This window comes from Ambystoma mexicanum, chromosome 6q, assembly GCF_040938575.1.
Source record: "Ambystoma mexicanum isolate Mex_15411 chromosome 6q, UKY_AmexF1_1, whole genome shotgun sequence".
In the NCBI taxonomy this organism is placed as follows: domain Eukaryota; kingdom Metazoa; phylum Chordata; class Amphibia; order Caudata; family Ambystomatidae; genus Ambystoma; species Ambystoma mexicanum.
The window spans coordinates 1,671,327,358-1,671,471,536 of record NC_090937.1 but is presented as its reverse complement, the minus strand read 5'-3'; the positions used below and the strand labels follow the sequence as shown (position 1 = coordinate 1,671,471,536).

At 48.7% G+C, this 144,179-nt stretch overlaps 1 protein-coding gene across 2 annotated transcripts; it reads right to left on the bottom strand.

The window, feature by feature from the left end:
• Positions 1–66,809: 66,809 nt before the first annotated feature.
• On the bottom strand, positions 66,810–136,773 carry LOC138517027 (zinc finger protein 271-like). 2 transcript variants are annotated; one of them, XM_069632537.1, is made up of 2 exons: positions 136,669–136,773; positions 66,810–70,035 (listed from the first exon to the last, which is right to left on the bottom strand). In XM_069632537.1, the coding sequence occupies exon 2, from the start codon at positions 69,374–69,376 to the stop codon at positions 67,757–67,759; it is 1,620 nt and encodes a 539-aa protein (XP_069488638.1). In that variant the 5' UTR covers positions 69,377–70,035; positions 136,669–136,773; the 3' UTR covers positions 66,810–67,756. The 2 variants fall into 2 exon arrangements, with proteins under 2 accessions (XP_069488638.1, XP_069488639.1); XM_069632538.1 differs by lacking the exon at positions 136,669–136,773 and adding an exon at positions 133,782–133,810.
• Between the last annotated feature and the right edge of the window lie 7,406 nt (positions 136,774–144,179).

The following is a 144,179-nucleotide window of genomic DNA, read 5'->3' as shown; positions in this document are numbered from 1 at the left end:
ACACCGGCAAGCTCATCAGCGCCAGCAGACCATTTCTATCACCCAACAGCTGCTTCACCCTTGCAAGGGCCCTCATACAATCCAAATTGGATTACTGCAACAGCCTGTACCTAGGTGCCAACCAATCCGTTCTCAACAAGCTGCAGGTAATACAAAATTACGCCCTGCGCGCAGCCCTCAACATTCCTAGACGAGAGCATATCTCCGCTACTAGGAAAGCCTGCAAATGGCTATCCATACGCCAAAAAATCGACTTAAAAACCATTTGCCTCACGTACAAGTCCCTCAATCACCTAGCACCACCATATCTAGCTAATAAATTCACCATGAAACCTGCTACCCGATCCACCAGATCCTCCAACACTCTATGCTTGACAGTGCCCAGGTTCCACCTACAAAGAGCTGGAGGGGCAAGCTTCACAGTGCTTGCCCCCCAACTCTGGAACACCCTACCTCTCAACATCAAAACTATCGAATCCTTCCAGATCTTCAGGAAGCAGGTCATCAGCTGGCTCCTAAACAAAGAATAGCCCCATTAACACCAGACCTTACTCCCCTGTGCGGTAACTAGTTTAGGTACTGTATTTATATTGAAAATTGTATATTGTGTGTATTGTATGTGCTCTGTTTATTGATGACTGTATATATATATATGTATATATTATAAGTATGTACGAAGTATGTAATACAAAGATACTTCTCAACGCTGTAACCATATTCTTAAGCGCCCTTCTACCCCTGGGTTTGGAGTGCTAGACAAATAAAATAAACAAACAAACAAACAAATATACGTCAGTCCTGGACACTCCACTGCCAATGATAGAGGGTTACCTGGACCACATAGCGCTATACTGGCTCTCGCCACTGGAAAGAGGTGCTGAACACTACCATCATGGTACAGGAAATTCTAGCGGCTATTCGGGCACTACTGGGGGAGAGGGGAAATCACCAAGACCGGACAGCTGACCGCTGACATCTATAAGGCATTCACAAATGGTCGGCCCTACATTTCCTTCAAGTCTTTCAACAAGCAGCTGCAGAGGGGCAACTTCCGGACTCAATGAGAGAGGCGGTGGCGACTGTACTGCTCAAACCGGGAGAAATCTCCAACAGACCGTGCAGCTAACAGGCCAATACCCCCGATAAAAGCAGACCATGAGGCTATCCTCGGGCTATCACTTCACACAACAGGCTAATGCCCCTGATAAAGTCAGACTCTGAGGCTATCCTCAGGGCATTGCTTCAAACAACAATCCAATACCCTTGATAAAGGCAGACCCTGAGGCTATCCTCAGGGCATCGCTTCAAAGAACAGGCCAATACCCCTGATAAAGGAAGACCCTGAGGCTATCCTCGGGCTATCACTTCACACAACAGGCTAATACCCCTGATAAATGCAGACCCTGAGGCTACCTTGTGGCATTGCTTCAAACAACAATCCAATACCCTTGATAAAGGCAGACTCTGAGGCTATCCTCAGGGCATTGCTTCAAACAACAATCCAATACCCTTGATAAAGGCAGACCCTGAGGCTATCCTCAGGGCATCGCTTCAAAGAACAGGCCAATACCCCTGATAAAGGAAGACCCTGAGGCTATCCTCGGGCTATCACTTCACACAACAGGCTAATACCCCTGATAAATGCAGACCCTGAGGCTACCTTGTGGCATTGCTTCAAACAACAATCCAATACCCTTGATAAAGGCAGACTCTGAGGCTATTCTCAGGGCATCACTTCAAACAACAGGCCAATACCCCTGATAAAGGCAGACTCTGAGGCTATCCTCGTGGCATCGCTTCAAACAACAATCCAATACCCTTGATAAAGGCAGACCCTGAGGCTATCCTCGTGGCATCGCTGCAAACAGGCCAATACCCCTGATAAATTCAGACCCTGTTAGGGAGAATTCTCTGTTTAGGCTGAATTTCCTAACCTAGTGAGTCCCCCAGCAGCTTTGCTGGATTTCTGGAGTTTTTTTTTTCATCCTGCCAAGAGTGAGACTCTTTTTCTCCCACTCTTGGACATGAATGTGGTTGATTCCTGTGAATGTCAATGTGTTCTATGGGCTATGGGGTCTTTTACTCCATAGGGTCTCATGTGTTTTACTATGTGTGTTACACCGCACCCTACGTGCTGTAACACTGGGGTGTCCTAGGTGACCCCCACCATAGACTCCATACCCTGGGACTGACTACTGTCTCCCAGGGCATGTAAAGTCACCATTGGCTTTACTAGACCTAAATTTACTAACAGAACTAGTACAAACCATCCTATTGTGGACGTACTGGTAGGGGTAATTCGATTACCCCTGGGTCTGTTGTTCGAGGGGCACTGTCCCGTCCCCCCTCGTCGAGTTTTGGCTGGTGGCAGTGGAAACTACTTTTTATATTCGACCCCGAATATATTTCTATGGGATTCTTCCCATTGTTGGAGGCTAATACTTTTTCACATTGGTCTCTAACATACCACCGGTTTATTTATCTTAAATAAATCCACCGGTTGGTATTTTCTGCCAGAACTCGGTTTTTAAAAATGGCGTATGTGTTCGCCTCTGTAACTCCAAACCAAAGGTTGAGCCCTTTGTTCCACTTTTGGCGGGCTTCTGCACAGAAGCCCTCCAGAGTGGTGCCATTCTGTCTGGGTACCACAGAGGGTGTGGGAGGGGGTTAGGCACCCTGGACTGAGTTGCCTTGCCAACTCAAGTCGCACTCTGGTGTGATTGGCCCAAGTGGTGACCCGCCCCACTCACCACTTAGTATGTTTGAGTGACAGCTAGGCTGAATGAGTGGGGGTTTTCTGCATAAAAGCAGGGCTTTTGGGACTGGGTCTTCAGACGTCACCACAGGACCTAAGAATCCGACGACGGTAAAGCTGAGCCGACCTGCAACGACGACACCTCCGGTGGAGCCCTGCTGAACCGACTCACCACTTCCCAATGACAGAGGAGATCTCCCGGCTGGAGAGTCTTCTTCCCTTGACTGGTGGGAACAACCGGTCCCTTGCTTTTTCTTCGCTTCCAGGACGTAGTGGTCGAATTGCCTGTGCTGAGCACCCAGCAACCGGATAGCCATTAACAACTGTACCGCGACCAAAAGGTGGTGCCTTGTGACGGAGCACTCCGCGGCTGGTCTCTTCCCTGGTGGTGCAACGATCTGCGCTTTCCTCAACGACGAGAACATCTCTTCTTCTGGCAAAGTCCTGACTTGCATCCACCACCAGGAACAACTGCCCCCGCCGGAGCTGTCTCTTTACTTTCAAGGTACTGTGTCCGCCTGGCTTCCCTTGTGACGGTTAGCGTGAGGTGTCTTAAATCCTTACCTTTCCATTGGGTCGCCTCCAGACCTTCTTAACTTTTCGTTCTAAACTGGTCCAACCTTTCTGTGACATTTTGCTACAAAGACTCAAAGTGCATTTCCACTGGGATACTTTTTGGGACATATCGCCTTGCCTCTCTCCGAGTGGGTCTGGCCTCTGAACTTTGTGATCTACAGTAGACCCTGCCTTGCTTGTCTTGCATTTGCTTCGAAAAAGTGTTGGTACCGAGTTGGTTTCATACCCTGCCTTTTCTCTCCCGTTCTAACGAATATTAGAGTGCCATCTAGTTTAAAGCATTCACCTCTGTCTGCAAATAAGTGGTGCCGTTGAACCTAGACTTGTCGAAATATTGTTAGGGGATTGATATACTTATAGTAATTGTGATTGAAGTTGTTTGCCATATTAGTGCCAGTGTGTTTTTCATAGATGTGTTCTTAAATAAATAATTATATATCTTTACACCCAAGCTCTGTTCCGTGCCTGCTTGTTCTACTGTGTAAATTGCCCTATTTTGAATACTCCACATACTGCCTAAATCATCTTGAGAGAAGTCTGACTGCTCAGCCACAGCTACCAGGTAAATCTGGGTGGTGCAGACTGCTACCAATTGGGTTTACTGCTAACTTCTGTAGACTTAAACTTTTTGCAGTGGTCCCAGAGGGAACTGCACAGGTTTCTGCCTAACAGACCCTGAGGCTATCCTCGTGGCATCGCTTAAAAAAACGGGCCAATTGTCACACTCACGTGAGTCTCTGCAGGAGCGATGGATGAGCCTCCCTAGACCCCGAGTCTTCACTTCCCCTGTTTCACCCGGAGGAATACCTTGATCTTTAGTAGGGTGTGCACTCCATCCTGCATTTGAAGGGGCGCGATTCACTCATGTGATTGGTGCCAATGTCTGTAGGCTGAGTTCAGATGCCAAACTCTGTTTTATGCCTTCACAGCAAGGCCCAGAGTTCAAGGCGCCAGTTTCGTCACTAGCTAAAAAGTCCTTCCCACAAGTGAACGTTGCGCAGAGGATGTTTAGTATCTAAAATTGTCTGTATTGTCTTTGTTTGCCGGTATTTTTGTGGGTGAGTAGCACTGTGTGTAGAAGCTAGCTGCCGGTAGGTTTGTGCAGCCCCTTCAATTCCAGCGTACCTGGTAATGTCTCTCTCTTTCCCTTGCAGGAGAAATTATGTGGTATTAGCGCCTCGAGCCCGGGTTCAGCGCTACTGGAGACTTGGTGGTTAGGTAAGTTTGCACAGAGGCTTTTGGTAAGTATGCACTGCGTAGAGAGAGAGAGTGCAGTGAAATAAGTGTCCGCGTTATTGGAGCGAGCGCAATGAATAATGTCTCTTCATTCTTACAGGGGTTTGTGCGCTCGTGCAACTAAAATGGATTCCAGCATCGCGGGAAGATTTGGTGAGTATGCGCAGCATTACCCCTTGACTGGAAATAGCTGCGGTGTGGAGTAAGAACCAGGTAAGCTGAAGCTGAATGATCCAGAGCGGGTAAGCAGAAGTAGGATGATCTGGAGCAGGTAAGCAGAAGCAGGATGATCCGGAGCAGGTAAGCAGAAACAGGATGATCCGGAGCAGGTAAGCAGATGCTAGCTGATCCAGAGCACGGCAAGTGTGTTGCTGATACAGCTCACAGTAAGCAACATGAAGCACTGGAAGAATCCTGGGTGTGGCTTATATATCCAGCCACACCCAAACACTAGAGAGCTCATGGGTTATCATGCACTTCCTGTTTGGCAACAGGAAGTGGTAACCAAGAAGTTACTACAAACACTAGGAAGGAATGAAAGGAGGGATTTGTTATGGGTTCTTTGGGTGCCTATGCCAGGCCTGCCAAGCCTCCACCCAGCTTGCCCCAACTACCTGCCTGATACCCATGACACCAATGCCACTGATAAAAGCAGACCCTGTGGGTATCCTCGTGGCATCGCTGTAAACAACAGGCCAATACCCCAGATAAATGCAGACCCTGAGGCTATCCTCGTGGCATCGCTGTAAACAACAGGCCAATACCCCAGATAAATGCAGACCCTGAGGCTATCCTCGTGGCATCGCTGTAAACAACAGGCCAATACCCCAGATAAATGCAGACTCCGAGGCTATCCTCGAGGTATCGCTTCAAACAACAGGCCAATGCCCCTGATAAATGCAGACTCCGAGGCTATCCTCGAGGTATCGCTGTAAACAACAGGCCAATGCCCCTGATAAATGCAGACCCTGAGGCTATCCTCGTGGCATCGCTGTAAACAACAGGCCAATACCCCAGATAAATGCAGACCCTGAGGCTATCCTCGTGGCATCGCTGTAAACAACAGGCCAATACCCCAGATAAATGCAGACCCTGTGGCTATCCTCGTGGCATCGCTGTAAACAACAGGCCAATACCCCAGATAAATGCAGACCCTGAGGCTATCCTCGTGGCATCGCTGCAAACAACAGGCCAATGCCCCAGATAAATGCAGACCCTGAGGCTATCCTCGTGGCATCGCTGTAAACAACAGGCCAATACCCCAGATAAATGCAGACCCTGAGGCTATCCTCGTGGCATCGCTGCAAACAACAGGCCAATGCCCCTGATAAATGCAGACTCCGAGGCTATCCTCGAGGTATCGCTTCAAACAACAGGCCAATGCCCCTGATAAATGCAGACTCCGAGGCTATCCTCGAGGTATCGCTTCAAACAACAGGCCAATGCCCCTGATAAATGCAGACTCCGAGGCTATCCTCGAGGTATCGCTGTAAACAACAGGCCAATGCCCCTGATAAATGCAGACTCCGAGGCTATCCTCGAGGTATCGCTGTAAACAACAGGCCAATGCCCCTGATAAATGCAGACTCCGAGGCTATCCTCGAGGTATCGCTTCAAACAACAGGCCAATGCCCCTGATAAATGCAGACTCCGAGGCTATCCTCGAGGTATCGCTGTAAACAACAGGCCAATGCCCCTGATAAAGGCAGACCCTGGGGCTATCCTCGTGACATCGCTTAAAACAACAGGCCAATACCCCAGATAAAGGCAGACCCTGAGGCTATCCTCGTGGCATCGCTTCAAACACCAGGACAATACCCCAGATAAAGGCAGACCCTGAGGCTATCCTCGTGACATCGCTTCAAACAACAGGCCAATGCCCCTGATAAAGGCAGACCCTGAGGCTATCCTTGTGACATCGCTTCAAACACCAGGACAATACCCCAGATAAAGGCAGACCCTGAGGCTATCCTCGTGACATCGCTTAAAACAACAGGCCAATGCCCCTGATAAAGGCAGACCCTGAAGCTATCCTCGTGGCATCGCTTCAAACAACAGGCCAATGCCCCTGATAAATGCAGACTCCGAGGCTATCCTCGAGGTATCGCTTCAAACAACAGGCCAATGCCCCTGATAAATGCAGACTCCGAGGCTATCCTCGAGGTATCGCTGTAAACAACAGGCCAATGCCCCTGATAAATGCAGACTCCGAGGCTATCCTCGAGGTATCGCTGTAAACAACAGGCCAATGCCCCTGATAAATGCAGACCCTGAGGCTATCCTCGTGGCATCGCTGTAAACAACAGGCCAATACCCCAGATAAATGCAGACCCTGAGGCTATCCTCGTGGCATCGCTGTAAACAACAGGCCAATACCCCAGATAAATGCAGACCCTGTGGCTATCCTCGTGGCATCGCTGTAAACAACAGGCCAATACCCCAGATAAATGCAGACCCTGAGGCTATCCTCGTGGCATCGCTGCAAACAACAGGCCAATGCCCCAGATAAATGCAGACCCTGAGGCTATCCTCGTGGCATCGCTGTAAACAACAGGCCAATACCCCAGATAAATGCAGACCCTGAGGCTATCCTCGTGGCATCGCTGCAAACAACAGGCCAATGCCCCTGATAAATGCAGACTCCGAGGCTATCCTCGAGGTATCGCTTCAAACAACAGGCCAATGCCCCTGATAAATGCAGACTCCGAGGCTATCCTCGAGGTATCGCTTCAAACAACAGGCCAATGCCCCTGATAAATGCAGACTCCGAGGCTATCCTCGAGGTATCGCTGTAAACAACAGGCCAATGCCCCTGATAAATGCAGACTCCGAGGCTATCCTCGAGGTATCGCTGTAAACAACAGGCCAATGCCCCTGATAAATGCAGACTCCGAGGCTATCCTCGAGGTATCGCTTCAAACAACAGGCCAATGCCCCTGATAAATGCAGACTCCGAGGCTATCCTCGAGGTATCGCTGTAAACAACAGGCCAATGCCCCTGATAAAGGCAGACCCTGGGGCTATCCTCGTGACATCGCTTAAAACAACAGGCCAATACCCCAGATAAAGGCAGACCCTGAGGCTATCCTCGTGGCATCGCTTCAAACACCAGGACAATACCCCAGATAAAGGCAGACCCTGAGGCTATCCTCGTGACATCGCTTCAAACAACAGGCCAATGCCCCTGATAAAGGCAGACCCTGAGGCTATCCTTGTGACATCGCTTCAAACACCAGGACAATACCCCAGATAAAGGCAGACCCTGAGGCTATCCTCGTGACATCGCTTAAAACAACAGGCCAATGCCCCTGATAAAGGCAGACCCTGAAGCTATCCTCGTGGCATCGCTTCAAACAACAGGCCAATGCCCCTGATAAAGGCAGACCCTGAGGCTATCCTCGTGGCATCGCTTCAAACAACAGGCCAATGCCCCTGATAAAGGCAGACCCTGAGGCTATCCTCGTGGCATCGCTGTAAACAACAGGCCAATACCCCAGATAAATGCAGACCCTGAGGCTATCCTCGTGGCATCGCTGCAAACAACAGGCCAATGCCCCAGATAAATGCAGACCCTGAGGCTATCCTCGTGACATCGCTTCAAACAACAGGCCAATGCCCCTGATAAAGGCAGACCCTGAGGCTATCCTTGTGACATCGCTTCAAACAACAGGCCAATGCCCCTGATAAAGGCAGACCCTGAGGCTATCCTCGTGACATCGCTTCAAACAACAGGTCAATGCCCCTGATAAAGGCAGACCCTGAGGCTATCCTCGTGACATCGCTTCAAACAACAGGTCAATGCCCCTGATAAAGGCAGACTCTGAGGCTATCCTCGTGACATCGCTTCAAACAACAGGCCAATGCCCCTGATAAATGCAGACCCTGGGGCTATCCTCGTGACATCGCTGTAAACAACAGGCCAATACCCCAGATAAATGCAGACCCTGAGGCTATCCTCGTGACATCGCTTCAAACAACAGGCCAATGCCCCTGATAAAGGCAGACCCTGAAGCTATCCTCGTGGCATCGCTTCAAACAACAGGCCAATGCCCCTGATAAAGGCAGACCCTGAGGCTATCCTCGTGGCATCGCTGTAAACAACAGGCCAATACCCCAGATAAATGCAGACCCTGAGGCTATCCTCGTGGCATCGCTGCAAACAACAGGCCAATACCCCAGATAAATGCAGACCCTGAGGCTATCCTCGTGACATCGCTTCAAACAACAGGCCAATGCCCCTGATAAAGGCAGACCCTGAGGCTATCCTTGTGACATCGCTTCAAACACCAGGACAATACCCCAGATAAAGGCAGACCCTGAGGCTATCCTCGTGACATCGCTTAAAACAACAGGCCAATGCCCCTGATAAAGGCAGACCCTGAAGCTATCCTCGTGGCATCGCTTCAAACAACAGGCCAATGCCCCTGATAAAGGCAGACCCTGAGGCTATCCTCGTGGCATCGCTGTAAACAACAGGCCAATACCCCAGATAAATGCAGACCCTGAGGCTATCCTCGTGGCATCGCTGCAAACAACAGGCCAATACCCCAGATAAATGCAGACCCTGAGGCTATCCTCGTGACATCGCTTCAAACAACAGGCCAATGCCCCTGATAAAGGCAGACCCTGAGGCTATCCTTGTGACATCGCTTCAAACAACAGGCCAATGCCCCTGATAAAGGCAGACCCTGAGGCTATCCTCGTGACATCGCTTCAAACAACAGGTCAATGCCCCTGATAAAGGCAGACCCTGAGGCTATCCTCGTGACATCGCTTCAAACAACAGGTCAATGCCCCTGATAAAGGCAGACTCTGAGGCTATCCTCGTGACATCGCTTCAAACAACAGGCCAATGCCCCTGATAAATGCAGACCCTGGGGCTATCCTCGTGACATCGCTTCAAACAACAGGTCAATGCCCCTGATAAAGGCAGACCCTGAGGCTATCCTCGTGACATCGCTTCAAACAACAGGCCAATGCCCCTGATAAAGGCAGACCCTGAGGCTATCCTTGTGACATCGCTTCAAACAACAGGCCAATGCCCCAGATAAATGCAGACCCTGGGGCTATCCTCGTGACATCGCTTCAAACAACAGGTCAATGCCCCTGATAAAGGCAGACCCTGAGGCTATCCTCGTGACATCGCTGTAAACAACAGGCCAATACCCCAGATAAATGCAGACCCTGAGGCTATCCTCGTGGCATCGCTGTAAACAACAGGCCAATACCCCAGATAAATGCAGACCCTGAGGCTATCCTCGTGGCATCGCTGTAAACAACAGGCCAATACCCCAGATAAATGCAGACCCTGAGGCTATCCTCGTGGCATCGCTGCAAACAACAGGCCAATACCCCAGATAAATGCAGACCCTGAGGCTATCCTCGTGACATCGCTTCAAACAACAGGCCAATGCCCCTGATAAAGGCAGACCCTGAGGCTATCCTTGTGACATCGCTTCAAACAACAGGCCAATGCCCCTGATAAAGGCAGACCCTGAGGCTATCCTCGTGACATCGCTTCAAACAACAGGTCAATGCCCCTGATAAAGGCAGACCCTGAGGCTATCCTCGTGACATCGCTTCAAACAACAGGTCAATGCCCCTGATAAAGGCAGACTCTGAGGCTATCCTCGTGACATCGCTTCAAACAACAGGCCAATGCCCCTGATAAATGCAGACCCTGGGGCTATCCTCGTGACATCGCTTCAAACAACAGGTCAATGCCCCTGATAAAGGCAGACCCTGAGGCTATCCTCGTGACATCGCTTCAAACAACAGGCTAATACCCCTGATAAAGGCAGACCCTGAGGCTATCCTCGTGACATCGCTTCAAACAACAGGCCAATGCCCCTGATAAAGGCAGACTCTGAGGCTATCCTCGTGGCATCGCTGCAAACAACAGGCCAATGCCCCTGATAAAGGCAGACTCCGAGGCTATCCTCGTGGCATCGCTTCAAACAACAGGCCAATGCCCCTGATAAAGGCAGACCCTGAGGCTATCCTTGTGACATCGCTTCAAACAACAGGCCAATGCCCCCGATAAAGGCAGACTCCGAGGCTATCCTCGTGGCATCGCTGCAAACAACAGGCCAATGCCCCTGATAAAGGCAGACTCTGAGGCTATCCTCGTGGCATCGCTTCAAACAACAATCCAATACCCTTGATAAAGGCAGACCCTGGGGCTATCCTCGTGGCATCGCTGTAAACAACAGGCCAATACCCCAGATAAATGCAGACCCTGAGGCTATCCTCGTGACATCGCTTCAAACAACAGGCCAATGCCCCTGATAAAGGCAGACTCTGAGGCTATCCTCGTGGCATCGCTGCAAACAACAGGCCAATGCCCCTGATAAAGGCAGACTCCGAGGCTATCCTCGTGGCATCGCTGCAAACAACAGGCCAATGCCCCTGATAAAGGCAGACTCCGAGGCTATCCTCGTGGCATCGCTGCAAACAACAGGCCAATACCCCAGATAAAAGCAGACCCTGTGGCTATCCTCGGGGTATTGCTTCAAACAACAGGCCAATGCCCCTGATAACTGCAGACTCTGACGCTTTCCTTGGGGTATCGCTTCAAACAACAGGACAATGCCCCTGATAAATGCAGACCCTGGGGCTATCCTCGTGGCATCGCTGTAAACAACAGGCCAATACCCCAGATAAATGCAGACCCTGAGGCTATCCTCGTGACATCGCTTCAAACAACAGGTCAATGCCCCTGATAAAGGCAGACTCTGACGCTTTCCTTGGGGTATCGCTTCAAACACCAGGACAATGCCCCTGATAAATGCAGACCCTGGGGCTATCCTCGTGGCATCGCTGTAAACAACAGGCCAATACCCCAGATAAATGCAGACCCTGAGGCTATCCTCGTGGCATCGCTGCAAACAACAGGCCAATACCCCAGATAAATGCAGACCCTGAGGCTATCCTCGTGACATCGCTTCAAACAACAGGCCAATGCCCCTGATAAAGGCAGACCCTGAGGCTATCCTTGTGACATCGCTTCAAACAACAGGCCAATGCCCCTGATAAAGGCAGACTCCGAGGCTATCCTCGTGGCATCGCTGCAAACAACAGGCCAATGCCCCTGATAAAGGCAGACTCCGAGGCTATCCTCGTGGCATCGCTTCAAACAACAGGCCAATGCCCCTGATAAATGCAGACCCTGGGGCTATCCTCGTGACATCGCTTCAAACAACAGGTCAATGCCCCTGATAAAGGCAGACTCTGAGGCTATCCTCGTGACATCGCTTCAAACAACAGGCTAATACCCCTGATAAAGGCAGACCCTGGGGCTATCCTCGTGGCATCGCTGTAAACAACAGGCCAATACCCCAGATAAATGCAGACCCTGAGGCTATCCTCGTGACATCGCTTCAAACAACAGGTCAATGCCCCTGATAAAGGCAGACTCTGAGGCTATCCTCGTGACATCGCTTCAAACAACAGGTCAATGCCCCTGATAAAGGCAGACTCTGAGGCTATCCTCGTGACATCGCTTCAAACAACAGGCTAATACCCCTGATAAAGGCAGACCCTGAGGCTATCCTCGTGACATCGCTTCAAACAACAGGCCAATGCCCCTGATAAAGGCAGACTCTGAGGCTATCCTCGTGGCATCGCTGCAAACAACAGGCCAATACCCCAGATAAATGCAGACCCTGAGGCTATCCTCGTGACATCGCTTCAAACAACAGGCCAATGCCCCTGATAAAGGCAGACCCTGAGGCTATCCTTGTGACATCGCTTCAAACAACAGGCCAATGCCCCTGATAAAGGCAGACTCTGAGGCTATCCTCGTGGCATCGCTGCAAACAACAGGCCAATGCCCCTGATAAAGGCAGACTCCGAGGCTATCCTCGTGGCATCGCTTCAAACAACAGGCCAATGCCCCTGATAAAGGCAGACCCTGAGGCTATCCTTGTGACATCGCTTCAAACAACAGGCCAATGCCCCCGATAAAGGCAGACTCCGAGGCTATCCTCGTGGCATCGCTGCAAACAACAGGCCAATGCCCCTGATAAAGGCAGACCCTGAGGCTATCCTTGTGACATCGCTTCAAACAACAGGACAATGCCCCTGATAAATGCAGACCCTGGGGCTATCCTCGTGGCATCGCTGTAAACAACAGGCCAATACCCCAGATAAATGCAGACCCTGAGGCTATCCTCGTGACATCGCTTCAAACAACAGGCCAATGCCCCTGATAAAGGCAGACTCTGAGGCTATCCTCGTGGCATCGCTGCAAACAACAGGCCAATGCCCCTGATAAAGGCAGACTCCGAGGCTATCCTCGTGGCATCGCTGCAAACAACAGGCCAATGCCCCTGATAAAGGCAGACTCTGAGGCTATCCTCGTGGCATCGCTGCAAACAACAGGCCAATGCCCCTGATAAAGGCAGACTCCGAGGCTATCCTCGTGGCATCGCTGCAAACAACAGGCCAATGCCCCTGATAAAGGCAGACTCCGAGGCTATCCTCGTGGCATCGCTGCAAACAACAGGCCAATGCCCCTGATAAAGGCAGACTCCGAGGCTATCCTCGTGGCATCGCTGCAAACAACAGGCCAATACCCCAGATAAAAGCAGACCCTGTGGCTATCCTCGGGGTATTGCTTCAAACAACAGGCCAATGCCCCTGATAACTGCAGACTCTGACGCTTTCCTTGGGGTATCGCTTCAAACAACAGGACAATGCCCCTGATAAATGCAGACCCTGGGGCTATCCTCGTGGCATCGCTGTAAACAACAGGCCAATACCCCAGATAAATGCAGACCCTGAGGCTATCCTCGTGACATCGCTTCAAACAACAGGTCAATGCCCCTGATAAAGGCAGACTCTGAGGCTATCCTCGTGACATCGCTTCAAACAACAGGCCAATGCCCCTGATAAAGGCAGACCCTGAAGCTATCCTTGTGACATCGCTTCAAACAACAGGCCAATGCCCCTGATAAAGGCAGACTCCGAGGCTATCCTCGTGGCATCGCTTCAAACAACAGGCCAATGCCCCTGATAAAGGCAGACCCTGAGGCTATCCTTGTGACATCGCTTCAAACAACAGGCCAATGCCCCCGATAAAGGCAGACTCCGAGGCTATCCTCGTGGCATCGCTGCAAACAACAGGCCAATGCCCCTGATAAAGGCAGACCCTGAGGCTATCCTTGTGACATCGCTTCAAACAACAGGACAATGCCCCTGATAAATGCAGACCCTGGGGCTATCCTCGTGGCATCGCTGTAAACAACAGGCCAATACCCCAGATAAATGCAGACCCTGAGGCTATCCTCGTGACATCGCTTCAAACAACAGGCCAATGCCCCTGATAAAGGCAGACTCTGAGGCTATCCTCGTGGCATCGCTGCAAACAACAGGCCAATGCCCCTGATAAAGGCAGACTCCGAGGCTATCCTCGTGGCATCGCTGCAAACAACAGGCCAATACCCCAGATAAAAGCAGACCCTGAGGCTATCCTCGTGACATTGCTTCAAACAACAGGCCAATGCCCCTGATAAAGGCAGACCCTGAGGCTATCCTTGTGACATCGCTTCAAACAACAGGCCAATGCCCCTGATAAAGGCAGACTCCGAGGCTATCCTCGTGGCATCGCTGCAAACAACAGGCCAATACCCCAGATAAATGCAGACCCTGAGGCTATCCTCGTGACATCGCTTCAAACAACAGGCCAATGCCCCTGATAAAGGCAGACCCTGAGGCTATCCTTGTGACATCGCTTCAAACAACAGGCCAATGCCCCCGATAAAGGCAGACTCCGAGGCTATCCTCGTGGCATCGCTGCAAACAACAGGCCAATACCCCTGATAAAAGCAGACCCTGAGGCTATCCTTGTGGTATCGCTTCAAAATTACGAGTTGGAAAACAACGTTGCAGAAAACACAGCATCTTTTATTATTGAATTTTGACCATTCGTAATAAAACAATAGAGGGGTTGTGGTGTTAGGGTATTAAATAAAGTTAGTGGATGTTAGTGGATGTTGGGGAGCATACAGAGGGTCTCCCCCGCGTTTTAAATTTGATTTTAAAAAATGCTGTTTTATGCCATGTTGTTTTATTTCTCGCTAGAACCAACTTCACGCCTAGGACGGTGGACGGTTTAGACTTTGGCTGTTACTCTGGGCTCAAAATGAATGGCCAAAAATCAGTCTCTTGGCCTTTACAGAAAGCGTGGTGAGGTTCTCGGATGAGCTGGCATCCCAGTAGCATATGGTTAACATAGTACCTAGGAATAGAGCTGGCCAGAAACCCAGATATACTATGGAGGGAACATTACGGTAAGGCACCGGAACAGGCAGAAGAGACAGTAAATAAGTGGATGAAAGTGCCGCTCTCTCTATATGGCAGAATATCCCGTACATGGGATATCCCTGGGATGGTTCTGTTGCCGTGCTTTCTGTATCTCTTTCTTAACATGTCATTGGTACTTACAGGGGCCTTTTTCATGAAATTAACAAGTGTGACCTCTAGCATCATTTGGGCAGTGTAAGAAAACCAAGGGTATTTCTCCATCAAACCCCTTGGTATCCTCTTTTGGGATGACCGGAAAAGGTTCATTGTTGTTGGGTCCGGAACCAGAGAGGGAGAAAGAGTCACAAGGTAAGACATGGGATACCCCTTTCCCCATCACCTCCCTACCTGACATTCCTTCTGTTGCCAGACACCATTTCAGAACCCATACCGTTACCCCCTCCTCAATTCCAACAGATATCAACACTGAAGGGAGGAAAAGGAGAATCGGGAAAAGGAATTTACATATGTCACCCCGTGCCCTACAACAACAGGACTATCCCCTTTTTCCAGACAATATTTTACCGGCTTTATCTAAACACATTTGTGAAAACTACCATTCCCATAAATCCTCCCCTCTGTTCCTTTCTAAAACCACTGGGACGAGGAAGAGGAGGACTGAAGCTATGAAGATTGTCCATAAGAATTAATGTACCATGGATTCCTATGGCCAATCTCCATTTTGTCCCACTAACGGGGACAGGCAGAGTCAGGCGTTCCCTTCCAACCACTCACACCTGGTTCTACTTAACACTCCCAGGAAGTATAAAAGGCGGGCTGGAAAGCACACTCTGAGCAAGTAGCGGATGCTGGAAGGTGCCAGGAAGCAGGAGAAAGACCTAACAAGCTACAGAGACCCTGGGAGACCTGGAGAAGGAGAAACCCCCCTAGGCACTAGCCCTGCTACTTGAGAGGAGATTGCAGTGTGGAGGAGGGAGCTGTACCTCCAGAAGGGAAGACCAGAGGCAGCTGGGGTAGCCTGGCGGTACCCACAGCAAACCTGCTTCCCTTGGCCAGGCAGGTGAACCCAGGTTTCCGAGGGGCAGGCATAGAGACCCTGACCTCCAATTAACATCCGCCTTTAACTCCTGCAGCTCCCAAGGCCAAAAAATGCCATTTCTGGGAACGGTGAAGTTGTAGCGAAATTTGCACAGTGCATTCTGGGAATAGAAGTCCCAAGATCTTTTTTTCTACGAGTTGTGAACTTTGAAGGAAGGCTCAAGCCCGGCTGAAGGAAGCCTTCATTTGTGAGCCTTGAAAGCTGGACATGAGATGAAGCCACCTGACCGAAAACCTTGCCCAACAAAGCAGCGCCAATGGACACAGCCGGTGAGTCGGGGAGACTGATAGCAGACCGGACTGTGTATGCTCAAGGTTGCAAGTGGAAACATTGTATGAACAAAGAGAACTTGTATACAATTGAACTTTATAAAACCAAAATCGGTACCAGATACAGAGTGGTCCGGCGCCACGTGGGTGCTCACTCGAAGGTCTCTGTTTGGTGACTCCCCACGCTAAGCAGGGAAGAATTATTGAACTGTGAAATTGAAGCGGTCCTGCAGCAGGTTATGTTGAATCCTGTGCATATTTGAAAGTCTTCGATTGTCTGTAAACTGTAATTGGTCTGAGCCCAGCTGAGGGGGGCAGGGGGGCGAATTGTAGAAAAGGGGTCAGAGCAATGGATGCTGACCCGTCCACAAAGTATATCTCACCTTCTTCTAGGGCATTCTCACTGGCCTTGGGGATGTGGTTGCCTTCACCCTCATATGTAGCTCAGCCATGCGCTTGTATGTCTTCTTCTATGCAGAGTTCTGTGATGAAAGTAGCTGGGTTCACAGTTTTACACTGCACGACGTGTATGTTTGGGCTTGATTTTATTATTTCGTATGCAGTTGCTCTCTGTGTGGTGAGTGTGGATTTTGACCTCTCTAGTATGGCAAACAGAGAGTGTGCAACAAACAGTGTTACAGAGCAGCCCATCACTATGGTGGTGCTTTTCTCTATCGCAAAGGCGGCAGCTGCGAGGGCTTGTTCGCAAGCGAAGTGCCCCAGCATCACTGAGTCCAATGTGCCGCTGTAATAGGCCAATGGCTTGTGGTCTAACAATGTTTTTTGTGTTAATACTGCTGTCATTAGTGTTCCATTACAATGTGAGAAGAGATAAAATTCCGATTGTAATCTGGCATCGCTAGGACGGGTGCTGTTGTGATGAGATCTTGTAGTTTAAGGAATTGTGTGATCATCTCTTGTGTCCATTTTATGAGGACGCTGTTCTTTTGGGCTTCCTTCAGTGCTTGGAGAAGAGGGCATAGGTATGCAGCATTATCTAGTATCCGCGCACGGCAGTAATTGCATATGCCGAGGAACCTTTACATGTCTTTCACAGTTTTGGGCATTAGGGTGTGACTTATTGCTGCTGCTCCGTCTGGTACGATCCTTTTACCATTTTTCGAAATTAACTTCCCTAGATACAGTACTTCTGCTAGATAGCATTGTAGTTTTCCCTTATCCACCTTGTACCCTTTTGTTCCTAGCAAGTTCAGCAATGTTATTGAGTCTGCTCTACACTGCTCTTCACTACCACTACATATTAACAGATCATCTACATATTGAATTATTGTACTTTTTACATCAATGTTGCCAAGGTCTTCATGTAGTGTTCTATTAAATATATTGGGACTTTCGCAGTAACCTTGTGATAACCTACAATGCTTGTATCTTTTCCCCCCCCCCCAAGGTAAATGCTGTTAAGTATTGGCATCTGGGGTCGAGTGGCACTGAGAAGAAGGCATTCTTCAGGTCCACGACTGTGAAACAAGTGGCTTCTTTTGGGATGCTACATAAAATGGATGCAGGGTTTGGCACTAAGGGGAACTCTTTTTGTATGACGTCATTAAGTGGGCAGAGATCTTGGATCATTCCCCATGCCCCGCCCTTTGCCTTTTTTATGGGATAAATAGCAGTATTGCATGGCGAATTTGATTGTACAATTATGCCCTGTTGTAATAATGCATTTATTATTTCCTTAATTCCATCTTCTGCCTCTCTGGATAGTGAGTACTGCTTATCTCTGAGTGGTACTTCACCTGGTTTCAGTTTTATTTTTATGGGTGTTACTCCCTGCAGGAGCCCTACATCATGGGGCCCTGTTGTCCACAACTCTGGTGGTATTTGTTTCATATCGTCATCAAAAACCGAAGGCGGTGCACTGACACTGGCAATGAGCGGGTTGTTTATCTCTCTGTGTTGAATCATGATGTCACATGGTACACATATTTCCCTTATTATCTCAACATCAGTGTCACTGTCAGTGAACAGCTCTTCGTCAGTAATATCTCGCAGTTCTATATTGGGGTCAATGCATAACACTGTTCTCCAATCACATCCATGTGTGTCCAGTCCTATAGCCACAATACGTCTGCCTGATACCTGCACCCCCTGTAGGTCAATTGAGAGTATTGACCCAGGCACAATTTCTGGGCTTACCACAGTGCGAAAAACAAAATCAGATGGCACCCTCCATTATTTTTGTGTTATTTCAGGTACTACTCTAGCTAGAACCTGTATCCCATAGATGAACATATTAAACATCCGTGGGCACTCCCCTCACTGCAACTTCATTTGTCAAGGTACTGATCATTAGCATCACTCGTACTGGTCATACCCCTGCGGTGGAGCACACTATTCCCCTTTCTATGAAGGAGATAGTTATGTTAAGTTTACTAAGGAGGTCCCTCCCCAGCAAAATTATGGGCGAGTCTTTGTGATACAATAGGGGTGCCCAAACCGTTTTTCCTCCCACCGTTATATCCAAATCTTTTGTGTAGGGAACCTTTAAAATTGCCCTAGAAAATCCCTGCGTTTCCAAAGCTCCATCACTACTAAGGGCAGTTATTCTCACATCCCAGACCCGAAACACTAGTGCAAAGAATATGGTGGAATGCACATGCACAGCCTGGTCAAAAACAGCTTATAAAAGGGTGATCTTCCCCTTTACCCCCTACTACTTGAATGATTGATTAAGTATTTATAATGCATCTATACACAGGCGCAACAAGACAAGGGTGTGTGGGAAGGGAGGAAAACAAATAACGGTCTTACTAGGCCTTGTGACATTTGAAACATGCAAGTGCAATAAGAGAAGTGCAGGGGAGAGGGGGGAAGTGCCAGTCAGGGTGGAAGGGTCCGTGAGAAAAGCAAATGCCAGGGGAGGCCGGGTGGACAGAGCCAAGTGAAAGCAGAGAGTGCAGGGGAAGAAATGTCCACAAGCTAAGTGTGAGGTAAGGGGCTGGAAGTGCTACAAGGGTGCTGGCCCAGCTAGACAAGGGCAGGGGAGGGGGCAGAAGGGCATTGCGGTGTGGTGGTCCAGGGAGACCAAGTGCAGAGGTAGACTGGAATGGGGGTGGGGCCTGGTACCCTGGAGGCTCTAAAGGAACCATGCAGCCAGACACAAAGCAGACAGGGACATTAGCAGTGGAGGGGGAGAGGGAAGGAAGAAGAGAAAAGGAAGGTCTTGCGAAGCTTCCGGAACTTAAAGAGATCTGGCTCAAGTCTGAGAGGGGCAAGGAGGCTGTTCCAGAGGGAGGCACCTGCGAAGGAAATCTACCCCCCACTCTCTGCTGGAAAAACGTCTGATCTGCAGAGAGTTAGAGCTAGATGAACAAAGGGCTCTAGCAGAGCAGTATTGAGGGATAGTTGGACAGAGCGGGGTCCCAGGCCCCAGGAAATTTTGTGTTTGATGCAGAGGGTCTTGAACTTGATCCTTGCAGTAACCGGGAGCCAGTGAAGAGATTTTAGGGCTGGAGAGATGCGGACCCTGGGCTTTAGGCCAAGGATAAGCCTTGCAGTACTATTCTGGATTAGTGGAAGGGGGTGAAGGGAGGATTTGGGCCTATTGAGGAAGAGGCTGTTGCAGTCGTTCAGCCTGGAGAGGACCAGAGATTTTACCAGAGGTCACAGAGAACTGTGAGCGATGTGCTCATGCACCAGGGGACCTTCATAGATTTTCCCATAGGTCGCAGAGAACTGTGAGCGATGTGCTCATGCACCAGGGGACCTTCATAGATTTTCCCATAGGGCGCAGAGAACTGTGAGTGATGTGCTCATGCACCAGAGGACCTTCATAGATTTTACACAGAGGTCGTGGATAACTGTGAGCGATGTGCTCATGCACCAGGGGACCTTCATAGATTTTCCCATAGGTCGCAGAGAACTGTGAGCGATGTGCTCATGCACCAGGGGACCTTCATAGATTTTCCCATAGGTCGCAGAGAACTGTGAGCGATGTGCTCATGCACCAGAGGACCTTCATAGATTTTCCCAGAGGTCGCAGAGAACTGTGAGCGATGTGCTCATGCACCAGAGGACCTTCATAGATTTTACACAGAGGTCGCGGATAACTGTGAGCGATGTGCTCATGCACCAGAGGACCTTCATAGATTTTACACAGAGGTCGTGGATAACTGTGAGCGATGTGCTCATGCACCAGAGGACCTTCATAGATTTTCCCAGAGGTCGCAGAGAACTGTGAGCGATGTGCTCATGCACCAGGGGACCTTCATAGATTTTACACAGAGGTCGTGGATAACTGTGAGCGATGTGCTCATGCACCAGAGGACCTTCATTGATTTTCCCAGAGGTCGCAGAGAACTGTGAGCGATGTGCTCATGCACCAGGGGACCTTCATAGATTTTACACAGAGGTTGTGGATAACTGTGAGCGATGTGCTCATGCACCAGGGGACCTTCATTGATTTTCCCAGAGGTTGCGGAGAACTGTGAGCGATGTGCTCATGCACCAGAGGACCTTCATAGATTTTCCCATAGGTCGCAGAGAACTGTGAGCGATGTGCTCATGCACCAGAGGACCTTCATAGATTTTACACAGAGATCGTGGATAACTGTGGGCGATGTGCTCATGCACCAGAGGACCTTCATAGATTTTACACAGAGGTCGCAGAGAACTGTGAGCGATGTGCTGATGCACCAGCCACCATCTTGCAACTGGCCTGGGAGTGTGTTCCAGTGGTGAAGCATTGGGCCGAGGTATATCCGATTCTCCAAGAGAGCTCCAGTGAAACTCTGGAGGTCTCTCCCCGAGTGGCATTGCTGGGTTATACAAGGGACATAACTGGACATTCAAGGCGCTGGATAGCGCTACTGCTCGTACTAGCCAAAAGCCGAGTTGCAATGGTATGGAGAAGAGGTCCACCGCCTCAAAAAGAGGGCTGGCTGCAGGACACATTGTGTCGTCACGATATTGAATCAAATGGCAGGGGGATTGTGGCTGCATCTGCTAGACCAAAGATAAGAGCCCGTATAAAACCGACTTGATCTGTGGATCACTGAGCATTGACGGAAGTTCCTGAGAGGGGAAAGGAGGTCAATGGAGGAACTGTAGGTATCTTGTGGGAAGGAACGCTTGCGGAACTGTACAATCTTATTAACCTGTCTCTTTGGGGTAAGAATAAGTCTAAAGGGGTGCTGTAACAACACTGGTTGTTAAGACTAAGGTGAAGCATAATTGTTTTTTTGTTTATTTCTCTAAAAAATGAAATAAAAGGAGTAAAGGAAAAAAAAAGAAATGAAGACTGACAAGACCCTGAGCCACACTCTATTCCAATCATTTAAGAACCCAGAATGTCATTCAGTGCAAGGAGACGAATTCATGCACAAGAGGTATGGAGGCCCTGGAAGACTAACCCCACAGGATTCCCCCAAAGACCCTACCAGAGAGTTTCCTTAAATCAGACACTGTAAATTAGGTGGCTAATCTGTGCCTGTTGGGGCATGGGTGAAAGAGCATCTGGGGAGAAAATTATAGCAATTGATACGAATTAGGCAAGTTATTTTTTAGAATTTTTCAGATACAAATTATGGAATCCTGGCCATTAAATTAAAGTTGAAGAACGTGGAATTGTCGGAATTGTCTAGAGGACAGCTGGTGTTGACCTTGCATTCGGCGACAGAAATCGTTTAAAAAAAGAAATTCTATGAAGTAATGTAACAGTTTGTTAGTGAGGCTTCTGCTATGGTATTTTGATAGTAGGAGGCCTTGTCTGTGTTGATTAGTTGTCAGCAGGTTGCTCAGAGTTCCTGAAGAAGCGCTAGGTCAGATGCCGTCCTGGAGCCGCCCCAGGCGTTCTCTTTTTTCCTGATGACCTTCACCTCTCCATCTCCAACCCCCTTGACATCCTTGCCATTGCAATGAGGATCCGCGTAAAGCCTGCTTCCAAGTGCAATAGTTTTTTTTAGTTTAAAAAAAACAACATTTTATTGAGTTATAAACACAACCAACAATACAAACCAAACAAACAGTGCATGTTCCAACAGTTTCATTACACTTTCTCAACTTCTAGCCACTACTTCCCTTATCCCACCCCCCTCTACAAGTCTATTGCTTTAAACCTTCAGTTTCCACATCCTGTGGTTCGGTCTCCTCTTCTACAGGCTCCGCCGGGTCATCTAATGACCCAAACAGTTCGGCTATCAGTGATTTCCAGGCCATCAGGGACTCAGTCTCCTCCCCTCCCCCTGTGCTACTCGCTTCTTGCCATGCCATGGTTTCGGCTTCGGCCAATTTTTTCAAATCTCTCCACCACACCTCTACCTTTGGCACATGGCATGTCTTCCATCCCATGGCAATCCTCCTCTTTGCAAGCACATAAGCCAGATCCCTCAGCTTACTCACATGCTAGAGCTTCTGTGGTCTTGGGAACCCCCCCGCAGACAGGCCCACACTGTATCCACTACAATCTTGACCCCTTTTTCTTCCAGTTTCCCTTTCACTCCCCTCCAGAAACGTTCTATGATCGGGCATGACCAGAACATATGCACCATGCCCGCGTTCTCCTCATCACACTTGGGGCATGCTTGCCATCCTGCATTTTCAAACCTCGATATCCTCCAAGGCGTCATATATGCCCTATGCGTTATGTGGTGTGCAGTCATAATGTCGACATCAATAATGTCGACAGTCAAAATGTCGACAAAATAATGTCGAAAATGTATAATGTCGACATACAAAAATGTCGACACAATACATTTTCGACATTATTTTGTCGACATTTAATAAAAGCATAAATACATTCTCTATATATATACACACAAATACGTTGTTGATGGTAAGTTTGATATATCAGTATGTTTATTAAATTGAAAGTAGTATGTGTAAGTAAACGTAACTGTACAACATAATAAATAAATAAAATTAACAATACTATTACTTTAATAAATATATAATTAAATACAACACCTTTTTGTAATTCATTTCAACTTGTTATATAATAAAGAACCAGTAGATGGCGCTTGTGAGCTAAAAATGTATGTCTATAATTATTAACTTATAATTGTTTTGACTTTCTACGTAAGGTACGTAGCACAACGTAAACGTGAGCGCCATTTTTAAAGCTCACTTTCGACTTGTTTTTACCGCGGTCGCGTCCTCGTCCCTTCGCTCCATGGATTTGTTTTTTTTTTTGGACATTTCATCATTTTTTTCATGGTTTTTCATCTGACGGACCGGGTCTTTGTGGATTTCAAGGATTTTGTCGTACGGATGGTGGATTTTTTTTTTCGGATATGGCTTTTTTGGAAGTTTTTATGTTCATGCAGTAGCGAGATTACCCGGAACTGATTATTGGACTTTCGAGTAATATGGATTTTGGACACTTTTCGGTGAGTTTGGATACCTTTTTTTACTGAAGCTGTGGATTTCAACAAGAAAACGGTACTTTTTCACGGTTAATGCAACGTCATTTTGCACCTGGATTCATGGATTTTATGGGGGATTCTTCACCTTTTTAACACGGAATCTTGGCCACCATGAACTGTAAGTACTCTTTTTAGCATTTTAAGTTAAAAGCTATGGAATCTAAGTAAATGTCCTTGTTCTCTACTGTGAATGCTTGTACTAATTGCACTAATTTACTATCATAGTCTCTGTATTTTTTGGTTTTCGGTGCCTGATTTGCCAAAGAAATTGTTTGCGAAATTCTCATTTCTTGGTGTTGTTCTTCTAACTTTAAGTCTCGCAAGAAATGCCACAAACTTGGATTTTGGGTATTGAAATTTTTACTTATGCGGCTATGCCAGCCTTCTAATGCGTTATTTGTTCGGGGTTTGTTCTCCATGGTGTTGCGGTAGCAGTTCCATAACTCAATTGTGTATTTTGGTCGCCGTCTGTTGCCACTCCGTGTTAACTGGCCTATCCATGTATTTTCGAAGTAGTCTAGTAAATTTGTTAATTCATTCTCATGATTTTTATAGTATTCACTGTCAATTAAATGTTCGTAATAATTAATAACATGATTCTCCGGTACAAAAGCCAATGCAAAAAGTTTTTTTACGTTAATCTGAAAGTAACTGTCCTCCGTATATTTTGCTGACAAACCTAATTTCTGTATTTTTCTCCAAACACTTTGAGTGAAATGAAAAAAACAACCCTTTATTGTAGTGTCTTTGTACACGCATGAAAAACCCTTGATTTGTGCTGTTTCAAAATCCATGATTATTGTCTCTGGTTGTGAATCGGGTGTAGTTTCCTTAATTTTATTGTATACGATTTTGTAAGCGTCCTCTGTTTTTTTTGGCATCAAAAAGTAAATCAGTGGTAATGTTTTGTCATTGATTGTTCCATGGACAGTATAAAATTGAAAAAACGGGTGGGGGCATACTTTAAACGTGGCGTCACTTTGCCAATATTTGCTTTGACTTAGATGGCGAAAGTTCTCAGAGGTAGCGAACACCAAGATTTTTTCATTGTTTATTCCCATTTCGCCACAATAAAAATGTTCTCCTCTCGCTGTAATCTTAAAAATATCCGGAATACGTATATGTTCAAAGGATGTAGGTGGAGGGGGTAGGTTTTCATTGGTATGTTTTGCTCGGTTCATAGTGCGTTGCATCAACTTTTCAGCTGGTAATTGCGCTGTTACATGCGTCGGTAATTGGCCACAAACTTCCCTGAGTACCGATCCACTAGTTTCCCCCTCATGTTCTACTGCTTTTCTTTTAAGTTCCGTTAATGTTTTCCTTATGATTATAGTTGTTTGATCAGGCATATGATTGTGTTCAGCATTTCCCTTTACATCTGTTCCCACTGTTACTGCGCGGGCTGAACATTTATTTTTTGTATATTCTGTGCAGCGCCAGTATATTCTCTCTTTTCGCTGAAGTTCTTTACAGAATATGTATCCATTCCATACCAGCTGCTTACTTCCTTTTTGGCTTTCTATAAATTCTATTTTGTTTTCCATTTTATCACCTGAAACGACACGTAAAAATAATTTTTTTGAGGTACTGTATACTATTTCCTTTATTGTAGACGTAATTTTTCATAATGGTAGTGCGTCTTACCTTTTCGCTAGAAAAAAGTACGAAAAAAATGCTGTCAATTGCCCGAAGTAACCTCTCAAGAGATGTTCTGTCAGGTAATGACGGTTTTTTCACAGCCGTTAACCGTTTCCTGCTATCAAAAACAAGGTGCTTTACTCAGGAATGTCATCTAGCGTGTTAACCAGTTCGTAACCTATCTTTATCCAGTGTCACAGACAAGTGGGTGATTACGGACGAAGGGAAGGGGAGGGGGTGCTGGGATGGTTCGTGATGGAGGGTGAGGTTGGGGGGTTGGGGGGAGGGACCCCCCCCAATGATTATTTCTGGTTATTGTCTATGATAATCGACCATTTTTTTTGTCGACATTTTTTTTTCGATAAATTGACTTCTTCCATTCTATGTATAGGATGTCGACATTATTGTTTTCGACATTTTTTTTTCGACATTTTTGCATGTCGACATTTTTTTGTCGACATTTTGACTATAAACCGCGTTATGTACAGCTGAATCTGTTTCAGCCTCAAGTTTCTAGACACCTTCTTATGATACCCTGCACCCGTTCCCACATCCCGTCTTCCATCGGGGCTCCAACCTCCGTTTCCCAATCTAGTCTCACCTGTGTGACCTCCTTCCCCACTTTAGACATCAGCATTTCATACAATCTGGAAATCTCATGACCCCGCTCAGCTATGTCCTATATCACGTCTATGGTGGCATCTGATTCTTCCTCCAACACAGTTTCAGGCCATGTTCTCTTAATCCTCTGTACCACTCTATGATACATAATATACTGGCCCTCGTGCAACCCAGTTTCTTCCCGCAGCCCCTCAAAAGTAATACTAGAGCCCTCCTGCCAAATATCACCCATTGTTGCCACCCCAGCCGGTTTCCAGTGGTTCCTGAGTGTCATTCGTAGCTGCGCGTCTGCCCCCATCAATGCAACCAGTGGTATCTGCGGTGAGCATGGGGACGGGTTCTCCATCATTTGACATGCCCTGCACCACACCTTCCACCCTAGTAGCATCATTTTAGGGTGCCCCACCATTTCCGACCTGGGTACCCACATCATCTCTTTCAAATAAAAAGGTGCACAATCACGCCCAAACAGCCTAAATTCCGAGGTCTCTTCGTCAGAGAGCCATTTGGCAACATACTGTAACTGGCTTGCCACGTAGTACGCCTCATAGTTGGGCAGCTTTATCCCTCCTTTGTCATGGAAGTTCTGTAGCTTCCATAAAGCCACTCTATTTCGCGTGCCATGCCACAAAAAGTCCCTACACATGCTATTCAGTTTGGTGAAGAACTTCTTAGGAATCAGGTACGTTATGTTCCCGAAGTAGTGTAGGAGCCTTGGCAGGACCACCATCTTTAGCATTGCTCCCCGCCCCATCATCGCCAAGGGCAGCTTTGCCCAAAATTGCAAGCACTTCTCAATTTTTTTAATGGCTACTTCTGTGTTGCACCTATGCTCTTCCTCCACGGTGTGGTATATATCTATCCCCAGGTACCGAAATGTGCCCACGGCACTTGCAATACAGGTAGTCGCTCTGCTGGAATCCCCATGTACCCCCATAATGGGAACATGCTGGACTTCTGGGGTTTCACTGCTATACCGGACAGCACAGCGTATCTCTCCAGCACTTCTAGGATGTACTGGAGATTTTCTTCTGGGAAACACAAGCACAGCAGCATGTCATCTGCATATAGGGAGATCAGAAAGCCAGGCTGGGAGTCCCACGTTGCTAAGCAACGTTGTCTAGGCTGCATTTAAGCCTAAACATCCACCGGCAGGCGGAAGCCGGCGGCCACCTAAGGCCAACATAAGGCCGCTTGCCCTGTTTGCCCCCACAGACCCCCATCGCCGTGGAGCGGGCAAGAGCCCCCCACCACCGTCCAGGACTTCGACCAGGACGACTCGACCGGACCGAAAACTTTCGGATCATATGGCAGCATTGATCCCCTCATAGGATCAAAAGCAGATCCCATCTGCCCCTGCATCTGCCCAATCTTCCCCCCCTGGGCACCCTACCTCAACAAAGGAGCCCCTGCAGCCTCTACAGCCCCCAGGTCCGCTCGCGCCGACTTTTCCAAAAACAAAATGTCGGGCGCGATGCGGCCTGAAAGCGAGGCTGGGCATCCCACGTTGCTAAGCAACGTTGTCTAGGCTGCATTTAAGCCTAAACATCCGCCGGCAGACGGAAGCCGGCGGCCACCTATGGCCAACATAAGGCCGCTTGCCCTGTTTGCCCCTGTTCGCACTGGGTGCACGCTGATCAGCCCCTGAATCTCATCATATAGGCTACATTGAACACTCTCCTTACTAGAGGAACATCTCTATGCTCTGGACGTGGATGATCAACATTATACCGGACCGCAAATTACGTGAGTACAGTCACTGGCTGCTCATTTGCGATGCAATGCTATGCACTCTGCATTAGTGCCTTTCCTGCTCCCATTACAGATTTCGAATCTAGGTGACATCATGTCATGTACTTACATAGTCGCCCTTATCTGAACTACTGCCCTGAGTCATTACTCGTATGCTGCACATGTACTTACCTAGTCGGCCATATCTGAGTAATTGCCTTTGAGTCATTGACTGCCTGCACATGTACTTACCTAGTCGGCCATATCTGAGTAATTGCCTTTGAGTCATTGACTGCCTGCACATGTACTTACCTAGTCGGCCATATTTGAATAATTGCCTTTGAGTCACTGATTGCCTGCACATGTACTTACCTAGTCGGCCATATTTGAATAATTGCCTTTGAGTCACTGATTGCCTGCACATGTACTTACCTAGTTGGCCATATTTGAGTAATTGCCTTTGAGTCATTGATTGCCTGCACATGTACTTACCTAGTCGGCCATATTTGAATAATTGCCTTTGAGTCACTGATTGCCTGCACATGTACTTACCTAGTCGGCCATATTTGAATGATTGCCTTTGAGTCACTGATTGCCTGCATATGTACTTACCTAGTCGGCCATATTTGAATAATTGCCTTTGAGTCACTGATTGCCTGCACATGTACTTACCTAGTCGGCCATAGTTGAGTAACTGCCTCTAAGTCATTGATTGCCTGCACACGTACCGGTTACTAATGTGGTATTCCAGATAGGCCACCACTATACAACTATGTATCTACCAGCCATTTACACAACCCTACTGAGGACCATCCTACACTTACTCATCATGCCAGATGTTAACGTACCTAACTCCTTGCCACCCTTGATGTCTGCAGTACACTTGACCGATAACTCTCCTGACCAATATTTACATCCTAGCTATGAGCCCCTTGAGACAGCCACCGCGATATCTCACCCATGTGATACACCTAGCAGAAACCTTAGACTCCGTGCAAGACTATCTAAACTGCATGAACCCCTCCGCAGATCTCTGCCCTCTACCAACATTAAAACAAACCTCAAGCAGGTCTGTAAACCTCGCCTACTAGACGACCTTCACAACCCAATTCCTATATTTGCCTAACTCAGAACAATAAGTCAAAAACACCCAATATGTCCACTATTCTACCCCCTCAAGCCACAGAGGTCACTAAGACCCCAACTATTGTTGGAGCACTCCTTAACGTGAGATCGCTTGTCGCCCATGCCCTGGACATTGCTGACATAATTACAGAAGGCAACCTTGACTTTCTCGCTATCACAGAGACCTGGCTACACAATGCAGCAGGACCCTCGCTCATGCTAGCTATCCCTGATGGTTACACGATAGTTAGACACGACCGAGAAGGTGCTAGAGGTGGCTGCATCGCTATAATTTCTAAAACAAGCCTTTCTCTCAGATAATTTCTAAAACAAGCCTTTCTCTCAGATTAGTACCCACCCAATCGATTCAGTCTTGTGAGACCCTATCTGCCAAACTCCAACTAAATAATAATCAAACACTCATCATCCACCTCTTATATAGAACCCCTGGCCCGCTAGGTACCTTTGAAGAGGATCTCCATAACCTACTCACAAATAACCTCAAACTTTGCTCTCAATCAATCCTTCTTGGGGACTTTAATTTAGGTCTCCATGACACCACAGATACCGATGCTACATTGGTAGCCAACACTATTCACGCACTTGGCCTAACTCAAAGAGTTGACAAGCCTACGCACCTGAAGGGAAGAACACTTGATTGGATAGCTGACTGCACCTGCACATCCACTATCTCATCTATAATGCCCTTACCTTGGACAGACCATTCCCTGGTGTCCTTTAACCTAGCTACTGCCAGACCTAACCCTACGGCCCTCCCACTAGCGCCACCCTGCTTAACCAGAAATAAAAAATGTATCACTGTAGAGAAAGTGATCCCAGCTATATTACCGACCCTTAACGCTCTATCAGCTAATCTAAACCCTAGTATCCTAGTGCAAGAATTTAATACTATCATGCTCACTACCCTAGATAAAGTGGCTCCTCTCAAACTTAGGCCAAGCAAACCGAAAGCTCATCTAAACAAATGGTTTACTCCACAACTAAGAGATTTACGCATTCTGAAAAGAAAGAGCGAAACCACCTGGAGGCTCTGCCCATCAGTCGATAACAAAGCTAAACTATCCACTCTCTCCTCACTTTACAAAAAAGAAGTGTGCCAGGCAAAACGTAACTCATATGATAACCGTATAGCTAAATCTAACTCCAGCATGAAGGAGCTTTTTTCCATTCTAAAGGAACTCGAGTCTCCCATCGCCATTCAGGACACCTGTACCAAGGACAAACCTTGGTGCACGGATATCCAGCAAGCCTTAGCAAATAAAATTATCACACTCCAAAATAAAATCCAGCAAGAAAAAGAAGTACTCAAAATTCAGGATTTGCCTAAAATGCCTCACACCAATAATCCACTGGCGCACAGCAATACCTTCCACTTCTCCAAAATGACCACCTTGGAAGTAGAAAAAGTTATCCTGTCGCTTAAACCATCAAATTGTAAAGGTGACATTTGCCCGGCACAGTTAATAAAAGACGCTGCCAGAGAATTATCTCCCTTTATCACTAAATTGATTAACGCCTCCTTCGCCTCAGACACCATCCCTGCCAACCTTAAACAGTCCTGGGTACTCCCCCTCCTTAAAAAACAGACATTAGATCCCCTCATCCCTACTAATTACCACCATATTACTACGGTACTGTTTCTTCTTATGATTCTGGACAAAGCCGCATACAACCAAATTCAAAAGCACCTAGAATTACATAACCTATTAGGAGAAAGACAATCGGACTTCCGTCCCCTACACGGAACAGAAACTGCCCTCATTGACTTGAAATCTCAAATTGATGAGCTGAGAGACAAAGGGAGAACAGTACTCCTACTACTCCTGGACCTCTCAGCTGCCTTTGATCTGGTGGATCACAAAGTCCTCTGCAGTCACCTGGATTCCGCCGCCCATTTCTCCTCGGAAGCCATTGGATGGATCAAGTCATTCTTGAGCGAGAGAACGATGAGAGTCTTCTCCCCCTCAGCAGCAGCAGATCCCACCCCTATCTTATGTGGTGTTCCCCAGGGCTCTTGTGTATCCCCAACTCTATACAATATCTTCACCAAGCCCCTGTTTGATGATCTGGACCATCTTGGTATCACCTACACTAACTATGCAGATGATACACAGATCCTCCTCCCGCTTTCTGGGGATCATGCTAAAGATACGGAATTGGTGAACAAGGTACACCTTATCATCTAGGCATGGATGGCCACTCACGGCCTTTGTCTAAACGATGATAAGACAGAGTTGATTATCCTGGGTACCCAAGCCAATATCAAAAAACTAGGACAGGAATTCTCCTCATTCAACATAGAGGGGAACATCATCCAAGTATCCAAGGATGTAAAAACCCTGGGATTCTATCTTGATTCTACCCTATCACTTGATAAACAGCTAAAATCCCTTGCCTCCTCCACGGCCTACATGTGCAAACTGATAAGAGCCGGTAAACCGATCCTTTCCAATAAGAGTTGCCTAATCCTGGCCAGAGCCTTAATTCTCTCCAGAATTGATTATTGTAATGCTCTATACTCTGGAGCTAATAAAAAAATAACCCAAAGACTACAAACATTACAAAATAATGCCCTGAGAGCAGCACTAGGCATTAATAAAAGATCCCATATCTCTTCCGCCAGATGCCATCACAACTGGCTGACCACGGAGAACAAAATAAAACTCAAGATGCTATCCCTGACCCACAAAGCCCTTAATAACTCTGCCCCTAGTTACCTGACTGACAAATTCCACAGGAGAACATCTCTTAGACCAACCAGAGTTGTCAATTCTAATTGCTTGACAATACCGAACTTTAGACTCACTACTATTGGAGGAAATAGCTTCCCGGTAAAGGCTGCTAAAATTTGGAACTCACTACCCCAAGACCTTAGAGCGGACCTGCCCTACCTTTGTTTCAGGAAAAAAGTCATTCAACTCCTTACCTCGACTGACCTCAGTTGACCGGTGTTACCTACCTCCTACTGGTATTAATCACTAGACCTTCACTCTATACAGCTGTAATTCTGATTGACCTACTTGAACCTGTATATTTTGTAATTATTTGTGTGACCTTATTGTATTTTGTAATGCACATTTTGCTATGATGTAACCTTGTAAGTTTCGCATTTTCTTGCCACTGCGCCCTGCTACCCCTGGGTCTGGCACGCACAAAAAGTGAATAAAACAAACAAACAGATGCCGCTCCCCTTTCACCTTGATGCCTATGGTGTCATATTGCTCCCTCAGATATATTGCTAGAGGTTCCAGGGCCAGTATGTAGAGCATTGGAGACCACGGGCATCCCTGTCTAGTACCCCTGCTGAGCTGCCACCTTTCCGCTATCACAGATCCTGTCCTAACTCTAGCCAGCGGTTCGCTATATAACATTTTCGCCCACCTTACATATCCAGGCCCTAACCCTAGTGCTTCAGGGCCGCAAGCAGCCATGGCCATTTAACGGAGTCAAAGGCCTTGATTGCATCCAAGGACACAATTGCCATTTCCTCATCTCTTTCTCTGCCAAATTCGATGATTCTCTGGAGTCGCCTATGATTATTGGTAATGTTTCTATGAGGGACATAGCCCGTTTGATCCGGGTGTATTAGTTTGCCAATAACCTTCTTCAGTCTATTTGCTAAGACAGCAGTTAATATATTGCCGTCTTGATTCAGCATTGACAAGGGTCTATAGGAACCACAGCTGTGCCCATGTTTATTAGGTTTGGGGAGTGGTATTATGACGGCCTCTCTCAGTGACTCCAGTAGGCATCCCGTCTCAAATGCTTCGTTTAACATCTCTAACAGTGGGGGGAGGACCTCTTCCATGTATACTTTGTAAAACTCACTTGGGAGTCCATCTGTCCCTGGGGTTTTACTAGTAGGCAGCTGCCTCACCACCTCCCCTAATTCTTCCAAGGTGATCGGGGTATCTAGTTCCTCTCTCTCCTCCTCGCTTATCTTGGGCAACCCCATGTCCTCAAGCGTTTCTTCCATCATAGCGCGACTACTCTCCCCGTCGTCTCCGTATAATACCTTATAATAATCCACAAACGCTTGATTAACTCCCTCCTGGGTGTCCTCTAGCGAACCGTCTTCTATTTCTATAGTCCTGATTGTGACTCTGGGGGTCTCACTCTTATATAACCACGCCAAAGGTCTCCCCGGTTTATCACCTCCTGCATGCTATCTCTCTACGTATTTTTTATAATTAAGGTTACACAATTTCTCCCAATATTCTGCACACTTTTGCTGTAGCCTAAGTGTCAATTCTATCTTCTCTGCTGTATCGTCTCCGCCCCTTAAGGCCTCTTCTAATTTTTCTTCCGTCTCCTGCAGTTCGGCTAAAACCCCACCTTGTAGGCCCTTGGATTTCGCTATGGCTAACCCCTCATGACAACTTTAAAGGCCTCCCATAGTGTTCCCGCCGAATCCACGCTCCCAGTATTTGTTTCAAAATAATTTACAATCTCCTCCCTCAAGTCCTCCCTTAAAAAGGGGTCTTGCAACGCTTCCGCTTGTAGGCGCCATGTCGGGATCCTGGCTCTCGGGGGGCAGTATTGCCATGCGAGAATCAGGGGCGAGTGGTCCGAAAGGACCCTGGCCTTGTACTCTATTTGTGCGATCTCCGCTATCATTTTGGGTGATGTGAAGACATAATCCAGCCTCGTTGATAACTGCTGTGGGGCAGAATAATGTGAATATTGCCTTTCCTGGGGGTGCCTCACTCTCCATGCATCCTCCAAACCAAAGTCATCCAGCAATGTCTGTAACGCCTTGGCTGCAGGGGCCGGTCTATCCATCTTCCCATCTGATCTGTCCACCCTCGGGTTCAATACGCAGTTGAAGTCCCCTCCCCAGATCATCGCGCTTCCTACGCATGCGCTCAAATTCGCACTCAATGTTCTAATGTACGCCGCTGTGTTCTGGTTCGGGGCATACGTGTTAACAATGCTTATCTCCCTGTTCTCCACCAGTCCCCTCAGTATAACCATCCTCCCGTCTGTCTCAGCCACCACTTGCAATCGCTGAAAAGGGACATGTGGCGCCACCCAAATAAGCACTCCTCTCGCATAAGCAGAGTACAATGAACCCACCAACACTCCTTTCCACATCCCATCGATAGTGTCCATCCTCTCTCGTGTAAGGTGGGTTTCCTGCAGCAATGCAATATCTATTTTCTGCCTGCGCAGGTACAATATAACTTTGTTCCTTTTTAAGTAGCTGTTGAGCCCCTGCACGTTCCATGTAAGTATCTTAAGGTCCCCCATGGCCTGTACAAGTTCCGTTCCTCCTCCCCCAGGTGCAGCCTGACTTTGAATTCCAATCCAATCTGTATAGGCTCGCATCCCATTCTAAATTCCCTTTGATCAAAAACACCCCAAACTTCCCGTTCCCCCTCGCTCCCGCCTCCCGTCCCTTTCCCAACATCACTCCCGCCAACTGTTGCCCAGCTCCATCCCTGGATCTCAGGCTCCCCGGCATCTAGCTCTTTCTGGCTCTCGCCTGTACTTGAAGCTCTGCAGGGTGAGGCCGCCCTAGTGGCCAACCTACTACTACAACTATAATTCGGGGGGTAGGGTGCTTTCGCCCTGCCGCTCCTATGTCACTTTGGTTAACTACACATTGCTATACAATTTGCATATATGTACACGCTACTATATTCCAGTCCTTCAAGTCCGTTACAGTCAGCGGTATCTTATCAAAATATCAGCCTCCTACAGCCGCGTCCATTAATCTTAATCTTCATCTAGGCACCCCTGGGGTGCTCACTCAACGCCTTAACAGTATGCATACCGTATCCCAGTCACATATCGTGTCCATCTTGGGTCTCTTCTGTGTCTCGTTCCGGGCAGCCCTGCAGATCCAGCTACGTCGTTGCTTCTTCCGGAGGGCCTCTAGTGGTGGGTACGCCCCTTGCCCTTATGCAATACTAACTTTTGATTATATTCACGTAGATGGGACCACCGAGCAGGACACAGGGCATCCATTTTCTGTACCCCCTTTCGACTCCATCTTGGTAGCTAGGCCTCATTGCGATAGTACAAAATGCAGCTCTCCCCTTTTTGCCCGCAGCTGCAGCTCGGAGCACATGGCCCCCACCCGCGTCCCCACACCAACTGTAAAACTCCGCGGCTCCATTCTCACGCTGAGACCGGAGCTGCTTGCAACAAATAATGAATGTAACACATCCCTTTTCCTGTGAGATCACTGTCCTGCATGTGAACCGACATGAGCCAAGCACAGAGCTCGTCCATCTCCACAAAAGTGTCCTTGCCCTCTTACTCTCGCCAGTCGAAACTTATTGCCATTCTAACCCTGTGTACTTGCAAGGCATCCCTTTCATGTGCCAGACTGCCAACCTCGCTATGAAGCCCACCCAACAAACCCCCCAGCTAACATTAGACCCCGATGCAGTATATCGTGCCCAATACTAACAAGTGCCACATACCTGAGATTCTTGTGAGACTAACCCTATAGTTCAATGACAGTATCATAGTGGTCAAGGCCCTTAAACCTGTGACCTGCGTAACCCAAATGTGTAGATGTTGTAAGCCCTTGAGTGTTTTGTATAACGACATGATACACTACTGAGTCTTTTGATCAACTGTTATTTAGTGCATGCATTATTCAGAATGTATTTTCTTAGCTTAGATAGTGACCACCGTGTTTCACAGCGACCTGACCTTCACCCATCCGGAGCATGAATGCCTGACGTCAATCCTCCCGCCAACCAAGCAACCAACCCAGAGGAAGAGATGATGCCCACACCTAAGTCCCCACCACGGCTGGCCAATCCTGGTCCAACGTAGCATCATATGTTAAAAATGTAAATGTACTATATAAATGTGTTGTAACTTTGATGTCGGCAGAGCGCTCTCAGAGATCTAGATAAACCTTCCTTGGAACTCTTGCAGCCTGCGCTTTTGTGCCTTATTCCCTGTCCAGGGAGTGTCTGTCTTATTCATTTTTTACACGTGTTAGTCAGGGTGGGCACAAACATTTGATGACCCCCTGCGACGTGATCGGAGAGGTGCATCGAGACCGGTGCCAAGCGGTGAGATCCGGGTCGCCCCCCAGCGAAACCATCGCTTCCGCGGCCGACCAGCCTGTGCGCACTACGAAGAAGGGTCAAGGGTTCCCGGTTGACGAATACCCGACTGAAAAGTTGCTCGCCGAGGCGGGCCACGGCTTGGTTGGCGTCCGAGCCTGACTGGGGTCGGACTGTGAGTGGCGACCCTCGGGTCACCTGACTGAACACGTGAGTGCCGGTTGCGAAGGTTGCGAAGGAAAGGTAAGGGGGAAATAGGGGGGGACAGGTGGTAACGGGTAGCAGGGAAGAGTAGGGCCTGTGTGAGTGATGATGAGGCTTTTCTGATCTATCCTTTATATGGCCATTAGGTTTTGGTAAGAAGTGAAGAGAAAAAGAGAAGTGGTATCCTAGCCCGAATGGGGAGAAGGCGGCGCTGCGTAGCATTGTCTCGTCCAGTGCAGAATAAATAAGTGAAATTACAGAGAAAATAGTAGGAGTCTCGTATATTGAGTTGACTCGGAGTAGTTATTTAGAACATTCTTTTTCTGGGTACGAAAGGATTTGTGGAAAAGAGTAAGAAGGTGTAAGAGGTAGTGGGGAAAAAAGGGAGCAACGGGGAAGAAAACGCACGCAGGTAGTGCATGTGCATGATAAGTGTTATATGTGCTTTTATGTTCTGTCCATTTTTTGTCAAGGATATCCAAGTACTGTGATTAATTTGTGGTTAAAGTGGCAAACTATGCAACAATGAACTATTGAATTTGAACAAGGAATAACTAAAAGGTTAACATTGAAAAAGGGGGGGTGATATATATATATATCTTGATACATATATATGCATACAAATTACAAGTAATTCACAAGGTTCATGGTATATTATCCAACTGGTGAAGAAGGGATTAAGTGGAAAGGGAGGTCAAAAGGTAAGTACAGACAGAGGAAGGGAAGGAAACACATCATCATGGGAGGAATAACACCACTAGCACATATTTGTCAGCACCTTCCGTTATACAGTGAGAAAATACAAAAATACCATGATCAATGGTTGACGGAGATAAAAGGGGACAGTGTGACACCAATCTGGCCAGAAGGTGGGTCATTCGACAAAAGAGTATTAGATCTAGTATCTACACACTTGTTAGCAAGGTATAAGGGGAAACAATTGCAAAATAGAAGGGAAGTACTAGACATATGGCGAATGTTTGAGGAAGTTGCACCTGCAGCAGAGGTAAGCAAGGAGAAGGTGAATGAAACACAGAAAACACAGGACGAGGTAAGTGGAACACCAAAGGGCGAGTGCACAACCACTACAGCGGAAGGCAACACAACGAAAATATACCCTGTAATGTCCAGACCAGCAGTAGGATATAGTGAGCCCCTGTACGTACCAGCATGTCCAACTCCTACACCTACAACAGGAGCAGTTGCCACAGCACCACCCCCCTATGATAAAGGAGGTTTGTGTGGCCCAACAAGCGCACCCCCCGTGAATTTAGCACATATCACTGGAGAATTAGATCGCCAGCTAGCGTATGCACAGATGGAGATAATGCGGCTAAGAGCATTGTGCGATAGGAGCCAGATGCTGCCAGGAGGAGGAGAGGTGCCACCATTGTCCATAGCGGATCTAACACCAACATTGAGCACAGCAGGGGAAGTGGCGCAAGCGATCTTAGAGCCAGCACGGTCAGTATCTTCACAAGGAACACGCATACCACAAGGACAAGAGAAGGAATGGCGGTCAGGGGAGTTCCTATTCCATCTAAATGACAAACCCGTGAGGATTATACGCCCACCTACCCCAGAAAGTGAGAGAGAAGGATGTGAAGGGAACAATGAGCAATAATAAGAAAGTGTGGAGTGACTTAGATGAATATGAAGAGGCAGCTGCCGAGACAGGGTCCCCACTGCCAAACCGCCGGTACCCAGACACACCATCGCCACCACTATGGCAGGGTAGGTTAAGGCAGCGAGGGGGAAATATGATGGTAAGTAAGACAAAGAAAGGTGCGGTAAGTAAGATAGGGAAGAAACACAAGTTGCAAATGCCATTGATACATAAAGGAGCAGGTAGGCCGCATTACATTCCGTGGGCGCAAATGGATAAAAAACAACTAGCGAAAGGTCCTCCCTCCACTGTTGGGAGGGGCTGGGAAATGGATACACGCCTTTGAGAAAAACACAGCAGGAGTACCGCTAGTGATAGGGGATGTGAAGAGCTTATTAGTATCAGCAATTGGTGATCAAGCAGACGCAGTGTGGGAAAAGACCGGATTCCCCGGAGTCACGATGAGTTGTGACCGCCACGATGGATCGGTGTTCAATAATGTTCGAGCACAGGTATGGGATGCAATGAGGCGCACGTTTCCAGACATTCCAGATTTACATTTGGTGATGCAGTGCACAATGGAAGAGAACGAAGATCATACGCAATTCATACTGCGGGTGCAGGATTTATGGAGAAGCGAAACTGGCATGGCGTGGAACCAGTCCACTGCCTTGTTTTATTTTATCATCAAGAAGGGGCTCCTGAAGGCCTTGGACAACATAGCTGGGATAGAAGCCAAGGGCTGGCCTGAAATACAGAGCATAATTGTGCACCACTGCAGGAGGATCAAAGAGAGAGAAAGGAGATAGCACAAAAAAGGCTGGCGGACGAAGCGAAACTGGTACAGAATAAATTAGTGAAGGTCGCCGCCGTCAACGCCAGCGCAACCACAGACCGAGAAAACGAGGGGGACGAAGGAGCAGGGAACAGACCAGCAACAATAGCAGCACTACGGGCTACAGGAGGGCCAGGACAGTGGAACGGAGAAGAGCAATACGGTGGACAACAGTGGCAAGACCAACCGGCAAGAGGAAGAGGTGGGTACCGTAGCCAGAGAGGGGGATTTGGAGGTATGGGAAATAGGGGATTTGGCGGCCAAGGAATGAGAGGCGGACCACAAGGGTCATGCTGGAACTGTGGGAGATGGGGACACTACTCTAGAGATTGTAGAATGCGGCCTTCAGGGTATTTCCAGGGGCAACAGCCCATGGAGAATGAACAAGGTTGGGGGTGTCCGCACCCAGGTAGCCCCTACGGGCTACCAATCGGAAGCGGGAGACAACAAGACTACTGCTATAACAAACCTCAGGTACAGCAAGGACAGCAACCACCACCACAACCAATGGCAAGACAAAATGCAGTGGGAAGCGCGACCAGTAATTGTTATGCAACATCTGCGAACGGTGCACCTGCACCGTACCGTGGCGTGACAGTGATCGGAGATAATGTCTTCTCCGTACCAGGGCAAGAAAGACATTCAGATTAGGACAGCCCACAGGGAATACTTGCATGTCCAGTCCTATCCACCACCCTATGTGCAGAAGAGGAACCACTAGTGGGGGCAGAGATAGGGAATAAGCAGTTTATCTTCATGGTAGACTCTGGAGCAGAGAAATAATGTCTTATGGAAGGGCGGTTTCTGCTCTCAGGCAGGAATTTAGAGACGCAGGGGTTCTCTGGGGCTATTTTAAAAGTTCCTTACACTAAAGATCTTGATATAACGGTGGGGGGAAAAACCGTTTGCGCACCCTTACTGTACCACGAAGATGCGCCAATAAACCTGCTGGGTAGAGATTTGTTGAGCAAATTGAATATGACGATCTATTTTACGGAACGAGGAATAGTGTGCTCAACACCGGGAGTGTGCCCAGTATGAGCAATGTTGATGATCAGCACAGTGATGAATGAAGTTGTGGTGCGAGGGGTACCCATTGATATAAGCATGTTCATATATAGTATCAAGGTGTTGGCACGGATGGTGCCAGAGATAACGAGAAAAGAATGGAGAACACCATCAGATTTCCTATTTCGCCCAATTGCACACACAGACATTGTACCAGGCACGATAATGTCCATAGACATTGAGGCAGTTCAAGTATCCAGTAAACGTATTGTGGTCATAGGACTGGACGCGCAAGGGTGTGAGTGGAGAATTGTGTTATGCATAGACCCAAATGTAATGCTACGAGACATAACAGATGAGGAATTGTTCACTGATGGTGAGGATGATGGAGAAATAATAAAGGAAATAAGCATACCATGTGATTTTATGGTCCAATACAGAGAGGTACATAACCCATTGATGGCTAGCGTTAAAGCCCCACTGACTATATTTGAGGAAGACATGACAAAAGTAGCACCTGAAATTTGGACCACCGGGCCCCACGATGTAGGGCTGCTGCATGAGGTGACACCAATAAAAATAAAACTCAAACCAGGTGCAATGCTGCCGAGAGTAAAACAATATCCCATATCACAGGAAGCGGAGGAGGGAATTAAAGAAACGATAAATGCACTCCTGAAACAAGGCATTATAGTGCCATCAACCTCCCCATGCAATACAGTGATTTTTCCAATCAAAAAAGCAAAGGGAGGGGCGTGGAGGATGATCCAGGATCTCCGCCCACTCAATGACGTCATTCAAAAGGAGTTCCCTCTAGTCCCTAACTGTGTAGTGTGCCAAAAGAATCAATATGTTTCACGGTAATTGATTTGAAAAACGCCTTCTTCTCCATACCCCTTGACCCAGGATCCCGATACCTGACAGCATTTACATTAGGGAACAACAGGTATGAGTATTGCAGACTCCCACAGGGATATTGCGAAAGCTCCAGCATTTTTAACAGGGTATTACGGGAAGACATTGGAAACATAGATGTAGAGAGCACCATCATTCAATATGTAGACGATTTGCTCGTCTGTAGCCATACAGAAGAAAAGTGTCGAGAAGACTCGATAACACTACTGAATGTGCTAGCTGCCAAAGGATACAAGGTAGACAAAGTGAAATTGCAATACTGCTTTGCCGAGGTTGTATACCTCGGACAGCTGATATCAAAAGATGGGAAGCGAATACTCCCAGACCGAGCAGCTGCTATACGCAACATAATAATACCAAAAACTGTGAAAGACATGCAAACATTTCTTGGCATTTGTAATTATTGCCGAGCTTGGATCCTTCATTATGCAGCATACACACGCTCCTTACTACAAGCATTAAAAGAAGCACAGAAGAACAGGGCAACAATAAAATGGATGCAGGAAATGATAACACAGTACTCGAAATTAAAAGACCTTATCGCCGACGCCCCAGTCCTCGCAAACCCAGATTATGAGAGGGAATTTTTTTTGTTTTCACACTGCAATGGGACACTGATGACAGCAGTACTGACACGAAGACATCACTAGGTCACAAACCATTGGCTTACTGCAGAGGGACACTAGATCCAGTAATGGAAGGTCATTTCGCGTGCGAACAGGCCCTCGCAGCTGCGGCCTTCGCGATTGAGAAAAGCGCCACCATTGTCATGGGATGTTCGGTAACGCTATATGCACAGCATTCCTTGTTCTCCATCCTTGAGCGAACAAAATCAACACTAACGACACAAAGAGCAACAGCATATGAAGTAATAATATCAAGCCCCAACATACACGATGTGAGGTGCAAGACAGTGAACCCAGCAACATTTATTACAGAGCCATACACGACAGAGGACATTGCACCACCTTCAATTTCGCGGGGTACAGAAGCGTATATTTTATCCCAGCTGTTCGCAGCCTTCTTTTGATTGCCACATAGCTGTACCGTTGCCTCTGGACCAACATAGTGTATTCTGGATACACCGTGATGGTGTTCGAGGCCCTTTCGATTGTTCCACATTTTCGGAAGTACTCCAGTATTTTCTCGCGGTCTTTGTAGTTCAGTATTTTGGCGATTATCGCCTGGGGGGGGCCCCTGGTCTCAACTTCCTCATAAGGGCTCTATGTGCACGCTCCACTGCGAATCCCTGTGAGAGTTTTCCAGCCCCAATCCTTGTAGGAGTAGGTTCTCGACGTAGTCTGTCGGGTCCTGTCCCTCCTCACCCGCCGGCAAGCCCACCACACAAATGTTGTTCCTCCTCGCTCTCCCTTCTGCTTCCTCCGCTCGAGACTCCAGGTTTGCTACCTGTTGTTTGAGTACATGGATCTCCTTTGCGTTGTTAGTGCTGGTGTCCGTGTTGGTTCTCACCGCACCATTCAGGCTGCTTGTTCGTTCCGCCAGCCCCCTGACATCTTGCCTCAGCAGGGTGACTTCTATGCCAACTGCGTCTATTTTAGCCTCCCGGGAAGTGTGCAGGTCTGACATCGCAACCCCCCCAAGAGTCTTTCAGCTCTGTGATGGCCTCTAAAATATGATGGTTTTCAGCCACTGTGGTGCCTTCCGCTGGTGCCATCGAGCCTTTGGGCGCGATGGCCGGAGGAGAATGTTGCGTTTTGGCAAAAATATCCATTGTGGGTTGCTTGTTCTTGTTCTTGCTCACGGCCCTCGCGCCGACATTCTGCGGCCTCCGTTATGCCTCGCTGTCTCGATTCAACGTCCGCGTGCCTCCCCAACCATCTTTTCCACCCTTATCAGCTACTGTAGTACTCTTCAAGCAGTCGCACCGTCCGCCGCCTCTCACCGCGGCTTTCTGCTTATCGATGCCGAGCGAGCCCTTCATATGTCTATCGTGGCACGGCCTATCTATTCGCACCCCCACTGCCCCCGGGCTCTTGCCTTCCGGGTCAGCACTCAGGCCAACGTGACACAAGGTTTACCACCGCAGGGGTTTCGCTCCGTCTCCACTTCACCATCATCATTTTTTCCCCGCGGCTGCCGTCTCTATTCTACCGCTCCGGGTGTTTCAGTTTCGTTTCCTTTGTTGTCATCCATCTTGTGTGACAATGGACCGAGCAGCCGCCGTCTTCGCCGGGCGATTCCTCCACAATTCCACACACGATTCATTCTGTCTTTATACAGTGAGCAGAACACACGTTCACATGCATGTATAGTCAATCCTGGAACCAGAAGTGCGTTTTTTTGTAGGTAGTTTTCACAGATCATATGTCGGATCCTCCAGAGCTGCTCAGGAAGCACGTCCTACTCCATGGCTGCCCAAGCCACGCCCCAAGCGCAATAGTTAGTATGATTCTGACTTTGCCGTGTTGAAAAGCAAGTGCAAATTTGCAGAACGGAAGTGGATGGCTTCCAGCACATCCTCTGACAAACTGGCCTATCTCCTGCTCCAAAGACATTACAGACTCTCCATCCACTCCAAAAAGCGGGCAGAGATTCAAGCCCTCATCTCTGGGGCCACTAACAATACGGCCCAACTTTTCAAAATCTGTAAGGAACTTGCCAATCCTATTGCAGTCTCAACTTCTGCTCTTTCTTCCCAGGCCCTCTGCACGGCTTTGTCCTCTCTCCTCTACTTCCCTCCCTCATAACCCTACACGCAGGCCTACCTTGGCCCCACTCTCCCTCCTCACTCCGCTCCTCCTTCTCACCTGTATCAGCTGACTGAGTCACCAAGACAGTTTTCTCTATGAAAGTGTCCTCCAAACAGATACTTCCCTGTTCCTCTAGAACTATCAAGGACAATATTGCCTCTCTTGCTCCCTCTTTGGCTGACTTCTGTAATCACTCTTTTGCCTCTGGCTCCTTCCCATAAGGGCCCCCTCCTACAAAAGCTATTCTGGGGAACCCTTCCTGCAAGCTAACTATCACCCTATCTCCACTTCTTGGGCAAACTCTTGGAAAAGTTGGTAATCTCCCAAACTAATCCATCACACTGAATCTGTTGGCTGCCTCCACGACCACTGGTCTAGCTTCAGAACAGTCAGAAGCACGGAAAACTGCTCTCCTGAACCACAGTGATGACCTGCTCGCAAACCTCAGCTCCAATTCGCCCTCCGTTCTCATACTCCTCGATCGTCCTCTGCCTTTGACATGGTTAACCACTTCACCCTCATAAACTGGCTCCGGGATACCCTGGACATCACAGATCAGGAACTGGATTGATTGACCTTCTTCCTCTCGAAATCGGCCCTCCCAAGGGCAACTGGTGTCATGATCACTGCTTCCAAGGAGTCAGGAACAGCCCAACGTCCTTGGAAGCAGGCCCCTAACCGTTATCTTAGGCACCAGCCGGTCCCCACTGGGACCTTTTGGACCTTGTCCTGGCGCCGGTGGCACCAGGCTCATCAAAGCCATCGGTCCCAGCACTGGAAGCGCCGGGCTCATAATATGTATGAAGATGCTTGGGTGGACTTACCTGCAGCAGACCATGCTGCTTACTTACCAGCCACATAGGAATCCTCTGTGAACAGGAACTACTTTCTTACCTGGGTGGGGCAAGCTCCACTCCCTGGATACAACACGGGAACTCTTCTGGAACTGGAACTCTTTTCTTACCTAGGCGGGGCCGTGGAGGAAGACGCCTCATCACTCCAAGGCTATTTAAACCACACCCGATTGAACAAACGTGCTTCGCGTTATTCTGCATCTGCAGCAGAACGCTCACCGAGTCTGTTCCAGCCTATCTTCCTTCCGATCCTGAACCTGCAAGAACAATACTTACCACTCCTGTATCCAGTATTCAGCAGCACCTGCAAAGACAAGAAACAACAGGTTAGCACGGCAACCTTTACACGCAGCGCTTTCCTCACCTGATCCATCGGCAGCGAACATTTCTTCACGCTGCACCTCCGCCTGTGAAGACAAAAGCATTGTTATTACTTACCGGCACTCCGCGAATTCCGGATTTCTTCAACGCTGCAACCCAGCATCTGAAAGACAAACGAAGAGACATTAGACAGGTATTTACTCACGTCCATCGCGCTCGCCACAGTAGAACGCCTGCAAATACTCCGGCGTTTTCCAGCATTTCTTCAGCACAAACTCACAGCTGCAAGGGAAAAGAGACAGTTAGAGCGCTTGCATTTACTTACGCATTTCCAAGCACTTCATTCCAAGGCTCTGGCTCCAACTTCAGCTCTCTTCACACCATCTCCTATCTCAAGAGCCCTGCAAGACAAATAGGAAAAAGCATTATACAGAGTCCTGTTCTATATTAAAGTGCCCACGCACCTAAGGACTAAAAAGGTGTCCAGAAACACCGCTCGTGCAGTTAACGACGCTAGTGATCCTCTGATGTCAAGAGGCCTATGTTTCACCAGTGAAGGAACTGGCAACGGCACCCTGCACCAGACGCAGATGGAGAGTCCAGCATTCACCTATCTAAGGTGAGCACGTTGACCTGGGGGCTCTACGGAGAAGCTAAGAAGAGAGAGAGAGAGAGGGACATTCAACAACCCAGATCATTAACCCCCATATTCTTTCACCTGCAGAAATCTCACTCTTCGAGTTCAACACACAGTGCGAAGAGGTTCGGCCCCAGAAGCAAATCGAGTCCTGCACATCACTTTTCGGGTCACAGACACCTTCCTGCCAAGACCAGCGCCTCCGTGGGAATCAGGTGAGCGTTACAGAACGCAAAGCCCACCGCAAAACTCCTACCCAGGCGCAATGGAAACCTCAGACACTGATCAATTAGCCCAGTTGCTTGGGGAACTAAGAGCAGAAGTACATGCAGCTCGTCAGGAAACAAACTCTCTAAGAAGAGAGCTGATAATTTCCAAGGAGCGAACAGAGGACCTCGCTAGGCAATTGCTACAAACGCAGACAGGACAGACACCTTTGCCCGCTCCAGGAGGAAGTTATCCTTCTGCATCATCCTTAAATCCAGTGCAAATCAATCTACCCGGCAATGTGCCCTTGGCTCCGCCCGAACGCTTTTCTGGTGACCTAAAGAAATTTGCAGTGTTCATAAACCAGTGCCGCCTACACTTCTTATGTCGACCAGCTGCCTTCCCAACAGATCAGACCAAGGTGGCTTTCGTGCTTTCTTATCTCAGTGGCAGCGCCGCAGATTGGTCGATCCCTTTAGTCACTCAGGATGATCCGGTTCTGCATGATTTCCAGGCCTTCCAGTCCAGCATGGAGAAACTGTTCGCAAGACATGCACAAGGGCAGGCCTTGGACAATGAACTTCTTTCGTTACAACAGGGTAATCAAGACCTCTTGACTTATATAGCCTCATGCAACAGACTTACAGTGGAAACTCAATGGCCTGAGCATAAGAGAATAACGCTCTTCTACAGAGGCCTGCGTGGAGAGCTCAAGGATGTGTTAGCTAAAGTCGTGAATCCTCCACAAGAATGCTCAGACTATATTGACTTAGTTGTCCAATTGGACCACAGATTACAGAACAGGAAGGCTGATCGTTCCAAATTTGATACCCGAATGTTTTCTAAACCACAGACCTCTACTAGGGGAGCTGACACTGTGGAACCCATGCAAATAGGGGGCATGAAAGGACCTTTAACCCAAAAGGAGCGGGAAAGAAGAAGACAGCTGCAATTATGCCTCTATTGCGGAAACTCGGGGCACTTTCTTCGAGACTGTCCAGTGAAACCAGCTAAGAAGGCTGTAGGAGCCGCAGATACCTGTACCACAAATTCTGAGCAGGGAAACGACCTAGCCCGACAAGTGTAGAGGTCCTCTTGCCGAGCGTTAAAATCTGTCCCGTGACCTCGCATTTCGTGGTGCCTATGGTCCTCATTAGTCCTGAACGTCCGGATCGTTTGCATGCAATTGAAGCTTACATCGACAGCGGAGCAATCGGTAATTATGTGGACCGTGAACTGGTATCAAGGATGAATCTACCTCTTGTCCCTAAGGCAGTAAAAGACGTCATTACTACAGTGGATGGCACGGAGATAGCCTCCGGACCAGTAACGCACGCCACCCAAGAAGTGACGTTAGTGAGCCAAGATGGACACCGGGAGAAAATAGTGTTCGATGTGATCAAGGCCCCTCAGTTCCAGATCATTCTGGGAATCCCTTGGTTAGAGAAGCACAATCCTCAGATCGATTGGCGAGCAAAGACGGTTCAGTTTCCAGAATGTTTTACCACTTGTTATCCTCGGCCTGATGTTTCACTGGCGGCAATCTCTTCTGAGGTTCCCAAATTACCTCGCGAATACCAGGAATTCCAAGACGTCTTTCGGAAGGACCAAGCTAACACCCTGCCTCCTCATAGGTCTTACGACTGTCAAATAAATCTGATACCCGGAACAACTCCTCCTTGCAGTAAGATTTATGCCCTCACCGAGCCAGAGAATCTTCACCTCAGACAATATCTGGACCAGTACCTAGCTAACGGGTTTATCCGTCCTTCAAAATCTCCAGCTTCCTCGGCTTTGTTCTTCGTTCCGAAAAAGGAAGGAGACCTTAGGACTTGTATAGATTACAGCGCCCTGAATCAAATCACCGTTAAAAACAGATACCCGTTACCTTTGATCCCTGAACTCCTGGACCAAGTCAAAGACGCATGTATATATACAAAGTTGGATCTCAGAGGAGCCTACCATTTGGTACGAATAAAAGAGGGCGATGAATGGAAGACGGCCTTCCGCACCAAGTATGGGCTGTTTGAATATCAAGTTATGCCCTTTGGACTTTGCAACGCTCCTGCCGCCTTCCAGTATTTTATGAATGATGTCCTTAGAGAACTGATTGATGTGTGTTTTGTTGTCTACATTGATGACATCCTCGTCTATTCATCATCTGAAGAAGAACATCGGAAACACGTTAGAGAGGTCCTCGAAAGATTACGTCAACATAACCTTTTTGCTAAACCCGAAAAATGCGTTTTCAACGTAACTGAAGTTGAGTTCCTGGGATTCATATTGTCACCTAACGGAGTCCATATGGATTCAAAGAAAGTCGATGCAATCATCAAGTGGCCTTCACCAACCTCTGTAAAAGGAGTCCAAAGCATGTTAGGCTTCGCTAACTTTTACTGCAGATTCATCCCTGAATTCTCTCGAATAGTCCAGGCCATCACCGCACTGTTAAAGAAAAACAAACGTTTTGAGTGGTCTACCGAGGCAGAACAAGCTTTTCAGGACTTAAAGACTAAATTCATTTCTGCACCTGTTCTAAAACATCCTCGCCCAGAACTCCCATACATCGTAGAAACAGATGCTTCTAGTCTTGGTATGGGGGCAGTTTTATCACAAAGGGATCCGGTCACACACCAATTACATCCTGTAGCCTTTTGGTCCCGCAAATTCTCGGCTCCCGAGATCAACTATTCAATTACAGACAAGGAACTTTTAGCTATCAGATCGGCCTTTAAAGCCTGGCGGCATTATCTTTTGGGAGCCAGACACACAGTCACCGTAATGACTGATCACTGCAACTTACAGTATCTGAAGACAGCCAAAGATCAGTCTTCCAGGCAGCTTCGCTGGGCTCTGTTTTTGGCTGAGTTTGACTTTATAATTACTTATCGACCAGGCAGTAAAAATGGAAAAGCAGATGCCCTCTCCCGGATGGGAATAGATGAACATTTGACCAATCCAGAACCAATACCCATAATCCCAGAAGAAAGGATTTTGGGCTTGGTCAGCGCTCAATCCTTTGAAGACATTAAGACTACAGTCAAATCACTTTTAACTCCGGTCGACTTACAGGACTGGCAATTAAAAGGAAAAGAATTCTCAGTGGATCGAGACCTACCATATTTCCGAGGACGATTGTACTTGCCCAGTGAGAAAATACAAAAACAGGTAATCTCCTGTTATCACGATTCACTAATGGAGGGTCACCCTGGCATAACCAAAACCATGGAAAAGGTCAAAAGACATTTCTGATGGCAATCATGGAAGAAGGACATTAGAGACTTTGTAATCTCCTGCGGTGTGTGTGCCCAGAATAAGAGTCAGAAGGAGAAACCAGCCGGTCTCTTACACCCACTAGACATCCCTCCCTGTCCATGGCATACCCTGTCCATGGATTTCATCACGGACTTACCTCCATGCTCAGGGTATAATACCATTTTAGTAGTCGTGGATCTATTCTCCAAGATGGCTCACTTCATTCCCCTGAAGGGCCTACCTTCAGCTTCAGTATTAGCCCGAGAATTCTTAGAAAACATCGTTCGGTTACACGGTTTCCCCTCGGTTTTGGTCTCCGATAGGGGAAGTTAATTCATCTCCCACTTTTGGCGAAGTTGCTGTCGTTTAGCCCAAATTGATGTGAGACTTTCTACCAGTCACCATCCCCTAACTGACGGACAAACCGAGAGGACAAATCAAACTCTAGAGCAATATCTACGTTGCATGCTCCAACAAACTGAAAACCCTTGGAAGGACATTCTTTGGATCGCTGAATACGCCTATAACAATTCGACTCATTCTGGAACCGGGAAGACTCCCTTCTTCCTATTATATGGACACCATCCTAGAACCTCTAACCTGGATCCTCCCCAAGAATTCGAAACACCTGCTGTGGATCACTTGCACTCGGAGATCACTTGTGCTTTTAAGGAAGCCACTGCCCATCTGCAAAGAGCTAAAGCTCAATTTAAGAAAGGAGCAGATCAGCACCGTAAAGAGGCCCCTCACTACGCAGTGGGAGATCAGGTCTGGTTATCCACTAAGCACCTACCTCTAAAAGGACCCCGCACTTTCATCCCGAGATACCTTGGACCCTATCTTATCTCTACCATAATTAATCCGGTGGCTGTTAAATTGGAATTGCCTTCGCATATGAAAATACATCCAGTATTCCATGTCTCCTTACTAAAACCAGTGCAACCAGGAACCCGATTGACTGAACTCCCGGAACCTGTTTTAGTAGATGGAGAACTTGAGTTCGAAGTAAAGAACATCCTAGACTCCAAAATCTCCAAATCTAAATTATATTACCTGGTTGATTGGAAAGGATACGGCCCCTTGGAAAGGTCTTGGGAACCCTCAGAGCATGTCCACGCACCTCGTCTGGTCAAGAAATTCCATTTGAATCACCCCGACAAGCCAAAACCCCCAGAGAAGACACGCTTGGGAGGGGCCTTGAGGGGGGGTGCTGTCATGATCACTGCTTCCAAGGAGTCAGGAACAGCCCAACGTCCTTGGAAGCAGGCCCCTAACCGTTATCTTAGGCACCAGCCGGTCCCCACTGGGACCTTTTGGACCTTGTCCTGGCGCCGGTGGCACCAGGCTCATCAAAGCCATCGGTCCCAGCACTGGAAGCGCCGGGCTCATAATATGTATGAAGATGCTTGGGTGGACTTACCTGCAGCAGACCATGCTGCTTACTTACCAGCCACATAGGAATCCTCTGTGAACAGGAACTACTTTCTTACCTGGGTGGGGCAAGCTCCACTCCCTGGATACAACACGGGAACTCTTCTGGAACTGGAACTCTTTTCTTACCTAGGCGGGGCCGTGGAGGAAGACGCCTCATCACTCCAAGGCTATTTAAACCACACCCGATTGAACAAACGTGCTTTGCGTTATTCTGCATCTGCAGCAGAACGCTCACCGAGTCTGTTCCAGCCTTTCTTCCTTCCGATCCTGAACCTGCAAGAACAATACTTACCACTCCTGTATCCAGTATTCAGCAGCACCTGCAAAGACAAGAAACAACAGGTTAGCACTGCAACCTTTACACGCAGCGCTTTCCTCACCTGATCCATCGGCAGCGAACATTTCTTCACGCTGCACCTCCGCCTGTGAAGACAAAAGCATTGTTATTACTTACCGGCACTCCGCGAATTCCGGATTTCTTCAACGCTGCAACCCAGCATCTGAAAGACAAACGAAGAGACATTAGACAGGTATTTACTCGCGTCCATCGCGCTCGCCACAGTAGAACGCCTGCAAATACTCCGGCGTTTTCCAGCATCTCTTCAACATGAACTCACAGCTGCAAAGGAAAAGAGACAGTTAGAGCGCTTGCATTTACTTACGCATTTCCAAGCGCTTCATTCCAAGGCTCTGGCTCCAACTTCGGCTCTCTTCACACCATCTCCTATCTCAAGAGCCCTGCAAGACAAATAGGAAAAAGCATTATACAGAGTCCTGTTCTATATTAACGTGCCCACGCACCTAAAGACTAAAAGGACTAAAAAGGTGTCCAGAAACTCACCGCTCGTGCAGTTAACGACGGTAGTGATCCTCTGATGTCAAGAGGCCTATGTTTCACCAGTGAAGGAACTGGCAACGGCACCCTGCACCAGACGCAGATGGAGAGTCCAGCATTCACCTATCTAAGGTGAGCACGTTGACCTGGGGGCTCTACGGAGAAGCTAGGAAGAGAGAGAGAGAGAGAGGGACATTCAACAACCCAGATCATTAACCCCCATATTCTTTCACCTGCAGAAATCTCACTCTTCGAGTTCGACACACAGTGCGAAGAGGATCGGCCCCAGAAGCAAATCGAGTCCTGCACATCACTTTTCGGGTCACAGACACCTTCCTGCCAAGACCAGCGCCTCCGTGGGAATCAGGTGAGCGTTACAACTGGGCCCTTTTCTCTCTCCTCTACCTCGCTCTCTACTTGTGGCTTCCCTCAGGGCTCAATCCTCTCGCCGTGGCTTTTCAGCATTTACCCTGCCCCTCTTGCCCACATGCTCTCCACCTTCTCTCCTCATTTCCAGTGTTATGCTGATGACACGCAGCCTTCTGTTAGAAAGAAGGGTGCCGCTTACAGTACAATTATCTTTGGTTCTTTATTGTAAGATATAAGATATAAAGACCCCCAGCGAAGCCAGAGATCCAGATACAACAAGAGAAAACTTCAACTGACAATATTGGAATGCACATAAGTAAACAAGAACCCTCTGACTTCATCAGAACCATAGTCAGAGGATGTGACATCAACCATTTCAAGACAAGTCACATTACAACACATCTTCCCCTTTTTCATATAACATCATATATTAAAACACTCAAAAAAATCAAAATCACACACAAGCCCTTTTCATCACCGCAATTCTGTTCTTATTCCGAACTTGACCACCCATGACTCTCACAACCCCTCTCAATACGGCAACAACTTTTACAGGCTCCGAATATAAGAGTTCTCCTTTTCTCTTAACAACTCCCTTCTTGATTCTTACCCAATCACCACTACACGTAACTCCTTCTTACCTCTCCTTTCATTCTTGCGCATAACCCATTTCTCCTTTTTTTTCAACATGTTCCTCACGTCATCAACAACCAAATCAGACTCTCTGCTCCTTCCCAACCACGGAGGACTCATCATAGAATATGGCTTGGGACCTCTCATCAACTCGAAAGGACACAACCCTGTGGTACGGTTGTGGGGAGCCATGCGCAAAGCCTGCATTCTATTTTGAATAACCACCATCTTGTCATATCCACACTCCTGTCCCATGCGAATACTCTCGATTACACACCTGTTCATTCTCTCGACAACCCCATTGGTCTCAAGATGATATATAGCAGACCTCTTATGCTTCACCCCACATTTTCTTTTAGATATTTTGGGAAGCATCCTCCGGTAAACTGCGTGCCATTATCAGTGAGTATACTTTCCGGGATACCCTCACTTGCAAAGATTCCTTGCAGGACATCCACCATACTCTCCCCCGAAATTTCTCTCACAACCCTGAAATCACACCACCTAGAGAACAAGTCAACAACCAATACCACAAACTTGCCCCTACCGTAACCCAAATCAAAAGGACCTAGAATGTCCATGGCCAATTCACACCTTTGAAGGAACACCAACATCTACTAATGGTTGCTTCCTTGCTTCACTTCCCTTGCCAGTTTTGACACACATGAGACATTCATTCATGCGTCTCTCTATATCTCTGTCAAATCCCGGCCACCAGTAGTCAGATCCCAAAACACCTTTTATCTTGGAAACACAGATGTGCCCGCTGTAAGCCAGATCAATCACTTTGGCACAAATACCTTCAGACACTACTGCTCGTTCCCACCTAAACAAAATACCATCTGAAACAGACAATTCATCTCTCACTTCCCAGAATGGCCTCTCATTTTCCACCAATTCTACTTTCTTAGGCCACACCGAGGTCATCACATATGTTATCACTCTGCCCATCACTGAATCTTTCTTCACTTCTTCAAGCCATTCCTCCTTAGACAATATCCCATCAGAATTCACAAACACCATCTCCATATTAACATCCTCCTCAAGATTATGTGAAGATACTTTTATTCTCGACAAACTGTCTGCCAAAATATTCTCCTTCCCTGGGATCACCTACATTTTGAATCTATGTCCTTGCATTCTAGTGACCCATCCTGCCACCCTGCATGAAACTCTGTCCAGACCCTTACTCTCAAAAATCACTTTTAGGGGTTTGTGGTCCGTCCGAATAACAAAATCAGTTCCCCATACAAAATTTTTGAAATGCTCTACCGCACAATAGCAAGCTAAAGCTTCTTTCTCTAATACAGAGTCGCGCACCTCACCACCTCTCAATGCACGAGACGCGTGAGCAATCACCTCTTCTGAACCATCATCACATATTTGTGAAAGAACAGCACCCAGTCCGCCCTCACTAGCATCCACAGTAATTACGCTCGTTCTCTTTGTATTAAAACAACCTGACGGCTGAGCTAAGTCTATTTCATCCTTTATCCTTTGGAATTCCATTTCCCAAGCCTGATTCCATACAAACTCAATGTCGTTCCTCAACAGCTTTCTCATTTCAAACACTTTGACGGCATAATTCTCCACAAACTTCTGGTAGAATTCTGTCATGCCGAGGAATGATCGTAGCTCAACTTTATTTGTTGGTCTCTTAACCTCCTTTATTGAGTTTACAAGGCTCTCTTTCGGTTTCACACCCTCACAGGAGACCTCATGTCCCAAGTAATCTACCTTGGACATTGCAAACTTGCATTTCTCCTCTCGCAACGTGATTCCTTTCTCCTCAAATATCTTCAACACAGTGTCTAGAACTTTATCATGTTCCTCCATTGTCTCACCACATATCAGCACATCATCTTGAAAGCAGAAAACGCCTCTCACACCTTTCAACAAACGGTCCATCTCTTTTTGGAAGACTGACGAAGCCGATGCCAACCCAAATGGCATTCTCTTAAACTGGTAAACACCCTCATGCGTAATAAAAGCTGCCAGTTTCCTACAACCCTCCTCCAGCTCAACCTGATGATAAACTGAGGCCATGTCGAGTTTAGTAAACACCTTACCACGTCCAACACTTGTCAGCATCTCTCCCATGTTCGGCAACGGATGCCTATCGACTAGAACACATTTGTTGAGTTCACGCATGTCAATATAAAGCCTCAACTCACCAGACCCCTTCTTTACAACCACCACTGGTGAAATCCGTTCCACTTCTCCTGCCTTTTCTATCACACCCATCCTCAGCAATTTCTCCAATTCCTTCTTGACTCCATCTCGCAATGTTAATGGAACAGATCTGAGTTTGGCAACTACAGGTACACTTCCACTTTTAACAATTATCTGATGCTGCACCCCTCTTTTCCCAAGGTCTTGCTAAACACCCTGGAATGTTTTGTGACAGGTGTGCACGACACCTGTAGCATTTGCTCATCTCCATTGGGATCAAGCCTAATTTTTAGGTTATTTTGCTCTCTCCATCCTAGCATAGTTTGTCCCTTCTTAGTGACATATATTTTTCGATCACAACAACGACCTTTGAATTCAAATTTCCCCAGGGTATATCCTAACTGCTCAATTTTGTCCTGGTTATATCCCCCAGGATTGATATCTGGTTTCAACTGTTTTAGTGTTTCACCCTTCATTACCTTTTCAAACACTTACTAAGGTAATCTTAGATCCTGAATCGGCCATCATGCGTACCATATGTCCATTCATGCTCACTGTAGCATACGGATGCTCGCACTCATCCTCATTCTCCCCATTCAACACTACATTTATTGTATTGACAATAACATTCTGTAATGGAAGCGTAACATCTTCATCCGATGATCTTGCTTCTTCTTCTTCCTCGTTGACATACAGCACCCTTTCTTTGTTAAACTGGCCCATCTGGTAGTTTTTGCAACAGTTCGCAAAGTGCCCTCTTCTTTTGCACTTTGCACTAATGGTTCTTCGACCTGGACATGCCACGGATGATGCGAAGTGGGTATTACTTGCACATCGGAAACACAGTCTTTCATCCTTTTTATCTGCTTTTTGCAATCCTCCTTGTCTTCTTTTATCTTCTACGATTCCACGATTTGTCTGTTTGTCCTTCGCTCTTCTTTTACTCTTAGTGTCGACCACATTTAATATATCCGTTTTGCTCTCCTTTGACTCATTGGATTCTCCCTTAGATAACTTTGCTACACAAGCCAGCGAATGCTCCACGCGTCTTGCAATATCTAATACCTCATTAAGGTTGGGCTCTTACTGGAGTTGCAATGAGTCATAAATTGGTCTCGAATGTGCTCATCGAACGACCCTTGAAACTTGCATGACAAAGCCAGATGCCATAAAGCAGTCTTGTACTCCTCTACGGATTCCCCTTGATCTTGCCCACGCGTGCGGGAGTTGAACCGTTCCAATATCGTACTTGACTTGGGGTTGAAATGCAAGTCCAATTTGAGTAGGGCCACATCAAATTCATTCACTGCATCACCACTACCATCACCAGATGGCCGAGGAAGTGTTTCAAAAATCCTTTGCCCCTCGTATCCCAAAAAATGTAATAGCAAAGCAAGCTTTCTCTCATTGAAGTATGAATTGCCACCAGCCGCTTTGAGGTAATGCATAAAGCCTTTGCGCCACTAAGCCCATAAAATCTTTACAGGACTGGGAGTAGGCATAAATATTGGAGGGCCAGCTATGCCTGGTAAAGCCATCTGGGTCTACTTCCGAGTCTGTAGAGAGAACAACATTTTCAGGCTCCTCAAGATCTTCCTTGTGCTGGCTAACAATATACTAAAATGTCTATGCACTTCTTCTATGTGCTTGTAACTGGATGCAGCTCTACTTATCTCTGGTAGGTGCGTCTCTGCAAATTACTATAACCACTGAGGCTGACAGTGTCTGGCTTGAAGGACGGTCTGCCCCTCACAATCCTGCTCAGATTGTCAGGAAAGTAAACTTTTCAATGTCACATACAACTGCTGTGACAGCTTTACCCTGCCTTCATGCACGCTCTGGCCCCTTGTGCTTCTGCTCCCTGGTTATGGTTCCTCTCACTGCTTTGTCATATACAGTTCTACAGTTCCACAGATGGATGGTGCTCCTCTACGCCCTGCCCCTCCCTCTATCTCTTCCTCCTCGCTCTAAGAAAAGCGTTTGATGCAGCTTGTGTGTGAATAGGGCGCTCTGAGGCTGCAGCTCGCACGTCAGGGATCGCAAGTTCACCTCTGTACCGTTTTATATGGTAGAGCTCGGGATACGCTCGCCGAATGACGCGCAGTGTGGTAACAGCCCCGGCTACTGACGGGGGCTTCGAAAGGCTACGCGAGTGTTGCGCCGAGACCCGGAGGGGCTAGGGGAACATCAGGGAGCACTTACTTGGAGCAGGATACCGCACTGGATCCACCGTCCCACGATGGCCGCTGCTACGCTCAGATGGAGCGGAGCAGTATTTATTCTTGTTGCTGCTGGGGGTCTACTTTATCCCATTCTCGTCGCCATTGTTAGAAAGAAGGGTGCCGCTTACAGTACAATTATCTTTGGTTCTTTATTGTAAGATATAAGATATAAAGACCCCCAGCGCAGCCAGAGATCCAGATACAACAAGAGAAAACTTCAACTGACAATATTGGAATGCACATAAGTAAACAAGAACCCTCTGACCTCATCAGAACCATAGTCAGAGGATAATTCCATGTGACATCAACCATTTCAAGACAAGTCACATTACAACACTTTCCTTTAAGCTTCCCACCCATTCCGACTCTCCTTCCTCTTTCATTTCCGACTATCTGACTGCTATTCAGGCATGGTGTTCTGATTATGACCTGTGCCTTAATGCCAGTAAGACTGAGATCCTTCTCAAGCTGACACTTTCCACCTGCTTCTCTGTGGTTGCCCTCCTTGGGCCCTCTCCCCTCACCCTCTTGTGAGGCTAAAAACCTGGGTGTTATCTTTGACTCCTCCCTCTCCTTCTTACCTCATTTCGCTGGCCTTGCCAAGAAGGCCCACTTTCAGCTTCACCTCCCTTTCCTCACATTCCCCCAAAATCTCAATGGGCATCATTACGACCCAGGCGGTACGGAGTGAACAGCGCCTAAAAAGTGCCGGCGCCGTTCACTCCGTACCGCCACATTACGAGTTCCCCTCGCGGGACACGGTAAGTACGCCTGAGAAAACCAGGCGTGCTTCCCGGGTCCCGTGAGGGGAAGAGGGAGCAAACAATGGGCCATCTCGTAATGGCCCGTTGTTTGCTCCCTCTCCCATTCCCATTCAGCCCTATGGGGGCTGAAATGGGAATGGGGAAGGACCGTGTCCGGGTCCCTGGAGGGAGGAATTACCGGGCCTTCCGAACTCGGAATGGCCCGGTAAGTCCTCATTCCGAGGAACCGGACCCCGACGCAATTTCGGCGGCAGCCATGCCGTCAATAGCGGCATGGTTACTGCCGAACTCGTAATGAGGGCCAATGTCTCCAGAGCTCTGGTTCTCTCCAGGCTGGATTACTGCAACAGCCTCTACCTTAACCTCGCTCTGCTCTCTTCAACTAATCCAGAATAGGACTGCAAGACTCATCCTTGGCCTCAAGCCCAGGGACTGCATCTCTCCAGCCCTAAAATCTCTCCACTGGCTACGGTGGTTGCAAGATCAAATTCAAGATCCTCTGCATCATCCTCAAGGCCTTCTGGGGCCTGGCACCTCGCTACATCCAACCCTCTCTCCCTAAATACCTGCCTGCTAGAGTCATTCAGTCCTCTAGCTCCAACTCTCTGCAAATAAGATGTTTCTCCAAGCAGAGAGTGGAGCGGTAGATCTCTTTCTTGGACAGGTGCCTCCCTCTGGAACGGCCAACCTGCCCATCTAAGTCTTGAGCAGGATCTCCTCAAGTATTGGAAGCTTCTCAAGCCCTTCTTGTTCTCCTCCTCCTTCCCTGTCTTGCTAGCCTCCTCCTACCACTGCGACTGGTTGCCTGTGTCCCCTATGAGTCTTACCGGGACCATGTCTTCCTTTGACCAGTCTTCCCCAGCACCCCTTTACCAGCACTTGCCCTCGGAATCCCTTCCTGGACTAGCCTACTGAGTCTGGTCCTTCTGCGTCCTTGCACTATTGACCTCCACCCCCGTTTCCCCTGGCACTTGCCCATCAACTGGGGGCCCCATCCCTCTTGAAACTCTCCCTCTTCCCCCCTCCCTATCCCATAGCACTGACATGGCCCCTCCCCCCTGCACTTCGTTACTGCACTTGCACAATGTGAAAGGCCGAGTAGGACCGTTTCTCCTCTGTCCCCCCCGCCCCATTTGTCTTGTTTCACCTGGAAACACTTTTTGATGTATAGGCACCATACAAATGTTCAATAAATAGATTAAATGACTCTTGAGGTTGAGTTCTTGCGTATACCAGGGTGCTGACGGTTTTGGTTTGCAGGATTGTTGTTTCAGGCACACGTGTTGGTTGATGGAGGCTGAGAGGGTGGCACTGAGTGCTTCTAGTTGAGAGTCGCAGTTCAGTTGGGGGTGTTCGGTCCATGCAAAGTGTAGGTTGGTGAGGTCTTCTGTGAGGGCTTCCACTGGGAAGTTCTTGAAGGACCTGAAGGTTTGTCTGCTGGGTTTCCGCAGGGAGTGCTTGACTGATGTGGTGTGCAGGATGTTGAAAGGCACGGCTAGGTGGTCAGACCAGTCAATCGGGAGAGTGGAGCTGTAGTGGAGGGAAGACCATGCGGTGATGATTAGGTTGAGGATGCTACCTTTATCGTGTGTTGGGTCTTTCATGTGCTGTGTGAGGTTCAGGTTGTCGAGAAGGTGGAGGAGAGCTTTCTTCATCTGTTTAGTGGCCTTGTTGCCTGGGAGGTTGAAGTCGCCTAGGAAGATGCTGTTGGCGTGCGTGAGGGGCATGCTGGTGACCAGGTCGGTGAAGTCTCAGATGAAGGCAGTGTTGGGTTTGGGTGGTCTGTAGATGAGATGGAAGGTTACTGTGTCTGTCGAGAACGTGAAAGTGGCAGGAGAGGACTTTGAAGGAGTCCCTGTTGTCGATGACAGGTTTGATGCAGGGCCACGAGGACTTGTGTATGACTGCAAGGTCTCCACCCGTCTTGATCGGCCGGTCTCTGTGTTGAACGATGTAGCAGTAGGAAACAAGGATGTCTAGGATGTGGGTGGAGGTGTGTAGCCAGGTCTCATGAAGAAGATGGCGTCAAGGTCATGTGTAGTGATGAGGTTGGCAATGTCTGCTGCTTGGGTGATAGCTGAGCTGACTTTGGCGAGCATCAACATCCGTGTTGTGGAGAGTGGGTGAGGTTGCTGCAGTGGGGAGTGCATGCCTTAGAGAAGGGGCGATGTTGTTGCCTGTTGATGGCAGAGATGGCCTGTTGGGACAGAGCAAGGAAAGACGTGTCAGCACGTGCTTACCTGTTGTCTGAGCAGGGGTTCGGGCCCTGGGTCCTCCTGCCCCAAACAGGAATTGCCCTTTTTCTTCATCTGCCCTTCACTTCGGATGCCCAGGTGAGAGACACCCTTGATCTAAGAGTTAAGAGCGGAAAGGAAGATGCAGGGCTAAGAAAGTGGGTGGGGCTTATGCCAGGTGACCTAGATCCTGCACCTGCTTAACAACTCCAAAGGAACGGGCTGAAGGGCTTCTTCAGTAGGGAAAAAGGGCAGGAAAACAGGAAGGTGATTGACAGCTAGGTGGGGCTTAGAGGCCTAGATCCACTTGCACCTGCTCACCAACTGCAAAGGAAGCATGGGTTGAGACAGCCGTAGTAACAAGGCTGCCAAGATGTTCCATTTCAGAGGTGAAAAGCTTATCCAATGTTCGTGGGTTCCTTTGCTGTCTTGTAATTATAATTTTTATTTTTGCACTCAGATGCTGGGCCCAATTTCCAGAATGCTGAGGAACATGGACTTGCCGATGACATGGGATCCCTTGAGATCTTCTTCTGCGTGAGCGAGAGGAGAGGGTAGAGGCATTTAAGCTGGCCCGTTCTACCTCACTGTTGACATTACTTGCCGTAGTACCTTCCTTTTTATCATCGATGTGAAGAATGGCGAATATCCCAAGCAACGAGTGAGGCTTTACTGATGCTGTTCACAATCACAGAGTCTCAATGATCAAACCACAACCTAGATCATGCTTACTTTCTTTTAAGACAACCCACACACCATGAGAGGGTGCTTGTCCAGCCTACTATGCTAGTTTTGAGAGCTGGCTTAAGCGGGTGACCCTGGCCACACATCTGTGCCCGGAACAATACAAAACCGGGGAGGAAAGGCAACATGCAAATAAGATCAATGGTCCACCAGCACTCCATCTTGTGTTGCTGGACAATGAAGAAGTGATGTTAAAGGGGACAATATGATTACAGAGGCCTCTATACGTATCTGAGGTAGCAAGTTTAGTTTAGCAACACACATTGCTTATGCTAAAATGATTCCATAATTCTTACTTTTCATTCAGCCAATTGGATTTGTAGTACATTGTACATTCCTGTCCCTTTACCTTTTTTAATTTCTTCCCTCCATCATTATATATAATTGATGTTCACAACAAATAATAATCCAAGATTGAATACACACACACACAGACACACACCTCAAAGCACCCCCCATGCTCTTTATCGTAGCACTATCAACTGTAACGAATACAGGGAGATGGTCACCTCTGCCCAAGGGGGAGCTACAGAGGGAGAGCTAACCCCTTTCGGGACTAGGGAGGTTAACCCACTACCCTTAAACCGGGGGGGGGGGCAGTGAGCTCGATCTCTCTGAAGACTATGCTCACTTAAGGAACAGGGACCCCAAAAAGGGTATGTGTCACCATCCCGCTGCCCAGTCACTAGCACCTACATTACCCTATAAACACATGGTAATAGCAGATTTGGCTGCTGACTTTACATGTGCCCAACTGCATGTGAAGAACATGGAGACGAGTGAGCCAACCCATCAGAGGAGTGTTCCTGAGACAACCAATCACAGAGGAGTCTCATAGCCCAGTAGAGTTTGAAAGCGCCAAACAGGCCAGAGAGGATGTGGCCGGAGAAGAGTGAGAACACCCGTGTCAGCAGGCAGAACCTGGAAGCGCACTGCACCAGGAGAAGAGTGAGAACACCCGTGTCAGCAGGAAGAACCTGGAAGCGCACTGCACCAGGAGAAGAGTGAGAACACCCGTTTCAGCAGGCAGAACCTGGAAGCGCACTGCACCAGGAGAAGAGTGAGAACACCCGTGTCAGCAGGCAGAACCTGGAAGCGCACTGCACCAGGAGAAGAGTGAGAACACCCGTGTCAGCAGGCAGAACCTGGAAGCGCACTGCACCAGGAGAAGAGTGAGAACACCCGTGTCAGCAGGCAGAACCTGGAAGCGCACTGTACCAGGAGAAGAGTGAGAACACCCGTGTCAGCAGGCAGAACCTGGAAGCGCACTGCACCAGGAGAAGAGTGAGAACACCCGTGTCAGCAGGCAGAACCTGGAAGCGCACTGCGCCAGGAGAAGAGTGAGAACACCCGTGTCAGCAGGCAGAACCTGGAAGCGCACTGCGCCAGGAGAAGAGTGAGAACACCCGTGTCAGCAGGCAGAACCTGGAAGCGCACTGCGCCAGGAGAAGAGTGAGAACACCCGTGTCAGCAGGCAGAACCTGGAAGCGCACTGCGCCAGGAGAAGAGTGAGAACACCCGTGTCAGCAGGCAGAACCTGGAAGCGCACTGCGCCAGGAGAAGAGTGAGAACACCCGTGTCAGCAGGCAGAACCTGGAAGCGCACTGCGCCAGGAGAAGAGTGAGAACACCCGTGTCAGCAGGCAGAACCTGGAAGCGCACTGCGCCAGGAGAAGAGTGAGAACACCCGTGTCAGCAGGCAGAACCTGGAAGCGCACTGCGCCAGGAGAAGAGTGAGAACACCCGTGTCAGCAGGCAGAACCTGGAAGCGCACTGCGCCAGGAGAAGAGTGAGAACACCCGTGTCAGCAGGAAGAACCTGGAAGCGCACTGCGCCAGGAGAAGAGTGAGAACACCCGTGTCAGCAGGCAGAACCTGGAAGCGCACTGCGCCAGGAGAAGAGTGAGAACACCCGTGTCAGCAGGCAGAACCTGGAAGCGCACTGCGCCAGGAGAAGAGTGAGAACACCCTTGTCAGCAGGCAGAACCTGGAAGCGCACTGCACCAGGAGAAGAGTGAGAACACCCGTGTCAGCAGGCAGAACCTGGAAGCGCACTGCACCAGGAGAAGAGTGAGAACACCCGTGTCAGCAGGCAGAACCTGGAAGCGCACTGCACCAGGAGAAGAGTGAGAACACCCGTGTCAGCAGGCAGAACCTGGAAGCGCACTGCACCAGGAGAAGAGTGAGAACACCCGTGTCAGCAGGCAGAACCTGGAAGCGCACTGCACCAAGAGAAGAGTGAGAACACCCGTGTCAGCAGGCAGAACCTGGAAGCGCACTGCACCAGGAGAAGAGTGAGAACACCCGTGTCAGCAGGCAGAACCTGGAAGCGCACTGCACCAGGAGAAGAGTGAGAACACCCGTGTCAGCAGGCAGAACCTGGAAGCGCACTGCACCAGGAGAAGAGTGAGAACACCCGTGTCAGCAGGCAGAACCTGGAAGCGCACTGCACCAGGAGAAGAGTGAGAACACCCGTGTCAGCAGGCAGAACATGGAAGCGCACTGCACCAGGAGAAGAGTGAGAACACCCGTGTCAGCAGGCAGAACCTGGAAGCGCACTGCACCAGGAGAAGAGTGAGAACACCCGTGTCAGCAGGCAGAACCTGGAAGCGCACTGCACCAGGAGAAGAGTGAGAACACCCGTGTCAGCAGGCAGAACCTGGAAGCGCACTGCACCAGGAGAAGAGTGAGAACACCCGTGTCAGCAGGCAGAACCTGGGAGCGCACTGCACCAGGAGAAGAGTGAGAACACCCGTGTCAGCAGGCAGAACCTGGAAGCGCACTGCACCAGGAGAAGAGTGAGAACACCCGTGTCAGCAGGCAGAACCTGGAAGCGCACTGCACCAGGAGAAGAGTGAGAACACCCGTGTCAGCAGGCAGAACCTGGAAGCGCACTGCACCAGGAGAAGAGTGAGAACACCCGTGTCAGCAGGCAGAACCTGGAAGCGCACTGCACCAGGAGAAGAGTGAGAGCACCCGTGTCAGCAGGCAGAACCTGGAAGCGCACTGCGCCAGGAGAAGAGTGAGAGCACCCGTGTCAGCAGGCAGAACCTGGAAGCGCACTGCGCCAGGAGAAGAGTGAGAGCACCCGTGTCAGCAGGCAGAACCTGGAAGCGCACTGCGCCAGGAGAAGAGTGAGAGCACCCGTGTCAGCAGGCAGAACCTGGAAGCGCACTGCGCCAGGAGAAGAGTGAGAGCACCCGTGTCAGCAGGCAGAACCTGGAAGCGCACTGCGCCAGGAGAAGAGTGAGAACACCCGTGTCAGCAGGCAGAACCTGGAAGCGCACTGCGCCAGGAGAAGAGTGAGAACACCCGTGTCAGCAGGCAGAACCTGGAAGCGCACTGCGCCAGGAGAAGAGTGAGAACACCCGTGTCAGCAGGCAGAACCTGGAAGCGCACTGCGCCAGGAGAAGAGTGAGAACACCGGTGTCAGCAGGCAGAACCTGGAAGCGCACTGCGCCAGGAGAAGAGTGAGAACACCGGTGTCAGCAGGCAGAACCTGGAAGCGCACTGCGCCAGGAGAAGAGTGAGAACACCCGTGTCAGCAGGCAGAACCTGGAAGCGCACTGCGCCAGGAGAAGAGTGAGAACACCCGTGTCAGCAGGCAGAACCTGGAAGCGCACTGCGCCAGGAGAAGAGTGAGAACACCCTTGTCAGCAGGCAGAACCTGGAAGCGCACTGCACCAGGAGAAGAGTGAGAACACCCGTGTCAGCAGGCAGAACCTGGAAGCGCACTGCACCAGGAGAAGAGTGAGAACACCCGTGTCAGCAGGCAGAACCTGGAAGCGCACTGCACCAGGAGAAGAGTGAGAACACCCGTGTCAGCAGGCAGAACCTGGAAGCGCACTGCACCAGGAGAAGAGTGAGAACACCCGTGTCAGCAGGCAGAACCTGGAAGCGCACTGCACCAGGAGAAGAGTGAGAACACCCGTGTCAGCAGGCAGAACCTGGAAGCGCACTGCACCAGAAGAAGAGTGAGAACACCCGTGTCAGCAGGCAGAACCTGGAAGCGCACTGCGCCAGGAGAAGAGTGAGAACACCCGTGTCAGCAGGCAGAACCTGGAAGCGCACTGCGCCAGGAGAAGAGTGAGAACACCCGTGTCAGCAGGCAGAACCTGGAAGCGCACTGCGCCAGGAGAAGAGTGAGAACACCCGTGTCAGCAGGCAGAACCTGGAAGCGCACTGCGCCAGGAGAAGAGTGAGAACACCCGTGTCAGCAGGCAGAACCTGGAAGCGCACTGCGCCAGGAGAAGAGTGAGAACACCCGTGTCAGCAGGCAGAACCTGGAAGCGCACTGCGCCAGGAGAAGAGTGAGAACACCCGTGTCAGCAGGCAGAACCTGGAAGCGCACTGCGCCAGGAGAAGAGTGAGAACACCCGTGTCAGCAGGAAGAACCTGGAAGCGCACTGCGCCAGGAGAAGAGTGAGAACACCCGTGTCAGCAGGCAGAACCTGGAAGCGCACTGCGCCAGGAGAAGAGTGAGAACACCCGTGTCAGCAGGCAGAACCTGGAAGCGCACTGCACCAGGAGAAGAGTGAGAACACCCGTGTCAGCAGGCAGAACCTGGAAGCGCACTGCACCAGGAGAAGAGTGAGAACACCCGTGTCAGCAGGCAGAACCTGGAAGCGCACTGCACCAGGAGAAGAGTGAGAACACCCGTGTCAGCAGGAAGAACCTGGAAGCGCACTGCACCAGGAGAAGAGTGAGAACACCCGTGTCAGCAGGCAGAACATGGAAGCGCACTGCACCAGGAGAAGAGTGAGAACACCCGTGTCAGCAGGCAGAACCTGGAAGCGCACTGCACCAGGAGAAGAGTGAGAACACCCGTGTCAGCAGGCAGAACCTGGAAGCGCACTGCACCAGGAGAAGAGTGAGAACACCCGTGTCAGCAGGCAGAACCTGGAAGCGCACTGCACCAGGAGAAGAGTGAGAACACCCGTGTCAGCAGGCAGAACCTGGAAGCGCACTGCACCAGGAGAAGAGTGAGAACTGCCGTGTCAGCAGGCAGAACCTGGAAGCGCACTGCACCAGGAGAAGAGTGAGAACACCCGTGTCAGCAGGCAGAACCTGGAAGCGCACTGCACCAGGAGAAGAGTGAGAACACCCGTGTCAGCAGGCAGAACCTGGAAGCGCACTGCACCAGGAGAAGAGTGAGAACACCCGTGTCAGCAGGCAGAACCTGGAAGCGCACTGCACCAGGAGAAGAGTGAGAACACCCGTGTCAGCAGGCAGAACCTGGAAGCGCACTGCACCAGGAGAAGAGTGAGAACACCCGTGTCAGCAGGCAGAACCTGGAAGCGCACTGCACCAGGAGAAGAGTGAGAACACCCGTGTCAGCAGGCAGAACCTGGAAGCGCACTGCACCAGGAGAAGAGTGAGAACACCCGTGTCAGCAGGCAGAACCTGGAAGCGCACTGCACCAGGAGAAGAGTGAGAACACCCGTGTCAGCAGGCAGAACCTGGAAGCGCACTGCACCAGGAGAAGAGTGAGAACACCCGTGTCAGCAGGCAGAACCTGGAAGCGCACTGCACCAGGAGAAGAGTGAGAACACCCGTGTCAGCAGGCAGAACCTGGAAGCGCACTGCACCAGGAGAAGAGTGAGAGCACCCGTGTCAGCAGGCAGAACCTGGAAGCGCACTGCACCAGGAGAAGAGTGAGAGCACCCGTGTCAGCAGGCAGAACCTGGAAGCGCACTGCACCAGGAGAAGAGTGAGAGCACCCGTGTCAGCAGGCAGAACCTGGAAGCGCACTGCACCAGGAGAAGAGTGAGAACACCCGTGTCAGCAGGCAGAACCTGGAAGCGCACTGCACCAGGAGAAGAGTGAGAACACCCGTGTCAGCAGGCAGAACCTGGAAGCGCACTGCACCAGGTGAAGAGTGAGAACACCCGTGTCAGCAGGAAGAACCTGGAAGCGCACTGCACCAGGAGAAGAGTGAGAACACCCGTGTCAGCAGGCAGAACATGGAAGCGCACTGCACCAGGAGAAGAGTGAGAACACCCGTGTCAGCAGGCAGAACCTGGAAGCGCACTGCACCAGGAGAAGAGTGAGAACACCCGTGTCAGCAGGCAGAACCTGGAAGCGCACTGCACCAGGAGAAGCACTGCACCAGGAGAAGAGTGAGAACACCCGTGTCAGCAGGCAGAACCTGGAAGCGCACTGCACCAGGAGAGTGCAGTGGGCACAGCTTATGGCACACCAGACTAGCCCTGAGAAGCTGCGAGAATGAGGAAGAAGAGCCTCGGAAGGCCATCGCGGATCCCAGCTGAAAGTAGTATGTACCGACACGACGCAACGCTCCTCCAGTGGAGCAATGCTCCAGGCAATCATGTACGCAAGCAGTGGCTCCAGTGATAAGGAAGGCGGGCGAAAGAGGAAGCATATCCCAGAGGCGAGGAGTGAGAAGGGTACAAGCCTCGGATCACACACACACACAGAAAGCCTCAGAGCGGGCAATGAGAACGAAAGGAACTCCAGAGTGGGGATCAAGAAAGTCTGAAAGAACCCCAGACGGGGAAGAGACGTGGGACAGACCACCCGTATAGCATTCTAGCATGCCAAGAACCGTCTTTCCTGAACTTGAGCTATGAGCAAAGGCCTTTAGTAAAAGAGAGGAGGCTGGGGGGATAGGAGTGGGGCGGGGGCAGAAGCCAGCAGCCAACCCTTCCAGTTAATAGTTTCATAAAGTCTTCCTATTGTTTTTTGTAAGGTTTTCTCTTGGGACATAGGGAAAGTATTTGGTTGAAATAGGATTCCGGACAGAAGACTTATTAGTTTACAGACATGCTGACGAACACCCTTTTGAGAATAGGGCTTGAGCTTGTAGACTTAGGTAAAGATTATTTTGAACTTGACAAAAAATAAAAACTTTAAAGTTTGCCTCGTTGTCCAAGTCCTGATTCTGACCTACCGCACAACACACATCCCATTTCATGGTGTAATACATTCTTTGGATACTAAAGTACAAACCTATACTTCATGATCAAGGACAACTTTGCATTTTCTTTTCACTTCCCTCCCCACATACTGTTGCTGAGCAAAAAGACATCCTTCAAATCAGTTCTGTTTTTCACCAGCCTCGTCACAGACACAAATAGCATCTTTTGCAGTGACACAATGTTGACTTTATTTCCTTGAAAATTTGAGATATCTCTTATGAACAGAAAAAAAATTACATTTACTAATAAAGTACATTTTTCTGAGTTTAAAGTGTTAAGATAGTTGTGGTTTGGTTGATGCTAAAAATAGGTTTCCTCACATGTAGGCCTTCTGAAGGGGTCCTTTCATCCAGGTTCATGTTAGTTTAAATGAATTATTTTGCAAAAGGGATATAAATCCCATCTCTCTTTAGCCAGATATTGTCAAAGGAATGGCAAATTAGCACCTTGGCCTCGCCTTATTACGAATCCAGCGGTAGCCGTGCCGGTAAAACCAGCAGGCTGCCGCATGACTCGTGGGGATTTACCGGCTCCGGACTTGCCGGAATTACCGTGGCATTGCAGCCCCAGTGATCCAGTAATTCAGGAGCCGGCATTCTGTAAATCCCCTATTGTGTACAATGTCTTTGCTATTAACAATCCACATGCAGAATTAACTCTGAGACAATCTCTTGCAGTTCATGGCAGACTACATAGATTCCTGCTTTTTTCATGTAGGCTGATAGGTAACGCTTTATTAGAACTGTCCTAACAATGTCAGGCTTCTATATTAAGGTTTTCCTTCTTACTGCTCTCGCTAAAGTAGTTTGAAATTTACAAGCCTGCATGGGCAGCAGAAATAGTATTACATATTTTCCAATCTCACCGTGGATTGGATCGGGTGCTGCAAGTGTCTGTGCTTGTAAACTGTACGCTCTGCAAGATGAAAGTAGCTTGCAAGAGAATAATGCAGGTTCTTATTAATAAAATAAATATAATGTAATCCTAGTAGTGGACCCGGATCGTGGTTCTTGTAATAGACTGACCAGCCTCTCCTGCTTTATGTGCTCTCAGGAGTAGTCTCTTCAAGTTAGATATGTTTATGCATGCATGTCATGATGAGAACAGTCCCTACTGCTGACTCTTTGCATGTTTCTGCTGATGCCTGATCAGGAGAGTTGATTGAACAAAACCTTTCCCACATACACTACAGGTAAAAGGCCTTTCACCGGTGTGTGTTCTCTTGTGTAAACCAAATTGCTGTGACTGAGTGAAACATTTCCCACAATAATCACATTTATAGGGTTTCTCTCCCGTGTGCAATCGTTTATGTATCATTAGAGAAGACGAGTCAACAAAACTCTTCCCACACTCATTACAGGTCTTTGGCTTCTCTCCTGTATGAATTCGCGTGTGTCTTACAAGTGCCGACGATACACTGAACCCCTTCCCACATTCACTACAAATATATGGCTTTTCTCCGGTGTGTGTTCTCATATGTTTAACAAGGGTGGTTGCTACACTGAAGCTTTTCCCACACACACTACATGTAAATGGTCTCTCTCCAGTGTGTATCTTCTTGTGTTTCCGAAGTATTGATGACTGAGTGAAACACTTTCCACAATCACTACATGTATATGGTTTTTCACCAGTGTGCAATCGCTGATGTAAAGCTAGTGACTGTAATTGACCAAACATCCTTCCACATTCACTACAGGGAAATGGTTTTTCGCCAGTGTGCATCCGTTGGTGTGAAATCAGTGTTTCTGATTTACTAAAAGTCTTATTACACATATTACAAGCATGTGGTTTCTTCCCTGTGTGCGACAGCTGATGTTTCAGAAATGTATTTGATTGAATAAATCTCTTCCCACATTCACTACAGGTATATGGTTTGTCTACTGTATGACTACACTGGTGTTTTTCCAAAGCAGTCGATTGACAGAAACCCTTTCTGCACTCACTGCAGGTATATGGTTTCTCTCTTGTATGCATGCGGCTGTGCAGAAGCAGCCCATGTGCTTTACTGAAACTCTTCCCACAGTCATTACAGATAAATGATTTGTCTACTGTATGAATACGCTGGTGTTTTTCCAAAGCAGTAGATTGACAAAAACCCTTTCCGCACTCACTGCAGGTATATGGTTTCTCTCTTGTATGCATGCGGCTGTGCAGAAGAAGACCATGTGCTTTACTGAAACTCTTCCCACAGTCATTACAGGTATATGATTTTGCTAGCGTGTGCACCTTCTGATGTTTTATGAATGCTGATGAACTACTGAAACGCTTCCTGCATTCACTGCATCCATGTGGTGTCTTTTCCACATGGACTTGTTGATGTTTTTGCAAGTATGAAGGCCGCCCAAATCTCTTCCCACATTCAGTGCATGCAAAGGGCTTGTCTCCTGTGTGCAACAGTTGATGTTTCCATAAATCTGATGACTGAATGAAAGCCTTCCCACATTCTGTACATTTAAACGGCCGATCCCCTCCATGTGTGAACTGGTGTCTGAAGAGGCTGGATGTGTAGCAGAAACTCTCTCCACATTCATTGCATTTGTAGGGCCTTTCTCCACTGTGACTTAGCTGATGCCGTATGAGATAAGACAACACCTTGCACTTCTTCCCACATTCTTCGCATTTGTATGGTTTCTCATCTTTGTGTGTTTGTTGGTGTCTTAATAGATCTGCCGAGCAGAGAAAACGTTTATCACAATCATTACATGCATATGGATTTCCTTTTCTCTGCATCGCCTTGAGCTCAAGGAGGAATGATGCAGAACTCGGAGAGTCCCTACATGTAGCAAATACATATATATGTACTCGCGTGTTTGTTCAAGATGTCATAACAGTAGAAATGTTCCAGCTTTTAATGCAAGAGCATGTTTTTAAGATTCAGATGGGACACTTGTTCCTGCATTGCAATTAATCTTTGCCCATGTCTTACGCAGGTGCGAGAGAATGAAGATAAGCTGAAACTCTTTTTTTCATTCACAATAATAACATTTTGAAAGGGTTGCAGAAAATAGTTCATGTTTTGCATTTGTATTAAATGAGATGCTACTGTCTTCCTTTAGTCTTAAAGGTCCAGAGAGTAGATCAGCCCGGCCTGAAGCTGTTCCCACTTAAATGTGTACTCATTAGTGGTTTGCAATAAAGAGCTCTTCGTGCATTCAGTAAACGGTGATGGCTTCCTGCCCTATACAGATGTGATCAAGATAGCTTTCTCATTTTTGATGGCCAGCTTTCCATGGTTTACGAGATGAGTAGCTTTGAATATTACAGTTCATTTAACCTTGCTACAGTCGCTTTCAATGCTCTTTGTGCAGTGGGTCTGGAAAAGCAATCCTTTGTTTTCTTAGGAAAAGCTAACACAAAACAGCCTTTTCCCTTCCGCCTGCATGACTATTCTGTTGGAGTAAAAGAGAGTACAAATGAATCAGTCAAACAGACGCAGATCATCAGACTCAACATTTTATTGAGTCGTTATCAAAATTCCCTCAAAATGTCCATCAGGTATCACCCTAAAGCAAATAAAAACAAAAATGAAAAAAACATGATGCTTCGAGCCATCATTAAATCATGGTTTGATGATAGCACATTCCATTACACCTTAAATATAAATAGAGATAGCTTTAGGATAGAGTCCGCCGCATGCAAATCTACTGCTGTTATGTATCCACCGAAGGAACCAGGAACACAGGTAAGTGTTCACCAGACAGTTTATTAAGTTGGTACTATACAGAGGCCCCTCCTCCGCCCCCCCACAGCAACCGGGGCAACTGGTTAACTCTGAAGGCAGGGCCCTTTATTTATTTATTTAGCGCACCTAACCCTCAGGTATCTGGGCGCATTGCATAAAGCTTACACATTTAGTTACATGACGTTAATACATGACGGGCAGATAGAAAACAGCGTAGGAGCAGTTGATGGCGCTATACAGCTATGTACAAATGCTTTAAGTCTAAATGCATTAGCAGGAGTGGGAAGACATTTAAAGATTCTTCTGAGGGAAGAGCCAGTTTTTACCACTTCTCCAGAAGCAGAAGTAGGACGGTCCAACTCCTAAGGCAATGGGCCAGGAGTTCCAAGATTCTGCCACAAGTACAGGGAAGCTGCTGCACCCTGCTTGTCCTAGGTTAAATCTAGGGACCTTGAGGCTATGTAGTTGTGCAGACCTTGTGGGTCTGTTGGTCAGGTTTCTTGTGAATTTACAGGTCAGATATTTAGGGGCTGTGTTGGCGAGGCACTTATGAGTAAGTACTAATGTTTTGAAAGCAATTCTATTTTTGACAGAAAACCAATGGACATTCCATCGAGTCACTGAGATATGGTGGGCTGTAGGGATGTTGAGCACTGTTCTAGGCGCGTTGTTTTGGAGTGTTTGTAGCTTTTTTAGGTTTTATTTATTAGTTCCAAGGTAGAGAGCATTACAATAATCTAGTTTAGATAGTATAATCGCTCTTGCCAGAGACATGCAGCTGCCTGTTGACAGGAAGGGTCTGCAAGCATTAATACGTTTGCAGGTGTAAGCTGTGCCTGATGCTGTTGCATTGACCTGTCTGGTCAAGGTCAGGGAGGAGTCGAGATATACTCCAAGTGTTTTCACGTCCTTGGATACACTTATATTGATGCCATCAATCTTAAAGGCTTTGAACTGGCTATCTAATCTATTGAGTCGAGTCTGGGAGCCAATAAGAAGAAGCGCTGCCTTATCGTCATTCAGACCGAGGCCATGTGTGGCCATCCCTTCTTCAATGATTAGGCATATCTTGTTGAACATTTCCGTATCAGTGTCATAGTCCCCCGTGATGGGGATGAAGATTTGTACACTATATTAGAATGCATGGCCATGAGCCATCACCCCAGCAACCAGGTAAACATTCCTGGGCTCCTGAAGCAACATCCACATATCCTGAAAGAAAATTAACACTTTGAACACAAACAAATGCATACAATGCACTGCAATGACGATTGTGGCCAGTATACAATATGTACCCAATATTTACAGAGTATGTTCTGAACTGTAAGCACACCTAACGCACCTTCCTTCCCAATACACACACTTTGGCAGAGAATAGAGTTGTTATCTCACCCCCCCACCCCTTTACGCAATCCATAGCCTCCCACCAGCACCATACCCTTACTCCATGTCCTTCCGTCTTCCAGTTGCACAGCATCCCTGATGGAAGTTTTTCTTAGATGTGCCAGCAAGGACAGCATTGCAGTAGTCCAGTCTGGCACCAGTTATTGCCCGTGCGATGGCGCGGCAGCTCTCAGTCCCTCAGTGGGGAATTGTCTGGCTGCATTGAAGAGCTTAGCGCTGCAGGCTTCTGCTGCATAAGAAATTGCATTGACCTGTCTCGTGAGGGAGAGTGTGGCATCACGGTACACTCCCAAAGTTTTAATTGAGGCAGAGACAGGGGTGGTTATCCCATCATCATGAATGGGCAGTATTCCGAGGAGAGCTTCTTCAGCATTGCTGGCGAGCCTACTATCTGGATCTCAGTTTTACCATAGTTCAGGCATAGCTGTTTCCTGGCCATCCAGTCACTCCTAGAGTAACTGAGGCAGAGACAGGGATGGTTATCCCATCAATCGTAACTGGCGAGCATTCCGAGGAGAGCTTCTTCAGCTTTGCTGGCAAGCCTACTATCAGGATCTCAATTTTACCATAGTTCAGGCATAGCTGGTTCCTGGCCATCTTGGCACTCCTAGAGTAACTGAGGCAGAGGCAGAGATGGTTACCCCATCATCGTAAATGGCGAGTATTCCCAGGAGAGCTTCTTCAGCATTGCTGGTGAGCCTACTATCAGGATCTCAGTGTTACCATCATTCAGGCATAGCTGGTTCGTGGCCATCTAGGCCTGGATGGTCAGGTACATTTTGTTGATCTCCTCTGTGTTTTTGTAATAATGCCCTGATAGGGGGGGGGGCAGGATTTGAGTATCATCAGCATACTTAGTGTAGGCTATGCCGATGTCATCCAGGAGGTCAAAGAGTGGCTTGGTAAATATGTACAGGGTCGGGGAGACGCATGATCCTTGTGGGACTCCACAGGGAATGGGGTAAGAGGATCACTGGCCACTTGTGAGAAGGCTCACATTGACCTTCCTTCAAGGAATGAGGCTACCAAGGTTGTGGCTTCTTGTGAAAGGTTTGCATCGGCTATGAGGTGGTGGCAGAGAATTCTGTGGTCCACCTAGTGAAAGGCAGCTGATAAGTCGAGGAAGAGGATGGCTGGTTTTTCCTCATTTCTGAACCCGCCCAATTGATTTTTAGATTGAGTAGGGCAGATTCAGTGCCATGGCCTGGCCTGGCCTGAAGCCCGATTGACACTTCCCTAGGATTTGGTTTTCTTATAGAAAGGGTTGGATTTGTTGTATGCTGCTCTATCCAATATCTTCAAGAGGAAAGGTATGGTGGTGATTGGGCAGTAGTTATTTGGCACTGTTGGGCCTAAGGTGTTTTTTTTCCAGAAGAGGGAGGGCCCAGGATTCTTTCAGACTTGCTGGAACCAGACTGGCTGAGAAGGAGGCATTAATACATATGGTGATGAAAGGTAGCAGGATGTGGGCACAATCTTTATGGTCGTTGCTGGGCGATATCCCTTTTACATCGCAAAGGTTTAAGGTTTCTGAGGATATTGGTGGTTTCCACTACTGAGACTTCTCTGAGCTGAAATATTGGGTGGGAAGATTGGCTGTGGGTGGGTGTGTCAATGTCAATGATAGGTTGCCTTTAATCAATTCTTGTTTCAGATGTATATTATGCTGTAGCACGCACATTTTTGCCCTCATGGCGGACTGGATGCTCAAGCACCAATGCTCGTCTTTAGTAATGGTTGTGGGAGGTGTGGCTGGTGTTTCTAGCTCTCCAAGTATGCTGAATATTTCATGGGATTTGAGCCGGCATTCATAATTCTAGAATAGGCAGAGGTTTTGGTATCTTGATGGCAGATTTATATTTGTTAGAGATGTTATTAAATGCCATTTTGGACATGGGGGATAGGTGATTTTTTTCCAGATGGTTTCAGCAGACATTATTTGGCTCGTAGAGCCAAGAGGTCAGTGGTGAACGAGGCGTTCAAGTGCACAACTGGTTTGGCTTTTCAGAGCGTCAGTGGGGTTACTATATTGACTGCAATAGGCCTAGTTCTAGAATATAGTACTTCTAGTGCTGTAGGGTCAATTGGGTCTGTGTGCTCCGGTAGGTGGGGGTTTTGGTAGGGGGTGATGGCTTCTTTAGTGAGTTTCTGCATGCTGCGAGACCAGTGTTCGGCTGAAACCTGCTGTGTGTGTCTGTGACCAATTGATGGTGGGAAGGTGATGGAGAGGATGCAGTGGTCTGCCCAGGGGCAGGGGGTATTCGACGTTATGGAGATCTGACTGTTGGGGTCTGCAACCCAATCTAAGGTTCTGCCTTTGTTGTGTGTAGGCGTTGTCACACAGTGAATGAAGCCTAGGTAAGAGAGGGTGTTGGCTATGGAAGCAGCACAGTCATCAACAGGGTGGTGGAGCCCTAGGTTAAGGTCGCCAAGGAGGATAGATCTAGAGGTGGGTTGGATGTCAGTTCCAAGCAGCTGGAGCAGATTGTATTCAAAGGAGGCAAGGTGGCCGGGTGGCCGATAAGAGTCTGTATGTGATGATGCCAATTTGACAGAGAGTAGGTCACAGTTAGTAATTTTAGGAGTAGTGACCAGCCTTAACTGTAAGGAGTCTTTGAAAATGAGGGTGACCCCACCACCTCTGGATTCTGGCCTGTCGTTTCTAAGGAGGGTGAAGCCACTGGGTATTGCTAGCGAGAGGGCATGACCTCATGCTTGACGTAGCCATGATTCAGTGATGGCTAATAAGTCAAGATTATGAAAGACGATCAAGTCATGAATGCCGAGGGCATGGGCAGGGATGGATCTGACATTAATGGGGGCACCATTAAGGGGGTGCACAGTGTTCGCTATCTTGTGGGTGGTTGGTGTGAGGTGGTGGTGTTAAGGGAGTGGGAGGCATGTTAATGGTATTCTTCCCCTTTCTGAGCGGGAGGGTGTGCGTCGAGTCAGTATAAGTGGGTTGTCCTTGGGTACGCTTGACAACTCGTTGTCTAATGGCCGGGGGTGTATTACTGAGCAGGATCTCCTTCCGCAATTCGTTGTGAGTGGATTCGTGCTCAGCAGAACTAGAGATCGTAGTTATATTTTTTAGGGGGAGTCGAGACCCTAATTCACGTTGCCTATCCCTTATTGTGACTGGGAGGCAGTGAATGCTCGGTGTAATAGTGCTGGTGCATAGATTGCTGTATCTCAGCGTAGTGGAGGCTGGTGCATCAGTGTTACCTGGCCTAGGAGGAGAGGCCATGTCAGGGCTAGCAGGGTGCGCTAGTAAATTGGATGGCTGGTATTCGGTGTGGGCTACGTATGTTTTGGGTCTTTTAGGTAACGAGGTAGAATGGGAACCATTACGAGAGCGAAGATAACCACATGGTGGACAGGGTTTGGGGAAGTGCATATTGTAGGAGTAAGGGTTGGGCTTTACAATCGGTTACTGGTGCAGTGGTGTGATCACAGGTCTGGCTTGAGGGGTACGAGATTGCAGGGAGGCCATAGGGTGGAATTGCACGGGTAATCTACTGGGCAATGTGCATTGCGGGAGAGTAAGCATGGCTTGCGAGTGCAGACCCTCATGGGCTTTTGAATTGGAGGGAGGTGTATGATGAAGTCCCATGTCTAAGGATAGGAGATGGGGACAGGGTGACTATGGGGGTCAAGGCCAACACCCACTCCAGGGTGTGAGCCCTGGAGGTGAATTCCCCAAAGCACCCCAGCCCATCCTCAGCCCTGCCATATTCCCCACATAATGGTCCAGAAATATTTCAAGCAGAATCACAACCAGTGTAGCGATAAACCCGTAAGTAAAAGCCGATGAGAAACTCATGCAGGTCTGCAGACCCACTACCATGGTGGTCTGAATGGCTTGGTAGAAGACTATGTGCAATACTACCGTCTGTGAGCTGCGCAATACTGTGAGTTAAAGCAGAAATCCTTCCCAGTCAATTAGCGGGAAGGGTGTTCTGTCAGGCAGCAGAGATGCCTAGAGTCCACCATCTAGTTCCAAGGTCTTGGGACAAGGAGATGTAGATGGATTGTCAGCCCATTAGCCATAGTTATTAAACATGTGGTCACAGTATGCAGCACCCAAAACCCGGGCACTGTTTCATATTTTACACCCCTGAAGGCCTTCAGCAATTTAGTCATTGAGCAACCCATGATAAAAGTGAGTCACCACAGCAGAACACTGAGACAGGAGCCCAGAGAGTACGTGTTTATAGTGAGGTGACAAGGTGGAGTATACAGAGGTGGAGAGTGAAGAAAGGAGGAGCAGAAAGAAGTAGCAGAGAGGAAGAATTGGAGAAAGAATGTGAAAAGAGGAACAGAGAAATATGATGAGGAACGGAGAGCTGGGCAGGAGGAGATTGAAGGAGAACAGATGAGCAGTGAGGAATGTAATAGCAGTGGAATAAAGGAGGATGAAAGCAGCAGGTAGAATTGAGTGAAGAAAGAAAGAGGGGAACAGAAGTACAAACAACGCTGGGGGGAAAAGAAGTAGCATTACTAGGAAGACCTTTGTGGCCATGAGGTTTGCTATTCTTCTTTTCAACCCGTGCCTTCCAACTCGTCCATTGGGACTGATGCCTCCATCGGAGCCATTCCACCACCTTCTTTAAGCAGCCGGATTGGGTGAGGAAGTAAACTAAGACACGATTGGCCCGTTAGCCAGCAGGCGAATGCCGGCCCCCACCAAAGAGCCTCCTGCTAAGGGCTACGTCCTACCCGGTCTGGCCCTATCTAAGCAAAGAGGGCCCCCCTGCCTCATCCCTGGAGCTCGCCTACAACAGCCCCCGACACCACAGCACTGGGTACGCACCCACACTCTCTGCTGCGGCACCTGTTTCCTGCTGTCCCTACTATATCCACAGGGTCACCTGGCTCACTCACCCCAAGCGCTGCTGGTTTTGCACCTCTGGCAGAATGTCCATTCTTCACTTTGCCACAACTTGCTGTGCATTGCTGTCCGCTCCCACTGTGCACCCCCACTGTGGCCCTCCCTCACTTGGTATGCCCCAGGACCTGACTGTACTCTTCTACACTCTATGCTTCTAACGCTTACCTCTCACCACAATCTTCCCAACCTCTGCCGCATACTCTCATGGAAGCTACCTACACATCTAGCTGCTTGCATTGAGGCCTCACTCACCTTTTGCAATCATTTCCAAATGTGTCCTGCATCCTCTAATGTGGGGCTGTTGTCATTAAACTGAGTTGTTACTCTAATTGTTTCTTTATCTATTTTCCTGTTCTCGCTCCTGGTTATGCCAACACTAATCTGCTATTTACATTTTGCCTCATGCCTGAAATTCAATTCTGGTCGGCATTTCTGCATAGTTCTACTGCCCTTACTCACATTATTGCATTTTTGCTCATAGGTATGAAATTCGAATCTAGCTGTTACTGCATTTATGCTCATGTGTTTGAAATTCAAATGTGCCTATTTTGATTTTAATTGGCCTCACCCACATTACTGCTCTCGTTGTTTGAAATTCAAATGTGCCTATTTTGATTTTAATTGGCCTCACTCCCATTACTGCATTTCTGCTCATAGATTTGAAATTCAAATCTAGCGGCCTTAAACCTGCTGTCAACACCCTAAACAATCTAGCTAACTGTGTCTTGTAAACGAACCCCTTATTATCCTTTGTTAACTGTTTATTCCTGTTCCTCCTGACTCCTCCATCGCTGACCGTTGCTAGGCTGCCTGGTGAGTTCTTAGTGCATTGGGCAGACCCACCCCCTTCCTTTTACTCAACATTGGCTCTCTCCATCCTTCACATCTTTTCTAACTGCTACTCTATCTCCTTTCCTACCTCTCTCATGAAGCATGGAGGAAAACATTTCAAGAAAGTACTCCTGGTCTCCAACCCAGGTCTGTCCATTGCAGATACCTACGTCAATGCTTCCTCGAGGCAGACTACCACTGACACCCTCTTTATTGTTCCTTCTTCTGACTTATGGTCTCCCCATGTGTTCTCTGTCCTGTCGCCTTTCTCTTCTTCACCCATTAGTGGTGGAACCAGATGGGAAGTGCTCTTGGCTCACTTCACATAATCCAGGTGCATCATTAATGTCTACCAGAACGGCACTGTATTGACCCAGGGCTCTCAGCCCAATCTTCTCCTTCTTGATAGGCGTCTCCAGTCTCTCATTAACTTCCCACTTTCTCCTTCCTCTACCCCCCTCTGGCCTCCATGCCCCTTCCAAGGGCTATACACCACCCCTGTACCCCTCCATGGAGGACCTTCAAGGGGGCAATCAGCTTCACTTAGCTACCCTCAATTCTCGCTCCGCTGTCAAACAATCTTCTGACATCTGTCGCCGCCTTGAAGACCTTGACCTCAACGTCCCGGCTCTCCCTGATGACTACACAATCCTCTCCAAACCTAGGTTCACCTGTTCTTGGGGCGGTGTGGCCTTGATTTTCCCTGAATGGGTCTCTGCCACCATCATTCACTCTGGACATCCTTGCCCCGGTCATGAGGATCCGCATGAAGCCTGCCTCCAAATGCAACTCTTGCTATGACTCCGACCTGGCCGCTCTGAAATGCGAGTGCAGAGTTGCTGAGTGGAAGTGGCAGGCATCAAGTACATCCTCTGACAAACTGGCCTGCAGTCTACTCTAAAGGCAATACCGACTCTCCATCCGCTCTAAGAAGAGGCCTCATGTCCAAGCCCGCATCTCTGGGGCCACCAATAACACGGTTGAACTTTTCGCAATCTGCAAGGAACTTCCAAATCCTACTGCAGTCTCCTTCTCTTACCTCCCAGACCCTCTGCACTGCACTCCCACTTTTCCACCAAAACTCAGGACCTCCTGGTCTCTACTCTACTCTACTTTCTTGCCTTCTTTGACCCCCCCCTCGCTCTACCCATACTATTCAACTTCTCTCCCAATGTACTGGATGAGTTCACTAAAGTAGTCAGCCCCATGAAAGTCTTTTCCAAACAGGTGCTCCTGTGCCTTTCCAGAAGTATCAAGGACAACATCTTCTCTCTTGCCCCTGTCCTGGCTAATTCTGTAACCATACCTTTGTCTCTGGATCTTTCCCACAGTCCGTCAAGTACTCTCTTGTGCACCCTCTCCTAAAAAAGCCATCTGCAGACCCTTCCTGCCCTACTTACTATGGCCCCATCTCTGTCACTGCATTCCTGGGAAAACACCTGGAGAAGTTGGTCATCCTCCAACTCCACACCGAATCTGCTCGTTATCTCCACAACCACCAGTCTGGTTTCAGAGCATCCAGAGGCACAAAAACTGATCTCCTGAACACCTGGAAAGACCTGCTATCAAATCTGGATTCCAACTCTCCCTCTGTTCTGATCCTTCTGGATCTTTCCTCTACTCATAAATCGTCGGTGACACCGTAGGCATCATGGACTGGGCACTGGCCTGGCTGACCTCATTCCTCTGAAACTAACCTTCCCAAGTGTAACTTGGCACTTTCCTCTCCTCCACCTCATGCACTACCGGCGGCATCCCTAAGAGATCTATCCTATTGCTGTGGCTCTTCAATATCTACCTGGCCCCTCTTGACCACCTGATCTCTACCTTCTCTCCTCACTTCCAGTGTTATGCTGATGACGTGATGACACGCAGCTTTCCTTCAAGCTTCCCTCCTCTACCTCCTCTTCTTCCTCTCTCATCCCGGACTGCCTGCCTGCTATTCAGGCTTGGTGATCTGCTAATGATCTCTGCCTTAATGCCAGTGAGACTGAGATCCTTCTCATTGGGACGCTTGCTCACAGTTAGCCTCCCACTCTCTGGCCGTCTTCCTTGGGTCCCCTCATGTCACCCTCTTGAGAGGCAAACAATCTTGGGGTAGTATTCGACTCCTCTGTCTCCTTCTCCCCTCACATCATGGACCTTGCTGTGAAGACCAACTTTCAGACCCATCCCTTCAGAGGCATTCTCCCCTTCCTCACTTTTCCCCAGAAGCTCAATGTCTCCAGAGCTCTGGATCTCTCTAAGCCGGACTACTGCAACAGCCTTTTCCTCAATCTGCCTCTTTCCTCCCTTCTCCCTATTCAACTTATCCAGAATAGGGCTGCAAGACATCCTTGGCCTCAAGCCCAGGGACCGCATATCTCCAGCACTCATATCTCTCCACTGGCTCCCTGTGGCTGCAAGGATAACATTCAAGATCCTCTGCATCATCCAAAAGGCTTTCTGGGGCCTGGGACCCCACTGCATCCAATGTTCTCTCCCTTAGTACCTCCCTGCTAGAGTCCTTCGATCCTCTAGCGCCGACTCTTTGCCGATCAGACGTTTTTACCAAGCAGAGAGTGAGGGGTACATCTCTTTCTCCGGCAGGAGCCTCCCTCTAGAATGGCCTACCTGCCTGTCTCAGACTTGAGCCGGATGTCCTGAAGTTCCAGAAGCTTCTCAAGACTTTCCTTTTTTCCACCTCCTTCGCTCTCCCCCTCCCGTGCCAATGTCCCCTCTGACACTGTGACTGGTGCCTGGCCCCTTATGAGTATTACAGGGACCAGGCCCTCCTCTACTAGTTCTCCCCAGCACTTGCCCTCAGGCTACCTTCCCTGACTAGTCTGAATCTGGTCCACCCAGTCCTTTCACTAGCTAATGTCGCATACCCCCCTTGCACTTGCCCAGCCCCTGGGCCACTACCTCCTGCACCCGCCCCCCTCACTTATACCAACCTGACCGCCCTGAACTTCCCCCACCCCCACTCTTACTGTTCACTGCACTTGTACGGTACGAATGTCACAAGACCTAGTAGAACCGTTTATGGTTTGTTATTTCTCCTCTATCCCCCACCCCTCCCGTTTGGTCTTGTGGCACCTGAAAAACCCCTGTGTATAGGCGCCAAATAAATAAACAATAAATAAATAAATAAATGAATAAATGCTCAGCAGATGTAGAGACAGAGGGAAGAGGGAAGGAGAAAAGTGATAGTAACAGGAAGCGTTGATGTGAAAATAAGATCAGGAGAAGGAAGAAGAGAGGAAATGGTGGAGCAGAGGTGAAAGTAACAAAGGTGGAGAGCAAGAGAATAAGTGGGGAAGAAAGGTGAGCTGGAGGTACGATCCACATAGTGAGTGAGGTCACAAGGAAGCTATAGAGGAGTAAAATGGAAGAGAGGAGTAAAATGCAAGAGAGGAAAGCAAGTGTGGTAAGGAGGAGCACAATGTTTATAAAGGAAATAGTAGCTAAAAAGTGGGTTAGGAAGGATTCTAGAGGCTTGATTGCTCAATCCATTATCCATGGGGGTCTGGGACATCAGGAGATCTTGGCAATTAGCACAATGCCTGGAAAAAGCTTCTCCGCCAGGTCAGGCCCCAACCAAGGAAGAAATTACAACATTTTATGAAGGTTAAACATTTGCTCAAGCGTCTCACGCCAATCCCCAGTAAATCAATACAACCCAATCCACCAGAAGTGGCGAGTCCATGTTTGAGCATCAACCAAGATAATGCAAAGCGATATGCAGAGTAGAAGCAACTACATAGACCTTGCAAAGACGGTCAAGAGAAAAGTGAGGGCACATGTAAAACCTAAGGGACCGATTGACTGTTTTCTGTTGAGAGGGCAGATTACTGAAGAGAGGAGAGAGCGAGAGGGACTATCATAGTCCTGAGATCATTTGTTTTATTCTCTTTTTGTGAACAGCCACCTTGTGACCGTGGGTAAACTGAATCACCTGGTATTTTGGTCACTTTAATGAACCGTTGTAACCTCACGTCTTGACTTCGTGTTGGTGGCTGATGCCTAAAATGTGACAAAACCCAGAAGAAAGCCACAACAAACTTTACAACCTATATTGCAAACTGTTGCTGGTAAAGTCGATGTTAGAAAGAGACTGCATAAAAGCTTTAAAAAAACATCCATAGGAAAGTAACGGATCGGGATACAGCTTCACTTTCGCACGATAATGTATTAATAAATCCCACTGCGGACAACAGGCTCCCTGAGGACCTCTATGTGTCCTATTCCACTAGCCATGCAATATGCACACATGATTTCCATTAAAAAGAAAACCTTAACATGGGCTCATGTAATTCGATCACATGACTTAATAGGGCCACCAATATTTATGATAAAGTCCTGACCAATGACCAGCAAGGTCATGAATGCACTTCTCGCTCCTTTTCTGTATAGATTAACCAAGGTCAATTTTAACACTTAACATACGAATGTATCAATATGCCAGGGTCTGCCTACGAGGGCAAAAGCCTGGAATCGGTCATTCCCATCCAAGCAGTAAAGGGCCTTTGACTGGGTAGAATAGTAACTTTGGGCACTCCTGAGGAAAGTTCAGGTGGAAAATAAACAGAGGGGCATGAACGAGAAGATTTCTATCCCTCGTTAGGTTTGACCTATATTTATATGGGAACAATCAGCTCACTTTTACAGTTCAGGAAGTAGCTCATGACCCTCCTCTTCAAGAAATGGCTCCTCCATAAAACCTAGGTCTAGACACCCTCAATTCCCCCATCCTATCTGAGACTGGGTGATTTGCTCCCCACTGTTTCCTAGCCTCATTGCTTGTAGATCCGTTGCTGCCAGATTTCCCACTCTTGCGTCGTCCGATAACTCCCCGCTTCTCTGCTCCCTCCGCTGTGTTCTTCCCCTTAGGATTGTAAAGTGCTCTGTTGCTTCCTGACGCTAGGTCACCACTCAAAAAATACCCTAATGATAATAATCAACAATGAAGTCGCAGAGTATGCAGAGGACACTGCCATGACTACAACAGAATTGAAATGATCTCTTACCATGAATTCAGGAAGCAAGGTAAGGCGGGACCTATTCAGACAACACATTAACCATTAAACTACCACCATTTGCAGGATCTCTGATCCCCAATTGTGGTGCGGACACTGCAATGAAGATGATGATCCTAGACTAGTCACTGACCATACGGTTCCTTCACAGGTTTTGGGTTCAACTCTTGTTTCCAAATACCAATAAAGATGACGTTAGCTAACAAATAACAGTAACATAAACCCTGCAAACGAGTTGTGCTCATTCGCTCCATAAATACACAAGTCAAGTACAGGCAACTCCAATAACTTGCCCATTAATCCTTCATCCAAAGAACCACCACCCCCGACTCGCTCCCTCTCTCTGCTGCACCCCAAGTAGATGCAGAAAGTTTGTGACAATTTGTCCCACAAGCCTGTTCCGAGGTGTAGCCAAAAATCTAAAATGTGGTACGTTAAGAACTCTCTGGTACTATGGGTTCCCATGGCAAGTGGGGGGATGCCATTTTCCAAAGGACCCGCACACTTAACAGAGTCTCTGCGGTACCAGTGACGGCCATGATCAGATGACTGGCACCTGTAACCCAGATGGTGCTTACAGAGACAGTGCCCATTTAAAAGAAGTGTTGCTGACAACTGAAAGTTGCATAGATCGCTTCTGGAATGAAGCCTGAAAGCTCTGCGTCCAACATGGAGCAGCAACTGATCAATGAGGCTTTTGCATTTAGCTCAGACTCCTGAGCCACGTGATCTACCGCACCTCCACTCGTTCTCCCATGATTTGTCCCCGCCTCCTGGAATTATTATTGCCTAGAAAGGGATAGCAGGAGATGCTCCTTATAATCTCATAGAGACTAGTCTGTCCTTTTTACCATGAGTGTTCAAAACTTCCTGTGATGTATGCAATGGTGTCATCACTGCGTCCCCTCGCCCAGCTTCTTCCCATGTGGCCAGGGGACGGCAGCCGCTACCTGATCCTGACCCTGGCGGTGGATCTATAATGGAGGATCACTTGGGGGGAGGTAACTCACAGGGAGGTCCCATGACACTATTAGATAAGACATGGTAATACCCTCTTCTTTTTGAGGATGACCCTTCCATTCCTCATGCCTTGATGTTCTAGTTCTCCTCACTTCCTCCTTGAACCTACTAAAGGCATCTCACCAGACTCTGCCTGTAACATAACACCAGTTGTCTTTCCCTTTTCTAATACTGAATCCACTGCCACGAAGAAGATGAGCCGAGTAATGAAAGGCCAGGAATGCACAATGCATTCTAGTTGTTGCGAGCACCTGACTGCAGGTGGGACATTTAAACAGAGGGATCAGCTGTGGAGGGGACATCACATGGAGGGTGATATTCCACTCAGTGCTGACCAAGGGAATACCAGCGAGGCGAGGTCTGTGGAACCAGGCGGCTTAGAAGAGGAACCGGAGGGGGAAGACTGCTCAGTTCGGTAAGGCGTGGGAACGGCAGAGTGAGGAAGACCGCACCCCAAAGGGCAGCTGTACAGGAGAGCAGCCTCTGCGAACAGCAGGCAAACGAGACACGCAAGCAGAACGAGAACCGTACGGCAGAGGCCGCAAGCCCCAGAGAAGACACTGGGATGCCTGCAGGCCGTGGCGTTTTACCCTGAGAGAAGCTATCCCTGTTACAACAGCCCATCAAGGCCGCTCGAGGGAAGAGGGGAATCCGGGGCATGCGAACAATGGTAGCAAAAGGAAACCAAAGTAAATATGTTGAATGAAACGGAAAGGAAGGTGCTGTATCATTTAAAGAAACCAACCCATATAATATCAAGAGACTGTCAAAGTTGTAAGAGTGTACATTTATGCAAACAATGATGCTGAAAGGAAAATATAGCGAATGAGTTGAATGAGATATAACGAATGACATAAAAATGCTTAAACAAACCAAACAGTGTTACAACATGAGATTGTCAAGTTTAGAAGTGTGCACAGTATGAGTATAGGAAGTCCTGGCAGGAGAGTATACCAAACAGCCCTAAGGAACACACGTGTGCATCCGAAGGGATGTCCTGGCAGGAGTGTATACCAGGCATTGCAAATTACAAGTGTTTGAGAATAGGATAACAAGAGTATGAGAACAAGTGGTTTAAATGAAAACAAAGCCCTGGCAGGAGAGTATACCAGGCATTTGCAAGAGGGGTTTGTGCAAAAGGCAAGCCCTGGCAAAAGGCCTTTCCAGGCAAGTTCAAATTGGGCAATGTTATATTAGAGAATCCTGACAACTATATCAAGAGATAACCAAGGAGTGTGAAAAAAAACATACCCCAGAGTAAGAAGAAGCCTGGCCGGAGAGAACACCAGCCAGTACTTTGTTTACTCAATTCTATTGCTATAAAGGAACTCAGAGAACAGCTATTAAGTACAGGGAAACCCAGGGCAAGGGAATTACCCTCTGGAGTTGCGAGTCATATTTATTTTGTAACTTGTGTAGGAGAATATTCCTACTTTTGAACATTTATACATTTTAAGGCCAAAGACATTTCCTTTTCACTTTAGAGTTTATTTTAGAATGTGATGGTCAGGATAGTACTTTGGACATAGGACTTATTGTTTTGGACATTTTGACAAAAGACCAACCTATTTGTTTTGTTTTGGTAGGGTAAATACCCCTAAGAGCAGGGACAGAGGCATTTTTCCAAACCATCTTGTTTAATAAAAGTCTATAGCCAAAAAAAGGACTGCCCTGTGTCTGAGTCTCATTCCTGACCCTTCACATTGCATAGGGACAGAGGCATTTTTCCAAACCATCTTGTTTAATAAAGGTCTATAGCCAAAAAAAGGACTGCCCTGTGTCTGAGTCTCATTCCTGACCCTTCACATTGCATAGTGCTGCCATTCCGCAAACCGAATAACCCCGATTGCTGACCCTGATTTCAGACCTATTCCTCTAGCCAGGTCCTGGTATAGCATGCCACTCTATTGGGAATTCTATCCTGTTTCAGATCTTACTACCCACTCCTGGTCTACAGGCATTTATTAGCAAGCGGTCTCCATAATAAGTAAACGATTATTGTGGGAAGAGGGAGAAGACACACCACTACAACTACCTACCAATGCATTAAAACTGTTTTCCCTTGGTATGTTTCAGACTAGGGAGACTCCATAGTCAAAGTATGGTTCTACTGCCTAACTACCATTCTATTTTCATAAAGCCGCAGATGAGAGGTTGCATCCCTGACAAATTCTTTGTTTAAGGACTCTTACATCTCCAGTGATTCCAGCAACATCTCTGTAAGCGGCTACTCAAGTAATCAGGTACTGACATGGTCTAGGCGAAGAACAATGGTCTGGAGGGTTCCCAGAGCAATAGCAGAGGTTAAGATCAAGTCTTAACCTTCCAGCCACCACTTCGTTTTCGTTTTACAGTTTTCACCCTGAGTGCGACGGGGATGTGCAGACATGGGTCCTGTGCCTCCTAGACACAAGCTACTCCTCACAGATGAGGCCGAAACATGTCTGGGGATGCTTGTCGTTGCGTGCAGAAGGGATGTGACCTAGCAGTTTGGGATGGACTGCCCCTTTTGGGGTGGGACCAAGCCTGATTTGCATATGATCTTTCCCCTTCTGTAATGGCTTGGCAGGCGAAGAAACAATGGTCTGGAGAGTTGCCTAGAGCAATGCCATAGGTTAAAATTAATTCTAAACCTTCCAGACATCACCACTTTTGTTTTACTGACATGGTCTAGGGACATGCAATTAACAAAAGGTTTTCACACCTAAAGAAAATATGTAAAGGAGGACTGAATGGTGTATAAAACCGTTATATAGCTATGGTTGCCACTCCTGCTGAATCTAGATGCAAAATGGATGGGGATGGGTTTTCATCCACATAGAGTGGTGGGAAGAGCCAGTAATGCGTACGTGTCCGCATGGTACACCTTCCATACACATGGATCCTTGAAATATCTTTAATGAGGACCTTTTAACACTGCAATCAGACCGGCCCAATCAGCACCAGTACGCTCACCAAAGGTCATACTGCACTCGCTGTGTATTGATTTACCATCTGAGGAGGGAAATGGAAAAAGGATTAGCACAGACAATTTGGTTCTATAACCTGGTCTTTTATTTTTAGCATTTATTTTAGCACCCCAAACCCTGGGGTATCTGTTTAGGTGTTGAAATAGGACATTTGCTGTTGTTCGCTTTAGCCGTCATACCGTTGTGTTTGCATACATTTATGATGCTAGATTTTTAGTTGTTGAAGGTACTGGAGTTTTGTGGCATCTTATTTACTTTGTATTTGTGTTTGTCTGGGTCATGTGTGAAATCCTGCCAAGGGGTGACTGAGCAGTTGCTATCCTGATACCAAAGCACAGAAGACCATGCCTACATATCAGAGCGACTTTCAGAATAAAGGTAGTGTTGCGGCGAGGAAGCATGCTTTGTCAGACATCGAAGAAGGAATGCATTTGGCATCTGAAGTGAACCCAACATGAGGAGTGGATGACCGGTAGTTCAAATCCCACCATACCCGCTGGAGACCAGTTGTATTAGAGAACAGGATCAATCTGAGAATGAATGCGTAGCCAAACTCAAAGAGGTTGAGCAAGAACTGGCCAAACTGAAGAGACGCAACACTACTTCATCCAAGGACAACACCTGGAGCGCAGATGTACACTGCAATCATCCGGAGAGGGTATTGCCACAATACTGCTACGAGAGCACAAAGACCAGGACCTCAGCAGCACACAAATCCCATCAAGAACAACCCGACCCATGGAGTGAAACAAGAGTAGGTTTGAGCACAAAGGCGAGAGTCTGTATTATCCTGGGAAACAACTGGGCTCTTTAATTCATGAGAAATCACCAGAGAAGGACAAACAGATAATAAACCTGACCCTCGTTGGTCGTAAAGAACGAGTAAACTTGGGAATCTTCTTGCCCAGCCTGTACAGAGTCAGGCAGTTTGCGAAGGAAAGCATCGGGAGGCCCTGGCAGAACTGAAGAATCGGTTCAACAATGGGCCCCTCCAACCATCCGTATATCCTGACCATTGAGATTGGGTGGTATACCAAATATTCAGGAATGGGAAAGACTTGCAGAAAAGCCAAAGAATGTAAGGTCTGGGAATATCTTACTGCAAATCCAGGCAAACCCTGCACCATACTAGGCCAAGGACCCGGACTGACAGCATGTAGAACCACTGGCCACCGAGAAGGATGAAGCCTGGGTGAGCAACAGAACTGAAATACTGGTCCCTCCCAAGAAAAGGTGCCACTGATCAGTGAGCAGGCTAGAGTGGCTGGATCCTTCAACGCAGGAATGGTGGGAGCACTTACTGAAAAGGCTGTTGAACGGCAACCTCCATCGAGAAGCTGGTAGCCGGGAGGGGGTATTGCGAATGGTACGCTTAGGATTTTGGATAGTGGGGAATAAGGTATAGATGGGTGAGAGCCCGTAGGGATCTAGGGAAGAGGGTCAACAACTGGAGGCAAACGGAAATGTACTGTTATGCTGGGAGGCCCTGGAATCAAGGTGTTTGATTGTAATGTGGTTGACATGGTATGTTGTAACTTTGAATGGGCCTCATTATAAGTTTGCCGGTCCGGAAACAATGGTACCGGTAAGCTTGCCAGTACCGTTGTTTCTGGACCAGCAAACTACGAGTTCTGTGAGCGGGTGCCTTTCATCACGCCAGGTCTGACCTGGCGGGTGGAACGGCACCCGCTCACAGACCTTGAAGGATGCACCGGCACCATTCATGAATGGTGCCGGTGCATCCGTCCTCCCCATTCCCATTGAGTCCAATGGGACTTAATGGGAATGGCGAGTAATATTTCCTGGCACTCAGGAATGGGCAATTACCGGGTCTTCAATGCCCTGGTAATTGCCCATTCCCGGGTGCTGGAAAATTCATGACTCCAGTAGCAGCCGTGCCAGTATTTACCAGCACGGCTACCGCCAACCTCATAATGACCCCCAATGAATAAAAAGAAGATTAAAAAAACCAAGCAACCCCTACAGGAAGAGTTAATCCTGATCCTAGAATGAGCAAAGGTCCATATCACCAAAGAGGCGATCAGTAATCCAAAGGAAACCAAGGACAGGATCGGACACTAGCAAGCAACCTGGAGTTACAGCATCAGGGGTGACCCCTGACCTAGAGGAAGAGGAAGCGAGGGCCAAACAGGAAGAACCACAGGATCATCTCTGAGTAAATACCTGAACAGCCAAAAAAGGGAGTTGGACGAGCTCAGAGCTGGAGGTGAATGCCACGATACACGGGATTGGGTGGAGTGGTAAATGTGGCAGTAATAGGATTACTGCCACATTTTACCGCTCCAACCAACTCATGATGAGGCCCCATACCCCTGGAACGTGAGCAATGCACCTTATCACTAGAGGTGGTTGTATGTGAATAGAGACATGAAAAGTGATAGGAATAGCCTCCTGGAATGTCAGGGGGCTTAACAGCTACATTAAGAGAAGTAGGATAATGACCTACCTAAGCCGCAGTAGGATATAGCGCTCTTACACGAGACCCATCTTACCGAAGAAAAACTATCCACCCTCTCGAAGAGATGGAATGGCACCACCCTGGGCTCGCCGTATTCGGCGTACGCTAGAGGGGTGCTGATATGGATAGCTCTGACTGTACCATTTAGAGACTTCAAAATGGTTACAGATAAGGAAGGCAGGATGGTGGTATTACAGGGCTTTCTCGAGAAAAGGTAGGTGTGTATTATCAACAACTATGCCCCAAACCACGACACTGCAGCATATTTCTGTACACTATACTTCCAAATTGGCCCATACAGGAATTGCACATTGATATGGGGCGGAGACTTTAATTGCACACTCAATCCTAAATTAGACAGATCGGACAATAAACTCGAGCAACAAGCCCCCTCAGCTAAAGCCCTGAACAACTTACTGCAGGCGTTTAACCTGGCCGACACCTGGAGGACCCTCCACCCACAAGCCCGCGGATACTCACATTATGCAACCACAAACATCCTATATACCAGAATAGACTATGGGCCTCATTACGAGTTCGAACGGTAGCCGTGCCTGCATTACAGGCACGACTACCGCCGAACTCCCATCCGTCACCGTCACCCGCAAATGGGCACTTACCGGCCCATTATGAGTTGAATGGGCCGGTAAGTGCCCATTCGCGGGTGGCGGTAATGCCGTGCTCCTCATCCCCATACTGCCCCATAGGGCAGAATGGGGATGGGAGAGTGAGCAAACAACGGGCCATTACGAGATGGCTCGTTGTTTGCTCCCTCTTCCCCTCGCGGGACTCGGTAAGCACGCCTGGTTTTCCCAGGCGTACTTACCGTGTCCCGCGAGGGGACCTCGTAATGTGGCGGAACGGGTTGAACGGCGCCGTCACCTTTTACGGCGCCGTTTAACCCGTTCCGCCAGGGTCATAATGAGGAGAGGAGAAGAAACCCTAAATGAATTCACGACTGTGAAATATAAAGTACAGGTACAGTCGGACCACGCGCCGTTGATAGTCACATGGTGGGTTTTTCCACCAGGGCACGTACCCCAACCTGCAAACTTAGAAGTGAGTCCCTGAAAGATGAGGAGTTCCAGGAACACCTTATGGAAGGCACAAAGGACTACTTCAAAAACAACAATGGTAGTGTAACATCGGCAGGGACGTTATGGAAGCCTTTAAAGTGGTAATTAAGGGAATAGCAATAGCCAAAGCGGGAGGTATAAGAGTCTCAATATAGAGGGACTTAACAAAGGCGGAAACTGAATTTGACGATATAGGTCACACAGAGAATAGGGCAAGGGGGCGAGCCCTAGAGGCCACCCGTCTGAAATGTGATTGTTTGAGACACTGGGATAGGCTAGGCACCCCGAATGAGGTAAAATAGGTAGACAAGTAACATGCAGGGGGAGACAAGCCAGGACATTTGCTGGCCTGGCTATACAAAAATGAATCCAAGCGAGATATGATACGGGGCAATTAAAAGAAGTGATGGAGTAGAAAATGTGACCTAAGATGGGATAAACCAATGTTTTCTTGACTATTATAGAGATCTATATCTGGAGACAACGGAGATACACCCCTCAGAGATAGATGAAGCCCAGGGACAGATAGACCTCCCGAGATTAGACCATGAAGCAGCTGAGCGACTGGAAGCCCCTATACCTTTAGAAGAACTAGAAACTACTATTAGAGGTCTACCAACCAGCAAGACACCAGGGAGTGATGGGATACTCAGTGAATTTGATAAAGATTATATTGCAGATATCACCGCCCCACCACTGCTAGCAATGCTGACCGACTCCTTCGATACAGAGGCCCACCCAATGTTGCTTAGAGAATCCATCATTATACCAATACTGAAACTGAATAAACCTGATAAAGACTGCGGCTCGTACAGACCTCTGTCATTGCTCAACCAGGACGAGAAAATACTTACAGCCCTACTGGCCACTAGGCTCAGAGGGTTAATATCTAAACTCATACACCCGGACCAGACGGGTTACGTGCCGGCCAGGAACATCACATTGAACCTATGAAGGTTGCACCACATCATCAACCATACCAGAGAAAGAACAAACCATTACACAATAGCCTCACTAGATAAGGTCAAAGCATTTGACTCAGTTAGATGGCCATGGTGGCTAGCCACACTGGATACGCCATGGGGCCTGCATACATTAAATGGCTACGGCTGCTGTATCGCAAACCAGTCAGGAGACTCAAGACAGTGAATCAGATCTCAGCGCAATTTGTGTTAGTGAAAGGTACGAGGCCGGGATGCCCACGGTCCCCTATGTTATTCATACTAGCGTTAGAACCCTTGGCAGTCTATCTACGCAAGGAGTACCTAGAAGCAGGAATAGACACGCATGGTAAACAGAATCTGATTTCCTTATATGCAGATGATATGCTTTTATGCCTACAGCACCCGGAAACTAACCTACAATACATAGTCAACGTGTTTGAGCGCTACGCTGACCTGTCAGGCATCACGGTTAGCAAACAGAAATCATGCTTATTCCCATTGGTGGGTTACAGAGTGAAAATGCAAAACAAACTACCAGTGCTGCGAGTGAAACTGGAGGTAAAATCATTTCGATACCTGAGAGTGGAAATATATCACGATCCTAAGACTGAACACACACAAAATACACAAAGAGTGGCGCACGAGTTAGTGAAATCTATGGATTTATGGGCTAGGTTACCACTTTTATTGATGGGCAGAGCGGTGTGCAGTCATTTTTTCGAAAACATAATGTCGAAAGACAATAATGTCGAAAAACAAATATCGAAAAAAAAAAAAGTCAAATTCTTTTTTTAAAATTATATATTTATTTTGGGGTCCGGGAATAAAAAAAAGGGGTAAAATAAAAATAAAAAAAATAGAAAAAAGGTGGGTTGGGGGGAACCCCCATTTCGAAAAAAAAACATTGAAAAAGAAATTTGACTTTTTTTTTCTACATTTTTTTTTCGAAAAAATAACTTTCGACATTTTTGTTTTCGAAAAAATGACTATGAAACGGGCAGAGCCGCCTTACTGAAGATGGTGGTGCTCCCTAGACTTCTTCATTACTTCATCAATGTTCCATACAACATCCCTAGGAGCTTCTTCAAGAAACCAGACATGGCATGCAGAGGGTTTCTGTGGCATAACTCCACAAGCAGGCTAGCGTTCACAAAATAATAGAAACCATATGACCAAGGAGGCATTAAAGTGCCAAACTTTGAGGCGTATTTCGTGACAAGCCAATTGAAGTGTGTCACAAAGTGTTTGGCAGATGAGCAGTCAGAGACACCACTACTGCGCCCTGCGTGCACCCCATTCTACCTGAAAGTAGTAATATGGACACACGTACCACAATGGGCCAAGCCTCCACTCCTGAAGTCACTGGGGATGGTGATATGGCACAAAGCCTGTCGTTACTAGGAAAAAAGACACCCTATTCCCTACAGATCCTGCTGGTGGCACTGAGAGAGGATTAGACTAAATGTGAGAAAATATTGGGAACCGCATGGAGTGGCAACAATCGGGGACCCGCTACAAGAATCGAGAACAAGAGGCTTTAGCGCACTCATAGCCGACACTGGATTACATGGGAGGCAACATATACTCCTGAAGTCACTGGGGATGGTGATATGGCACAAAGCCTGTCGTTACTAGGAAAAAAAGACACCCTATTCCCTACAGATCCTGCTGGTGGCACTGAGAGAGGATTAGACTAAATGTGAGAAAATATTGGGAACCGCATGGAGTGGCAACAATCGGGGACCTGCTACAAGAATCGAGAACAAGAGGCTTTAGCGCACTCATAGCCGACACTGGATTACATGGGAGGCAACATATACTCCTGAAGTCACTGGGGATGGTGATATGGCACAAAGCCTGTCGTTACTAGGAAAAAAGACACCCTATTCCCTACAGATCCTGCTGGTGGCACTGAGAGAGGATTAGACTACATGTGAGAAAATATTGGGAACCGCATGGAGTGGCAACAATCGGGGACCTGCTACAAGAATCGAGAACAGGAGGCTTTAGCGCACTCATAGCCGACACTGGATTACATGGGAGGCAACATATAACACATGCTTCCCTCCTCACAAGAATGAAACAGAAATGGTCAGGGAGGTAAACGAGCACGAAACAATAGAAACGCTCTATAAAATTTCGAAGGGAGAGCAGGCAGTATCGAGAATATACAAATGAATGAAGTCCCAGCCAGGAAAAGTACTGGTGTGCACTCGGCCGAGATGGGAAGAGGACCTACGAGAACTAATAACAGACAAGGAGTGGGAGAACGCGATACAATATCATAAAAAGTGTCAAGGAATGCCAAACTCCAACTAATACAGCTATAGGTAACCGACAGGGCATACTTGACCCCACAGAAAATTGTGAAATTCAGCAAGGCAGCAAAACAACGTTGCCCAAAATGCAGCCTAATTAACGCAGATGTGGTGCATATGTTCTGGGCTTGCAGCAAGATCCAGAAGTACTGGTAAGACATAGCCCGAACACTAGCTAAGGCAGATATAACATTAGACATACGATATCATATGTCCTGCCTGCTGGGTATATTTGCACGTCCACAAAAAGAGAAACCTGTAAACAAACTGAAGGACTTGGCATATGTACTGGCGAAACGCAGGATAGCAATGGGCTGGAAAACACTTAAAAGCCTGGAAGCACGGCTGTGGTGGAGAGATCTCCAAAAATGGTAATTAGCGGAGACCTCATTGTGGCAAGAAGCAGCAAGGTAGAGGAGAACAAAACGCAGACCGGGAGACACATGCTTCAGGAATTGGTGGCCACTGCACAGCACCAAACTCAGGTGGAAGGCAGAGTCCTGCTGCCATTGAAGGAAAGAGAACATGTACAGGATCATTCTGTATAGACTACAAGGCAAAGAGTGTTAGAAGCAAACTGGTGGCGCTAGCTGGGAAGCGGGTGGGGGAGTTGGGAAAGGGGGAGAGAGAAGGACACAGACGTAATTTTTGCTCGTTGTTAAGAATCTTAATGGAAATGTCTGTACGTTATAAAACAAACATTTTAAAACAATGAATAGTGATAGGACAACAGGATTAGGAGGGAGGTGGAGAGTAGAGAAGGGTGAAGGGTGAAGGGAGAGAAGCAATAGGGGTAGGTGGTGGAGCATACACCAGCAAAGAGATGGAGATAGAGTTGTTCTGGTGGCAGAAGTGTGAGGTAAAGGTTGAAAGACGAAAGGAAAGCCAGGGCAATCCAACTGCCCCATTCATTTCACCAAGGCAGTCCCTGAGGAAGTCAGATAGATAAGGCTACGGCCTTTAGACCTTCCAAGATCAGGATCAGATTAGACTGTAGCGGTACCTTGGCTACAGGAAACCAATATAAGAGCAGGCCATTGAGAATTAGGGAGACACAGCTAGGGCGGTGGGAGCCCCCTTGAGGGTTGAGAGAAAGGGTACAGGGCCCGCTGCTAGATCAGGGTCTCTGATTCTCTGTTTGTCTACATATTTTTCTACTAAAAGTTGACACAGTATTTACATTATCATGTGACAAATTGAAAAATGTTTATAAAGCGCTTTCCCAAAGAGCTGAACAATACAAAATGAGGTGGTGCCGTAAACAAATCGAAAAAGTAAATAGCAATCCAGGGGTGAAGATTTCAACGACCTGAAAGAGCAGAGAGAAGATATGACTTGAGATGAGAGCAGAAAATGTGTAAGGACCTTGAGGATCATAGAAAGGCAATAAGGGGAGATCAAAGGGGACAGGTATAGTGGGGAGAGGTAGTGGGTGCATTTATAGACAAAACAGAGAAAGTTAAATGGTAAGCATGTGTCTACAAGAAGTAGGAAACAGAACAAAGAGAAGAAGTAATAGAAGAACAGGGGGAGGTTGAAGGGAAGGCAGATGGAGGAATTAACGACTGAGTGGAAAGGGACAAGGTGAGAAGCAGGGAGTCCAATCAAAAGAGCAGAACAATAGTCGAGGCGGGAGAAGATAAAAGGAAATATGAGAAGTTTTGTTGAATAAATTAAAGAAAAGGACAAACACGGCAACAGGACAAGCACGGCAAATATTATAAAGGGCAGTGCTAGAAATATGCGAAGGAAAAGGGGAGTCAAATATGCCACACGATTATGGAGGGAGAGGGAGAAAGAAAAGCAGGAATGAAAGAAAGAGAAGTGAGGGGCAGAAGAAGTGGCAGGAAAAAAAGAAAGAGGACTTTCATTTAGTTGGATTGAGGTGTGGAAAATGAGTGTTCATCCAGGGCTGGATAGAAGAATCACAGTTGGAGACTGTAGAATCCTGCGGATCCCTCACTGAAACACTGCCTAGAGTCTCCTCCCAAGTGGCCAGGGGGAGGCAGACGCTTCCTGATCCAAACCCTGGGGAGGGTGGAGAGAAGGTCCAGGGTGGGGAGGAGATCCCGTGGGGTGAGACGTAGTATTTTTCCTCTAACAGGGAGACACTTACCTCTGTAGTGAAAGAGGTTATGTCTTAGTATCATTTTAATGTCTCTAAGCCTTCTTTTAAATCTAAGGTGGCAAACCCTAAGGTTGTTACACAAAAGCATATCATACCAAAAGAAAGAACTTTTAGGTTCCTAAATGTCCTCTTCAATAATTAATTATAACTAGAATTCTTTTTTTATACCAAAGGTCCACTACAAGGAATGGCGGAAATTGAATCTTCTCTAAATCATTATCCCCTTGTAAAGTTCAAACCTACAGCCCCTCTGTTATAATTGCTAAGGAAATTAAATCTACCCTTAAAAATAGTCAAAAAGTAGAAAACCCTGACTTTGATTAAGTAAACTACATATCCCAGAATCCTATAGGGACTGAGACGAAGAAGTGGGTTAAAGAAGCAGGTTGACGCAGAAGTCAGGCAATTAGGCCTAACAGTCTTTGCAAGGGTCAGGCAATTGAATGCAATGGCTCACACCTGAAGCCAATTGCCAAAATAGTGAGGCATAAAAGGCTGCAGCAGGAGAGGGGAGAAGGAAGGAGCGAGCGCAGGAGTCAGAAGGCTGGCAGTAGTAGCAGTAGTTCAAGAGCACATGGTTGGCAATTCACGGGGAAGTGATCACAGAAAGGATCCCGGAGCGTGGAGACAGCAGAGTTCACCTACAAGTTCTGAGAGGGTCCTGTGGTCTCAAACACTGCATTGCCGTGGCCGCCCTGCGTCAGACGTGTTGAGAGTGAAGCTTTCCTTATGTGCGTTGTGTGGCTGTGACTGCAAAGCTGTGACCGTGCTGAAGCCCGAGACCCGCAGCAGAAGGGAAGCCGAGGGACTGAGGAGTAAAGGTGACGGCCAAATGGCGTGACCAGAGACAACCGTGCAGAAGGGTGTGGGTCCCAAGAGTGCCCAAAGCAGTAGTAGAAGTGGAAGAAGTCGGGAACATGAAGCAGCCTGCAACCGCAGTGTTCCTGGAGCTGGTGAGTGAAGCTCTGCATTCAGGTTCCCTCAGCAAGCCTTGCCGGTAACTTTTATCAGCTCAGAGGTAACTCGCGTGAGTTTAAGAGTGAGTATAAACTGTTCATCATTGCTGAAATTCCTTTTGATATGGAACTGTAACCGGTGCACTATTCGTGAGAGCAGAAGTGTTCGCTCAGGAAGTCAAGCCTATTATTTCCATAATTGAACAATTTACTGATGCTTGAGTGGTCGCGTGTCTCTCATCAAAAGGGAAAACCTGTTAAAAACCATCCTGGAAAACTAAAATTGACTTACACAAGTGTAACAAGTGAATGCAGCATCGAAGGAAGGTTGCGTGTGGCCAACTGCATTTCCCAAAAGGAGTCTGAAGCCGTCTCCATGATATTGAATAGAAATACAATCTCTGGTATCTCTTTAAGGTTAAAGATCTATCTTAAAGAGCGGTTGTGTGTACTTACATTTGATTTTCCTTTGAAGACTGAACTTTGTAGTATTCTGAACTTTTATTCTTTCATTCCAGAAGTTGTACTGATTCGAAGAACAAGAATTATCCAAGTCAAGAGGCAGACCCTGTCCATAGTCAAACCAGTCCTATTAAGAGCCAGACACCTGATCTTCAAGGTTGTCAAAGGTCTAGTATCTTCTGATACAAGTGTGGCATTTTTACCTGAAGCTGGAAGAGTCGCAATGCAGCTCCAGGGTTGTCACTAGAACCAAGAAGGTATGATCAAAGGTATGGAAGGGAGCTGGGTGCTTGTAAAAGAGCCATGAAGAAGAAGCAGCGGCAGTAAGGCTGACAGAAGAGGCAAAGAGGCTGCCCTTTTCATGGATTATAGGAAAGAAGAGGGCCTTGCCTACCTGTAGAGGTCCAAGTGCCTTGTCTTTATATGCCTAACGATCCTTAAGTATAAAGGTGTAAAAGAAAAAGCAGAATTACCTGAAGTGTGGTGGTGTATAAACAGTCAGTAGATGTCACACTGAAGTTGGTTGAAGTAGTAGCATAGTGTGGAACAAAGGAAACTGTTCCCACTGTAACAGTAGTAGGAGAGTGGTTTGTCAAGAGGAAAGCAACAACCCAAACAGAAGCATCCTGACAATTATACCAAATGTACTGCAGAGGTCTTAATCAATTGTAAAGTTGTAGAAGAAGTTGTTAAGCTAATCTTTGAACTGTGGCAATTAATCTTGGAAAGAAGCGGTCCAGGATTACCATTTGTGCTATTTACTTGGCTGAAATTGGAAGAGGATCTTTTAAACTGAAAGCTGAAGAAGTGGTACCAGTTGAATTTTATTTAATGAACTTTTGCGTTGACTTGAAACTTATAAGAACTGGTTCAAGACTTTTGAACATTTGGAGAAATGACTTTGGAAAACCCGGGGGAAGGGATTTACCCAGGACAGGTGAAGGTCCTTAAAATCACTAGTGAAATATTGATAATTCTTTAATGTTGTTGTTAGGAGTTATTCCCTTAGCCTTTAGACTTGGTAGGGAATTCCTTAATAGAGTAGGAATAGCGAGGATTTATTTGCCAAATGTTTCTTTAATAAAAGATCCAATCTTGAGAAAAACACAAGCAGTCGTCCCCCTCACATTGCTGAGCCCCCACAAACGAGAGTGAGATATGTCAGTAAAAAAAGAGAAGAGAATGCAGATCTGCAACTCATCCGAATGAAAACGACAAGAACGATTAAATGAAGTGAAAATAGCAGAATGGGGAGGGAACGCATCCTGGTTCTCTCCTTTGTGGATGGCGCAGTCCGGATGTCTACATCCCCGATGGGATTGCAGCGGACCCCGAATGTGACAGGCTGGGGCTAGAGATCAACACCAGAAAAACGAAAGCAATGGCCTTTTCATAAAAAAAGGCGAGTGTAAAACCGCTAAATTTGCAAATGAATGGCAGGACCCTAGAGCAGGTGGATTAGTACGATTATCTGGGGATCCAGTGGTCAAGTGGGGGTCTTTGGGCGAACCAGGTAATCATGGCCAACACAATGCTTCAGAAAACAAGTGGGGTGGGAAAGGCCTTCAACGCTAGACATGGCAAGGGGGCTTTAGAACCGGCACTCAACCTCTACCAGGCTCAAGCGAAGGCATCAGCCATGTATGGGGCCGAAATATAGGGTAATGTCGATTCCTCATCACAGAGAACGTGCGAAAATACATTTTTTAAGTCTATTCTCCTGCTCCCCAAAGTAGCCCAACCCCAATAGAGTGTGATCTTCCACCGATAGACGAGGAAATAGAAATTAAGCCTGAAATGTACTGAGTCAGGGTGTGGGGAAAACCGGTATTACCCAAATTGTTTGAACACAATTGTTCGAATGACCCAATTGATCGAAAGTCAAGGGTCCGAATTGACCTTTGCACAATTGACCGTATATATATATATATATATATATATATATATATATATATAAATAATGGAGGGTTGCGGGGGGTTTCCCCCCGCAAATATGTAACAATTGACCTTCACAATTCGGTCAATTGTGCAAAGGTCAATTGTGATTTGAACAATTGTAGTTCGAATAATTCGTATACATCCGGGAAAAAGGCACTTCAAGAAATAGTGTGACATCCTGACCCATGTGCTATCCTTGGGGGGGCTGGCAAAAGATTGCATGGCTAGCCCATGTTCAAGGATGGCTAGCCCGGCTGGGTCTTTCCATTTACTGGCAAAATCCTCTGCAAATGGATGGTCGGGCAAAAGCTAGGGTGAAAGAAGCCTTTCAGGTAGTTTGAACATTTGAGTGTGCTGTCATGAATTGGTACCGACGTATTAGGCTATTCTTATAATGGAATTATTGCTTTAAACCTGATTTTAGAATCCAATGTTCAACATCTTGTACTGTGTATTGTGATTCTATTCATTGAATGTATTTTACTTTTAACTGAAACGGCTTATGCCAAACAAAGGTTTTACAACAACAAAAATAGCAGAGAAGGAGGAGAGTCTGTTAAAAAAAAGAAAAAGAGGGAAAGTTCTTAAAAATAAAGACTACTTGATTTGTTCTTGCTCCCTACGTCCACCAGCAGAAGAGAAGATTGCTGCAGGAACCCAGTGTAGCTTCGCAGGCATTAGGAACCAGCTGCACATGATTGTGTTGCTTAACTGCCTGCATTATACACAGAGAACAACTTCAAGTGTGTCCCTGCAATGAGCCCCAAGAGCCTGTTCCTATGGCATGGTTGTGAAGATCCTGCGAGCGGGCTCTATAGTAACAATATCAGGCTTTCAGAACTTGGAGGAGTCTGAAGCAATGGGCGTGGGATTCCTAAAGGCTGCCGAAACGGAGCGGCTCTTGCATCACCCTTTTGGGGAGAATTCTCATTTCGTGTGGCAATTCCCCTCAACCCTGGAGACCCCCCATCACCTTTGTTGGACTTTTTACCCCTCTCATTCGTTTTGCTCTGAGATGGGAAACTTATTTTTCTGCTACTGTGTTTTATTTACTTTTAATGTAGCCATGTTTTCCTCCATGTATTTCACTACAGGCATCTGCGATAAATTCTTGCAACACACAGCACCCCATGTGAAGTGTTGCTGGGGAGTACATTGGGCTTCCCTTCCTATTCTTTATTACTTTTTCCTAAAAACTACAGTTCTCAAGGCTAGTAGGATACTTTTATCTTACATAGCTTTCTTTTCGTGAGACCAGCACACGGCTACCCTATAACTCCTTTCCTACTGATCCTGTAACTTTTATAGTTACAGTAACTGACAACCGAAATGGCTGGTGGCCGTAGACACTTTTCTACCATGTTTGTTAGTTACTTGCAGGCTGTTTTCACAGCTGCAGTACAGCACCCCCGGGAGACCATTTTCCCAAAATAGCCCAGTCTTCTTTTATAGCTATTTTTCATTTGCATGTTCCTTCTCGACCCTTCCTGTACCATTACAGGTGGGGTGGGTCCTCTTTGAGGTTTGCCTTTGGTGGGATACTTTTGTGAAGTCTGCGAAGGCGCCTGTGTGTCTGCTGAGGCAGGAAGTGATGAGGAGCACGAAACATCTCTGGCTTTTGTCTGAGGGTATGCCTGGCTGGAAGCAGTTTGAACTGGGCTGCTGGCTGTCCTGCAAGGACAGCCACCCCCAGGTGATTGACAGGTCCATAGGACTGAATTAATGGGTTCCTGCATAAAAGGGGAGGCTTTTGAGACAGAAGGCTAAGCCAATCACTGGAACTGAAGTTCCGAAGAAGACAACCAGAGATGCCTGCAGCAACTCCAATAACTGCAGAAGCACCGCTGCTGTCCTGAACCCGTTTCTGAATTTACAGGGAAGCTCCGGCAAGGGAGGCTTCCTCCTCTGAGCTGGTGACAATAACCAGCCTCAAGACACTCTTCCATGCCAGCCGTCCTGCGGCCTTCCTGGGCTGCAGAATCCCAATACCCAGGGTACCTCGACCACCTTGAAGGGCATTCCCTTGTCGTTGATGAATCTGCTGGAACTTTGGCGGCATCTGTGTGGACTTTCAGAAGCAAGAAACCTCTCCTCGGAGACCCCTCACCAGAGTGCAGGACCGAAAAAAGAAGACGATTCCAACCAGTGGTGATCGTTCGCAACTGGTGCTCTGGAAAAGGCGCCAAAACCACAGGCGCGTGAGTATGAAGAATTCTTTGCTGGCAAGTCCTTCTCTCAACTACTGCTGCAGGAGACCATCCAGGGTCCCCTCGTCACAACGACCAAGGACTAGGAGATCGGGTTTGCAGCTGTGCATCCAGAAGACGTCCAGCTGCATCATCTTCTTCACTCTCAAGGTACTGTAGGGCTCTTGGTAAACTGACTGTAAGCCGTTTGTGTCACTCCTGTGCTTTTGGAGCACTGTTTCTACTGTTCGGGTGTCCACTCATTGTCAGTCGCCCAGGCCTAACAGCTTGTGCCCCTCCAGGAAGGCTTTGCCGTTCCTGTACTTTTTCAAAGACCAACTAACTTGTTACATACCTGTGCTGATTTGATTTGCATCAGAACTAATGCTCTCCTTTTGACTTTGGCATTCCTTGTACATACAAGAACCGACCCATATCAAAGGCAGGACCATCGATTGGTTAGCCGGTTCTAATTGCAACATCCAGGTCCTCAATAACTCCCCATGCTTATGGTCTGACCATCACATCATAACATTTAACATTGAAGCTACCCCGCGAGCCCCAACACCCATAGCCCTAGCCCTCCCCACCCGCAATAAAAAAAATATAACAAGAGAACAACTCCTCCCACTGTTACTCCCCTCTCTTAATGCGGCGACCAACGCCTGCTCTGATCCCACGTCCCTAGCAGACATCTACAACCAAACAATGCTGACGGCTATTGGCACTATAGCACCAATCAAACCTAGGAAGGCTAAACGAACTCATGGTTCACTCCACAGCTAAGAATTCTCCGCAAAGCCAAACGCTGCGCGGAAAACCGCTGGAAAAGCCACCCATCTGATGAGCATAAAGACGGCTTCCTCCTCACCTCCCTCACTTATAAAGACGCCATCATCATTGCTAAAAAAGAATCGCTTAATAATCGTATCATGCAAGCCGACTCTAATTCCAAGGAACTCTTTAGAGTCCTAAAAGAGCTCGAAACCCCAGTCTCCCTGCCAGACACTTGCACGAAAGACAGCAAAAGGTGTGCTAACATTCAAGCAGCCCTCCTAAACATAATCTCTATGCTCCAATCTAAAATAAAAGAAAAGTAGGACTGCCTGGGCGTGACAACTGCTCACTCTCCCCTACTAGGCCCACCCTCTCCAACTCTGCCAACATCAAACCTTTCACCTTCGCACCGCTCACTGTCACCGAAGTAGAAAACATCATCCTCAGGATGAAACCATCCAACTGCCAAGGTGACCCGTGCCCAGCTCCCATCATTAAGGACTCCGCCCATGACTTAGCCCCATTCATTACAGCCTTCATTAACTCATCCTTTGAAACAGGTATTGTCCCGGACAACCTTAAAGACGCCTGGGTGATCCCGCTACTAAAAAAACCTTCCCTTGACCCAAGCATACCCACGAACTTCCGACCTATTACTGCAGTACCATTTCTGCTGAAGATACTGGACCGTGCAGTTTACCTGCAGATCCAAAACTACCTTGAATCAAACAATCTGTTAGGTCTACAACAATCCGGATTTCGGCCCAGACATGGGACCGAAACGGCTCTATTAGACCTAAAAACCCAGATCGAACTCCTGAAGGACAAGGGCAAATTAGCAATGCTATTACTCCTCAACCTTTCCGCCGCATTTGATTTGGTTAACCACCACATCCTTTGCAGGCACCTCCACTCTGCTGCCAACTTCTCTCCCTCCGCAGCCGCCTGGATCAAATCCTTCCTGAGCAACAGATCTATGAGGGTCTTTGCACCTTCCGCTGCCGCAGATCCCTCCCCTATTCATTACCGTGTTCCTCAGGGTTCTTGCATGTCACCTACTCTTTACAATATCTTTACAAAACCACTCTTTGATGTGCTTGATTATCTGGGTGTCTCCTACACCAACTATGCGGACGACACCCAGATACTCATTCCCAACTCTGGTGATTATCTTGCTGACACCAAGGCGCTCAATGACGTCTACTTGGTCATCCAAGCCTGGATGGCCCAGCACTAGCTATGTCTGAACGACGATAAGACTGGGTACATCACAACGCCTGAGCAAACTTGAGACATCCTATCAGTCATTCATCATAGACGGCAACTCCATACAAGTCTCGAAAGACACTAAAACACTAGGCTTTTACCTGGATTCCACCTTATCCTTGTCAAGACAAACTAATGCAGTCAGGTCCACCTCTGCCTACACGTGCAAACTCATTTCAGCCTGCAGACCATTCCTCACCATCCACAATAGCGTCACACTAGCGAGAACACTTATCATGGCAAAAATAGATTACTGCAGTGCTCTATACTTAGGCACCAGCCAAGAAAACCTGTCCAAACTGCAAACCACCCAGAACAATGCAATTCGAGCGGCCCTGAACATCCCTCGTAACCACCACATCTCAGAAGCCAGGACTAGCCTAAAGTGGTTACCCGTGAAGCAGAGAATTTCCCTAAAAACGCTTGCCCTCACGCACAAATGCCTAGCCAACAAGGCTCCGATCTATCTCTGCAGTCGGCTTTCGCGCCACTCCACTGCCCGTCCACTAAGAACTGCTCAGACTCACTGCCTTACTATCCCTAGGTTTAAGCTCCAAAAAGCGGGAGGCACTAGCTTCCCTGTCCTAGCCTCCAAACTTTGGAAACCTTCCCCGCTGCCATCAGAGCTGAAGACTCCTTCAACACCTTCAAGTATAAAACCAAATCTTGGCTCTTTGACCAGCAATAGTTGTGTTAGACATCTGTCCTACTTACTCAGCCCGCCTGTTCCCCAGCACGATTTCAGGTCTGCTACCTTCACAACTACCTCAGGGATACTTCCTCTTGCGGAGCCTAGGGACACTGTACCATGTGTAATATATGTAATTATTAAGATTGTTAGTATGCTGTATTGGTATACTTTTATTGTAATCTATCTGCCTGTATGTTCTTTTCTTGCAACCCTGTACATGACAGAGGTTTATTATTCTTTGTTGTAATTTCTGTGTGGGAATGACCAGTGCATTGTCCTTGAATAAATATCCTTCCTTAACTCTTAGGTTCCATGGATTCTTCCTTGAAATATCCTTCCAGAGGTCAGAGGATTGGCTTTGCACTCGAATTTCTTCCAGGAGATTAACTGCTTGAGCTACAAAGTTCGTGTAGGGAAACATCTTAGGATAGGCCCTATCTTCTGTAGTTACATAGTCAGGACGTCGAGATAAGGCGTCAGCATTCAGATTTTGTGATCCGGGAACATTAGTGATGTGAAACTGGTACTGGGGAAAAGAAGTAGGCCCAACGCACCTGACGACTGTTCCTACACTCCAATGACTGTAGAATTTGAAGATTCCGATGGTCCGTGCGGACCTGAACTGGATGTCTAGCACCCAGAAGTAGATGTCGCCATTCAGTGAAGGCTTGGCAGATGGCTAACAGTTCCTTTTCCAGGACGGAGTAGTGTGTCTCACTGGGATTCAGGGTTTGTGAAAGGTAAGCAATGGGGTGTTCCAGTTTATCCTCAAATTCCTGCTTCAACACCGCTCCTATGGCGTAGTTAGAGGCATCCGTTTCCATTAGGAATGGTCAATTTATGTCGGATTGGGCTAAGATGGGGGCTTGCGATAACTCTGCCTTTAAACGTTGGAATGCCTTACCTTGCGGTGTAGACCAGATAAAGGGGGTGTCTTTCTTCAAGAGAGCAATGATCGGCTGAACGATCTCGGAAAAGGTGGATATGAACTTCCGGTAGAAGTTGACAAGCCCAAGGACGGATTGAACTTGTTTCACGGACGTGGGAGCGGGCCATGCCAGTATGGCCTTTACCTTTGAAGGGTCCATACCAATTCCTTCTGGGCTAAGGATGAATCCTAGGTAGTGAACAGAAGTAACGTGAAACAAGCATTTTTCGGGTTTGGCTAAAAGTTAGTGTTCACAGAGTCGTTGTAACACTGCCTTTACATGTTCTTCATGCTTTAGAAGATCCTTGATAAAGATCAATATGTCGTCCAGATAGACAATGACGAAGAGGAATAACATGTCAGAGAACACCCTATCCATGAAACTTTGAAAAACTGTGGGGCATTAGCTAGTCCAAAGGGCATGACTAGATATTCATAGTGACCAAAGGGTGTTCTAAAGGCTGTTTTCCATTCGTCACCTTCCTGGACACGGATCAAATGGTAGGCACCCCGGAGATCCAACTTTGTGAATATTACGGCGCCTCTCACAGCTTCCAGGATATCCGAGATCAAGGGCAATGGGTACCTGTCTTTGAGGGTGCATTGATTTAAGCCACGATAGTCGAGGCAAGGTCTGAGTTTCTTGGTGTCCTTCTTGGGAACAAAGAACAACGAAGCACCCGCTGGGGATTTTGAAGGTCTTATGGTGCCATTTTCAAGGTTGGTATCCAGGTATTCTCTGAGGGCCTTTTTCTCAGGTTCGGAAAGGATGAACATTCTGCCGAAGGGAATCACTGCTGAAGAATCTGTATCTATGGCGCAGTCTTCAGGTCTGTGAGGGGGTAAGGCCTGGACTATGGCAGTTGAAAATACATCAGCATATCCCTGATAGGCCTCAGGGACCTGTATGATATTGGAAACCATGAGTGGTGTTTGCTGGTCTCTTGGTGGTTCTTTAGGGGGTGTCAAGGAGGGATCCAGGAATAGACAGTGAGACATACAAAACTCTGAGCCTAGGAATAGTGATCCTGCTGTCCAATTGATATACGGATTGTGCTTCTGTAACCAGGGCATACCCAATACCATGGGTTAATGAGCTGACTTAATGATGTCGAATCTAATCCGCTCTTGGTGATGGTTTATAGAAAGCTGGATCTCTTTAGCCTGCAGGCTTATGGGCCCTGAAGTGAGGGGTCTTCCGTCGATTGTTTCCACCGGCTGCATAGTGCTTCGTGTCTCGTATGGAATGTGATGACTAACAACCCAATCTTGATCAATGAATATTCCCATAGCTCTGCAGTCTACCAGGGCCAAAATGGAATAGGTCTTATTCTTGGAGGGCGATAGGAAGGCCTGCAGTATCACCAAATTGTTTTGTCCAGGAGAGTCCAAGGATGGAATTGATGTGGAGCAAACATCTCTCTCCCGAAGCTCTGCTCCATCTAGGATCGGGAGCTGGCATTTCCCGAACGCCGAGGAGGGGCTAGAGGACACTCCCTAACCAAGTGTTTGTCTGAGGCACAATACATGCACAACCCCGTTTGAATCCTTGTCATCCTTTCTTGCGGGGATATAGGTCCACGGAAGGCTCCTATCTGCATGGGTTCTGGTTCAGTGACTGAGCCTGGGTTTGTGTCCATCTTGGTGGTGCTCTCAAAGGACACTTTCAGAGGATTTCCTCTGGATTTCTCGTTTTTTGCCTTCCTTTCTTGGATACAAAAGTCTATTTGCATGGCAAGGTCCATTAGTGCCTGGAATGAGTTTGGTCGAGCCACTCTGACCAACTCATCCTTAATCTCCTCATTCAGTCCTCTCCTGAAAAGGGTAAAACTCGCCTCAGGTGACCAATCAGCTTCCTTGGCTAATTGCTTGAATCGGGTTACAAAGGTGAGCATATCCTGGGATCCCTGCTGAAAGTCTAACAGGCGTTCCTGGGCACTATAGACCTGCTCTGGGCAGTCAAACATGGTTTTAAGGGCCTGTATGAACCCATTATAGTCATCTAGGTGAGCATCGCCGGAATTACCGAGGGGCGTACCCAGGTTAAGGCATTTCCTGAAAGGTGAGAAATTATGAAACCCACCTTAGCCCTGGGAGTCGAAAAGTAGTAGGGCTTAAAAGTAAAGTGGACCAAACATGAATCCAGGAATCCCCAAAGGGTTTTTGCCGACCCATCGTATTTGTCCACTATGCCGCCCAGCAACACACTTTCTTTTGTGGCAGAATCACGGGATAGAACTAATTGTTTGAGAGCAGCGTTTTCCGCCTTTAGATTCTGTACCTCGGTTGTTAGTTCTTGCATGCCACGCATCAGGTCCTGAACGACCGCTTCCATGTCCATATCGAGTTCAGTCGGGTGGCGTCTCAAACTGTCAATGAGTTCCCCCCTTCTCACCTGAGTCCGATCTTTGCTGGATTTCTTGGTCGATGCCTTCTTGCGGACGGATCGGGTCTTGAATAAGGCTGCACGAGTCTCTTCCGACTCCAGCGTGCATTCAAAGTTCTGGGATGCAATGATCCAGGAATCCGGGAAATTAAGAAAGTGCACTACTCAGCACACAAGTCCAGGAAGAAAGAAAGAAAGGAGAGGGACTAGGAATGGAGTTATTAGGGACAGAATCAGGGAAGCAATACCGCGAGCTACAGAGCACACGTCTGGTCGCTACTTCGCAATAGCATTGAGACGCACAGAGTCGCGGGGGGCGTGGTCTATTAATAGAACAAGCTACATCCAACGTGTAGAGCGAGGAAGGTGTTGGACGGCCATGTTGGGAGTACCAGGAAATGCAAGCCCCGTTGAGACAAGGACCAGGAAGTACAAAAGGGGCGTGTTCTGTAGGTCATGACAGCAACCATCTGAAGCACAACCCAGTAAAGACATCATGCATTCTCCTAGTACAAGCCAACAAGCATGCCCTGGTCCAGAATGGGTTGACTGCATAATGTTTGGTGCATTCAACTCAACCAAAGCAAAAATCACTTGGCTTTACGATCAAATAGGACTTCTAATTCAAAACGTACATTTCCAAAAAGACCCATACAGATTTGTACCAGAGCGTGCTCTTCCACAAAGTGAAGTCAAGAAGTGAGGGCGGAAAGTGTTCCTGTGTTACCTGTGCACCAGACGTTTGGCTTTGCTGCTCCAAGCTGTTTCCAGAAGATTGCGTCACTGTGCTTTTAATTTTTACTACCGGCTACATAAACTATTTAGGGAGCTGGTGCTGTCTCAACACTGCAGCGGTAACAGCGAGCAGTTTAGGAAACCTTTCTAATCATCTAAGTTTTATGAAAATTGAAAACCCTGAACGCACGCTTGAGAGCCGACTGATTCTGGCAAATTTATGATGAATAACTCGGTGGAAGCGGTAAAGTGACTTTGAGATCAGTCTGACAGGGCCGCAAAGGAATTGTGCAGATGTGTTCTTTTCTAGTGCAATAAACTCATGAGAAATTGACTGTGCTTTGGGTGCACGCGGAAATGGATGTGAATTACAAAACATGGGAGTCTGAAGTACATTGTGGGGGATGTGTGTAGGTAAATATGGGTATAAGGGAGAAAGATATACTTGTTTGTTATGAAATATCTAGCCATATTTGGCAGACATTTGTAAATGTTGATGACAAACCTTTAATAGTTCTTTTTATTTGGAATGCCCGTTACACAAAGAAAATATCAATTAAGGAGTGCAGACAGAGTTCTGGGCAGCAAAGCCGGCCGCCACCGACTAGTGGTGAAGGGAAGAAAAACAGTAATAAAATCAAAAGCAAATCGCAATCTAAGGGGGCAACTGTGGCCGTGATACAATCCGGGTGTGAAGAAAAAGAGGAGAGCCACTAATAGGCCAAGGAAAAAGCACAGCCTTTTTAAAAGCAATAATAACTCAATCTAGTCCTCTTACCAATATGAAATCGCCCAAATTGATATGTCAACATCGGTAGCTCTGGCATTAATAGAAACATCCGAATTGGTGCCGATAGATAACCAGTCGCTCTTAAATTTGTGTTTAAGCCTGAGGAGTGATACAATTATAACAAATACAATAGCCCCGTTAGGAAATATTGTGTTATTGAGTTTGCTAGTGTGGACGTCCCGCTAACGTATTTGGCCAGATCGCCGGATTTAGTTAAAATCGCAGCCTTTTACCCGTTCGAGGTAAAGGAGTATCAATTTCGGTTTGGTGATAATTGTGATAAATATGTTCCATCTACAGCACTTTGCAAAAGCGCTATATCAATTACAATTCGACCATGAGATAAGGTATAGAGTTTAGCATGGAGTCCTTGCCTCTCTGCACTGTTGTATCATAACATTGGCACACCATTAGGGAGTAATAGCTCCAGGAAATTAGGACTTTCATTAAACATCCAAAGACAATTCTGCTATCGAACCTCAGAACACACAATACAATTCAGGTTTGCTTTCCTGTGTAATTGACTAGGTTTTTGTGTTTTCAACATTTAAATATATAAAGGAGAGATCAAATGGCCAGACCTTAGAGAAATAATGAAAGGTGTATTCTGCCACAATGCAGAAAGCTGCCGCATGGTAATTATTTCCATACAGTTTTTTCACATGTCGGCTGGATGTCACTTACATTTTACACTCTTGCAAAGGAGAGGTCATTTTTACTCTTTTGAAATCACATTTACTCTCAAAATGTAAAAATAAGGAATAAAATACTCCCGCCTCAAAATCTTATCTAGAGCACTGCGCACAGGTAACCAATGAAGCAATATTTTGGCCTCGGACACATGCACTATTTTCTTCAGACCGTTCACTGCTCTAATAGCACCATTTTGAATGACCTGTAAAGATTACAGGTTGGTTTTAGAAGTACCCATTGACAGGCCATTACAATAGTGAATGTTGGTTAATGAGGGCATTCTCAAGATAAGTCAGATTATTTAATGATAGATAAGGTTTGACCTGCTTAATCAGTTTTTTAGAATAAGCGCAGGTAGATCGAAGGTGTGCTGCTTAGCTTTTTCAGATGCTGGGCCAATCCAACTATCAGCAGTTCCGTCTTGCAGTCATTAAACCAGAGCCAGCGAGTTAGTGGCCATCCATTTTTGCACCAACGAATAGGCATAACTGATGGTAAAGGAATCAGAGTCATGGTTTACAGTCAACTCAAAGACAAGATGAGTATCATCTACATAGTTAGGGCATTTCACCCCAACTTCGTCCAAAAGATTGACTAATGGCCGAATATATATGTTAAAAAATATGGGGGATAAGTACGATCCCTGTGGTACGCCACATGAAAGGGGGATTGAAGATGCTTTAAAATCTGCTGACAATACCCTCAGGAGTCTAGGACCAAGAAAGACCTGATCCATGCTGTGGCCGAATCAGAGCAGCTGGTAAGCTCGGTAAGCTTCTTGAGCAAAAGTGAATGGTCCACAAGATCAAAGTCCGCCGACAAGTCAAGCAGCGCGAGCGGGGCAGTATGGCCTCCATCCATAATTTCAGTGAGATTTGCTCTCATATAATTCAAAGCAGTTTCTGTTCCATGAAATTTCCTGAAACCGGATTGTTGCTGGCCCAGCAAATAATTGTCTTCGAGATGATCCTGAAGTTGCAGGTAGGACGCCCTGTTCACAATTTTTAATAAAAAAGGGGCATTGCTGATTGAACTGTAAGTCCCTGCAGCCTCAGGATCCAACGTAGCTTTTTTCGTAAATGTGTAACCGAAACCTCTTTAAAACCCAAGGGTAAACATGAAGTAGACAAAGAGGAATGGACTATAAAGGTAATTAAAGGGGTGAGACTATTAATCACTCCATATATGACACTGGCGGGACAAACATTGTCTTTGCAAGATGTAGGTTTAAGACCTAAAATGATCTTAAGCATGTCCTCTCAGAGACCTCCTGAAGATTAGATTTAGGAGGAAAAGTGTAATTACTACTTAATTTACCTCCCTCAACAGGCAGCAGAGCATCATGCGGTTCTAACTGACGACTCCTAACGTTCTGTTGAGATTCGGACTGAATGATTTCACATCACTTGTCACTCATTTGGAATTTATTACCTTGGATGTTTACTGCCCTCAAGCTCTTCGAGGAAGGAAAATAATTCCCTAGGTCCCGATTTAGCACCTGAGATTCTATGATCATAATCTTCCCTTTTAGCTAGAGGAATCTCTTTTGCAGCAATCTGATATGCCTTCTTGGTCTCGGGACATGGTTTGCTACACCACGACTGCTCACTGGACCTTTAGCTTTCCTGTACAGTATGAGATTACTATTAAACAACTTCGTATTCTTGACTTGACTTATTTTAATCCTCATTCTTTCGGGAGCAAGAGTATCAATTAGCCTTCATGAGATTTCCTTATATTGCCTCACCAATGTGTCAACATCAGTGGAGAGGGACAGATCCCTAATCAACGGAGTCACAAGGTCAGCAAAGGCAATGGCAGAGGCCCTTCTTAGATTTTGTGATGTCTGAAATAACCTAGGAAGGCAAATGACCCGACTGGGAGTGTTCTTGAGAAGTAACTCAAAAGATATCAAATGATGGTGCGACCAAGGGCGGCAGAGAGTACATTTAAGAGAATAAATGCAAAGGTTGTGTGTAAGTACCCAGTCCAAGGGGTGTAGGGACATCGACATCCTGGAGGAGGCCAATGGTCGATAGGGCAGAGGTCAATGCAATAGTCTCTGGGTCAAGATCGTTACACGGCCAGAGGTTAAAATCACCCAAAACCAACATGCGAGTTGAGAGCTTCAAAGAGTCACTCAAAAGGGATACATTGTTCCTCAAAAACAAGGAGTGTTTTGAGGTGATCTATATACAACGAGAAAAGCAACAGTGGTGTAGTTAATACTAAGCTTAATATGTAGATACTCACAACTGTCAAGCTCAGGAATATTAGTGAAGTACATTTTCCATGATTCTTAGACAACGATAGCAACACCACCTCTTCTCGAACTCTTACGGTCCACTCTGAAGTTCGTATAGCCAGAGGGAGTGGCCAACAATGCTGCATGAGTGGCAGCCCCATGTAACCATGTTTCAGTCAGAACGAGGCATATCCAATATTTCTGTGGCAAGAAGAACTAAGGATCTTGTACTGAGCAAGGCAATCTTCACTTTGTGAGATTCAGGACAGTGTGTAATGTCGATAGCATCTCCCTTGCTTTCCCTATAGAGGGAAATACCCATATCAGGGGTCATGATATCATTTGGGTATGAATCTACATAGCCATCAGGGTGCATAAGAGGTGCAGTGAGATCATTATTCAGCAAGCGAGTACCACCGCTAGGCAGACAAACAGCAGACTCAATATGATGGACCACTGGCTCACGGCCATGGACACTGCATACGAACATCTCTTCTAGCACACAATCACAGCCACAGACACTGCATACAAACGTCTCTTCTAGTACACCATCATGTCCACGGACACTGCATACGAACGTCTCTTCTAGTACACCATCACGTCCACGGACACTGCATACGAACGTCTCTTCTAGTACAACATCACAGACACAGCATACAAACGTCTCTTCTAGTACACCATCATGTCCACGGACACTGCATACGAACGTCTCTTCTAGTACACCATCACAGACACAGCATACAAACGTCTCTTCTAGTACACCATCACGTCCACGGACACTGCATACGAACGTCTCTTCTAGCACACCATCATGGCCACGGACACTACATACGAACGTCTCTTCTAGTACACCATCACAAGCACAGACACAGCATACAAACGTCTCTTCTAGTACATCATCACGTCCACGGACACTGCATACAAACGTCTCTTCTAGTACACCATCACGGCCACGGACACTGCATATGAATGTCTCTTCTAGTACACCATCACAGCCAAAGACACTGCATACAAACGTCTCTTCTAGTACACCATAACATCCACGGACGCTGCATACAAACGTCTCTTCTAGTACACCATCATGGCCACGGACACTACATACAAACGTCTCTTCTAGTACACCATCATGGCCACGGACACAGCATACAAACGTCTCTTCTAGTACACCATCACGGCCACGGACACTGCATACAAACGTCTCTTCTAGTACACCATCAGAGACAAAGACACTGCATACAAATGTCTCTTCTAGTACACCATCACATCCACGGACACTGCATACAAACGTCTCTTCTAGTACACCATCATGGCCACGGACACTGCATACAAACATCTCTTCTAGTACACCATCACATCCACGGACACTGCATACAAACGTCTCTTCTAGTACACCATCACGGCCACGGACACTGCATATGAACGTCTCTTCTAGTACACCATCACAGACAAAAACACTGCATACAAATGTCTCTTCTAGTACACCATAACATCCACGGACGCTGCATACAAACGTCTCTTCTAGTACACCATCATGGCCACGGACACTACATACGAACATCTCTTCTAGTACACCATCACGTCCACGGACACTGCATAAGAACGTCTCTTCTAGTACACCATCATGGCCACGGACACTGCATACAAACGTCTCTTCTAGTACACCATCACGTCAACGGACACTGCATACAAACGTCTCTTCTAGTACACCATCACGGCCACGGACACTGCATATGAACGTCTCTTCTAGTACACCATCACAGACAAAGACACTGCATACAAATGTCTCTTCTAGTACACCATCACATCCACGGACACTGCATACAAACATCTCTTCTAGTACACCATCATGGCCACGGACACTGCATACAAACATCTTTTCTAGTACACTATCACGTCCACGGACACTGCATACAAACGTCTCTTCTAGTACACCATCACGTCCACGGACACTGCATACAAACGTCTCGTCTAGTACACCATCACGGCCACGGACACTGCATATAAACGTCACTTCTAGTACTCGATCACAGCCACAGACACTGCATACGAACGTCTCTTCTAGTATACCCTCACGGCCACAGACACTGCATACGAACGTCTCTTCTAGTACACCATCACGGCCACAGACACTGCATACGAACGTCTCTTCTAGTACACCATCACGTCCACGGGCACTGCATACGAACGTCTCTTCTAGTACACCATCACAGCCACAGACACAGCATACAAACGTCTCTTCCAGTACACCATCAGGTCCACAGACACTGCATACGAACGACTCTTCTAGTACACCATCATGGCCACGGACACTACATACGAACGTCTCTTCTAGTACACCATCACAGCCACAGACACAGCATACAAACATCTCTTCTAGTACACCATCACGTCCACGGACACTGCATACAAACGTCTCTTCTAGTACACCATCACGGCCACGGGCACTGCATACGAACGTCTCTTCTAGTACACCATCACAGCCAAAGACACTGCATACAAATGTCTCTTCTAGTACACCATCACAGACAGCGCATACAAACGTCTCTTCTAGTACACCATCACGTCCACGGACACTGCATACGTACGTCTCTTCTAGTACATCATCATGGCCACGGACACTGCATACAAACGTCTCTTCTAGTACACCATCACGTCAACGGACACTGCATACAAACGTCTCTTCTAGTACACCATCACGGCCACGGACACTGCATACGAACGTCTCTTCTAGTACACCATCACAGACAAAGACACTGCATACAAACGTCTCTTCTAGTACACCATCACATCCACGGACACTGCATACAAACGCCTCTTCTAGTACACCATCATGGCCATGGACACTGCATACAAACGTCTCTTCTAGTACACCATCACGTCCACGGACACTGCATACAAACGTCTCTTCTAATACACCATCACGTCCACGGACACTGCATACAAACGACTCGTCTAGTACACCATCACGTCCACGGACACTGCATACAAACGTCTCGTCTAGTACACCATCACGGCCACAGACACTGCATACAAACGTCACTTCTAGTACTCAATCACAGCCACAGACACTCATACAAATGTCTCTTCTAGTATACCCTCACGGCCACGGACACTGCATACGAACGTCTCTTCTAGTACACCATCACGGCCACAGACACTGCATACGAACGTCTCTTCTAGTACACCATCACGTCCACGGACACTGCATACAAACGTCTCTTCTAGTACACCATCATGGCCACAGACACTGCATACAAACGTCTCTTCTAGTACACCATCATGGCCACGGACACTGCATACGAACGTCTCGTCTAGTGCACTATCACGGCCACAGACACTGCATACAAACGTCTCTTCTAGTATACGCTCACCGCCACAGACACTGCATACGAACGTCTCTTCTAGTACACCATCATGGCCACAGACACTGCATACGAACGTCTCTTCTAGTACACCAGAACATTCTGTCATTATCTCAGAATATTTAGTAATGACTAATTCCTTATGCAGCCCATTCTGTATCGGACCTGATTCATCCAAAGGTGGACAGGTAAGAGTCTTGTTTCTCCCAAAATCATGAACACACATGATAGAGGTTGTCCCTAGGGGCTGTGGAGTAGTTAAACTATCCAGCTCAGTAAGAGTACTACTTGCAAAACAAGGCTCACTGGGGAGTGACACATCCTCAGATGTTATATCTTGCTATGATATCAGCATATCATTGATGCTTTGAACCAGTGAGGGAGTGATTACTAATAGCAGCCTAGCAGCCGCAGTATCAGGCATACGCCCTTAGCATGTGGACCTTCATTTCCCTGCACACTCTGCATTACCCTGGTACTCGGCCACCTGGTCTCCCCTTAGCCCTCACCTAGCCCAAGGGCCCTCTTCCCCCCTTCATCCTCCCCAGGTCCCTCGCACTTGCACGCCCTCCACTCCGACCTGCACTTCCTTTCCCTCCTTAACACTAGCGCACTGATCGGCCATTCCCCCTACCTCCCCACCCCCTGCACTTCTTGTTACTACACTTGCACGATCCAAATGTCACACGGCCTGGTAGGACCGTTTCTTGTTATTCTTCTTCTTCCCCCCCCCCTTCTCTTTGGCTTTGTTGCGCCTTGAAACACCTTTTGCTGTATAAATGCATTGTACTAAATAAATAAATAAATAAATAAATAAATAAACAATAACCAGCAGACTCAGAGGCCTGAGAAGAAACCAGATGTAGCAATAAACAAGGAAAACAAGTCAGTAAGGATGACAGACGCACTCGGCCAAGTCACCGACCCACAGCACAAGACTAACCGAGTAAGAAGTAAACAATGCTATGTCTGGTGGGGTAACCGCCCCCAGCTGCGCTCTATCAGTGCCATAGGACCCCAGCAGTGTGTGCTTCCCCCAGAGATTTCTTGGACTCTAGGAGTATATGAACTCCCGCCCCCAGCCGCGCTCTGTCAGCGCCATAGGACCCCAGCAGTGTGTGCTTCCCCCAGAGGTACCTTGGGACTCTAGGAGTATATGAACACCCGCCCCCAGCCGCGCTCTGTCAGCGCCATAGGACCCCAGCAGTGTGTGCTTCCCCAGAGGTACCTTGGGAATCTAGGAGTATATGAACTCCCGCCCCCAGCCGCGCTCTGTCAGCGCCATAGGACCCTAGCAGTGTGTGCTTCCCCAGAGGTACCTTGGGCCTCTATGAGTATATGAACAGAAAGACACTATGAGTGCGCACTCTGGCAGCCAATGTCTTCTTCTAGCCATTTCTGGCACAAAGGGTGCCATCAGTGCGGGCTTCCTCCAAAGATAGCATGCCAATGCATCTGGACCCCAACAGTGCCCCTTTCATGACTCCTGCAGCATCACCCACCAGAGCTCTTATGTTGTGCCCTTACTCCAGAAGGACCAGTCAGTACTATATGACCCCACAATACACTGCCACTGCTTTGGAACTCTAACAGTGCCAGCTTCTGCCAGTACAATCCACCTTGGTGTGTCCTTCGTCTAGAAGAAATCCATCACAGTTATAGGACCCCAACAGAGTCCTGTGAGTGCTGAAGTACCTCTGGGATGTGTTCCATATGAGCTGGTTGCTGATCTTCTTCACCCCATACCCATCTTCTCGCTGCACCAGCCATCTGCCAGCTACCTCCCAGGGCAACCATTTGAGTTGCCTGACCCACAATGATAGAAGGGAGAGTGTTCCTGGGTTCTGCAGCCTCTCTCTCTCCCCTCTGCAATATCCTATGTCCCCGATCTCCTCATCTCATTCTGAAATATTGCCAACCTGGGGGGGTCTCTCTGACAACAATCTTAAAAGTCAACAATCAATGTACCACACCGCTGCTAAGACATTCCTGTCCACCTCTATAACATCCGGCAAACGCACCCTCACCATGACTCTGTTTACACACACAAACTGAGCAATCTCTTTACGGGTACTCCCTCTTCCTCCCCTCCACCCCCGCATCCCTAAAAAAGATTCCCTCATCAGGCTCCCACTTTCCCAGTCACCTATCTTTCAATGTGCAACTGCTTGGGTACTGAGTCTGCCGGGCCTGGAGACCCAAGCTACTCCTCACTGATGACGCTCAACAAGGCTGAAACATGTCTGGGGATGCTTGTGGTCTCGTGCAGAAGGGATGTGACCTAGCATTCGGGCTGGACTACCCCTTTTGGGGTAGGACCAAGCCTGATTTGCATATGGTTTTTCCCCTTCTGTAATGGCTTGGCAGGCTGAAAAACGATGGTCTGGAGGGTTGCCCAGAGCTTTGCCCGTGGTTATGATTAATTCAAAACCTTCCAGCCATCACCTTTCTGTTTTGCTAAAGAATTGCAAATATACATCGACGCATCAGGAGTACGAGAAGAACGCTGAATACGAGGTATTTTAATGCATTCACTTGGTCCAGTGGTACGAGACATTGTATTTGAAATGCCAGAAATCAACATGGACACATTTCAAGGCGTTATTGACTCATTAAACAACTACTTTGCGCCACTGAGAAACGCGGACTACGAAAGACACATTTTCCACACCACCACACAAGAAAGGGGTGAAAACATGGATAGCTTTGTAATGAGACTGAGAAAGCAGGCAAAATATTGTGACTTAGATCGATATTCGACAGAGGAAGCACTCAAATCACACGCCATAGCAGGGTGTGAATCCCCTGAATTCCGCAGGAAACTTCTCCAGAAAAGCAGAACGCTAGAAGAAATCTTACAGCTAGCGGGAGCTGACTCTGCCTTAGCCTTGCAAACAGAAGCACTCAGAAACACCAAGATCACACAGTCCGCCTCAACTGCAACGGTGTGCCCCATTCGCACGACAGGAGACACAGAAGAACAAACAAAATGCTGTAGATGCGGATTAAAATGTCCCCATATTGGTCCATGCCCAGCAATAGGTCATCGTTGTGACAAATGCGCTGGTGCAAATCATTTCCAGTCTGTCTGCAGGAGCATTACATTCTTTCAATCAGCTGAAACCGGCAGAGACTCCTGGAGACAAGATGGCCACAGCTCAAGGCGGGAAAGTCCACGACCTCACAATGGCGGAGATAACCTACCGCCAGCAGGCGTCACTCCCATAACACATCACGGGAGCCGTCACGCAATGAAAGATGGTGAGAGGAAAGGAGAGCCAGTTCCAGTCGCCACAGGCGCCGGCACAACTCTGAAACAAGAAAAGCAAGACTGAAAATCAGATATCTGGATGATTTGCCACGACAAAGACGTGACTCACACTCATCCTCCTTCAGTAGAGACCGCAAGAGAGGGTACGTCCATGCCGTTGGCAACAGCGTAGCCGCAGAATATACTCCAACATTACTACTACAATTAAATGGTCAAAATCAAGAATTTCCAATTGACACAGGTGTAACAGTGAATGTAATTAATGACAACACTTACAAGTCTCTCGCCACAAAAGAGGAGTTAAAAGAAGCAGACACTGTGATCTACCCCTACGGGTCAAACAAACCCCTCAATTTTCGAGGCATGTTCACAGCTACATGCCAATATAAAGACAAAAGCCAAAGAGTCAAAATCTACGTGATAAAAGGAGAAGTACCAGGCGGAAGTATACTGAGCTTCAAGTCAGCCATCCAAATGGGCCTCATTCACATCATGTATCAAATTATGTCTGCTTACACCACCAGCCTGAAAGACATAATACAGAAAATGTTTCTGGCACTCTACAAAGGTTTGGGAAAATTAAAGGACAAACGGATCAAGCTACATATAAACTCGTACATTCCTCAACACTACAGGAGCATCCCTCTCAACTTCCAGGGGCATGGGGAAGACGACATTCAATCCCTATTACAGCAAGACATCATTGAACCGGCATCAGGACCAACGCCGTGGGTATCCCCTATCGTACCCGTGCCCAAAAAGGAGATCAAGACCACCATCCGCATCTGCGTGGACATAAGGGCCCCAAACGTAGCCATAGAAAGAGAATGTCACCTTGCCCTCTGGATGAATGATATGATGCATTTACTCCATGGGGCAAATGTGTTCTCGAAATCGGACTTAAACAAGGGCTACCACCAGCTTGAACAGCACCCATCGTCGAGATACATCACCACATTCTCAACACACTTGGGATTATTTAGATACAAAAGGCTTAGTTTTGGCGTGTCATCAGCGGCCAAAATCTTTCACAATGAAATCCACCAAGTCATTAAGCACATCCCAAATTGCTTAAATTATAGTGATGACATTTTAATCTTTGGCACCACACAAGAAAGACATGATGATACCCTGAGAAGAGTGTGCATGGCTCCTGGAAATGCTCATCTCACGCTCCCGGACAAGTGTGAAATCAGTAAATCAATGCTAAAATTCATTGGACACATATTTCCGAGCAACAGTCTATAGCCGACCCTGAAAAGGTGCAAGCACTAATGGAGGCCCCTACGCCCACCTCCGTGTCAGCAGTACGCTCATGGAATGCCAAGATACTGCACGCACTACATCCAAGACTTTGCATCAGTGAGCACGCCTCTCAGACTACTCATGCGGAAACCCCAGGAATTCTACTGGTCAAGTGCATGCGAGGGAGCCTTCCAGGAAATCAAAAAGCGCATTGCATCAGCATCGTGTATGGCCTACTATGATCCAGAACTTGACACTGAACTGACAGTAGATGTCAGGTTTCCCTGCCGTCCTGGTACGGTAGTAGGGAAAGTGCGGGCAGTAGCGAAATACAAGTGTAGGCACGCCCGTAATTGCATGCTTTTTCACAAGGATGTGGGCCGCATGAATAACACTTTCTGCTTACCTGGAACGCAGCCGGACGCCTGGAAGGTCGCTTGGCAACGCTGGCGTCCTCTACACCGCAGGTTGGCCCGCCCTGCGCTGATGGCAGCACGCAATGCAGTCACATGATTCATCCTTCTTAAGCCCTTCCCACTGAAGTTGTCGGCGCTTCTGGACAACCTTCGGTGGCGTTACGGACCTTGCTTTTTGTGTTTCTGTAAACTTTCCTTCTTGCCTTCCTCGCTATGACCACGGACCGCTAATAGTTTTGCATTTCTGGATTCTGATTCTGCTGTTGTCGCCTGCACCCTGCCTGACCACGGACCGCTGCTGTTTTGCCTTTGGATTTCGACTCAACTCATCGTTGCCTGCCTCCTGCCTGATCACGGAACGACATGGGTTTATCTTTGGACACGTTTGAGTACCTTGCCGCCTGCACGTTGCCTGACCTGGAAAACTCATAGGATTGGCTTTGGATTTCGTCTTCTTTACCTTGCTCACCTTGCTTCATGGAACTTTGCACAGTGCCTGGAAATAACTTTGAATTTTGGGACTAAGTACACGGACTAGAGACTTCTGGGTGTACGTTATTGCCATCAAAGGAACTTGCCACGCATGTCAATTGCTCTTGAACTCTGTTTTTTCCGTCGGACAGGAGTCCAATACGGTAAGACTGTTATTCTGCTAATTTGACTCTTTCATGTTTCTGCCAATTCTTAATTCCTGGTTCCCCTCTCTGTGAATTCACTTGGCTGCATATCATTTTATTGGGTACATTGTGTAGTGTTTTCCTGGTTACACGATATTGACTATTGCCTTGTCTTCAGCTGGGGGTGTGTACTTCAGCCTACCTTGTGTCCAGTTCTACGACGCCAGTGGTGTGTACTCCTGCCTACCTTTTTTTTTTTTTTTTATTTTTTTTAACTTCTTTTTATTGGTTTTACAACATAAAAGGAATGGGAGAGAACAAACAAAACAGAAACAAAAGTCCCCTTCCCATTTTCCTTTCCCCCTTCCTCCCCCCCTCCCTCTCCCCAAAGGCTGCCGCAGTATGTTCGTGGTCCGTTGCCGCCTCGGGGCCGGCGCCGGCCGTTGTCAAGTTCGTAGTGGAGGGGCCAGTCTCCTGGTGGCCTCCCTCCTTTCCCTGGGAATTTCCCTTGGTCTTGTCTTTGCATGTGTTTGCTGGTCTTTCCCAGTTAGAGTTGCACTGTTCAGAGTCCGCGCTGGTCACGACCTCGTCTCTCTCCTCCCGTTAGTTCCCTTCTTCTGGATTATGTAGTGCCTCCCAACGTGGGCGGTTCAATTTCATCGTTTCCTGAGTCACCTGGATCGGTAATGTCAGTCGTATCGTCCTCGCCTCCGCTGCCAAACAGGTCTTGCACCAGGGAGTTCCATGCTTGTAGTCTGGCTCCACTGTCGCTCTCTCCCCCTTGTGTAGCTCTCGCCCAGACTGCCGTCTCTGCTATTGCCCATTTTTGTAGGTCGGCCCACCATCCTTCCTTCGAGGGGCCTTCGCTCTTGTTCCATGCCATCGCTATGCGGCGTTTCGCTAGTATTGTCATTAAATCCTTCATTTTTGCCACGTGTGTCATCTGCCGGTGTCCCCTTGGGAACAGGCCCAATAGGTATGTTGCTGGCGTTCTTGCTGGCATCTGTATGTCTGCTGTCAACGCCTTTTCTCTCACCGTGTTCCAGAAGTCTGCCATTTGCGGGCACGACCAGAACATGTGCACCATGTCGGCCTGTTCGTCTCCGCACCGCGGGCAGCTCCGGGGTTGTCCTTCTCCCATCTTTGACATTCTCTTGGGGGTTAGATATGCTCTATGTACTATGTATATCTGCAGTTGTCTGAACCTGGCGTTTCTGGACACCTTTTTTGTGTACATGAGGACTTTGTTCCATTCTTCGTCTTCGAAGGGTTGTTGCAGTTCCTCTTCCCACTTCATCCGTGCTGTTAGTGTTTTTTTGTTGGTGTGTCCCAGTATTTGCTCATAGAGTCTGGACACCGTATGACCTCCTTCGGATATATCGTACCATGCCTCTAGTTCCCCTTCGGTGTCCTCTGGCTCTGGCATAGTGCTCCACCTCTTCTTTATTGTCTGAACTAGGCTATTGTGCAGGATGAATTGGCCCCTGTGTACATCCTGTTCGTCCATCAGGGTCTGGAATTCAACCCACTGTCCGTCACGCCACAGGTCCCCAATTTGGGCCACACCTTTGTCTTCCCATTGTGCCCTGTACGTGGTCAGGCTGGCCACTCGGGTGTCCACCAGCCCCGCCAGTGGGATATGTCTTGAGCAGGGGTCTCGTATGCCCTGTGTCTTCCAGGCTCTTTTCCATAGTGTTCGGCCTAGTTGGGCTATTTTGGGTAGGTCTTTGGCTTGGGCGGCATTGACCCATAATAATTCTCTCAGGTGATACTTCCGGAGTGCTGGCCCAATAATTATTGCATCTATTGAGGTCTCCTCGCCCAGCCATCGCACCACGAATTGGAGTTGTGCTGCCAAATAGTAATATTCAAAATCTGGGAGTTTGATGCCCCCCCACTCATAGCTTCTCTGTAGTGTGCTTAGTGCCACCCTGTTTCGTCCCCCTCCCCATAGGAAGGTTCTCGCCATAGTGTGTAGGCGCTTAAAGAAGGGCCTTGGTATGTTGTATGGGATGTTCGTGAAGTAATATAAGAGTCGGGGTAGGACTGTCATTTTTAGTAGTGCCGCCCGGCCTATCATGCCCAACGGTAGCGTCTGCCAGAATTTCATAGCCCTTTCAATTTTGTCTAAAGCTATTTGTGTGTTACCTGCGTGTGTTTCCCTGGTGTCGTGATAGATCTCCACTCCTAGGTATTTGAAGGTGTTCGGGGCCCACGTGATGCCCAGAGGGGGTAATTGATCTGACGGCACTGCGCGTAGGCCTGCCAGGGGAAACAGCACGGATTTTTCTCTGTTGACCACTATTCCGGATAACCTACCAAACGCGCGCAGCGCCTCTAGTAAGTCCTGCAGGTGGGTGCGTGGGTTCTGTATGTAAAGGAGTATATCGGCTGCGTATATGGATATCTGGTGTGTTTCCCCGTCTATCTCTATGCCCGTGTCTTTGTAATCTGTTCTTAGGAATACTGCGAACGGCTCCAGGGCCAGGATATATAACATTGGGGACAGGGGGCATCCCTGCTTTGTGCCTCGCTCTATGCCCCATTCCCTAGAAACTTGTCTACCCGTCTTGACTCTCGCTCTCGGGTCTTTGTATAGTAGTTCTATCCATCTTGTAAACCCTTGTCCAATCCCATAGTGGGTGAGCGTTCCCAGGAGCCAGTCCCATCCCACCAAATCGAATGCTTTGATTGCATCCAGTGAGGCTACAGCACACTCCCCTCCCTCCTGGTTTGTCCTTTCTATAACATAGTGGAGTCTGCGCAGGTTCCAGGACGTGTTCCGTTCTGGCACGTACCCTGTCTGGTCCGTGTGGATCAGGGTGGGTAGCACTCTTTTCAGGCGGTTGGCTAGTGCCGCCGTCAGGATCTTGGAGTCCTGGTTTATCAGGGAAATCGGTCTATAGGAACCGCATTCGAGGGGGGGCTTGTCCGGTTTAAGGATCGGGATTATTATAGATTCTGACATACTACTCGGGAGTCTTCCTTTCTCGTATGCTTCTTCTAGTGTTTCTAGCAGTCTCGGGGCTATGTCATTTTTATATTGTTTGTAAAATTCCCCCGGGAGCCCATCTGGCCCCGGAGATTTCCCCGTCGGGAGCTGGGCGATTACCTCCGTTAGTTCCTCTACAGTGAGAGGGGCGTCTAATATTTGGGCCTGTTCCTCCGTCAATTGTGGGAGTCTAATTTCCGCGAGGGCTTCCTTCAGATCCCCCTCTTCTGCCTCCTGGACCCTGGAGTATAAATCCTCGTAAAACTGCGAGAACACCTCGTTTATTCCCTCTTGGGACCTTATCACCTCTCCTTTGCTGTTCTGAATTTCATTAATTGGCTCCCGCTTAGTCTCCTGCTTGGTTAGCCAGGCCAGGAGTCTGCTAGGCTTGTCCCCCTCAGCATGTAATTTCTGTATATATTTCCCGTAGTCTAGTCGTCCCAATCTTTCCCAGGTCTCCACGCACTGTTGTCGCAGGGTGGTGAGGTTCTCTTGTTCCGCCCCCTTCTCCCCCGCTTGTCTCTCAGCCTTCTCGATTTTCCTTTCTAACTCGTCTAGTTGTGCTAGGGTTTCTCGTCTGAGACCTCCCATTTTTCCCATCGCCTCCCCTCTGACTACCACCTTGAAGGCCTCCCAGACCATTCCTGTGCTTTCCACACTACCCTCATTATGTTCAAAATAGTCTTCTATTACACTTTGGATGTGTTCCTGGAAGCCCGCGTCCAATAATGCCTCTGCCCTCAACCTCCATGTTGGTATAGGGGCTCTCCTGTGTGTGTGCGCCCATGTGATCGTCTGGGGGGCGTGGTCAGATAGGGTTCGCGCATGTATGTATGCCTCAGTGAATTCCCCCAGTGTCTCCTTGCCCGTAAACAGGTAGTCTATCCGTGTGAATGTCTTATGTGGGGCACTATAATGCGTATATCCCCTCTCTTCCCCATGTACCTTCCTCCAGACGTCCTCGAGTCCGAGCTGGTCTAGTATCTGTTGTAGTGCTCTCGCTGGCGGCGCCGCTCTCTTGTGCTTATTATCCGACCTGTCCAGCCGGGGGTCCAGTGTGCAATTATGGTCGCCTGCCCAGATCATCGTTGCATTCCTGTACGGGGCCAGCCGGGGCGGGAGCGTTCTGAAGAAGGCCGTAGCGTCGTGGTTAGGGGCATAGGTGTTCACGAGGCATATCTCCCGATTTTCTAACATTCCATGGACTACCAGGATTCTCCCTTCCATGTCTTTCTCTTGGTTGATGAGCTGGAATGGGACGCCCGGGGCGACCCAGGTTATGACTCCTCTGGAGTAGTTGGAGTATGTTGCACTATACATCTGGCCTCCCCATTTTTTCTTTATTTTGGCCTGTTTTTCCGCCGTCAGGTGCGTCTCTTGCAACAGTGCAATGTGGGTCCTTGTTTTGTTTAACCAGGTATAAATCCTTAGCCTCTTGACGTATGCGTTCATCCCCCTGACATTCCACGTGACAATTCTTAAGACATCTCGGTCCTTGTGGGGACTAGCGCTTGCGGCCTGTTCTTTCCCATGGGCTCGCTCGGTGTCTTATCCTCTCGGTGTGTTCCTGCCGGGGATCTGTGTCCCTTCTTCTGGCTGTTGAGTTTTGAATCGTCCGTTCGTTTCCTCTCTCGGGTCGGTTCTCTCTCTGTTGGCCGCTCTTTGTTGTGGGCGGTCTTGCCTCGTGCTTCCCACCAGCTTTTTGTTTGTGGGTACTGTCCCCTGAATTTGTTTTCCTTGCCGATTCTTTGTGTGTGACAACTGTTATTTCCTCTTCCGCTCTCCTCCTCTCTTTGCGGGCTTTGCCTTAACTTCCCAACTGTTTTAACTGTTAACCCAAATAACGTCAACAAACGCCCAGCCTCCCCTCCTCTGCTCGGGCTCCACCGCTTTCCAGGTGCCGCTTTTTCCTCCTCGGCCTTGCCTGTCGCGGCGTAGTGTCTTGAAACTGACACTATAAACATTGTTTTTACTGGGGCTTCTCTGTGGGTCTTGGCGGTTCCCCCTCCCCGAGTCTTGTGCTCCCTTTGTAAGTCTCTTTACTGTTGGCTTTTCAACTTGGTGGCTGTCGGTTGCTCCTTTTCGTTACTTCCCGGTAGGGCATCTTTACCGTCTTGTTCTTGCTCTAGTAGCGTTGGGTATACTTGTCGTGCCCGGTTCTAGTCTCTATTTTGCTGGGGGTTGTTTCTGTTTCGCTCGTTCCTCTCTGCCGACTGTGGAATCCCGCGCTGGTCCATCCACTCCTGGGCGTCGGTCGTTGTCTCGAAGATCTGTGTTTTTCCGTCATGCAGTATTTTTAGTTTGGCTGGATACAGCAGCATGAATTTCACCCCTGCCGCTCGAAGGCGCTCTTTGGTCTGCCAGAACTGGGCTCTCTGCTTTTGCACAAGTACCGTATAGTCTGGATATATCGTTATCCTGGCCCCGTTCCTTGTGATGTTCCCTCCTTCTCTCGAGAAAGTCAGGATTTTTTCCCTATCCTTAAAGTTCATAATTTTTGCGATCATTGGTCTTGGTGGTGCTCCTGGGCGCGGTCTTCTAGTCAGCGCCCGGTGTGCCCTTTCTACCACGAAGCCTTGGGATAGGGTCTCTGCTCCCACTTCTTGGATCAGGAGGTTCTCTATGTAGTTCGTGGGGTCCCTTCCTTCCTCCCCCTCTGGCAGCCCCACTATTCGTACGTTGTTGCGCCGGGCCCTGCCTTCTGCGTCTTCAGCTCTGCGTTCTAGTATATTAATTCTTTCCAGTGCTTCCGACATTTGTGTTCGCGAGGCGGACACTTCCACTGAGTTACTCTGTGCTTGTTGTTCCACTGTTGTCATCCTTTCCGCCAGGTTTCTCGTATCTTGTCTAAGAAGTCCCACATCTACCATCACTGCGTCTAACTTGCCTTCTATCGACGTCTTTAACGCCCCTATGGCTTCCAGTATGCTGCTTTCCACTTGCCTGATCTCTCCTTGCGTGGCGTATGACTCCGGCGTGTCTTTCTCCTCAGCCCCTGGCTGCTGGTCGTCGTTCTTCCGGGTGAATGTCTCCATGACTGTTTGTCTCCCTCTGCCGCTTTTAGGCTTGTCTGGCATGTTAGTACCCACTGCTCTTGGCCTGTAGTTGGGCCCTATTCAGTCTGGTTTCGTTTGTGCTTCAGTGGGTCCTTGCTCAATTCCCACACTCGCTTCCACTCTTCCTGCGTGTGTTACCTTTTTATTAAGCGATTTCTCTCTGTGTCTTTACCCTCTTTGTTCGTTTGCCGTGTCTCTCTCCGGTGTTCTCTTCCCTCTCGCTTTTGGGTGGTTGGAGTCTGTGCCTTGCGTGAGGCGGCTCTTCCCCCAGCTTCTGCCTGTGTGGGGGGGGTCCGTTTGTGCTGGGTGGATTTGTGGTTTGTAGTGACTGTTACGTTCTCTCCCCCGCTTGCTGGTTATCTGTGAGGCAGCTGGTTGGGGTGGTGTCCGGGTCTGTTTGTAATTCTTTTGCTCTCCTCGTTACTACGGCGGCTACCTTCTTCTCTTATGTCGTCTCTGTTAGGTCTCGGGTTTCCTGACCCGCCCCGCGGTATGTCTCTTGTTCCCTGGGCCTGGTTCCCGTGTCTCGGCGTTACCTCCCTGCTCGGGATCTCCCGCTGCTTTGCCGGCTCTGCTAGTCACCTCTGCGGCAGGGAAGGGCTCTTCTTCGGTTCGATCTGTGGGCCGCTTCCTGTCCGTGGGTCTCGGCGCTTTCTTCCTTCCCCGTTTGGTGTCGCGCTGCTTCTGTAGTGCTGTCTCGGGCTTCTCTTCCTGTTGCTGCCGTCGGTGCCTTGTCTCGCTGCCGGTCGGGTGATGCTCCGATCCTGCTGGGCTGGGCGTTGATCTGCTGTCTCCCTCGGTTCCGCTCCGGACTGGCAGGTAAGGGCTCTTCTTCAACGATCCGATCTGTGGGCGCCTCGTATCCTTCCCTGCTTCTCCTATCGGGTTCCGCTGCTGCTGCTACGCACCTTCCGCGTTGGCAGGGGGAGGGTTGTTCTGGGTCTAGTCCGTGGGCCGCCTCTCGTTCTCCGCTGTCTCTCTTCTCGAGGTCCCTCGCTGCACTGCTGGGTCTCCGTCGTTGCTGCTCACTTCCGTGTCGGTCGGGAGAGGCTCTTCTGCGGTCCGGCCTATGGATCGCTCTTCGCTCTCCGTTTCTTCTCGTTGTGGGATCCCTCGTTGCTGCTCTGCTGCTGCTCACCTCCGCTTCGACGCGAGGGAATCTGCCTCGGTTCAGTCTGTAGGCCGCTTTCGATCCGTTCTGCCTCGCCTTCCGGGTTCTCCGGTTGTTCTGCTGGGCCTCCGCCGCTTCTACACTCCTCCGCGTCAGGGGAGGGCTCTCTCGGTCCGGTCCACGGGTCGTCTCCCAGTCTCCGCCGCCTCGTCTCTCGGGGTCCCGCGTCGCCCTTTTGGCTCTCCGCCGTTGACGCTCACCTCCGCTCTTCTGGGGCTCGGTCTGTGGGTCTCCCCTCGCCTCCGCTGCCTCACCGTTCAGGTTCTTTTGTTGTTCCACTAGGCCCCCGCTGCCGCTGCTCGTCTCCGCATCGTCTCCGCATCGGCTGGGGAAAGCTGTTCTCCAGCTCAGTCCGCGGGCTGCTTCCTGTTCTTGTTCTTGAGCCGCGCCGTCTTCACCTTCTCCGGGTCGGTGTCGCGCGGCTATCTCTGCAGTTGGCGTCTCGGATTTCTGCCTCTCTGGTGGTGTTTCGGTCCTGGATGTTACTCAGCTATCTCGCCCGGTTCCACTCCTTCCCTTCGGCCGCGGGTCTCTTTTTCAGCTCCGCGCGCCCGCCATTTTGTTGGTGGTGCCGCGCGTCTCTGTCTCTTCTCGTTTTTGCTCTTCTGGCCTCCGTTTTTCGTCGGGTCTTCTCCCGTGTGTGCCTTGGGTCTTCCGACGCCTTTCCCTGGCGTTTGTTTGGGTTTTCTTTTCCTAATATACGCCTTTCTCAGGATCTTTGGTCGGATCTGATGGGAGCCTCTCGGAATCTGCTCACTCTCGCATGGCCGCCAAGCCACGCCCCCCTGTACTCCTGCCTACCTTGTGTCCAGTTTTACAACGCCAGTGTCATTGGTCTCCTATCTTTCCATTAATAGACCATTCTGGTTGTGAATTCTAACAATCAGACAGGTACATTATTTGGAAGACTTCTTCGTCTACACTACGAGGAAACTCGCTCCATTTCAAGTATTCAGTTGCTCTAACAGTAGACGCCAGCCCGGTGGGGCTAGGAGTGATACTGGCACAATCCAAGCCAGTTGCGTCACCAGACTCCCGGAGATGCACTGTAGCCTACGCAAGCCACAGTGTTTCTGCAACTGAATATGCATATTCTCAACTCGAGAAGGAAAGCCTGGAGGTTTTATGGGCATGTGAACACTACCACCTATTTCTGTATGGGTGCCCATTCACAATCATCACTGACCACCAGGCCCTCACCACCATATACGGCAAACCAACTTCTAAGATGCCGCCACTCATCGGCAGGTGTGGATTAAGGCTACAGGAATATTCCATCAGAATCATACATCACCCAGGTAAGGACAACAACATGGCAGATTTTCTATCCAGGTACCCGCTTCCAGCTCACGACGAACGTCAGTCAGCCAAAGCCAATCAATACTTAAATGACCTGCTAAGCAATGCGCTCCCCAAATACATCACGACAGCTCATGTGCTAGAAGCCAAGCAAAGCGACCACCTACTTCAAACCATACAAGAGTGCCTGAGGTCTAATGAACGGTACAACAAGTGCAATCACGGACAAACTCCATCATCAAGTGAAGAAAGACAATTCTGCACCTTCAAACTCATCAGACACACCCTATCAACATTGCCGGAAGGCCTTTTATTGAAAGAAAACCTAATCGTCATTCCATCTAGTCTGCAGGAACAAATGCTAGCCCTCGCACACTCGGGACATAGGGGAATAGAGTCGACCAAACGACAGCTCAGAACCAAAGTGGGCTTCCCCAGATGGACGAAAAGGTGGAACAATTATTAGGAAAGTGCCTTGCATGCCAGGCAGTTGCCCCACGCACATTCCTAGAGCCACTCAAAACATCTGCAATGCCCCTGCAAGTATGGGATGAAGTGGCCATTGACATGTTTGGGCCCCTGGCAAATAGTAAATATGTGCTAGTGATCGTCAAGTGCACCTCATCCACTCGAGTGTCCAGGCAGTAATACCAGCGTTGGACAAAACTTTTGCAGACTATGGAATCCCATCTATAGTAAAGTCAGACAACGGCCCACCATTCAGTGGACATGACTTCGCCATGTTCCCAGAACACTTGGGCTTCCAGTATCGCAAGATCACACCACTATGGCCAGAGGCGAATGGAATGGCAGAGAAATGCATGAACAATCTAAAATGCACGCTCCAAGTTTGTTCCATCACCAACGGATAATTTATGGAGGCCATCTGCAAACTATTCCGCGAATATAGGAACACACCTCACAGCTCGACGGGGGAATGTCCGTCCACCCTGATGTTTGGACGAGTAGTAAGGTCCATGCTACCACACAACTCCCATGCCGCTCTGCCCACCACCTACATCGACACTGCAAGAGCGAAAGACAAGGAAAGTAAAACAAAGATGAAAGAATATGCAGACCTCCAGAGACAAGCGAGACCAAGCTCTATTCAAATAGGTGACCAGGTCCTGGTAAGACAAAACCAAAATGCCAAAGATTACCCAGCATTCAAGCCAGAACCTATGACTGTAACCCACATACATGGGTCAATGATAACTGCTGCAAGCCCACAAGGCACCATTATACGAAACTCATCTTTCTTCTGGACTTTTTAGGGCGACAGACAACAAGCAAGTACTGCAATGACCATGGCAGACAAGTCTTCAGACAGAGGGCCTCATTATGACCGAGGTGGTAGAGGGTTAACGGCACCAGTAGAGCTGCCGGTGCCGCTAACCCTCTACCACCTCCTTATGAGGTCTGCTTGTGGATCCCGGTAAGGGCGTCTGGTAAAACCAGACGCCCTTAGCGGGACCCGCTAGCAGACCAGGATGCTAACAACGGGCCCGTCTTTAACGGGCCCGTTGTTAGCATCCTCCCCATTCCAATTTGAGCCCTATGGAGGCTCAAATGGGAATGGGGATGTACCGGGTCCCGGGAAAGGGAATTACCGGGCCCTCCAAGGTCGTAATGGCCTGGTATTTCCCCATTCCAGGGACCCGTACCCGATACCCAGTATGGGGGTAGCCATGCCGGTAAACTACCTCCATACTCGTAATGAGGCCCAGAGACTCTGAATACAGAGAAGAGGACAGAGATGCTGATGACAGTGATAGCAACAATCCAAACACAAATGCATATCCAGCTGCACGCAGCCCTTCGCGAAGGACTATACGCAAGCCATGAAAATGGATAGAGGAGATGAACTAACAGACCTAGTTATATGCTAAGGAGGGGGAGATGTAATGTCCTATTTTCATTGTTACTATTGGCGTGAGTCTACTTTCTATTGTTCTGGTTTCCAGTGGGCTGCGACCCACGTGTTAGAAGGGGCGGGCTTACCGTCCGTTAGGCAGTTCGCGCTTCATTAAGTAAAGAGTTAGACGCACCAAAGACTGGCTCTGTGTCTTACTTGCCTAATTGATTTATTGAATGCTCGATTTCAACTGCATGTTAACCTACAACACTATCCATCCCCTTACACCTCGACCCAACTCTAACCTGTACATGCCAGTATTGCACACACTGTACGTACTGCCATCCTTGTGGCTGATTGTGCCTTTTCCTTTCCGTGTGACCAGCTCTCACCAAGAGGGCATCGCAATTAAGCATTGCCCACACAGCAAGATTATAAAGCAACCAGGAAGGGCACTGCTTTGGCTGCAATACGTCTTCTTGTGAAGTGCAGTAAAGTGCAGCGGTGTGAGCTTCCTACATCCCTGTGCTCAGTGATAAAGAACCCAAGCAGCCTCATCCTTATCCAGAAGTGCCTTGCCAGTACTATATATCCCAAGCAGTACCTTTCTAGTAAGGGGGAGCCTCAGTAGGGAGGGTTCCCTACAGAAGTGTCCAGCAGCAGAGCAATGCCACTTTAGCAGCAGGAGCCACATCCACACAGTACACACTCAGTGCAATGCCACACTAGCAGCAGGAGCCACAGTACAACCAGTGCACACACAGTGCAATGCCACACTAGCAGCAGGAGCCACGGTACAACTAGTACACACTCAGTGCAATGCCACACTAGCAGCAGGAGCCACAGTACAACCAGTGCACACTCAGTGCAATGCCACACTAGCAGCAGGAGCCACGGTACAACTAGTACACACACAGTGCAATGCCACTTTAGCAGCAGGAGCCACATCCACACAATACACACACAGTGTACAATGCCACTCTAGCAGGGAGGGGGGGGTGGCAACAGCCACACAGTACACACAGTGTACACTCAGTGCAATTCCAATCAAGCAGCGGGGGCTACACGCACACAGTACACACTCGGTACAATGCCGCACTAGCAGCAGGAGCCACATCCACACAGTATACACTCAGTGCAATGCCACTCTAGCAGCAGTAACTACATCCACACAGTACACAGTGCAATGCCACACTAGCAGCAGGAGCCACATCCACAGAGTAGACACAGTGTACAACGTCACTCTAGCAGCGGGGGGCCACAGCCACACAGTACACACAGTGTACATTCAGTGCAATGCCACTCTAGCAGCGAGGGCCACATCCCCACAGTGCACACTGAGTGCAATGCCACACTATCAGCAGATGCCACATCCACACAGCTGCCATCAGTGCACCCCCTTTACGCCTGCACCACACCCTGTGTCCGAGCTTGACATGTTATAGGCTTGCTTTCCTGCTTTCTGCACTCTCCTAGTACCCCCCTCCTACCACTTCCCAGCCTCCTCACCCATGTACCAACCACTGATCGCTCAACTACCCTTCCCTCCCCTCCTTTTCCCAAATACAGAATCCCCACCTATGCACAATGGGGAGACAGTCTTTACAAGCAGCATGCCACTCTGCAAGGCGTGCCAAAGACCAGAAGCCTGCAGGCAACCAACCCTTGACTGACCAGATGCAACACACCATGGGGGCCCACTTTTGATGTATACAGAATCCTTAACCCTAATGAGTGTGTTTTACTATATATTTTTCCACAACCTGGTGGAAACCATTAATACTGAAGCAAAGGGCCCTTTTGCGAAAGAGTGCAAACCGCATTGGTCCCCTCTGTGCAATTTGGGATTCAAAACAAATGACCCCATACTCTTTTAATCAACATGTTTCTACAATGATGTGCACAGTCAAGTTTGCACGTCATGTGACTTGTGCACTTCTAAAGTCATCTTTAGAAAAACGAGCATCATTTTAGGTTTTCTAGTCCAAACATCAACACATTTGTACCAATTTGAGCCGGAAAATACGTGGTCAAGTACCTACGTCCGAATTCCGACTTTACCACATAACCAAAGTGTGTGATCCTGGGAAATCCCTGTGCCGTGCCTGCCACTGTAAAGTGTCCCTGGAACTATATAGATATGCATCTAATCTCTATACTCCAGGCTATGGGGGCTGTATGCTTGTCCACAGAGGTAACCTCTGAGTCGAGCCCCCACCTCAGCTCTACATGCCCTGCATCCCCAGGGCAGTGTGCATCCTTCCCTCTCTCACCTGCTGCATCTGCACCGCTCTGTGCTGCCCCCACCTCAGCTCCACATCCCCCGCATCCCCAGGGCAGTGTGCATCCTTCCCTCTCTCACCAGCTGCTCCTGCACCGCTCTGTGCAGCCCCCACCTCAGCTCCCCATCCCCCGCATCCCCAGGGCAGTGTGCATCCTTCCCTCTCTCACCAGCTGCACCTGCACCGCTCTGTGTAGCCCCCACCTCAGCTCCACATCCCCTGCATCCCCAGGGCAGTGTGCATCCTTCCCTCTCTCACCTGCACCGCACTGTGCTGCCCCCACCTCAGCTCCACATCCCCTGCATCTCCAGGCCAGAGTGCAACCTTCCCTCTCTCACCTGCACCGCTCTGTGCTGCTCCCACCTCAGCTCCACATCCCCTGCATCTCCAGGCCAGAGTGCAACCTTCCCTCTCTCACCTGCTGCACCCGCACCGCTCTGTGCAGTCCCCACCTCAGCTCCACATCCCCGGGGCAGTGTGCATCCTTCCCTTTCTCACCAGCTGCACCTGCACCGCTCTGTGTAGCCCCCACCTCAGCTCCACATCCCCTGCATCCCCAGGGCAATGTGCATCCTTCCCTCTCTCACCTGCACCGCTCTGTGCTGCCCCCACCTCAGCTCCACATCCCCTGCATCTCCAGGCCAGAGTGCAACCTTCCTTCTCTCATCTGCTGCACCTGCACCGCTCTGTGCATCCCCCACCTCAGCTCCACATCCCCTGCATCCCCAGGGCAGTGTGCATCCTTCCCTCTCTCACCTGCTGCACCTGCACCGCTCTGTGCTGCCTCCACCTCAGCTCCACATCCCCTTCACCTCCAGGGCAGTGTACATCCTTCCCTCTCTCCTCTGATGCACCTGTATCGCTCTGTGCAGCTCCCACCTCAGCTCCACATCCCTTGCATCCCCAGGGCAGTGTGCATCCTTCCCTCTCTCACCTGCTGCACCTGCAGCGCTCTGTGCTGCCCCCACCTCAGCTCCACATCCCCTGCATCCCCAGGACAGTGTGCATCCTCTCCTCTCTCACCTGCTGCACCTGCACCGCTCTGTGCAGCCCCGACCTCAGCTCCACATCGCCTGCATCCCCAGGGCAGTGTGCATCCTTCCCTCTCTCACCAGCCGCACCTGCACCGCTCTGTGCAGGCGCCGCCTCAGCTCCACATCCCCTGAATCCCCAGGGCAGTGTGCATCCTTCCCTCTCTCACCTGCTAAACCTGCACCGCTCTGTGCAGCCACCTCAGCTCAACATCGCCTGCATCCCCAGGGCAGTGTGCATCCTTCCCTCTCTCACCAGCCGCACCTGCACCGCTCTGTGCAGGCCCCACCTCAGCTCCACATCCCCTGAATCCCCAGGGCAGTGTGCATCCTTCCCTCTCTCACCTGCTGCACCTGCATCGCTCTGTGGTGCCCCCACCTCAGCTCCACATCCCCCGCATCCCCAGGGCAGTGTGCATCCTTCCCTCTCTCACCTGCACCGCACTGTGCTGCCCCCACCTCAGCTCCACATCCCCTGCATCTCCAGGCCAGAGTGCAACCTTCCCTCTCTCACCTGCTGCACCTGCACCGCTCTGTGCAGCCCCCACCTCAGCTCCACATCCCCTGCATCCCCAGGGCAGTGTGCATCCTTCCCTCTCTCACCAGCTGCTCCTGCACCGCTCTGTGCAGCCCCCACCTCAGCTCCACATCCCCCGCATCCCCAGGGCAGGGTGCATCCTTCCCTCTCTCACCAGCTGCACCTGCACCGCTCTGTGTAGCCCCCACCTCAGCTCCACATCCTCTGCATCCCCAGGGCAGTGTGCATCCTTCCCTCTCTCACCTGCACCGCACTGTGCTGCCCCCACCTCAGCACCACATCCCCTGTATCTCCAGGCCAGAGTGCAACCTTCCCTCTCTCACCTGCTGCACCTGCACCGCTCTGTGCAGTCCCCACCTCAGCTCCACATCCCCGGGGCAGTGTGCATCCTTCCCTTTCTCACCAGCTGCACCTGCACCGCTCTGTGTAGCCCCCACCTCAGCTCCACATCCCCTGCATCCCCAGGGCAGTGTGCATCCTTCCCTCTCTCACCTGCACCGCTCTGTGTAGCCCCCACCTCAGCTCCACATCCCCTGCATCCCCAGGGCAGTGTGCATCCTTCCCTCTCTCACCTGCACCGCTCTGTGCTGCCCCCACCTCAGCTCCACATCCCCTGCATCTCCAGGCCAGAGTGCAACCTTCCTTCTCTCACCTGCTGCACCTGCACCGCTCTGTGCATCCCCCACCTCAGCTCCACATCCCCTGCATCCCCGGGGCAGTGTGCATCCTTCCCTCTCTCACCTGCTGCACCTGCACCGCTCTGTGCTGCCTCCACCTCAGCTCCACATCCCCTTCACCTCCAGGGCAGTGTACATCCTTCCCTCTCTCCTCTGATGCACCTGTATCGCTCTGTGCAGCTCCCACCTCAGCTCCACATCCCTTGCATCCCCAGGGCAGTGTGCATCCTTCCCTCTCTCACCTGCTGCACCTGCAGCGCTCTGTGCTGCCCCCACCTCAGCTCCACATCCCCTGCATCCCCAGGACAGTGTGCATCCTTCCCTCTCTCACCTGCTGCACCTGCACCGCTCTGTGCTGCCCCACCTCAGCTCCACATCCCCTGCATCCCCAGGACAGTGTGCATCCTCTCCTCTCTCACCTGCTGCACCTGCACCGCTCTGTGCAGCCCCGACCTCAGCTCCACATCGCCTGCATCCCCAGGGCAGTGTGCATCCTTCCCTCTCTCATCAGCCGCACCTGCACCGCTCTGTGCAGGCCCCACCTCAGCTCCACATCCCCTGAATCCCCAGGGCAGTGTGCATCCTTCCCTCTCTCACCTGCTATACCTGCACCGCTCTGTGCAGCCACCTCAGCTCCACATCGCCTGCATCCCCAGGGCAGTGTGCATCCTTCCCTCTCTCACCAGCCGCACCTGCACCGCTCTGTGCAGGCCCCACCTCAGCTCCACATCCCCTGAATCCCCAGGGCAGTGTGCATCCTTCCCTCTCTCACCTGCTGCACCTGCATCGCTCTGTGGTGCCCCCACCTCAGCTCCACATCCCCTGCATCCCCAGGGCAGTGTGCATCCTCTTCTCTCACCTGCTGCACCTGCACCACTCTGTGCTGCCCCCACCTCAGCTCCACATCCCCTGCACCCCCAGTGCAGTGTGCATTCTTCCTTCTCTCACCTGCTGCACCTGCACCGCTCTGTGCTACCCCCACCTCAGCTCCCCATCCCCTGCATCCCCAGGGCAGTGTGCCAGGGCAGTGTGCATCCTCTCTTGTCTCACCTGCACCGCTCTGTGCTACCCCCACCTCAGCTCCAGATCCCCGGGGCAGTGTGCATCCTTCCCTCTCTCACCAGCTGCACCTGCACCGCTCTGTGCTACCCCCACCTCAGCTCCACATCCCCTGCACCCCTAGGGCAGTGTGCCAGGGCAGTGTGCATCCTCTTCTCTCACCTGCTGCACCTGCACCGCTCTGTGCTGCCCCCACCTCAGATCCACAACCCCTGGATCCTCAGGGCAGTGTGCATCCTCTTCTCTCACCTGCTGCACCTGCACCACTCTGTGCTGCCCCCACCTCAGCTCCACATCCCCTGCACCCCCAGTGCAGTGTGCATTCTTCCTTCTCTCACCTGCTGCACCTGCACCGCTCTGTGCTGCCCCCAAAGCTGGGACTGGGCCCGAGGAGTCAATACAAATCCTTCCTGCCTGACCCCGGGGAATGGGGAATAACCCAGGACACGCCCCCTCGGCAGTCGGTGACACCCTCCGGAATAAGCACAACCGCATACAAAGATAAGACGGAAACAGGCCCCGCCCACACAATAATGGTACAAGCTGCGAAATGGACAGCAGAAAATGACAGCAAAGAGGCTCACAGCAATATCTTGGGGTGTTTAGTGGGGAATCTGTCTCCTAGGGAGATTTGGCATGCATGGAAATGACCCCCATGGGCTGGGGGGCGGGGGTGGGAGCCAGGGCTAAAGTTAGGGTAATGGAAGTCAACTGTTATACTTCTTAAATGTGTAAAAAAATGCTGTGGCTAAACAACACAGGTGGCCTGATTTTCAGCTCCTTGAAAAATAAAATCACTGTTATTCGCTGATGGAGCAAAGCTTTTTTTATTTACTTGTGTACTGGCTAAAAAATGTAACCTTGCCAGACATGCCAACATTCTGGAGCCCCTGAGGGGGAGATTTTATCACAGAAATCGGAAGAATGCATTTTTTCCATAGGATTGCATTGGGGATATAGTTACATTTGGCGGGAGACAGTAAAAAATAGCACAATTTTTTTTAATGAAAAAATCCAGAGACACCCGCCTAAATCAGAAGGGTTGGCATGTAAGCCTTACGCAATACTATATATGCCAATATTTTGCAGCACATCGGAGCAAAAACTTGGCACCCAAAGGGGGGAAATTGAATTGTCCTATTGAGATGCATTGGGATTAGATCTATTTGAGGAGGGAGAAAAATAGCTACATTTTTAAAAGAAAAATCAGGAGTCTCCCCCCTAAATCGGGAGTGTTGTCCTATATGCAATACCATACATCATACATGCCAACATTCTGAAGCTGCTGCTGGAAGGGAGATTGCTTCAGAGAAATCAGAAGAAATTCAATCCCCCACAGGAATGCATTGGGGCCAGAATTATTTTAAGTGGGAAAACGTGAAAAATAGCAATATTTTGCATTTAAAATCAGGAGTCTCTTGCGCCTAAAAAGTGAGGGTTGGCATGTATGCAATATAATTGGCGGTTGCAATCAGAGTGCGGAGCCCCTGGACAAGGCCATATTGGACCTATCTGTCTATGAGACGGACGATAGGAGTTCAGGGCCCCTCAACCACGCCGTTTTCAGATATAACTGAGGGAAACTCAGCATGCAAGAATTCTCCAGAAGCCCGGATAGTCAGAGTGAACGCATTGATTGCTTTTAATGAATCCCCGGTCGGCTGATTTCTGATTTTGGAAGATAGATGACGCCAATTGGTAGCTCAAGCTAAAAACAAAGAGCCCTTTACATCCACTAAACTAGCGGATTTGAGGGAAGAGAAGGGTCGGACAGCTAGCACTTTTGGCTGGAGCAATGAGAACGACCAACAGGAGCACGGTCAGTTGGATTAGACGCAAAAAAGACCTCTGGGCACCAATGTTGCCAGTTACCAAGACAGAGGTAGAGGGGTCGAGCATAAAGCAAAAAAACGATCAACCCTGCGTTGAAAGCAACTCAGACTCTTATACGATTCTCTTGGGCAGAATGCTATCAGTAGACGATGGGCCAAGACTAAATCGTACAAATGTCCTGAGATCGTTTCAACATATTACCAAACTAAGTGACAGAACATCAAATGACATTACAGCAATGAGCTTCCAAGAATTAAACAATTAGACCATGTTTGCCTGCATATAAGATCTAAAATCATTTATAGCCTGTTGTTGGAATCTGCATAGGCTTTCTGGCCCCTGGGTTTCGACTTTAGAGACAAGAGAGACCCTAAATGCCACAGGCGTGGAACCCCACGGGAGTACGAGCCAAGAATCGCTATAAATGAGGTGGGCAAAGGGCTACACAGATCCCAGGCCATTAAAGAAAATCAGGCCCTGGGAGTTGACAGCTCCCTTATGATATGATATGATATGGCATTTATAACGCGCCTATACACAGGTGTTTCAAGGCGCGACGAGGCAGGGAGGGGAGGAACAAGGGGAGACAGACAACGATCCGACTAGGCCAGGTGTCATTCAGATCGCGCAAGTGCAAGGGTGGGGGAGGGGGAAAAGTGCAAGGGGAAGGGGAGGGGGGGAAGTGCAGTACAAGGTAAGTGGCGTAAAGTAATAAATAAATAGGGCCAGCTGGTGGCAAGTGCAAGGTAAGTGCAGAACAAGTGCTGGAAAGGGGGGGGGGCTGTAGGGATACAGAGACAGTCCCGCAGTGCAGAGGGGATTCCAGGGCATCAGTGCAAGTGGAGAGTGGCTGGGCCCAGGACCGAGGCCGTTAAGAGTGGTCCAGTTGCAGAATCAGTGCAGTTTCAGTGAAGAATATTAGCTGTTCAGCAGGGGAGAGGGAGAGAGAAAGCAGAAGCAAAGAGGAAGGTTTTGAGGTGCTTCCGGAACCGGAGATGGTTCTCCTCAAGTTTCAGGGAGGCAGGAAGGCTGTTCCAGAGGGAGGCCCCTGCCGTGGAGAGAGATCTACCCCCAGCTCGTTGCTTCGAGAAGCGGCTGACCCTGAGGGAGTTGGAGGCGGATGAGCGAAGGGCTCGGAAAGGAAGATATTTGGGAAGAGAGAGTTGAAGGTATTTAGGACCAAGGCCCCAGAAGGCCTTGTGGACAATGCAGAGGGTTTTGAACTTTATCCTCGCAGCCACTGGGAGCCAGTGTAGAGATTTCAGTCCTGGAGAGATACGGTCCCTGGGCTTGAGGCCAAGGACAAGTCTCGCAGTTCTGTTCTGGATGAGTTGCAGAGGGCGGAGAGTGGAGGCAGGCAGATTAAGATAGAGGCTGTTACAGTAATCCAGCTTCGAGAGAACCAGGGCTCGGGAGACAGTGAGCTTCTGGGGGAAGGAGAGGAAGGGAAGAATACCTCTGAGGAGGTGCAGCTGGTAGTGTGACTTCATAGCGACGTCAGAAATATGAGGAGAGAAGGAGAGTGTGGAGTCGAAGATGACCCCAAGGTTTTTTGCATTGCAGGTAGGAGCAGGGAGGGGGCCAAGGGAGGCTGGCCAGAGAGCTGCAGGGAAGGAGGGAGTGGGTGTACCGATGAGTAGAATCTCAGTCTTACTGGCATTAAGGCAGAGGTCATTGGCGGCACACCATTCCTGGATAGCAGACAGACAGTCAGGGATGAGGGAAGGAGAGGGGGAGGCTGAGGGTAGCCTGAAAATGAGCTGGGTATCGTCCGCATAGCACTGGAAATTAGGGCAGAGAGCGGCGATGCGGTGGGCAAGGTGTGCCAGATACTGGTTGAACAGCCAGGGAGAGAGAATAGATCCCTGGGGGACACCGCAGGTGGAGAAAAAGATGTCGGAGAGGAAGGACCCCAGTTGGATGTCGGAGAGGAAGGACTCCCATCCCACCTTACTTTGGGATGGGAGCGGCCTGACAACAAGCTCCCCTTAAGGATCACCTTTAATCGACAATCAGAGGTTAAGAGGTTGATAGTCACGCAAGTCAACCCAAAACCTAATCTATTTAAGGGGAAGAGCCGGTGGTGGGTGGCTAAAACCCTAAATGTCCACAAGGTCAGTAATGTCCTAACCCCAAAAATAGAGACTTGATGGTATTGGGTTCCTGGAAACGAGAGGATTTAGTCACTTGTGACCAGGGAAACTGTAGTATCGTATCACCTTTCCTGTCATGTCAAGCAAGGCATGAGAACAATGCCGGCGAGTGCCTCGTAGAATGCAGAGAACGCGCTTGTGGGGAAACAGAGCAAGCCATTTCGAATACCAACATTAACGTCTGTCAGTTGGCGGAGCTCAATGTCATCCTAACTCCTCTTATTAATTTATGTACATATTATTAATAATAAATACTTTTACTTACCTCCGTGCGTCGCGCCATCATTACACTTCAAGTGGCGACGAGGATCGAGCTCTGCCGCATCCTTTATGAAGTTTGCGCGTTCGGCGGTCACCGTTTGTCTACCTGAAGCTGTTTTCTTCATGGCCGCTCCGTTTTGTTAACGTAGCAGCGGCTGCACCGAATATCGTCAGGCTGTGATAATTCCCACAGCTGCTTGCCGCTCCGTTCGCCTGAACGTAGTAACGGCTGCAACAGATGTTCTTTGGGCTGGTAAGCCATTCTATTAGCTGCTCTGCTTCCACAACGTCTCACAAGTAAGTCCCGGTCACACTACCTTGCTGCATGTTTCTTCTGGATATCAAGCCTGCCCCTCACCGACCCACTTATCACAGCGATCTCTGTGTACCACTGTACACGTTATAGAGGAGCACTGCTAGTGGAGGTACGGTGCTGCGTGTACTTAATCAGCAGGTTTGTTTTTACTTTGAACTACAAATTGTCTATGCTGTTGATGAACGAGTATGCACATAATATGGAATAAAATAACGCAGTGGAAATATACAGGGTAATTCATAGAATTTTGCACAAAAGTGGCGCCCGCAGCTGGCGCACAGTGTGCGCGTGCGAATGTCTACGCCAGCCGCGTGCGCTAAAATCGATTTCCGCGCACAGCGTATTCATGGATTTTAGCCTCCAAAACCAGCCGTGGCGCAGAGTGGCGCAGCGACCCTGCTGCAGCGCCAGTTACGCCCCCAAGAATGCCCTCGCACAAGGAAAAGCCGTCAAAATTCCCAATTCAGCGCAAAGGGCTGCGCTAACCTTGGACCAGTATACAGGGCTGCCAAACAGCAAACGCCAAGCAGGGAACGTGTATTACTGGGGTGCGCGGGAAGTTCCACACGCGATTTCAGCAGGGTACATGTATTTCTGGGGTGCAGGGAAGTTTAACGCGCGATTTCAGCTGGGTACGTGTATTACTGGGGTGCGCGGGAAGTTCCACACGCGATTTCAGCAGGGTACGTGTATTTCTGGGGTGCGGGGAAGTTTAACACGTGATTTCAGCAGGGTACGTGTATTACTGGGGTGTGCGGGAAGTTCCATACGCGATTTCAGCAGGGTACGTGTGTTTCTGGGGTGCGGGGAAGTTTAACACGCGATTTCAGCAGGGTACATGTATTTCTGGGGTGCGCGGGAAGTTCCACACGCGATTTCAGCAAGGTATGTGTATTTCTGGGGAGCGGGGAAGTTTAACATGCGATTTCAGCAGGGTACGTGTATTTCTGGGGTGCGCGGGAAGTTCCACACGCGATTTCAGCAGGTTACGTGTATTACTGGGGTGCGCGTAAAGTTTCACACGCAATAGGCCCTGTGCGAGTGGGGTACGTGTATTTCGGGGGTGCAGGGGAGTCCTACACGTGAATTGCCAGTGTGGGTCCTCCCAGGTGTTCCCTCTACACCCTCCACGGCTCCTGCAGGCAGCCCACTCCACAGGGGACTACCCTGCACCCCTGGACATGTCCCGCAGGCAGCCCATCCACCATGGGCATGCCCCCCAGCCAAGCCACATGTCACCTTGCACTAGTGATCACCAACGCATTACCCCCTTGGAACCCCACCCCCCAGCAGTGCAGGGCACCTGCCAGCAGGCCCCCACTCATGTCCCACTCATGTCCCCTTGCACCCCCACCCCCCAAGCAGTGCAGGGCACCTGCCAGCAGGCCCCCACTCATGTCCCCCGCACCCCCACTGCCAGCAGTCAGGAGCACCTGCCAGCAGGCCCCCACTCATGTCCCCTTGCACCCCCACCCCCCAGCACTGAGGGGCACCTGCCAGCAGATCCCCACTCATGTCCCCTTGCACCCCCACCCCCAGCAGTGCAGGGCACCTGTCAGCAGGCCCCCACTCATGTCCCCTTGCACCCCCAGCAGAGCAGGGCACCTGCCAAAAGGCCCCCACTCATGTTCCACTCATGTCCCCTTGCACACCCACCCCCAAGCAGTGCAGGGCACCTGCCAGCAGGCCCCCACTCATGTCCCACTCATGTCACCTTGCACCCCCACCCCCCAGCAGTGCAGGGCTCCTGCCAGCAGGTCCCCACTCATGTCCCCTGCACCCCCACCCCCTAAGCAGTGCAGGGCACCTGCCAGCAGGCCCCCAATAATGTCCCACTCATGTCCCCTTGCACCCCCACCCCCAAGCAGTGCAGGGCACCTGCCAACAGGCCCCCACTCATGTCCCCCAGCACCCCCACCCCCCAGCTGTCAGGGGCACCTGCCAGCAGGCCCTGACTCATGTCTCACTCATGTGTCCCAGCACCCCCAGCACCCCCACCCCCCAGCACTGAGGGGCACCTGCCAGCAGGCCCCCACTCATGTCCCCCAGCACCCCCACCCCCCAGCTGTCAGGGGCACCTGCCAGCAGGCCCCCACTCATGTCCCCCAGCACCCCCACTCCCCAGCACTGAGGGGCACCTGCCAGCAGGCCCCCACTCATGTCCCACTCATGTCCCCTTGCACCCCCACCCCCAAGCAGTGCAGGGCACCTGCCAGCAGGCCCCCACTCATGTCCCCCAGCACCCCCACCCCCCAGCAGTCAGGGGCACCTGCCAGCAGGCCCTCACTCATGTCCCACTCATGTCCCCTTGCACTCCCACCCCCTGTAATGTTCACTACAAACCGTTTCCGGCAATTCATCAGTCTTTAGGCATTGCAACATAGAAAGCGTAGAGTCTCCTACCTGGTAATAGCTGAATGACCAAATCGTAGCTCCACAGGAGTTCCAGGTTTCACAAGAAAGGATGGAAAGATATATCCCAGTAGAACATAGGAATCCCCCTGGCATCTCCTTCGGAGCCCAGTTAAGTACTTGGCGACCGTGGGAAAACCAGGGAAACCCTCATGGGGGAGAAAACCCTATGAAGAGCTGCTGGGGAGCGTTGGTAAAGGTGAGGCAGACAGGAGGAACTGAAGGACCTCGGGTTCCGATTATAACGTTATGTGTTGGTTAAATGCTGGAGAGGTATAAGGGTGAAAACACAAGGTTCAATTCAAGGATGAGAAAACAACACAATAAGGAATGATGGTGAGATTAGGAAAACAGAATTACCATTCAAACATCTAGACAGGGAGTTTAGTAGTTGAGGAACCCTGAGAACCGAGTCCGTTCAAGAACTATTCCTTTGTATGAAACGGGAAGTTCTGGAAGCAACATATAAAGAATTTAAGAATCAAAGAAGGTCGGATGGCAAGGGTCGGAGTGTATGAGTGTACGAGAAAGAAATCTACCTTCAAGGGGAGCACGAAATAAAGTCGATATTAGCCGCGTACTGTGGGGGCGTGGCTTAATGGTTACCAATACGATACCCTCGTTCCGATCGTATTCTGGATTCTAAGAATGAACAGATGCATCAATAGTAAGAAAACATGGTACGGATAGAAGAAAGGAGGGACAAAGAGATGTAAAGACTGAACTAGCTATACTCACTGAGCGTCCGTATACTCCTATGAGAGTAGCAACGCACCGGTATCCAGGACTTCCCGGCTGATATGCCGAAGAGAGATCGACTTCCGCATCCTGCGTGGCTCGAGGCAGGGAAACAACTAGACCGTCGCTAGGGCTG

Coding starts and splice junctions, on each gene's coding strand:
- LOC138517027 (XM_069632537.1), bottom strand. CDS start 69,376: ATGCAGAGAAAAGGAAATCCATATGCATGTAATGATTGTGATAAACGT.